The sequence below is a fragment of the Hevea brasiliensis genome, chromosome 12 (genome assembly GCF_030052815.1).
Source record: "Hevea brasiliensis isolate MT/VB/25A 57/8 chromosome 12, ASM3005281v1, whole genome shotgun sequence".
In the NCBI taxonomy this organism is placed as follows: domain Eukaryota; kingdom Viridiplantae; phylum Streptophyta; class Magnoliopsida; order Malpighiales; family Euphorbiaceae; genus Hevea; species Hevea brasiliensis.
In genome coordinates, this window is record NC_079504.1 from 40,087,851 (window position 1) to 40,232,029 (window position 144,179).

At 32.9% G+C, this 144,179-nt stretch overlaps 4 protein-coding genes across 6 annotated transcripts; 3 read left to right on the forward strand and 1 right to left on the reverse strand.

Moving 5' to 3' along the window:
* The first annotated feature begins 15,955 nt into the window (after nt 1–15,955).
* On the forward strand, nt 15,956–26,930 carry LOC131171428 (LRR receptor-like serine/threonine-protein kinase EFR). Its single transcript, XM_058131532.1, has 4 exons — nt 15,956–16,625; nt 17,560–18,669; nt 18,982–19,412; nt 26,715–26,930. The coding sequence occupies exons 1-3, from the start codon at nt 15,992–15,994 to the stop codon at nt 19,407–19,409; spliced, it is 2,172 nt and encodes a 723-aa protein (XP_057987515.1). The 5' UTR covers nt 15,956–15,991; the 3' UTR covers nt 19,410–19,412; nt 26,715–26,930.
* Nucleotides 26,931–37,525: 10,595 nt separating this feature from the next.
* LOC110637126 (uncharacterized) lies at nt 37,526–116,778 on the reverse strand. 3 transcript variants are annotated; one of them, XM_058131535.1, is made up of 15 exons: nt 116,363–116,777; nt 115,955–116,047; nt 115,682–115,846; nt 115,504–115,599; nt 115,262–115,336; nt 114,645–114,806; nt 114,134–114,214; nt 113,155–113,253; nt 112,489–112,584; nt 111,717–111,848; nt 107,371–107,445; nt 106,887–106,976; nt 106,717–106,791; nt 106,237–106,476; nt 37,526–37,776 (listed from the first exon to the last, which is right to left on the reverse strand). In XM_058131535.1, the coding sequence occupies exons 1-14, from the start codon at nt 116,648–116,650 to the stop codon at nt 106,306–106,308; spliced, it is 1,698 nt and encodes a 565-aa protein (XP_057987518.1). In that variant the 5' UTR covers nt 116,651–116,777; the 3' UTR covers nt 37,526–37,776; nt 106,237–106,305. The 3 variants fall into 3 exon arrangements, with proteins under 3 accessions (XP_057987518.1, XP_057987517.1, XP_057987519.1); XM_058131534.1 differs by lacking the exon at nt 37,526–37,776 and adding an exon at nt 105,752–106,039; XM_058131536.1 differs by lacking the exons at nt 37,526–37,776; nt 106,237–106,476 and having other exon boundaries at nt 106,715–106,791; nt 106,887–107,013; nt 116,363–116,778.
* Nucleotides 98,188–103,573, forward strand: LOC131171429 (putative receptor-like protein kinase At3g47110). Its single transcript, XM_058131533.1, has 3 exons — nt 98,188–100,979; nt 101,307–101,757; nt 103,337–103,573. Exons 1-2 carry the CDS (start codon nt 98,300–98,302, stop codon nt 101,732–101,734), a joined length of 3,108 nt encoding a protein of 1,035 aa, XP_057987516.1. The 5' UTR covers nt 98,188–98,299; the 3' UTR covers nt 101,735–101,757; nt 103,337–103,573.
* Nucleotides 116,779–140,036: 23,258 nt separating the features above from the next.
* Nucleotides 140,037–144,136, forward strand: LOC110637148 (trans-cinnamate 4-monooxygenase). Its single transcript, XM_021787112.2, has 3 exons — nt 140,037–140,980; nt 141,176–141,309; nt 143,379–144,136. The coding sequence occupies exons 1-3, from the start codon at nt 140,196–140,198 to the stop codon at nt 143,975–143,977; spliced, it is 1,518 nt and encodes a 505-aa protein (XP_021642804.2). The 5' UTR covers nt 140,037–140,195; the 3' UTR covers nt 143,978–144,136.
* Nucleotides 144,137–144,179: the final 43 nt, after the last annotated feature.

Below are 144,179 nucleotides of genomic sequence, written 5' to 3' on the forward strand. Positions count from 1 at the left end.
TATTTCCTTGTTATATTGTTGCACCACTAAGCAGCAATGCTTAGCGCGATGAAATTGTTTACTTCGCGCAGGTACTAAAGCTAGAACCCAATTGATGTTTGACTAGGAATTTTGGGAGTCCAGATCTACAGAGTGTCAAAGGTTGTCACCTCCTCAGCAATGCATGTAGCTAGGTCCCATGTATATCACTTTATGTATTTTGTATGTTATAAATATTTCGTATGTTGTAATGTAAATTAAGAATTTGTACGTAATATTAATGTGATGTAAATTAATAAATTAGCTTTTTCATATGTAATTAAATTGTATATCATGTAAATTAATAAAGATTGAAAATTATCATATATGAGTTAAGAATGGAAATGAATATGAAATTGAATTATATAGACAATATTCGAATTGATGAGATAATTATGATTAATATGGATAAGATTTTATTGTAAAAATATTGTTGAATTTTCAAGCAGGTGAATAATGAAATACGCCAAATAGAAATAAAATAGGGGAAATTCCGCTGGTTTCTCCATAGAAAAATAATTGATATTAAATTAAATGAATTAAAAATTACTAAAATAATAAAGTAAGATAAAATAGGGTGCTCCGGCACCGAATGTAGCATACCTTGCTTGGCTACACTGTAGTAGTGTGAGGGGTGTTACACGTATGCTCTACACTTGCCTCGTATGAGGATCCTGTGTATCAGAAATGCATCTGTTGTGATCCTATAAGCTATGGTCCTCATACTATATGCTGTATGTGAGTACAAAAGGGCTCGCAGCCTAGAGTACCAAAGGAGTAGGAAGCGGCATTGAGCATGAGTATAAGCATACAGTATATGGTATGGGGCTCCATATTGATAGAAGAATTGAATGGAGACAAACACATATGTGGTCATTCTAGTGGAGAATTTCAACTTGCTCAAAAGCATTATCACTCAATCTACAAAGAGATCTTAGCCGTTAAAAATGGCATCAAGAAATTTGAATTTCATCTTATCAGGCATCATTTCACTATCATGATGGATAGCTCATCTTTCCTGAGAATCATGGAATTCAAAAACAAGGCCTAACCAGAACCTCAACTTCTAAGGTTAAAAGATTGGTTTTCCAAGTATAAATTCACCGTCCAGCATATCAAAGGAAAACACAACCCGATACCTAATCTCCTCTCCAAACCCTAATAGATCCATCTGATAAGCTCTTCTTCCTCTTACCCTTTAATTATCATGGCAACCTCCTCCTCAGCCAACACTCCCAACTTTTTCATACCTACTCCAGATAGCTTTCCTCTAGGAAGCTCATCCTCCATGACCCTAGTTGAACTCTAGGCTTATGCCCGCAATCATCTCTTTCACTTTCAAAGTGCAAGGAATGTCCTCAGAAACATTATCCCTCCTGTTTCTCACTTCCATCCTGACTGCCCTTTTCTTACCTGCATCAGCCTCCATCAGGAAATAGAATTACTCTTTGAAGAACTATGGTTTCTTTGGTGCATGATGACTCTTTATTCCATAGCCATTGAATTTCCTGTCTTGAGTGGTCCAAGCCCCTATCCACTTGGGCTTATAGCCTCAGAAGGCTCATTAACTCCCACGGCATTGAAGACAGGCCTCCAACTCAACAACATACAGTCCGATCCATTTTCATATTCCATAGGCCCTTTTTCAAAAGGCCTGATGGTCTCCTCTGGACACAGAACTCCAATTATGAATGGAGAACGTACGAAGGCACCATTACAGACAAAATCCATATGGGTCCCCTAAGGTGCCAACTTGGATGCCACTTATGTGATATCAATAATTATCATCCTGCGTCGGATATTCATATCACATGCACATCACTAGAACCATCACATGTCACTCCAAATGGACCCATCGACTGGACTCATCCTGTTTTTCAAGATTCGCAAGACCCAATGGATACAAAAGACAGTGAAGCACGTGAAGCCTTAGCCAGTGTTGTCCACGATTCACCATAAGAACGTGGAGCCTGGTACCAAGGCTTTTATGGAGACATTGACTTGGACAGTTCATACTACAGAAATTATAATTTGTCTACATCTCCGTAAAAAAACAATCCGTAAACTTTATTTTTCCTTTATCTTTATCTTCCACTCAACGTTGACTTAGTGCGATCCTTAAAAAATTAAAAAAAAAAAAGAAAAGAAAACAGAAAATATTAAAATAAAAAATTAATTTTTAAAATTAATTTATCATAAATCATATAAATATATAAAATATACATATTTAATATTTAAATTTATTATATATTTTTATTTTAAATTTATAATAAATCAGATATAAAAAAAAATCCTATTAAAATATCACCTTCTAACTCTTTGACGTCCACCCCGACATACAGGACAATGTCTTTCAATAGTGAGCTGATTGGTTGACCTTGACTTCAAAAAAGAACAATGCCAAGATAAATTGTTTCCATAATTATATGTTTCATTTACTCAAACATCCTAGTTTCTACATCTTCCTTTTGAACTCAGCCAGCTCAATTAGTCCTTATATTTTTCATTTGTTTTTTTCCTTTTTTTCTTCAAAAATTAAATCAAATCAATTAAATTTATTTCTTTTTCAATTCAACCCGAACATAAGCTAATTATCTAGTAAACACAATAACAATTTCATTAATAAAAATTTTAATAAAATAATTTGTGAATAAATAATTATTAATTAATTTGATAAAAGAAATTAAAAATTTGAGAGAGAGAAAGAAAGAGAAGGGAGAAGAGATAAAATGGTGATTTTTTTTTTTTGAAAGAGATGGATAACATAATAATTTCTCTTATTTTTACTTGAAAGCATGATTCTATAGGTTGAAGGGAATTGAAATAAAATAAAATTAATCATTGATGTAAATTAAAATTGATGGACAAAAATAAGATAAATCCTTAAATTGAAGAACTATGAATAAAATTAACCCTATTAATACCTCCATCTCGTAGATAAAATAAAGGAAAAAACTATTATTTAGTTTCTCATTAGAAGCTTGATGGAGAAATATAGAGATGCGAGGAAAGATTTACACATGATTTTTATCAATTTTGAGAAGACTCATGATAGTGTTCCAATAGATGTCTTATGGAGAGTGTTAGAATTAAAGGGGATATCTATTAGGTACATACAAGTGTTGAAAGACATGTATGAACGAGCAACTACTATTGTGCGCACAGTGGGAGGGGACACAAGAGGTTTTCCTATCTCGGTTGGATTACACCAAGGTTCAGCTGTAAGCCCTTACCTTTTTACATGAGTTTTAGATGAATTAACGAAACACATACAAGAGAGTATCTCTTGGTGCATGATGTTTGCGAATGATATAGTTCTGATAGATGAGACGCAAGAAGGAGTTAATAGAAAGCTAGAGCTTTGGAGAAGTACTCTAGAGTCAAAGGGCTTTAAGTTAAGTAGAACGAAGACAGAATACATGCATTGCAAGTTCAGTGAAGGCCAAACTGGTGATAAGGAAGGAGTTAGTTTGGATAGAGTGATACTGTCCCAAAGTAATCACTTTAAATATCTCGGCTCAATCCTTCAAGTAGATAAGGGATGTGAGAAGGATGTTAGTCATAGGATTAAAGTCGGATGGTTGAAGTGGAGACGTGCCACAGGAGTTTTATGTGATCACAAGATTTCCAATAAGTTGAAAGGAAAATTTTACCGTACAGCCATACGATCGGCCATGTTTTATGATAGTGAGTGTTGGGCACTAAAGGAGTCGTATGTATCTAAGATAACAGTTGCGAAGATGAGAATGTTAAGGTGGATGAGTGGCCATACTAGACTAGATAAAGTCTAGTCTAGTATAGCCATACAGAATACATGCATTGCAAGTTCAGTGAAGGCCAAACTGGTGATAAGGAAGGAGTTAGTTTGGATGGAGTTAGTTTGGATAGAGTGATACTGTCCCAAAGTAATCACTTTAAATATCTTGACTCAATCCTTCAAGTAGATAAGGGATGTGATAAGGATGTTAGTCATAGGATTAAAGTCGGATGGTTGAAGTGGAGACGTGCCACAGGAGTTTATGTGATCACAAGATGTTTTATGATAGTGAGTGTTGGGCACTGAAGGAGTCGTATGTATCTAAGATAAGAGTTGCGAAGATGAGAATGTTAAGGTGGATGAGTGGCCATACTAGACTAGATAAAGTCCATAATGAGAGTATTAGAGAAAAGGTAGGAGTGGTACCAATTGAGGATAAGTTGAGAGAAGGGAGATTAAGGTGGTTTGGTCATGTGAAGTGTAGGTATACGGAGGCTTCAGTTAGAAAAGTAGAGCACATTAGGATAGAGGATAAAAAGAAAAGAAGGGGTAGACCTAAACTGACTTGGAGGAGAGTAGTACAACATGACCTAGAAGCATTACACATTTCTGAGGATTTAACCCAAAATCGTTTAGAGTGGAGAAAGAGAATCCATATAGCTGACCCCAAATTTTTTGGATAAAGACTTAGTTGAGTTGTCCTTATATTTTGAAAAATATACTATTTAATCCCTTCGTTAAATTTTATATATGTCAATATCAGTTAAACTACTATTTAGTCTTTCTATCTTAATGAAATTAATAGTTGATCCATGTATTTTGAAAATACTACTATTTAGTTTTCTATTTTAATAAAACAAATTAGTTAGTCCCTATATTTTAAAAAATATATTTCTATATTAAAAATAGAAATTTTATTGTGTGAATAATAAATCTGAATTTACAATTGATTTTCAATGGAAAAAACATAAAAATAATGCTTAAGAAATTAAATAAAATTATATTTAAATAATTTAAAAAAAAAACATATAAATTTATATTTAGTCCCCTAATAACAAAATTTCTATTTCTCCTTTAATTAAAATCCAAGCAAGAAGAAAGGGTAACAATTCACCTATTCAATAGGCTGCTAGTGTGACTTGTTCTATTGGCTCCACATTTAATTTCTTTTAGTCAGAACTATATTCATTTAACTGTTAATTTCACCATGCAATGTTAAAATTAATTTTAATATTTTTTTAGGGAAAAGATGAAATTCATAGATCAACAATCAAAGAGTCATTACATGCAAATCAAATTTTCCTTTTTATTGATATAACAATTTTGTTTTTAATATTTTTTTTAATCAATTGAGGCCTCATTTTATTTTATTTTTCATTTTAATTATATTATTTTTTAAATTTTATTAATTATAAGAAATAATAAATAAATATAAAAATATTATAACTAATATTTACACTAGTTAAAATATTCATTCTTTTATATATATATATATATATATATATATATATATATATAGACACACACATCTATGTTAATAATTTTTCTTAATCTTTCAGAACTAGAGTTGGTGATTGATCTTGACTTTTTAATTGATATTTATAGTCTGTTGGGCATTGAGTTTAGAAGGTCGAAGCTATTTTTTTGAATAAAAATATCATTTTAAATGTTGTCAAAAAAAAGTGAAAAAAGTTGTTTTGTTATTTTATTATTTTTATGATTAAAACTTATCAAATTTAATTTTTAATTATTTTTTAATACTCTCTAACTAGTATATTTAAAAAAATAATTTTTTCAATAGTTGTTTCAACAGCAATACCAAATAAGCTTTTAGTGTCTATTTGATATTGAAGTTAAAAAGTCAAAACTATTTTTTTAAGAAAAAAGTATCATTCTGTTTGAAAAAAATTATTCTATTATTTTAGTGTACTTATGATTAAAAGTTATCAAATTTAACTTTTAATTATCTTCTAATATTATCTAATTAGTATATTTAAAATAATATTTTTCTCAACAGCAGCTTTATTAATAATACCAAACAAGCTCTTTAAGGGTTTTGAGGTAGCTAATATCGAATTGATATCCAACAATTATTTCATTACTATTTGGTGAAGTTTATAAATTAGTTATTGATAGTTGATATTATATAATTTTTAATTTTTTATATTTAATTTAATTTCTTATAAATTAAATATTAATCAATAATTTTGATAATTGATCAAATGAACATTAAAAAATATTTATTTTTATATTTTTTGATAAATTAAATTTATTGTCTATAATTATAAGTCTATAATTACAATAATTTAATATTTTAAATTTTTTAATAATACTAAAATATTCTCAATATTAAAAAAAAACTCGCAATATAAACAACTAGCGGAATACCCGTGCTATGCACTGTAAAATATATATATATATATATATATATATATATATATATATATATATATATATATATATATATATTTTGAAATAGATGTAATATAATTATCACAAGTTATTATGTTCCTAATTTTTAATTTAAAAAGTCAATTGCGCTAAAATCAAGACTTATATTTACTTTGAAGAAAAATTAATATTTAAAAGTTTTTTTTCTTCCTTTTATGCATTTAATAAATTTTAATTTACTTTAATGTTATTTTTTTATTATTTTAAAATGATTTTATTATTATTATTATATATGAAAAATAATTTATGGCCATGAAAAAAAAACTTATGGCTATTAAGTTCTTATATTTGCTTTGAAGAAAAATTAATATTTAAAAGTTTTTTCTCTTCCTTTTATGCATTTAATAAATTTTAATTTACTTTAATGTTATTTTTTTATTATTTTAAAATGATTTTATTATTATTATTATATATGAAAAATAATTTATGGCCATGAAAAAAAAACTTATGGCTATTAAGTTCATTGATTTGAGAGTAATAGTTAACTTATTTGATTAAAATTTATTGCTAATATTTTAGAATTTTAATATATAATAATAATATATAATAATAATAATAATATTAAAATTTTAAAATATTAGCAATAAATTTTAATCAAATAAGTTAACAATTACTCTCAAATCAATGAACTTAATAGCCATAAGTTTTTTTTTCATGGCCATAAATTATTTTTCATATATAATAATAATAATAAAATCATTTTAAAATAATAAAAAAAATAACATTAAAGTAAATTAAAATTTATTAAATGCATAAAAGGAAGAGAAAAAAACTTTTAAATATTAATTTTTCTTCAAAGTAAACATAAGTCTTGATTTTAGCGCAATTGACTTTTTAAATTAAAAAAACTTATGGCTATTAAGTTCTTATATTTACTTTGAAGAAAAATTAATATTTAAAAGTTTTTTCTCGTCCTTTTATGCATTTAATAAATTTTAATTTACTTTAATGTTATTTTTTTATTATTTTAAAATGATTTTATTATTATTATTATATATGAAAAATAATTTATGGCCATGAAAAAAAAACTTATGGCTATTAAGTTCATTGATTTGAGAGTAATTGTTAACTTATTTGATTAAAATTTATTGCTAATATTTTAGAATTTTAATATATAATATAATATATATTATATTATATATTAAAATTCTAAAATATTAGCAATAAATTTTAATCAAATAAGTTAACAATTACTTTTATACATTTAATAAATTTTAATTTACTTTAATGTTATTTTTTTTATTATTTTAAAATGATTTTATTATTATTATTATATATGAAAAATAATTTATGGCCATGAAAAAAAAACTTATGGCTATTAAGTTCATTGATTTGAGAGTAATTGTTAACTTATTTGATTAAAATTTATTGCCAATATTTTAGAATTTTAATATATTATATTAAAATTCTAAAATATATTATATTATATATTAAAATTCTAAAATATTAAAATTCTAAAATATATTATATTATATATTAAAATTCTAAAATATTAAAATTCTAAAATATATTATATTATATATTAAAATTCTAAAATATTAGCAATAAATTTTAATTAAATAAGTTAACAATTACTCTCAAATCAATGCACTTAATAGCCATAAGTTTTTTTTTCATGGCCATAAATTATTTTTCATGTATAATAATAATAATAAAATCATTTTAAAATAATAAAAAAAATAACATTAAAGTAAATTAAAATTTATTAAAAAAATAACATTAAAGTAAATTAAAATTTATTAAATGCATAAAAGGAAGAGAAAAAACTTTTAAATATTAATTTTTTTTCAAAGTAAATATAAGTCTTGATTTTAGCGCAATTGACTTTTTAAATTAAAAATTAGTAACATATATTAAAATTTTAAAATATTAGCAATAAATTTTAATCAAATAAGTTAACAATTACTCTCAAATCAATGAACTTAATAGCCATAAGTTTTTTTTTTATGGCCATAAATTATTTTTCATATATAATAATAATAATAAAATCATTTTAAAATAATAAAAAAATAACATTAAAGTAAATTAAAATTTATTAAATGCATAAAAGGAAGAGAAAAAACTTTTAAATATTAATTTTTCTTCAAAGTAAATATAAGTCTTGATTTTAGCGCAATTGACTTTTTAAATTAAAAATTAAGAACATAATAACTTGTGATAATTATATTACATCTATTTCAAAAATATAAAAAATACTTAATGTTGACTTTTCAATTTTAAAAAATTAAAAATTAATGGATAGGCATTACATTTAATAATTCGACATATTTAAAAAATGTAATCATTAATTTCTCATAAAAATTCAAATATATTTGATTCTAATTTTGAGCAGATATTTTAAAAGAAATTAAACTTTTAGTTATAGTAATAATTGGATAATCATTATAATATTAGTTGAATTTTAAAATTAAATGTCTTAAGTTGTCAAATTATTAGCAATTAAATACTAAATTTAATTATAATAAATGTGTTCAAAAGTATTTTACCTTCTTTTAAAATAACTGCCATTGACTTTTTAAATTAAAAAATAAGAAACTTGTAATGAATGACAATTATATTTATTAATCAATACTTTTTCTATTATTTAAATTTAGAAGATCAAAATACTTAAGAATCATATTTAAAAATAAAATTATATAATAATTATATACCACAATTGTTTAAGAAATATAGAAAAATTGTTATCAATAAAATTAATTAAAAATTGCTACTTACAATAAATGTGACAAATTTAAAATCCTATATCTTATGGAATTTGTTTTATAAAATTTGAACAACCTCTTTATTAGAAAGCGAACATAGAATATACATAAATTAATATATATGTGTTTATTGAGTATAATTAATAAATTAATATGATTAACTCTTAGTTTTTTTCTAACTCTAATTAAATTAAACTTTTCTAGACATTTATAATAATAATAATAATAATAATAATAATAATAATAATAATAATAATAATAGCTACTTATTATAATATTAAAATATAATAATTATATAATTTATAACTTACATATACATAATTAGAGAATTAATAACTTAATCATAATTTATAGAAATTGTATCACTAATTAATTTTTCTAAATAATAATAAAATAATATAACATAACATGATTAATATTAACTAAATTAATAATATTAATTATTTATTAATATACTATAAAAATATCAAAAAAATAATGAAAATTAAATATTAATATAAATTTATTGTTTAACATAACCATGAAAATAAATTTTTATTTCATTTTATTTTTCCACAATTCATTTTATATAGCATTCAATATGTAATTAAAAATATGTTTTTATTAAATAAATACTAAAATAAGATAAATAAAATAACATTAAAGTAAATTAAATATTATTAAATATACAAAAGAGAAAGAGAAAGAAAGCAAAGTATTTAACTCCATGTGACAATTTTTATAGTATAATGTTAAATTATTTTATTAATTTTAAGATATATATAATTATTAAATTTTTATAATTAAATGAAATAATTAAAAATTTAAGAATCATTAAATAAGAAATTTATTAAATTATTAAAATATATTGATAATAATGGTAATAGTAAAAATAATTAATGGTAACAGTAATGGTAATAATTAATTACATTAATTAATATAATTATTAAATATAACCTCTATATATATATATATATAAAATAAAGAGTTTTTCCTATATTTAATTAAATTGAGGTTTTTACATATTTGTAATAATAATAATAATAATAATAATAATAATAATAATAATAATAATAATAATAATAGCTACTTATTACAATATTAAAGTAATAACTAAGTAAATAGTTTATAACTTGTATACACATAATTAAGGAATTAACAACTTAATCATAATTTTAAAAAATTATATCATTAATTAATTTTTCTAAATAATAATAAAACAATATAACATAATTAATGTTAACCAGAGTAATAATATTAATTATTTATTAATATACTATAAAAAAAAGTAAAAATTAAATATTGATATAAATTTTCTATTTACCATAACTATGAAAATTCATTTTTTCATAATTCATTATATATATATATATATATATATCATTTAATATATAATTAAAAATATATCCATGATTCCTGATTTTAATTTAGAGCATATATTTTAAAGGAAAATTAAACTTAATGAAATTTTTATCATTAATTTCTAAAAAAAAATTCAAATATTTTCTAATTCTTAATTCTAATTTTAAACATATATTTTTAATGACATTAAACCTAATTATGGGGTGTGTGTGTGTATATATATATATCTTAATTATCAAGAATCTTGGTCCTAATTTAGAGTAGATATTTTAAAGGAAATTAAATTTAATTAAAACTATTTAGAAAATACAAATAAAATTTAATGTCGACCTTTCATTTTTTTTAAATTAAAAATTAATTACCTTTAAAATTTCAATCATTAATTTCTCATAAGAATTTAAATATTCCTTGATTTCTTATTTTAATTTAAAGCATATATTTTAAAGAAGATTACACCTAATGAAAATTTTTATCATTAATTTCTAAAAAAAATTTAAATATCTCTTGATTCTTAGTTCTAATTTTAAACAAATATTTTAAAGGAAATTAAACCTAATTATAGTAATTAATAATTTTTCATTATTTAAATTTGAAAGATCATATTAATTAAGAATTGTATTTAGAAAATTAGATTATATAATAATTATATATTACAACTATTTAGGAAATATAGATAAAATTTAATTTTGATCTTTTTTTTAAATAACCTTTAATAATTGACATCTTTTAAAAAAAATTCAATTATTAATTTCTCACAAATATTCAAATATCCTTAATTCTTTGTTCTAATTTAGAACAGATATTTTAAAGAAAATTAAATTTAATTAAAACTATTTAGGAAATATAAATAAAATTTAATGTTGACCTTTTTTTTTTTAAATTAAAGATATTTAAATTGAGAAGTTATTTAATAATTATATATTTTAACTCTTTAGAAAAATACTGAAAAAATTAAGCCTCCAAGGCAGAATCTTTTTTATAGTTATCATTATGTTCTTCTTTTTCTTCATTTTATTAGTATTTTGCTTTAAAATGACAATATCTCTCGTGATTCTTTCTGGATTCCTACTTTTTCTGTCACTTTTTATGGTAATTTTGCTATATTTTTTTTTATTTGACTTAGTTACACTCGGTTCTGTACTCTGTTTCTTGTTGAAATTGTTAATTTTCTACTTAATTTCTCTAAAAAGAAAAAATTTTAACTTTATTTTCAAAGAATATGAGAAACCTTCCTTACTAAGAAGATTTTTTTTTTTACTTGTTCTTCTGCAAGAACATGATCATTTTATTCTAATACTAGTTAAATAAAACTGTCTTTATTTATTTATTTATTTATTTATTTATTTATTTTTAATACTATGGGACGCATGTTTCATTTATTGAGGTAAATCTTATTATGGATCTTCCTAGTATTTGATTTGTAAATTTGATATTGTAGTGTTGATCTAATATTATATTTGTGGTACAACCTCCAAATAAAGACACATGGCCTGCAGTGACTTCTTTGCCTCACTTCAAGTCTGAAGAATCATTACAATTCACAAATAATATAATTTGGATCACAGAGAATAGAATATTATTTCTTTAATTTCTTGTACTCAAGAAATTGAACTTTGATATTGATAAAAAAGAAAATATGTGTATTTAGGCATATTGAAGATCTTTTTTATATGTATTTAGGCAGTAAAAAGTTAAATTTGGATTATAATTTAAAAATTAAATAAGGAAAAAAATTACTATCAATAAAATTGACAAATGAGATAAGGGAAAAAATTGCTAGTAATAAATTCAATTTAATATAATTGACATATGTGGGAAGAATAAAATATTGCTAGTAATAAATTCAATTTAATATTGCCACTTGGCATTGCCACTTAGCACAGGAGAAAATTTGACTACTTTAAATATTGTCACGTGGCATAAATATAATAGTTTTAACATCCTATGTGGCAGTACCAGGAAAACACCACTCTGCTTTATATATATATATATTCTTTCTGAATTCCTACTTTTTCTACCACTATTTATGGTAATTTTGCTATGTTTTTTTTTATTTGACTTAGTTACACTCGGTTTTGTGCTCTGTTTCTTGTTGGAATTGTTGATTTTCTATTTAATTTCTCTAAAAAGAAAAATATTTTAACTCTATTTTCAAATAATATGAGAAACATTCCTCACTAAGAAGATTTTTTTTTTTTTACTTGTTCTTTTGCAAGAACATGAACATTTTATTCTAATGCCAATTAAATAAAATTGCCTTTATTTATTTATTTTTAATACTATGAGAGGCATGTTTCATTTTTTGAGGTAAATCTTATGATGGATCTTCCTAGTATTTGATTTGTAAATTTGATATTGTAGTGCTAATCTAATAATATGTTTGTGGTACAACCTCCAAATGAAGATACATAGCTTGCAGTGACTTCTTTGCCTCACTTCAAGTTTGAAGAATCATTACAATTCACAAATGATATAATTTGGATCGCAAAGAATATAATATTCTTCACTTAATATGAATTTTCAACGTATTTTTTAACAGTGATTTGGGATTGACCATTATTGTGCATTTCACATGACCTGATGCCTGAGCAAAGAGCATAAATGTAATTCGAAAATTAAAGAACTCAATAATTTAAAAAAATAATCTTTTTTTGCAAACTTTTGAATTGCAATTTTCATCCAAAAATTAATTAAATCACTTTCATATTTTTTTTTTTATAATTGTCAAAAAAAATTATATCTCTAAACCTTTTAATCCTTATCAATTTTACATTATCATTAATAAAACTTTTATATCACTAACGAAGACAACACGTCAGCTGCCACAACATGTCAACGATAGAGTATAATTAGTAAATGTTAAAAAGTATAGGATTTAATTGAAAATTTAATTAGTATATGATATAATTATAAAAAAAATGAAAAGTACAAAATTTTTTTAGTAATTTCTTTTAAAATTATTAAATTTTAAAATATAAATTATTAATTATAAATATATTTTATATAAATAATTTTATTGGTTACTTTATACATTACCATCCCTAACATAATATAAGGACTAAAAAAAATTTTCCTTAAATATTTACTGTAAAAGTTATATATAATTAATTAAATATATACAATTAAGTCTTTAAAACTAGCTAAGCTCAGTTATATGAATTATGTTTTACCATTCAGTTATGTTTAAAACCAATTTCATAAGGTTATAATTTTTTCGTTATTACTTCCTATTTTAGGTTTTTTCCTTTTAATTTTAATTTTTTTACCACTATTTTATCACATTTTAGTATTGAATTATCATTTAGTATTGAAACAATTTATTAATGATAAGGTAAAATTGATAAGAATTAAAAAAATTTATGATTTAATTAGTAATTTTTATAATATAAAGTAATTACAAAAATTTTAAAAATATAAAAATTTTGGCAGTTATTTTTTTATCCTTCACATTCATGATATTTACGAAGAGGGAACGTCGATATAATTATTTTAAATGAGAAAACTATCAGTTGCCTTGCCAAACACCATCTACACTATTATTATCAATATTATTATTATTTATCATGGTTGTAAAAATTAAACTGAACCAATCACTTGGACGAATTTAATTGGAAATTAAACTTGATCTGATTCTTTCACTTACAAACTCTAATTTCAACAAAATCAATGTCAACTGGCCGAATAAACGGCAAATTAATTGACCAGCAACCCAACTAAATAAATGAAATGGGACATGCATGCTGGGAGTTGTGCCTGTGACCTGAGAGGGCTCTAAGGGTGAGTAGATTTCGGTTTGAACTAAAAAATCAAATCGAATTGAGTCAAATTGGTTCAATCGGTTCAGTTTTAAATTTTAATTGATTCGGTTCGGTTCGATTTTATATTATAAAAATTTTGGTCATTTCAGTTCTGTTCGGTTTTGAAGAGAAAAAATCGATTAAATCGAATCGAACCGAATAGTAATTTTATATATATAAATCAAACCAAATCGAACCGAATTTATTTTTGAATTGATTTATTTTTATAGGGAATTTATGAATTATATTTAATTATATATATATAAATCATTTAATTTCATTGATTAATGTTTATTAGGTTCAAACCAAAGTCAAAATTAGATCAAATAACTTAAAAATCAAGTCTAAATTTAAAAATCAATCAAAAATCAAAACCGATCGGTTTGAACCGAATCGAACCAAAATAGAGCGGTTCGATTCGATTCAATTTTTTATCCATTTCGATTTGGTTCGATTTCTAAAATATATAATTCAGTTTTAATAATTTAATTTGGTTTGATTCGGTTTGAGCCGAATGCTCACCGCTAAAGAGCTCCACTTGTGCCCAAAGATGATTATTGTTATTATTATTATTATTATTATTATTATTATTATTATTATTATTATTATTATTACATAAGATTTTTTCGGTCTTGTGTGTTCTATAGTAACATTTATTTTTCATTGGAACATATAAATTTATTATTATAAGACTTTAATTTTAAGTATTTTTTTGTCATGAACAATAAATATTGTTATTTAAAAGTTATAATTAACAATCCCTAATCTTCATTTCTCTCTCTTTTCTCTTAGATTCTATTTGACAACAATTTTTAAAGTAGCGTTTAATATTTTAATCAAAGTCATAACATTATCTCTCTTATTTATACGATTCAGTGATATAGTATTTATACTAATATTTAGAGATTGATGGAGTGATTCATGAAAAGTTACCCTCCTAACTTTTACAAGTTGAACGAGTATTTTGACAAGGTCAACAAAATTAAATTACTATTTTTATATTTAACAATGAATTTAACAGTTATTTTTATTGAATATTTCTATTTTAACAGCTATATAAACAATTAATCACTAACAATTAGCTATTAATAAAATAACTGATAATTATTAAAATAACTAGCGACTACTAAAATAACTAATATTATCTAACAGAGCTTTTGTCAATATCCCTTTAGTCCATAAGTTCTTATTGGGTCAAGTGTATTGTCAATAGCCCTTTTGGGATTCCCTATGGATTTATTTCATTCGGCCAACACCTCTGTCTTTATTCTTTTTTCTCTCTCATTTCATTGCTTAAGAAACTCAGAACCCTAGTTATAGTCTTTCCAAGTTCACTCTTTAACTTCTACTCATATCTCTAATTTTGAATCCAAAGCACCAACTGAGCCAACATTCACAAAATTCAGTTACCAAATCATATCCAAATACCATGATTTCACTTTGCTCATAGAGCAAAAATTCCTTATTTTTTTTCAACATTTACTTGAGATAAATCGTAAATCCCTAATTTGAAGTACAAGGAGATTACTTTAACAAAACTCTTTTAAGTATTGATACCTAGTTAACAAATAAAAAAAATAAAGATAAATTTCAAGCTCAATTTTACCTCTTATCTTGGAAATGAAAGGGAATGCGAAGGCGAAATATAACTAATGCTTTAAAGACCGAAATGTACGCAATGCATATTGTCTTAAAATTTAGAAGTGTTGACTTTATTGTATTTATTGAGGTATATAGAATTTGTCGAGCTGTAATCGACCCTTTGACGCATTCCCCAAATGTCATTATTATTAGTTATGAAACTTTAAACACTGGGCTTGGATTGACATCGACTCTTAAAAAGTTTTTCTCTATATAGTTTTTTGCATCTCACTTCTGAACTCACCCAACAAACCTGCCAGCTGCTTCCTCCCTCTTTACACCAAATGGCGTTTAGTAAACCCAGCTTTTATACACTTGTGCATCCGCAAGTGTTTCTTTTCTTCTTTATTAACCTAGGATGCCTGCAAGCCAGTGCTTCAGTGAGAGAGACAGATGAACTTGCTTTGCTCGAATTCAAACAAGGGATAAGTGATCCACATGGTATCTTCAACTCATGGAATGATTCTCTCCATTTCTGCAACTGGACTGGAATCACATGCGGTCGACGCCATCAAAGAGTCATCTCCTTGGTCTTAGAAGGGCAGAATCTGTTTGGATCCATATCACCACATATTGGTAACCTCAGTTTTCTCAGGTTGATCAACCTCCAAAACAACACCTTCCACGGTGAAATTCCACAGCAAGTTGGCAAGTTATTTCGACTGCAAGAATTTCTTCTCGGAAATAATTCATTACAAGGTGAAATTCCACTCAATTTGAGTCGCTGCTCCCAACTCAAGATGATATATTTACAGTCGAATAATCTCACTGGAAAAATTCCAGCAGAACTTGGCTCTCTGATGAAGCTAGAGATTATTGAACTTCGTTATAACTATCTGACTGGAGAAATTCCACGTTCTCTAGGCAACCTTTCATCACTTACAATATTTTCTGCCTTGAATAATAATTTAGAGGGAAGTATTCCAAACGAAATGGGTCAATTAAAAAGCTTGAAGCATGTCATCGTTGGAGGTAATAGATTATCAGGTATAATCTCTCCATCTCTTTTCAACATCACATCTTTGAGTACTCTGGGGGTTGCATCCAACCAACTTAATGGGAGTCTACCTGACAACATTTGCTTCACTCTCCCAAATCTTCAAACTTTTGCATTCGGCGAAAACTATTTCTCTGGCCCAGTCCCAAATTCGTTGTCCAATGCATCCCATCTTGAAGCATTTGATATCTCTGATAACAATTTTGTGGGACAAGTTCCCTCCAATCTTGAAATTTACAGAGTCTCTCATGGCTGAACTTCGAGCTCAATAATCTTGGAAGTAACTCATCTAGTGACTTGCTTTTCTTGACCTCCTTGACGAACTGTAGTAATCTAGAAGCTTTGTCTATCTATTGGAACAATTTTGGAGGTGTCTTAACAGACTCTGTAGCCAATTTTTCAACTGGGCTCATTAGATTATATATGGGAGGAAATGAAATCACTGGAATTATTCCTGCGGCAATGGAGAATCTTGTCAACTTAATTGTTTTGGAATTGGAAGAAAACCTTTTCACAGGTTTCATCCCTTCTCAGTTTGGAAAGCTTCAAAGCTACAATCATTACTTTTAGGCTACAATCAATTGTCAGGTCGAATTCCATCCTCCATTGGTAACCTCACTCAATTATCTAGTGTATTGCTGTCCGGAAACAAATTGGAAGGAAGCATTCCTTCAAGTATTAGAAATTGCCAACATTTATATGCTGTACATATTGCAGAAAATAGACTCAGCGGAGAGTTACCTGAGGAAGTTTTAGGTCTTACTTCTTTATCAAAAATACTGAACTTATCTTTTAACTCTTTCACTGGGCACTTACCAACAGAAGTGGGAAAGCTTAAAAATGTAAATACACTAGATATCTCAGAAAACAATCTTTCAGGTGAAATTCCTGAAACCATTGGAGGTTGCTTGAGCCTAGAATATCTTTATATGCAAGGAAATTTTTTCCAAGGAACCATCCCTTCATCTTTAGCTTCCCTTAAAGGCCTTCAATATTTAGATCTTTCGCGAAACAACTTGTCAGGACAAATTCCCAAAGATCTCCAAGAAATCCCTTATCTCCAATACTTGAATCTTTCGTTCAATGATCTTGAGGGAGAGGTACCAGAAAGAGGAGTATTTACTAATGCCAGTGCATTATCACTGATTGGGAATAACAAGCTTTGCGGTGGTGTCCCAGAACTTGGTTTACCAAAATGCCCTACTAAAATCTTGAAGAAAGTGAAATCCCACACTCTTAAGCTAGTGGTTGCAATTGTTTGTGTGGTTCCAACTCTGCTTTCGATTCTGATCTTTTTTCTCATTCGCTGGATGAGAAAATCAAGAACCAAGCCTTCTGTTGCACCCTTAGAAATGAACCACCTTCTAAAGGTATCTTATAAAGACCTTTATCAAGGAACGGATGGATTCTCTTGTAGCAATTTAATTGGTTCAGGTGGCTTTAGCTCTGTGTATAAAGGATTTCTACCTCAAGTCCAAACACCAGTAGCTGTTAAGGTCCTCAACCTCGAGCAAACGGGTGCCATTAAGAGCTTCATGGCTGAATGCAATTCGCTGGGGAATATAAGGCATCGAAATCTTGTTAAGCTCGTAACATGTTGCTCCAGCTTAGATTACAAAACAAATGCATTCAAGGCTTTAATTTTTGAATATATGGGGAATGGAAGCCTAGAAAAGTGGCTGCATCCATGTGCAGAAGGTGAAAATCAGAAAAGAAGCTTGAACCTTCTTCAAAGACTCAATATCGCCATTGATGTAGCATCAGCATTGCATTATCTACATGACCTCTGTGGAAAGCCTATCATTCATTGTGACCTGAAACCCAGCAATGTTCTTCTTGATGATGAAATGGTTGCTCATGTAAGTGATTTTGGTCTAGCAAAACTCTTCTCAATCAACAGCAATTTATCTCTGAGTCAAATCAGCACAACTAGAATCAATGGAACCGTTGGTTATGTTGCTCCAGGTAATTAACAACTATATAAGCATCTTCCTCTATTTTCTTCTTTTTCTTCTAATTCTGCATCTTCTTCTTCCCTTTTATCATATAAACAAAAATTGATATGTTTTTCAGGACCACCGTTCTATATCCCATCTCCAAGCCACATTCAGTTCCATATAAATTCCCCCTGAGGAGTTATATGCTCAATAAAATTTAACTTTCACCTATACCTGCTCTAATCAAGACCTGTTTTCCCAGTTTGTTAATTTATTGTTAGTCAACAAATGATGAACTTATTATTGCCATATTAATTTGATTACTTTTACATACATGTAGAATATGGAATGAGTGGCATAGCATCGAAAGAAGGAGATGTTTATAGTTATGGAATTCTTGTGCTAGAGATGTTCTCAGAAAGAAGACCAACTGATGAAATGTTTAAAGAGGGAATAAATCTCCATAATTTTGTAAAGGCAGCATTGCCAAAAAGACTTTTACAAATTGTGGATCCAACCCTTCTCCCTAAAGAAATAGCAAATGAAGAATGTGATGATGATGCCACCATGGAAGCAGAAGAAACCAATCACCATCAGAACTTGAGCCAGGTTACAACAAATCTGAGACAATGCCTAGTTTCAATGCTTGAAATTGGAGTTGCATGTTCAATGGAATCACCAATGGAACGAATGAATATGGCTGATGTCATGAACAAGTTGCATTTGATAAAGAAAACTTTTCTGAATATTCAGATGGAGGGTGATTGAGAGGTAATTCTACGACTTAACTTCCAAATTTTTTTTTTAGCTTAATAATTAAATATATCTTAGTTTTTGCATTTTTGTTTAATTATATCATATATTTCTAATTTTATTAATTTATTTAATAATTTAATAATTTTCCTTCAATAGGCTTTTTTTTTTCTTGACGCAACATAATAGATATCTAATGGGCTCATGATAACATGGGACTAAAATTCATTTTGAATTGCATAAAAATTATCAAAATAACTTAACATTATCAAAAGGGAAGGGGGTTAGTGGGGCCAGGGGGCCATGGCCCCCCATATATGTATATTCTTTAAAAAAATTATTTTATTTTAATTATTGACCCCTCTGATAATTTTTGTTATTTTATTATATTATGAATAATATGAAATATTTAATTTTTTTTTATTTTCATCATATATTTAATAAATTTTATAATATTGACATTTTCAATTTTTATCAATTTAATTATATATATTATAATATTTTTTGAATAAATAAGATTAATTCCTTCAAAATATAAAAATAATAAGCATAATTAATTATTTTTAAATTAATTTTACATTTAACAATATCTCAGAGTTAAAAATTTTATTTAGTAGAGCTATTTATTTAATTCATAAATTTTAAGTATATTTAAATAATTATATTTAAATCAATATATATATATATTTATATAATTAATTTTTAACAATTAAAATTTCAAATAATTGTAAATAATTAATTTAAAAAAAATAAATTTTAATAATCAAGACATTTTATAATTATTTTAATAAATAATTAAAATGATGATTGTAAATTGAGAATATTATTATCTATGCTACCTTATAGAATTTAAACATAAAATACTTTTATTTATATATCAAATTTTCATTTAAATTATTTAAAAAATTATATAATCTTTTTCAGAAAATAAATTATATAGTTACTTGAAGTCTTTTCACATATATTAGTTCAAAATATAAAATTGCCCCATTTTATTTTTTTTAATTAATTTTAACAAAAATATACCGAAAATGTCACGACCCAACCTATGGGCTGGATCGGCACTACGACCTGGGCCAGCCTAAAGCCCCCGAGGTCCGTAGTAAGCCTAACTATTCCTTAACCCAACTCTAAGGCCAATTTGGGTCCAATTTCAAGAAATCAACCGGACAGAGTCCGACCATAAAATGGACCTTTCAACGGGGAGTTTTTGACTCACTCGACCTGTAAACATAATATATAATCAATTGAGGAGCTCAGCTCACCCTCCACATACTCATAACAACATAAAATAAATGGGAGCTCAGCTCCCTCATCCAGTCCATCAACATGCATAAAATAATAAGTTTACAGGCCCAAAATAGCATTTTATATTACAAACCCAATTCAAATAAATATTTCTAACACATGCGGAAATTCTAAGAGTTAACAGGTTTATACAAAAATTAATAAACGACCTGCGAGGGAGAAAAGCAGGTTAACCTCAAAAATATCCTCCAGTGGCCTGGAAAAATATTGAACAGGAGTGAGCGTTCGACTCAGAGAGTAAAATATCAATTTTAACCATAATCTCTATAACTATCTAAAACTAATGCACCCTGTAGAGTGAAAATGCAACATCAATAATATTTTCACATCATAACAGCAAAAAGGGTAATTTAGAGCACTCACACACCCAGTAATATCAATCATAATATATAGGGTGATCCCTATCTGACTCTCTTAAATCCAACTGTGCGTGAAGAACTCAGTAGGACTTTCGCTTAATAAACCAAATCGGGGCCCCAGCAAAGAACTCAAGCCGTGACTACCCCGAAGGACCGGGTCCCAGTGAAGATCTCAAGCCGTGTCTACCCGTCCTATCCATAGCCAACACCACATCACACGCACGCCAACGCATACGCTGCTTCCAAATTATCACAACAACATCCATGGCACTTTAACAGTTGTGAATGCAACATAAAACATGCCTAGAGTTTAACTACAAAGATATATACATATAAGTGATGCATGGGCATGCTTGAACATATAATAATAGTGAAATTACAATTAAAATTAATATTTTACTCACAGACTTGACAGCAGTCACTGTGGCGGCTGGGCGGAGGAAGAAGGCTGTCCCGGCTCACTTGACAATTTTATTACAATCATTTAATAAATTTGACCTAATACAAACTAAGAAAAGACCAAATACGTCCTAAGTCATGCCGAAAATCCGGCAGAGTCTCCCCTATACCTAGGACCTACCCAACCTGCAAATGGGTTTAAAACACACTTCTATATCCACCAACCATACACTCACAACTCAATCATATCACACAGCCCCTCCTGGGCCCATCCAAACCATCATCAATCACAATATATAAAATTACAGTTTAGTCCTTATAATTAACCCTTTTTGCAAAAACTACCCAAATAAGCTCTAAAAATTCTAAAACTTTGCCCCGCAGTCCTTAGCAATATTACTAGGCTATTGCAAAAAGAATCATAATTTTCTGAGCTACCACGAATATTTTATGGATTTTTAATCCTATTTAAGCACTAGAAAATTACGGAAAAAGCAAGGTTCGGGTTTACCTTTGCCGATTCTGACTCCGGGGACACGCTCGGGACATTTGACAATGGTGGGGTAGCCAAAATCTCGATCCAATTAAGAGACCTTTTCGGTGGCCTGTCTGTCTGGCCGGAAATTCACAGACCCGGACAACTGTCGAATTTCCACGAATTGAAGATACCTACACGAAGCCCACAACACGGGGGTTAGTATAAAATTTTTACGGAATTTTCTAAGCTCATTTAATGCTCGAAAAAACACTATGAAGTTCTGTGGGACCCACCGAAAAACGGTGTCGAAAAATTTTGAAATTTATTTTCCCGCGAAGCTCTCGACGAGTGGAGCGCTCTGGTACTCTCGGTTTTCTCGTGGGGTTTACGGTTTGCGAGAAATCTAGCCCAAAAGTCAAAATGGGCTAAAACTTCCCGGACAAAAATTGGACAAACTGCTCGATGAATTTTGGTGTTCTTAGTGTCTATGGAAAGCTCTCGAGGTGTAGATGGTGTTTGACACAAGACCCGGCCCGATTGGTGGCCGGATCGGCCAGGAAGACGAAGGGTCGCGCGGGCGCTTCACGTCGCTTCGCGCGACGTTTGCCGGCGTTCCAGGGGGCGGCCGGCGAGCTGGGGTGGCTGAGGAGGCGCGCCGGCAGGCTGGGGTGGCTGGGGAGGCGGTCGGCCGGCGAGGGGAGGTGGGAGGAGAGAGAAAACGAAAGAGAGAGAGAGAGAGAGAGAGAGAGAGAGAGGGGAAGGAGAACGCGCGCGGGAGAGGAGAAGAAGAAGAAAAAGGAGCCGGCTCGATTCGGCCGGTCAGATCCGGTCGGGTTCGATTCGGCCGGTTCGATTCAAGATACAAAATTTTAAATTTTTACTCTGCCTTGGGACCGAAAATGAGACTCAAAAATTCTGAAAAAATTCTAGAAAACTCAGAAAAATTTGTAAACTCCAAATATATTTTTAGTTTTGCTACGTGGTCTTTAAATTAATTTTTAAAAATCATCAAAGTTTTATATTTTGGAAAATCAAATCCGATTTCGAAAATTAGAAAAATTTCAAATAATTTCCTAAAATTCAAATAAAATAAAATATCAATAATTACCCAAAAATAATACATTTAAAATTAGGGGTGTTACATTCTTCCCCCCTTACAGAAAATTCGTCCTCGAATTTTTACACAAGGTAGAATAAAGTACAGGATTACACATTGAACAGATAAGAGTACTTGCTACGCATGTCCCGTTCTGACTCCCAGGTATACTCTTCCACTGACTGGCTCCTCTACAAAACCTTAACCATAGGGATCTGTTTTGATCTTAGCTGCCTCACTTTGTAACACCCCTAAGTTCGGTAGTGCGTTCTACTGTTTCGGTGACCAGTGTTGTCCGGACAGCTAGGATGCCTAGAACTACACTTCAATATGAGTGAGGAGACATAAAATAATGAAATACAAGAGAAGAAAATACAAGAAAACAAAGGAAAAATAATAGTAAAGAAATGCAACCAAGTTAAGCGAGCCGAGAACCCTAGCGATGGGTGACCGCACCTGGAAGTCACGGCGTAGACCGTTGACTAGCTCTGGACCACGGGGAACCCTGAAAAATATTTTTAGGACTCAAATAAATATTTATTGAAGTATAAATATCATTAGAAATATCAAAGGAAAATTAAATAATTAGTACAAAGAAAAGTGAGAAATCGAAAAACGGACAAAATCCGGTGTTACCGAAAAATCGGGAATGCAACCCGAACAGGGGCATTGTGGCCATTTGACACCCCGAGTTGTCTTTTGACCTAAATGTCTATTAAAAATAAATAATATTACACTTAGAAAATGTTATGAAAAATTAAATTAGGGGTACCTAAAATAAATAGCAAAAATGGGGTTCAAATTAGGTAATTAACATATTTAAACATAAAATATGATTGATTCTATGTGAGTGGGCCACTAAGGATTATAATATGTATTAAGTGGGCAGATTGCTCCACTAAAACTTCATCTTCAACCTTTGAAGACCACCATTGCCGAAATGAAAGCCTTAGAAACCTCCATTGCCGAAATTTGAAGGAGCTTCATCATCCTCTTCATTTCACCTCCAAACACCTAGGTTGCTTCATCAAATTTTATCCCCACATCACAAGGAAGAGTTTGATAGCAATTTCAAGAAGTTTTAGTGAATATTTGAGAAGTCTCATCCATAGGTAAGTTTGAGTTTTTGATTGTTGCTTTGTTAAAGTTTGTAAGGGTGTTATGGGTGTTTGATTTATGAAGAAATTTTTGAGGTTTGATGTTGAATGGGAATGTGTACTTTTGGCAGCCATGGAAACACCTTGAAAATAGTTTACTCTTGCTTGTAAATGGTGGATTAAAAGGTTGATTAAATATTTATGTGTATGGGAAATCATTTGGGTGATTATACTTAGTATATGTAAATGTGAAATGAAATTTAAAGCTTGAAAATTAATGGAATGTAAATGCACCATTGTGGCAGTTTGTTAACTCTTGAAGAATGCTGGAATTCATGCTTGGTTTATGGAATAATAATGTTAATTTGTGATAGGAGTTATGGCAGTTTGAGTGCATGTATGATGGTGTGAAGTTAGGCATGTAAATGGGCATGAATTGGTGATTGAATTGTTGTAAATTGAGTTGGACAAATTCTGTACTTGTTGGTGCACATTGAATGTAATTGTAAGCTGCCAAAATGACCTATAATATGTTGTAAATTATGTTTAGGTTGTGGTACAACCAGAATTGGTTTGAATGTTGAGTTTGGTGAGTGTTAAAAGTGATCCTTGATGTGTATGCAAGAATTGCAATAAGGCAGTTTAAGTTTTAGGCCTATAACTTTAAGTGTGTGGCTCCAATTGGTATGAGACCAATTGGAGGTGAAACTAGACACAAAATGTGCCAACTTTTATGAAGAAAACTTGCCAAAATTCTGCTTGCAAGGTAGCTTGAAAAATGACCAAATCCGACTTAAGTGCTAATAAGGCCTGAAAATTGATCATTTGGGCAGCAGTTAGTTTTTAGGCCATAACTCACTCAAAACAGGTCCAATTGACCTGAAATTTTGACCATGAATAGTTAAGACCCATATCTACAAGTCTTATGAAGACACCAAAGCCCAGAAATGACCATAAGCAAGTCAAACAGCTTGCACAAATTCAGGTCCAAAAACTGGCCGAACCTAAAATGACCTAAAGTGACCTAAAGTGACCAATTTTGATGCATTTTGACCAGCAATAGTAAAATGACCATAACTTGGTCTACATAACTCAGAATGACCTAAAATTTTGCCCCGCGTGCAATAAGACATAGATCTACAAGTTTGTAGTTTTGATCGAAACCCGAAAACCGAGGGAACTAGGTCGTCCGGCTAGATCAAACTAGTATCCCGGAATCTAGCAAATTGCAAGAAAATGCAAGATACATGGAAATGAGTTTGGTAACATGTACCAACCCTAAAAGGCTATCGAATGTGACATGTTAGTAACATTAAAACCTAAATTACCTAGAATATATCGAGGGTCGACATATTAGGTTGACTAAGCAAATAAATGAATTCAGTGAATTACTTATCAAGCATTATCGTTAGAGACAGTTTAATTAAGTACTGAAACCCTTCAAATTGTGTTTCTCAGTTAGCAAAGACTCAGGGAAAGGGAAGGAAACACTGAGTCAAGACCAGGAAACAGTTATCAGATGTTTGTGCACAACTAGTTTTTAACTGATTTTGTTTTAAATATTTCATATGATTAAGTGACATATTTTTCTTATGTATTATGTTTAACAAGCATTGGATTTAATTCAGTGATTATTGAAATTGTTATAGTATGTATGAATTTAGCTTTGTAAAATGGTATTTCCATGAGTATTAAGCATTATCATGGATTGAATAAATTATGTTTTGGAAAATTGTGATAGAACATGTTTTGAATTGTGATGGTACTTTTCATGGAAAAATGCAAATTTATGATTTGAATTGTGATGAGCATAAAAATTATTGGATATTGGAATTGACTTTGAATCGAATTATATTGTGATTTATGCTCACTAAAAGGATTGTGATATTGTTTTGTATCTCACTATAGATGCTTGACTAGGTTATTACCCGTCTCTCTCATTTGTTGAGAAAACAATGGAGTTAGTTGTGTTTTGATTACCATGGTACGTGCACAGGCTTAGATTTTCCTCTGATTTGAGGTTAGATCTAAGTTTATTTTATCGTTATGGCCCTTGCGGAAGATTCATTATTGTGATGGTACTGTGCACGATGATTCGACCTCCCCGACCATAGGGAGTTAGAATCTGATTCGACCTCCCCGACCATAGGGAGTTAGAATCTGATTCGACCTCCCCGACCATAGGGAGTTAGAATCACATCGAATATGGCCCTTTCGGATTAGTCTTGCATAGTTAGTGAGATAAAGAATGATTTTTGAGATACAGCATGGTTTTTGAGATACAGAATGGCTTTGAATGGTAAAGAATTGTGATTTCAATTATGATTTATGCATGATTGATTTTGTTGGGATTACCTAAATAGTCAGTTATGATTTGATAAATTGAATTTCATGATCGAAGTCATTTTATACAAATGATGCACATTATTGGCAATGAATATTTTGAGTTTTAGAATTTGATGAGTATTCAGATTTCCAAATTATTTACTGTAAATTTTGTCAATGTATATTGTACTATGTTTTAAATTATAGTTGTGCACTACTGAGTTCACCACTCAGCGATAGCTTTGTATGCTGTCGCAGGTAAAAAGAGCATAGAGCAGTGAGTAATTTTCTTTGAAGACATATTCAGATCAGCTCCAGGTATATCATAGGTATACCCATGTATATAGGTTTTGATGTATGCATGTAATAATATGTATGTAAATTATTTGAGCAGTTGTATAAAAACTCTTGTAAAATATTTTGGTATGTAATTAAATGTAAATTATTGTAAATGTAAGTTTGGGATTTTATTTATCTGAATAGTTTTGTAATATTAATTTTGAATCTTGTAATCAATGAAATGTTTCTTTATGATGAGAGTAGTTTGAAAATGAATTGATTGTTTATTGAGAATTGAATTGTGAATTGAAATGAAGTTATTGAAGTTGTATTTGAGAAAACATATTGGGAGCATTTTCTTTTGCAGGATTGAAGAATTGTTTTCTCAAAATACAGCCGGCACTTTGCCGAAATTTTGAAAAAAATTTTATAACACTAGATTTTAATCGATTATTTAAATTTCACGAAAATTGTTTTAAAATCCCTTGTAGTATATCTAATGGGTTATTGGTAGGCGAAATGCGGTAATTCATTAGGTGTACTACGGGATCATGTTGCATCTTCTGAGGAGTAGGGTGTGACACACTTGGTAATCCACTATGGCTACTGAGTTGCTCCTCAAGCGTCAATTTTTCTTTCAGCTCTATTACATCCAGTTGTAGAACATGATAATGATCAGGAATATATTTAATGAGCATGGAGATGTGAAAAACAGGATGAACATGAGAAAGGTTGGGTGGTAGCTCCAACCGGTAGGCAACTGCTCCAACTCTATCAGTAACCTCAAAAGGTCCAATATACCGAGGCGCCAATTTGCCCTTCTTTCCAAATCTCATGACTCCCTTCATAGGAGAAACCTTCAGAAATACGTAATCGCCTACTGCAAACTCCACATCCCTCCGTCTGGGGTCTGCATAACTCTTCTGCCTACTAAAAGCTGTTTTCAATCGTTCCCTGATTAAAGGAACCATCTCTGAAGTGTACTGCACTAGGTCTACATCATGCACCTTCGCTTCCCCCATTTCCGTCCAACACAGAGGATACCTACACTTTCTTCCATATAGTGCCTCATAGGGTGCCATCCCTATGCTGGAATGGTAACTGTTGTTGTAGGCAAACTCTACCAAAGCTAGCTGATCATCCCATTGACCTCCAAAATCCAAAACACTCATGCGAAGCATGTCTTCCAGTGTTTGGATTGTCCTTTCGGACTGTCCGTCTCTCTGAGGGTGGAAAGCAGTACTAAAGTTCAACTGTGTGCCAAGTGCCTCCTGCAATTTCCTCCAAAACTAAGAAGTGAACTGGGGCTCTCTGTCTGATATTATGGAAGCCGGAACTCCATGCAATCTGACTATTTCTTGAATGTAGAGTCGAGTGTACTGTGCCATAGAATATGTAGTCTTCATAGGCAAGAAATGAGCTAATTTATTTAGGCGGTCTACAATTACCCATATCGAATCATATCCTCGTGTGGTACGGGGCAACCCAGTCACAAAATCCATGGTAATCATTTCCCACTTCCATTCTGGGATAGGGAGCTCTTGCAGCTTCCCTGACGGTCTCTGGTATTCAAACTTCACTTTCTGACAAGTCAAGCACTTGGACACAAAGTCTGCTATGTCTCTCTTCATGCCATTCCACCAATAGCTATCTTTCACATCTTGGTGGAGCCTGGGTGGACATTGTACAGTGTATAGTGTGCCTCTCGCATGATTTCATTTCTGAGATTGTCCACATCGGGCACACTTATCCTAGAACCTTGCATTAGGGCGCTATCATTGGCAAATCCAAACTCTCCACCTTGACCCTGCTATACTCTTTCTATGATCTTCATCAATTGTTGGTATCTGTGCTGGGAAACTCTAACTCTGTCTCGCAAGTCTGGCCTCACAAAAAAATGAGCCAACAATACCCCCTCATCTGAAAGATCTAGGATTAAACCTTGATCCATCAACTCATGTACTTCCTGAATCAACGGTCTCTTCTCCGCTGATATGTACGCCAAGCTGCCAGAAGATTTTCTGCTCAAAGCATCTGCTACTACATTGGCCTTCCCAGGGTGGTACTGGATGGTGCAATCATAGTCCTTTAAAAGCTCAATCCATCTCCTCTGTCTCAAGTTTAAATCCCTCTGTTGGAAGATGTACTTCAAACTCTTGTGGTTGGTGTATATCTCGCACACTTCACCATACAGGTAGTGTCTTCAGATTTTTAGTGCAAAGACTACAGCCGCCATTTCCAAATCATGGGTGGGGTAGTTCTGCTCATGCCTCTTCAGCTACCTTGAAGCATAAGCCACTACTTTTCCATTCTGCATCAAAACACACCCTAAGCCAACTCTGGAGGCGTCACAATACACGGTGTATCCTTCACCACTCATAAGTAGTGTCAACACAGGGGCAGTGGTTAGACACTCCTTAAGCTTCTGGAAACTCTCTTCACAGTCATCTGTCCAAATGAATGGAACATTCTTCCAAGTCAACTTAGTTAGGGGAGCTGCTATTCTGGAAAAATCCTGCACAAAATGCCTATAGTAGCCAGCTAGGCCCAGAAAACTTCGCATCTCAGTGACTATTATAGGCCTAAGCCAATCAGTTACAGCTTCAATTTTCTTGGGATCCACTTGAATACCTTCACTAGAAACAACGTGTACCAAGAATGAGATGCTTTCTAGCCAAAATTCACATTTTGAAAATTTGGCATATAGCTGGTGCTCCCTCAAAGTCTGCAACACCATCCTCAAGTGCCACACGTGTTCTTCCTCAGTCCGAGAGTATACCAAAATGTCATCTATGAATATGATGACAAAACGGTCCAAGAATGGCCTGAACACCCTATTCATCAGGTCTATGAAGGCTGTTGGTGCATTAGTGAGTCCAAAAGACATCACCAAGAACTCAAAATGACCATATCTTGTCCTGAATGCTGTTTTGGACATATCCTCATACCTGATTCTCAACTGATGGTAGCCTGATCGCAGGTCTATCTTGGAAAAGAATCTAGCCCTTTGAAGCTGATCAAATAGATCATCGATCCGAGGAAGTGGATACTTGTTCTTCACAGTCACCTTGTTCAGCTGTCTATAGTCAATACACAACCTCAATGACCCATCTTTCTTTCTCACAAATAGAACAGGAGTGCCCCAGGGTAAAATGCTCGGACGTATGAAACCCTTGTCCAAAAGCTCCTGTAGTTGCTCCTTTAACTCTTTCAATTCTGCTGGTGCCATCCTGTAAGGTGGCATTGATATGGGGTTTGTACCCAGCACAACATCAATGCAAAACTCTATTTCCCTTCCTGGTGGCAACCCTGGAAGCTGCTCAGGGAAGACATCCATGAATTCTCTGACAACAGGAACATTTTCCATGTTGACACCTTCTACAGATGTATCTCTCACCAATGCCAAATACCCTTGACATCCACGCCTCAACATTTTTCTAGCACTAATTGCTGACACCAAATTATATGGAGCCACGCTCCTGTCACCGTCAAAGCTAAACTCTTTCACACCAGGTATGTGGAAATACACCTTTTTGTTCCTGCAGTCTAAAGTGGCATAATGAGTTGCCAACCAATCCATTCCCAGAATTACATCGAAATCTATTACTGGTAGAGGAACCAAATCTGCTGGGAGGATCTTTCCATCCACTACTACTGGGCTACCCGGAAAAACCATATCTACATCTATGTTGTCACTAAGCGGGGTAGCTACAGACAAAGGGCATTCTAAAGTTGTAAGGTTTCTACCCAACCTCATGGCAAACACAGGGGAGACAAATGAGTGCGTAGCACCCGGATCTATCAAAACACGAGCCTCATAGGAACAGATTACAAGAATACCTGCCACAACTGCATTGGAAGCCTGAGCATCCTGGTGGGTCAGGGTGAAAACCTGAGCTTGACCCCTACCCTGAGTGGCAGAACCACGATCTCGACTTCTACCTCTGATCGCCTCCAAATCCACGTCCCCCTTGTCCTCGGCCTGTTGGCCATGGGCCCACTGCCATCTTTGGAAGCACCAGGATACAACTGACGAGGAACATTTGCAACAGAACCCTGTGACCCCATCTGTGGCTCGCTGAACACGGGGCATTCCCTAGCAAAGTGACCTAGTTGGCCACACCTGAAGCATACTCCTGAACCCATCATACAAGGTCCTAAATGTCCTCTTCCACACTGTGCACAAGGTGCCAAGGAGGATCCTGAACCAGAGCCAGAACTGTTGTATCCCGAACTATGACCACTACTGGATCCGTACCCTGGTCTGAATCCTCGAGATTTGTGTCTAAAACCACTCCTCTTATTCCTACTTCTTCCTCTATAATTAGTTTGGCCACCACTATTCGTAGTACCCATGTGGGGAACACCTAAAGAACCCTCTGCTCTATTTTTCTTTGCCCTTCCGCTGTCATCCACAGCATAGCTAATCTCAATCTGTCTGGCTCGATCAACCACCACATCAAAAGACTAATTAGACATCATGGCCAGGTTTACATACCTCCTGTCCAGCCCCTTTAGGAACCTCTTCACCTTCATAGTTTCTGTAGCTACTGCTGTAGGGGCATACCTGCTCAGTTCCAGAAATTCTGTAGCATATTCATTTACAGACCTGCCATTCTATCTTAAGGCCTCAAAGGCCCACTGCTTTTGATCTTTGAAACTCTCTGGTACAAACCGGTTGATGAACAGTTCCACAAACTGAGTCCACGGCAAACCCTCCTATCCGAGGTAATATGTAGTCATTCATCCATTGTCTAGGCATAGGCCCCATGACATGCTGTATATACTCTATAAGTCTTCTATCATTCAACTGCAACTCTGTTCCTGCCTGTCTGTAGGAATCCAAAAATCGATATGCATCGTCTGAAACATCATAAGTACCAAGCACCAACTTTTTGAAATTGATTATATGTTTGTAAGGTTCCCCTCTTGGTGCGATGGACTGCTGCTGCTGTGGAGGGTGGACCATATACTGCGCCATCACATCGATGGTTCTCTGTAACCCAGCTAGAGTAGCTGCCATTGGGTCCATGGGACCCTGTGCCATTAAAAACTAATCCTGAACTGGTGGCAGCTGCTCTTCTACTTGAGCAGCTCTAGGCCTCCTACCCCGCCTCCTCGGGGCAGGGGCCTCATCCTGTGCCGACACCTCGTCAGGCACATCTGGTTTTGGTGCAGTGGCAGCTCTCCTGCTTCTACGCATTTTCCTGAAATTCAGCAGCATTAGCCCACAAAATTCAAAACAGCATGTTACACAGCTCTATAGACTCACATTTATACATAATTATATGAAGCAGAAACTAGAAGCAAAGATGACAATGCAAGACGAATGTGGACCCTATTTTCCGCATGTGACTCCTAGTAGACTCTTCCCAACACTTTAGACAATTATTCCCTATGAATCTGGAGCCTAAGCTCTGATACCACATTTGTCACGACCCAACTTATGGGCCGGACCGGCATTAGGACCTGGGCCAGCCTAAAGCCCCCAAGGCCCATAGTAAGCCTAACTATTCTTTAACCCAACTCTAAGGCCCATTTGGGCCCAATTTCAAGAAATCAATCGGACAGAGTTCGGCCATAAAATGGACCTTTTAACGGAGAGTTTTTGACTCACTCGACCTGTAAACATAATATATAATCAATTGGGGAGCTCAGCTCACCCTCCACATACTCATAACAACATAAAATAAATGGGAGCTCAGCTCCCTCATCCAGTCCATCAACATGCATAAAATAATAAGTTTACAGGCCCAAAATAGCATTTTATATTACAGACCCAATTCAAATAAATATTTCTAACACATACAGAAATTCTAAGAGTTAACAGGTTTATACAAAAATTAATAAATGACCTGCGAGGGAGAAAAGCAGGTTAACCTCAAAAATATCCTCCAGTGGCCTGGAAAAATATTAAACAAGAGTGAGCGTTCGACTCAGAGAGTAAAATATCAATTTTAACCATAATCTCTATAACTATCTAAAACTAATGCACCATGTAGAGTGAAATGCAACATCAACAATATTTTCACATCATAACAGCAAAAAGGGTAATTTGGAGCACTCACACACCCAGTAATATCAATAATAATATATGGAAGCTGATCCCCTATACAGCTCTCTTAAATCCAACCTGTGCCAGCGAAGAACTCAGTCGGACTTTCGCTTAATAAACCAAATCGGGGCCCCAGCGAAGAATTCAAGCCGTGACTACCCCGAAGGACCGGGTCCCAGCGAAGATCTCAAGCCGTGACTACCCCGAAGGACCAGGTCCCAGCGAAGATCTCAAGCCGTGTCTACCCGTCCTATCCATAGCCAACACCACATCACACGCACGCCAACGCACGCACACTGCTCCAAATTACCACAACAACATCCAAGGCACTTTAACAGTTGTGAATGCAGCATAAAACGTGCCTAGAGTTTAACTACATAGATCTATACATATAAGTGATGCATGGGCATGCTTGAACATATAATAATAGTGAAATTACAATTAAAATTAATATTTTACTCACAAACTTGACAGCAGTCACTGTGGCGGCTGGGCGGAGGAAGAAGGCTGTCTCGGCTCACCTGACAATTTTATTACAATCATTTAATAAATTTGACCTAATACAAACTAAGAAAAGACCAAATACGTCCTAATTCATGCCGAAAATCCGGCAGAGTCTCCCCTATACCGAGGACCTACCTAACCTGCAAATGGGTTTAAAACACACTCTATATCCACCAACCATACACCCACAACTCAATCATATCACACAGCCCCTCCTGGGCCCATCCAAACCATCATCAATCACAATATATAAAATTACAGTTTAGTCCTTATAATTGACCCTTTTTGTAAAAACCACCCAAATAAGCTCTAAAAATTCTAAAACTTTGCCCCGCGGTCCTTAGCAATATTACTAGGCTATTGCAAAAAGAATCATAATTTTCTGAGCTACCACGAATATTTTATGGATTTTTAATCCCATTTAAGCACTAGAAAATTACGGAAAAAGCAAGGTTCGGGTTTACCTTTGCCGATTCCGACTCCGAGGACGCGCTCGGGACGTCTGACAATGGTGGAGTAGCCAAAATCTCGATCCAATTCGGAGACCTTTTCGGTGGCCAGTCTGTGTGGCCGGAAATTCACAGACCCGGACAACTGTCGAATTTCCTCGAATTGAAGATACCTACACGAAGCCCACAACACGGGGGTTAGTATAAAATTTTTACGGAATTTTCTAAGCTCATTTAATGCTCGGAAAAACACTACGAAATTCCATGGGACCCACCGAAAAACGATGTCGAAAAATTTTGAAATTTATATTTTCGCGAAGCTCTCGACGAGTGGAGCGCTCTGGTACTCTCGGTTTTCTCGTGGGGTTTACGGTTTGCGAGAAATCTAGCCCAAAAGTCAAAATGGGCTAAAACTTCCCGGACAAAAATTGGATAAACCGATAAATGGATTTTGGTGTTCTTGGTGTCTATGAAAAGCTCTCGAGGTGTAGATGGTGTTTAACATAAGACCTGGCCCGATTGGTGGCCGGATCGGCAGGGATTGGTAGCCGGATCGGCCGGGAAGACCAAGGGTCGTGCGCGCTAGTCGCGTCGCTTGCCAGCGACGTTCTGCGTTCAGTGCGGCCGTGGTGAGTTCTTTGAGGGCGCCGTGGTGGCTGGGGAGGCGGCTGGCCGGTGAGGGGAGGTGGGAGGAGAGAGAAAACGCGAGAGAGAGAGAGAGGAAGGAGAATGCGCGCGGGAGAGGAGAAGAAAAAGAAAAAGGAGACGGCCCAATTCGGCCGGTCCGATCCGGTCCGGTTCGATTCGGCCGGTTCAATTCAAGATACAAAATTTTAAATTTTTTACTCTGTCTTGGGAACGAAAACGAGGCCCAAAAATTTCGAAAAAATTCTAGAAAACTCAGAAAAATTTGTAGACTCCAAATATATTTTTAGTTTTGCCACGTAGTCTTTAAATTAATTTTTAAAAATCATCAAAGTTTTATATTTTCAGAAAATCAAATCCGATTTCGAAAATCCGAAAAATTTCAAATAATTTCCTAAAATTCAAATAAAATAAAATATCAATAATTACCCAAAAATAATACATTTAAAATTAGGGGTGTTACAGAAAATCATTTAAAATATTTTATATATTATATATTTTAAAATATTTTTATAAAGTTAATCAATTGACCACACTTAACAGCATGTAGCCCTGCCCTTACATTAGCCCTCTCAAAAAAATCTTTTTTAGCTTCGCCACTGAACGTTATAGTATTGTTTCATACTCCCTTGAAAATTCTTTTCGATTAATGGTAACATGACCAACTTTTTTTTTTACTTGACTTGAACCACAGGTGCTTATCGTTTCAAGAGAAAGTCATATTGAATAAATGTCCACTCTTCTGGTTGTGATATATGTAAATGTATCTTTCTTAACAATTCTCCGTTGTTATCTTGGTTTTTTTTTTTTTTTTTTTTCCTTCCATGTGTTGTGCTAATAATTGATGCTATACTGAAACAAATTGTGATACAATTTGAGTACTATTAAATTCTAGTTGTGATCGATGCAAATATATCTTTCTTAACCTTTCTTCGTTGTCATCTTGTTTTTGTTTTTTTTTCACTCAATATGTTGTGCAAATAAATTGATACTATGCTTAAACAAATTGTCATACAATTTGAGTATTATCAATTTTAATAGCCATTAAACTTTAATTTGTATCATGTATTCAGGTATGCCTTACCTAAATCTAGCTAATTAGCCACTTTATTAAGACATCAACACAAAAAGAAAAACTAAATTAGTAGCAATAGCATTCAACAAGATACAGTAAAACAACTTCCTTGCAAGTAACGTTGTTTAAAATTCCTCCCTTATAAGTTCAGTTGTATATAGATTTAACTTGGCCTAAGAATGGCAATGGGCCGAGGTGGGGGAAGGAGGGCTAGTGGGTGTACGCATATATGCTAATATGTGTGCTTAAAATTTTATTTTATTTTAATTGTTGGCCCCTCCTCAAATAATTTTTATTACAATATAAATAATATAAGATATTTGAATTTTTATTTATCATATATTTAATAAATTTTTATAACATTGGCACCCTCAAAAAATTATTTTAGTTTAGTTATACTCTATTATGATATTTGTTTAAATATATAACATTGATTCTTAAAAAATACACAAACAATGAGTATAATTAATTATTTTTAAATTAATTTTATATTTAACATTAACTCAGTGGTGAAACTAGAAATTTAATTCAGTAGAGTCATTGATTTAGTTAGTCAATTTTAAGTGTATGTGTGTGTATATATATAATTTTTAATCACAATTAAAATTTGAAATAATTATGAATAAAAAAATTAATTTCAATAAATTAATTTTAATAATCAGGATAATTTACATTCAAAAAATATTAAAATGATGATTGTAAATTAAGAATATTTTTCTTCTTGCTAATTAATAGAATTTAAAAGCAAATATTTTTATTTATATATATATATCTCAAATTTTTATATATCATTTAAAAATATTAAAAGTAAAATTTTATAAATAAATTATATAATTTTTTTAAAAAATAAATTATATAATTACTTGAACTCTTTTTATATATATTAATTCCAAATATAAATTTGATCTTTATATTTTTTACTAATTTCAATCAAAATTTATTTACAAATATTTAAAATATTTTAGAAATTATATATATTTAAAAAAATTTTACAAGGTTGGGTGCATCAATTGGTTACATTTAAGAACACACATGTAGCTCTGTCACTGTATTGGTCCCTCAAGGAAAATTTTGTATGCCAACGAAAATTATTTTACCTGAGTCTGAACTCAAATAATATTCTCAATATTTGAACCTGTCCCAAACCCGATTAAAATTTATCATCAATTACTCAAATCCATTCTAAATTTAATTATTATTTTTTAAAAAATATCCTAGCCCATTTTTACTAATAGATATAAAACAATATTTTTATTAAAAATTTATATTTTAAAAATTTAATGACTAAATAAAATATTTAAATTTTATTTATTGAAAATATAATATAAAAAAAATTATAAATATTATTATAAAAAACATACACTTTATATTAATTAACCATTTATATAAACAAATTTGGATAATGATATCAAATATGTAACACTCAAACTTTATAATGTATTATTTTTTAAACTTATCTCAAACCTAATTATATACTATCTAAATTCGTCTTACTCGTTGAAGCTTCCATCAATTTCAATTTGACCATTGAACTTCGGTTTGTATTGGTAAAATCTTTAAATTTTTATTTTGTTTTTATTTTAATAATCATAATTACTAAACTTAAGTGAATTTAATAATTGGATAGGTTATAAAATTATTATATTTTATCATCACAAAAATTTAGATCAACTTCTTATAAAAATATAGCTAGATTGACATCATTGTTTATGTCTGAAACTCTCTGGTTTTTTGTATTTCCCAGTTGCCAAACCGTACTTATATATGATTCGATACTTTCTTTTTTTTTTACAAGCATTGCATATTCACATATTTATACAATATAACACATTAATGCTACAAATTAGGCTTACTGTGTAGAACAACCTAATGCCGACCATAAAGGCAATCAGGCCTTTGTGATTTTGAAGAGCAAATATTGCATAAAATTAATCAATTTATCTTCAACTAGTGCATTTATGAACATCCACATAAAGATGCTCGTCAATTTCTCTCTCATTTTTGGCACAAAATTTGATGTTTGACAAAGCAAATGCTCCAATAAAGATGATAAGTGTAAAGATAATTCAAGTTGACACTTGATAAGTACCAATATCACAGTTAAATTGCAAAGTTTCCACTTGAACAGTCCTAAGATGTACAATATACAAAATACATGAGAAGTCCTACAAAGCCCTATTAGCATTCATTCAATCTACCCTTCTTATAACTGGTAACTGAACATGTAATGGAGCAGTGACATTGGAAGATGAACAACTCACCAGAAATTTATAATCTTCAGCGCATCTTTATCTTTAAGCCCAAACTCAGAAACTATACACCTAAACATTTTTTTTTTTTTGATTAACTTAACTTGCATAATGATGCACATAACATACTATTCATTGTTTAATACTACTTACACAAATACAAGAGAGAGAGAGAAATCTAATCTCATTTTTTGTTCTAAGATGATTATGCAAAAAAAAAAAAGAAAAAAGAACAAGATTCACAATAAACAGTTGCGGAAACGACAAAGCATCACTAACCTTAAAAATCTTGAAAACATAAGCTTGTATCATCAATGCTATGTAAGAGGTACTAAAGGAAACTTCCATTTAATCATCCATAATCTACCTTACATCATAAACATATATGCAATTACATCAAGTATGGTTCTAATACATTACACCCTAATATCAATGCATTTCGTGATGCATGGTTATGCTTAAAGCAGAAATTAAGGTAATTAAAAAGGCATTTGAAATTAATTTAAGCAGTTTATACTTCTACTTATTCATTTAATCTTACCCCCTAGGTCTGGTAGGTAGACTTGACTTCCTGTGTGTTTCCTAGGACGCGCTGACATCAAACTAACTCAGAGCCCCATTTCCTTGAACCTTGATCACAAACTTTGATCAAGTGGTGAAATAACAAACACATCAATTCTACAACCTAGACTTCCTAAAAACATATAATGGACCTTTAATGTATATCATCTAGGTCCTTTTGGATCATAAAAATAGGTTTTGGAGCCTCAAAACAATAAAAAAAAAAAAAAATAAGGCTAGTAGAACTAACTTCAGTTGCCAAAATAAAGGACTTCAGCTGTCGAAGTCTTGAATATCAGCTACCCTTTTCAGGCAGTAGCTACTACAACTGTCGAAGTCTTAGAATTTAGCTGTCGAAGTCTTAGAATTTAGCTGCCAAAGTCTTAAGCCTTATTTTCCCTTTTTGTCCAAGTGACTGTGGCTGCCGAAATCTTGCACTTTAGCTGTCAAACTTGGATTTTTTTTTTTTTTTTGAAAAGCTGCATACTTCGGCTATCAAACTAATGGTTTTCAACAATTGAACCTGGTAATTTCTAGAATCTCTAAGTCGAAAACCTATAGAATCTCACTTCCCATAAAACCAAAACACAGTCCAAGCTCCCAAAACGTGATCTAAACATCCCACACACGTAATTAAGGCCTAAAACAACTTGAATTCAAGCTTAAGTTACACATGCAACCAACATGAACCTAAATTCAAGTAACTATTTAACTTCAAACATCACATTAACAATTCAAGGAACAAAATAAATCAACTTAAATGCACTATTTTAAAACAATAAGAAATTTATCCAGTTCATACTTCTAAACATTCTAGTCTTTTATCAAGAAACAACAACAAGAACTAGCATGCCACAATCATCAAAAACCCCTACATGTAACAACTTTTCTAACCTCCACAAAAAGAAATCGAGCTCAAACTCTATATGCACTTCACATAAAACAACCTATCTCATAAAACATACTTGAAAACCATCTAGAAGGTCAAAAGACAAGGACATTTACCTCTTTTCCCTTAAACATGAATTAAGAGGATTGATAGACCAAGCTTCAACCCACTCTCACTTCACTTTCCCAAAGAAAATCCAAGCATAAAGGTATCTAAAACATGCAATTGCCCAAAAGGATTTTAACTTAAACCCTTTGCATGCAAAAACGGCTAAGGGAGAGAGAAAAAAACTAATTTTCTTTTAAAGATGAAATTAAGTGAGCTATTTATACCCTACTGTCGAGGGGATTTTTGGTTGCTGAAAGCCCAGCTTTCAGCTCCCAAAGTCTATTTTGTCCAAAAAGACATTTGAATAATAAAAAGGGACTTCAGCTGTCAAAAGTCTAACCTTCGGCTGCCGAAGTTCTTTCTGCCCACAAGGATACCTTGATTTCTTTTCTTAACAAAATTCACATATAACCTATACTCTTAACACATTAATTTCATATATATATATATATATATATATATATATATATATATGGTTCACCACTTCCCTGTCTATGAAAATCTCAATTTCACAAGGATTTTCCAATGACGATAGGAATTTCAAAGTTAGAAAATGATGGGTGTTACACTGGTGAAAAGAACTTTCAAATGGGACTAACCATGCCAGATTTTGTGGCTATTTTCAGCACTAGCAAGGAGAGAGAAAATGGGTTTTTCAAAGCTTTAAAGGCATTCTCAGCCAACTGGTGGTTGGAATGGACGATTGGATCTTGTAATCTTCATATACATTCCACAAGCCTCGAAATGACACCAACAACGCATTGATTGGACATCAGATGAAGAAGATGCTTAACGTACTACCTAAACTATATTGGCAAACATTGGGCAACCAGAGAGGAGTTTTGACTAACTTGTCATTAGACCTATATCCAGTAGCTCATGGGCATTCCGAAAGTGTATTCAAATTGGCGATAGCTCATTGGTGCTGTGGATCGAGTTTTTAACCTAGTCTTAATGCCTAATGGACTCTCCTAGAAAGTGGTTATGTTTACAGTCATTCATAGCATTTTCAGATGCTCCAAATGCATTCCAAGTGTCAAAATCAGCATTGGTAAGCCTGAACACCAACTTAGTGTTTTATCTATTTGTTATGCTTGCAAATTTAATTAATAAAATATTCTTGGTAGGTTGAAAATAATTAAAATAAATTGTAAGGACTTAGGATGATCTAAAGGACCTCTAAGAATACTTTTGAAATTTTTTATGGACATTTAATAATTATTTGGATTATAGAGGAGATAGAGACCTGAGTTAGAACTTGGATCAATGGATGTATGAGATAGAGACCTGAGTTAGAACTTGGATCAATGGATGTAGATTAGTGTTCCAGTAGGCACTAGATGGGCAATATGATATGTATGGCGAGCTTGAGGTCAATTTGTGTTGTTGCTATTACTCGTGTTTCTTTTACTTTGTAGGGATTAGGTCTAGTTACAAAGAAAACTCTATCGAAAATTTAGCAATCCATAGGATTTATTATTCTTGCTTCGGTTGTATTTAATTATTTTTAGTCAGTCAATTGATAAATATATGTGTTTGTGTAGGTGATTGAACCAGCCTTTTTTTCATTTTTCTAGCTGGACCAACTGCAATCGGGTCGAGTATTTATTATTTTTATAATTTCTATTTTTTTATATTTTCTAGCATACTTATACATTCACTTATATATGTGTTTGTGTTCATCGTTATACTTACCATAAATACTTTTTTATTTTAAATATTTTAATTTTTTTAATTTTTTAATTTACTTTACATAGAATTATATATATAAAAATAAATAAATTTCAAAAATTTATTCAATTGTTAACCTAATTTTTTTACTCATACTCTTATATTCTTTTATGATATTAATTAATAAATATAAAAATAAGAATGAGAGAATTTAAGAACTGATCAAATTATTTTTATAATTTTTTATTTTACAATAAATAATAATTAACATATTAAAATCTTAATCTTATTATAAATCTTATTTCAAAAAATATTTATTTAAATAAAAATCCTAGCTCAAACAATTCTATTAATAGTAAATAATAATGCGCAATTAATTTAATGGCTTAATATTAAAATTTATTTTTTAAAAATTTTTATAATTATAGCTAGTTTTTTTTTTTTTGTAATTTTAACATAGTTTTAAAAGTTTATTTTAACCTATAGTCAAAAGTAATTTAAATCAGCTAACCAGATATAATTTTGATTGTTGGTTTCTTTTCTAATCAATTGATATATCGTAATTTTGACCATCGATTTATTTCTTTTTTAACTACTAACTAAAAATAATAAATTTTTAAAATCAAACTAAAATTTTCAAAAAAATAAAGAATTGGCTATAACTCCAAAAAGTTGAAAAAAATTAAAAATTGGAAAGGGGGAACATTAGAATTTTCAAAAACACTCTTCATTATTTTTATTGTTTATAAAAATACCATATTAAAATGTATTTATAAAAAATTATTAGTTCTAAAATTCTTATTGCATTAGATAAAATCAAGCAGTAAAACACATTTTTTTTTTTTACAATCTCTATTCTAAATGGACTATAATAACTTTATTAAAAAATTTTAAAAAATTAAAACTGTTTTGAAAATAACATTTAGTAAATAATAAATTTTAATTTATAAAATAAAAATATTCATATTCTCATGTTTTATTTGTAATGTTTTAATCACTAAAGTAATATATATTAAAAATTTTATTTCATATGTTTTATTTATAATATTTTTAATTGATTAAAGTAATATAAATTATTAATTTTGTTTTTTAATAATTTTTTAATCAACTTTAATTAGAAATAAAATATAATTATGCTTATAAATAATTAATTTTAATTGACTATTAAAAATAATATATTATGATAATATTATATTATATATGAAAACTTAAAAAAATTATGTAAAAAATTAAATTATAAATTTATATAACAAGTAAATTAACATACAATATACGTTAAGATAAAAACTAATTAAAAAATAAAATCATTATTGCAAATTTTTGGATTGCATTTTTTTTATCCAAAAATCAATTAATCCACATTTATGAAACAAATCTCCACTAGACCTTTTATTCAGTCCACCAAGATGACTGCTGAAGGCCAACCTGCTCCTATCACCCTGGTAGAAGAAGTCTTAAACTGGCAGACAAAGAATGCTATAACTCAAAATAAGACGTTAGAGCACCTTGATTCAAAAATGGATAGAGTCATTTCTCAAACTCAATCCATAGAATAAGGTTGATTCACGGGTTGTTTCTTTATGGAGATGTGGACAAATTATAATTTCTGTAGTCTGAACTGTTCAAATCAATGTCTCCATAAAAGCCTTGGTACCAAGGTCCACGTTCTTCTGGTGAATCAGGGACAACACTGGCTAAGGCTTCACTTGCTTCACTGTCTTCTGTATCCATTGGGTCTTGCGAATCTTGAAAGACAGCATGAGTCAAGTCGATGGGTCCATCTAGAGTGGCATGTGATGGTCCTAGTGATGTGCATGTGATATGAGTATCCGATGCAAGATGATAATTGTTGATATCACATAAGTGGCGTCTAAGTTGGTGCCTTAGGGGAACCATGTGGATTTTATCTGTGATCGTGTCTTCGTATGTTTTCCATTCATAATTGGAGTTCTGTGACCAGAGGAGACCATCAGGCCTTTTGAAAAAGGGCCTATGGAATATGAAAATGGATCGGACTGTATATTGTTGGGTTGGAGGCCTGTCTTCAATACCATGGGAGTCAATGAGCCTTCTGAGACTATAAGCCCAAGTGGATAAGGGCTTGGACCACTCTAGAAACCTTGAGAGTAAAGTCCTGGAGGTGTGGTTCTGAGGATGGCCAATCAGGGTCCAGGAGCCCCATACCATATACTGTATGCTTATACTCATGCTCAATGCCACTTCCCACTCCTTTGGTACTCTAGGCTGCGAGCCCTTTTATACTCACATACAGTATATAGTATGAGGATCCTATGAAGTACCTAACTGGTTGTCCCTTTTTATGCTTCTTGGAGGAATGCTTTGGAAATGGGTACTTTCGGTGATGAGTCTTCTTCTTTGTCTTACAGACACAGTTCCTTTCCTTGCATTTTATGGACAGGAGAGACTTTTGGCATACATGCTTTAGTGTTTTGCTATTGTCAATGATGTCTTTGAACAATTTTTGTTGTCACACATCTTTTCGAGACAAGCCAAAGCCATCTGATCGATTTCTCTAATAGATATGGCGTTCATATTTCTGTGTGTAGCTGCAATAGAGCGATGTAGCTCTGGTTGTGGCTGTTTTGGAAGAGAAGCAATATAAGTGTGACGTAGATTGATATCATTGAATCCACTGAGAAGATAATATCATTGCTCCATTCTCTGGTAATGCTTCTCAATGTCTATTTTCTTCAGGAAGCAACATCTCATATCAAAATATTCTTAGCGAAGCTATTTATTGTACAAGGAGGCATCGCCAAGGAATTCTGCAAAGGTAGCATTTACTGCTTGTAGGATGGACAGATGGCAAAACTGTGCTAACTGATAATCTCCAAAAGAAGAAAACCAATCTGGTAGAGAGCCAATGGCTCTTAAGACAAACTTTTGAAGGACAACATGAGAGTCAGTACCTTGTTTAAGCATCTGAATGTCTAACCAAGCTCTAAATTTAGCAAGCCTGTCTCTCCATTTTGCTGGAGGAATGTCATCAAGTGTGAACCATAGGCTAGAACTGGGCCTGGTAGATTATTGGGTGTTAGGAAGTTTAAAATTGAGCTCAACAGGATCATCTTTAGGAATTTCGACACGAGGATCCTGTGCAGGTTCTGTAGTAGTTCCGGTGTTTGATGCATCAGAAGGGGCAGGTCCAGAAAACTGTGGAGGAGAATCAGCCATGAGCAAGGCTATGATATCCGTCCTTTCAACATCACTGTCATCATTGGAAGAGTCTTCAGGTTCTGTGCTTGAAGAGTCATTTGAGGAGGTTTCAAAAGTTTGAGAAACCATGTGTTTAGGAGGTGGTTCAGGATGTAGTTTTGCTTTTCCTTTGTCTGTCTTCTGTCTGGTATTTGGTAAGGATTCTCTAGAGGAGGAGAAACTTGGTTTAGATTTTGTAAGTGGAGGAGCTGGTTTATGGAATAAGGGTGATGGGTTATAGGAATACGGAGTAGGTTCTGGAAAAGCAAAATTAAGTAGAGAGTATGCTGGTGCAGGAGCAGCAATGAAAGGATTTTGTGTACTGACACAAGAGAAAGGGTTATATGGTTTAGGTGTGTATGTTGAAGGTGGCCCATGAAAATCAACTTCTATTTGAGCTAATTGCTATTTTAGCTTTCTAATCTCTGCCTCTTTTTTATTGAACTCCATTCCAAACCTCCTTTGTTGAAGTAGGGATCGTAGATCCCTGTCAAGTTGAGCTATTCGTGTGTGGAGGTCTTTATACATCTTCTGGGCAAAGAGAGTGAAAGAATCAATCTTATGATCTATGGATTGAGTTTGAGAAAGGACTCTATCCATTTTTGAATCAAGGCACTCTAACGTCTTATTTTGAGCAGTAGCATTCTTTGTCTGCTAGTTTAAGACTTCTTCTGCCAGGGTGATAAGAGCAAGTTGGCCTTCAGCAGTCATCTTGGTGGACTGAATAAAAGGTCTAGTGGAGATTTTATTTTTTTGGTATGTTTATAGAGATAAGGCAGGAAACTCAGATTCATATGATGTTGGAGAAAACATCATACAGGGTTGTACTACGAGCAGAACTAGAGGCGGAGTTGGAAGAGAAGGAGGAGGAGGAGGTGAATACCCTTCTTTTCTCAAGATTTCGAGAGCAAGCTCACAGATAGCCAAAGGTTTTTTTTTTTTTTTTGTCTCCTCATGAATTTCAATCCAAGGACCAGAATCCGAATGGTCCTGGTGATACGATTATTGAGGCTTACAAGAGACTCTGGAAGTTTTCTTTAACTTCTTCCAATTTTTATCAGATAAAGGGTGATCATATTCATGACTCCAGTAGTTGTCGAACACATTGGCCTGATCCAGGAAAATCCCAAGGGCAATGGCCTTCTATCCTCATGGGATAGACATAATGGCTATTTGCAGTAATCGCTCTTATGGGGAAGTGCTTTTGTTCCTTTGGTAATGGCTGGATCATCATGGTCTAAAAAATGGGTAGAGATCCAGTAGAATGCCTAGGAGGTTGGAACGTTGTTTGGACCATCCCATTAGGATTCCTCTTGAAAGAAGATTCAGTGAATTAGATCGGCTATGAAGTAGCATGGATCCTTTCATAATTTGTAAGCTAGACTTTTGGAATGATCTGCTCAAGCTCACTTCTGGGAAGCTATCTGGGGATCTAGACAATAGTGGGAGTAGTCTCAGTATCAGGAAGAACTAATAAGGCATTAGTAGAAACTGAGGCTTGAGCCAGATTTACAACATGATCTTGAAGGCGGTATATGATTTGATGATGTAAAGTGGCCATCATAGAGGAGGTCACTTGTTCAGCACCAGTCAATTGTACTTAGACCTTGAGGGCTATGCATAGATGAGGATCTCTGAGAGAGAGATTATAATTTGGAAAAAAATGTAAGAACTACACTGCCAGCGTGTAGTGTAGTCAAATATGTCCCGATCATATCGTGTTCATACTGAAGAAAATGAGTATCTAGAAGAGATACACGTGCTGTAACAGGGAGTCCCCTGCGGCCATGTAAAGTGAGAATAAGTCTTACTGCTCTAAAATGAAGACGGGAGTATCCTTCATTCTTCCATCTAGGAATCAATAGAGAAGGAATCTCAAGGGTAACATATTGTTCAGAAGTTATACTTTGAAGGCTGCACTGGTCCATCTTAAAAGCTTGGACATATTCTTTCAGGAGAGATCTTCGAGAAGAGATAAAAGACCTTATCCCTCTAGTAAGGAATCTAGATCTTCTGTAAATGTTATAGGGACTAAGAAGTGGTAAGAGTGACTCACCTACTTGGGCATTCTCCGGTAATGTAGAAATCTCAACAAGATTATCAATATGGGATGAAAGAGTTCTGTGTAAAGGGGCAGAAAAAAAAAGAGATGAAGAGAGATTAACAATATCAAAAGGCATAGGTTGTTCATATACAATCTAAATAGCGGGTGTAGGTGTTTGGCAACTCATGATGTATGACAAGTCTCTTCTTACTATTCTGCGAAGTATATACTATTTAAAGAAAATCAGGCTCTGATACCAATCAGGGTTCGGGAGCCCCATACCATATACTGTGTGCTTATACTCATGCTCAATGCCGCTTTCCACTCCTTTGGTACTCTAGGCTGCGAGCCCTTTTGTACTCACATACAGCATATAGTATGAGGACCGTAGCTTATAGGATCACAACAGATGCATTTCTAATACACAGGATCCTCATACGAGGCAAGTGTAGAGCATACGTGTAACTGAGTTTCAGCAAATAGTATACATTCTTGGATCTTCAGAAGAGAAGAGAGAGAAACTTAGAAAGCCATGAGAGAAAACACACAGGATTTTATTTCTCTAAGATGGTTCTTGAGTTACAGAAGGAACCAGGCTCTCTTATATAGAGGAGAAGCCTTAAGAACATGATAAACTTACAATAATTAAACAAACAAGCTTTCAAAATAAAGTTGATTACAGATAAGATCTTTAACACAAATACAAATAAAGTCATGCAACCAACACTCTGAGTGGGAGATAAAGATAAAGGAAAAATAAAGTTCATGGGTTGTTTCTTTATGGAGATGTGGACAAATTGTAATTTCTATAGTCTGAACTATCCGAGTCAATGTCTCCATAAAAGCCTTAGTACTAGTGTCCCCGTTCTTCTGGTGAATCAGGGACAACACTGGCTAAGGCTTCACGTGCTTCACTATCTTCTATATCCATTGGGTCTTACGAATCTTGAAAGACAGGATGAGTCTAGTCGATGGGTCCATGTGGAGTGGCATGTGATGGTCCTAGTGATGTGCATGTGATATGAGTATCCGATGTAGGATGATAATTATTGATATCACATAAGTGGCATCCAAGTTGGTGCCTTAGGGGACCCATGTGGATTTTGTCTGTGATGGTGCCTTCGTATGTTCTCCATTCATAATTAGAGTTCTGTGACCAGAGGAGACCATCAGGCCTTTTGAAAAAGGGCCTATGGAATAAGAAAATGGATCGGACTCTATGTTGTTGGGTTGGAGGCCTGTCTTCAATGCCGTGGGAGTCAATGAGCCTTCTTAGGCTATAAGCCCAAGTGGATAAGGGCTTGGACCACTCTAGAAACCTTAAGAGTAGAGTCCTGGAGGTGTGGTTCTGAACATAGTGGTAGAGGGCCAAGATAGGAAATTCAACGGTTGTGGAATAAAGAGACGTCCTGCACCAAAGGAACCATAGCTCTTCAAGGAGTAATTCTATTTCAGGATGGAGGCTGATGCAGGTAAGAAAAGGATAGTCAGGATGGAAGTGAGAAACAGGAGGGATTATGTTTCTGAGGACATTCCTTGCACTTTGAAAGTGAAAGAGATGATTACGGGCATAAGCCTAGAGTTCAGCTGGGGTCATAGAGGATGAGCTTCTGGGAGGAAAGCTATCTGGATTAGGTATGAGAAAGTTGGAAGTGTTGGCTGAGGAGGAGGCTGCCATGAAAATTAAAGGGTAAGAGGAAGAAGAGCTTATTAGATGAATTTGTTTAGAGGTGAGCATTCGATTCGAACCGAACCGAACCGAACCGAACCCAATTAAATTATAACAACTGAATTTTAAATTTTAGAAATCGAATCGAACCAAAATGGGTGAAAAACCTAATCAAACCGAATCACTCTATTTCAGTTCGGTTCAGTTTAAACTGATCGGTTTTAATTTTTGATTGATTTTTTAATTTAGACTTGATTTTCAAGTTATTTGGTCTAATTTTAACTTTGGTTTGAACCTAATAACCATTAATCAATGAAATTAAATAATTAATATATATATATAATTAAATATACTTCATAAATTTTTCATAAAAATAAATCAATTCAAAATCGATTTGGTTCGATTTGAATATATAAATTACTATTTTATTTGGTTCGGTTTAACTGATTTTTTTCTCTTCAAAACTGAACCAAACCAAAATAACAGAAATTTTTATAATGTAAAACAGAACCGAACCAATTGAATTTTAAAACCGAACCGATTAAATCGAATTGACTCGGTTAGGTTCGATTTTTTGGTTTGAACCGAATTCTGCTCAGCCCTAGATCTGTTGGGGTCTGGAAAGGAGATCAGGTTTTAGGTTGTGTTTTCCTTTGATATGTTGGATGGTGAATTTATACTTAGTGTCGCAAGGACTTTGCGGTCGCCGGGCGATTCTCACCGAAGTGGAAAAAGTAAGGAGTCGCCACTTTAATTTTGAGAAAAATTAAAGAAAACCATTTGTAAGAACAAATTAAAGACCACTTCAAAAACAGATATTCAAGGTTCGGGGTCCATATCCGGGTGGGGAAGGTGTTAGGCACCCCACCTCGTCCCTCAATGAGGGTAAGCAGATTTAATATTGTACTCTTTATAAATTGAAATTGATAATTTGGGGGTTAGAATGATGATGTTAATCCTTTGTATAGATAAAAGGAATGTTTGATATTTTACTATTACGGGTTGCCCAAAAACACGAGTACATGAGATGACCCTTCAGTGAATAGGTATTGTGTAATAGGTATTTTGAGGATTAATATGAATACTGAAGTTGTGATATTTTCTGGGGGAATTTTTTTCCTATAAAATGAGTGCCTTGAGGAGGACTCTCCATTGGGCCTCAACGTAATATTTGGGATACTTTGGAAGAACTCTCCTGCAAACCTGTTATTTAGAATGTATAAAGAGTTTTGTAACAAAAGTATTAGGATTAGAAGGGGAAAGGATTCTCTCCTCCTCTGAAACATTTTATTAGAATTTTAGTTCAAAATGCAAGAAAGAACTCTCTCCTGATCTCTTAATATATTTTATTAAAGTTTAGACTGAGAACTCGGGTAAGAACTCTCCCCCGATCTCTTAATATATTTTATTAAAGATTTAAGCTGAGAACTTAGATAAGAACTCTCCCCCGATCTCTTAATATATTTTATTAAAATTTAGACTGAGAACTTGTGTAAGAACTCTCCCCCGATCTCTTAATATATTTTATTAAAATTCATACTGAGAACTCAGGTAAGAACTCTCTCCCGAACTCTTAATATATTTCGTTAAAAATTTAAGCAGAGAATTCAGGTAAGAACTCTCTTCCGATCCCCCATATTTATAAGAATAGTGTTTTATTAGAATTCTAAGCTAGGGATTCGGGTAAGGGCTCTCTCCCGATCCCTTTTATATTGGAAAGAATTACCGAAGACACCGGAAACCTTTGTGAAAGGCTTTTCCTGATCTATGGGATTTTATAACTGGATGGCGGGCGTTGAGCCGAACTCCTTGCCGATCTTCCGCACGATTGCTTTATCCAGACTCTTTGGTTTCAGACTCCATCCCTTTTCATCGCTTGCCCGGGGTTTGAACTTTGTCTTGATTTTTGATCCATTGTTTTATCGCTTGGGCTCGCTCTAAGACCCTATCTCATAACTTATTTTCTCATATCAACCCCTTCAGCCTATTCTGATCCTTTCTATAACTACTCAAGTTACACTTGTTTTCCCATTGTTTTCATTTATTTGGACTAAAAATTACCGTGACAGTACTTCTACCTGTACTCTTCAGAGTATTTAAGAGTCGTCGATGGCTCGAACATTTGTTTTTTAGGGGAATAAAAATGAGGTGACGATTAAAATGAACTTTATGAATGATAAAAAAAAAAGATAAAGATAATGATTACGAGCCGAGACAACCTATTCTAAGACTCAATGTAACTAGATACTTAAAAAAACTCAAGAAAATGAACTGATGATATTCAACACACGACAGGTTAGACGCTTACCTGTAGAAAGTTGGGATGATGGGGAGCCAACACCAGTGTCAGGAAAGCTTAGGGAGCTAAAGACTGAGACCGCCAAAAAACTTGAGCTGACTCGAGGTGATGGGGACGAAGTGGAATGAAGTTGAGCTCGTTGGATGATATACAGATACTGAAAATGAGAGTTACAGGGTTTAAAGCTTTTTTGAATGAGATACTCCTAAAAACTGGTTTCAGAAGTTTCTCAAAACGTTGAGAGCTTCGAATGACAAGCAATAAGGCTATGTCAAAGTTCAGAGTTTCTTCACCATAATCACCACCCTCCTTTCTACAGTATTACATGCAGGTATTTATAGGGAATGGGTTCCCAAAGTGGAGGGTCAGGATTACATCAAGAAGAGACGGAAGGCCCAGATTCAAAAGGACATAATCTGATGTCTGGGAATTAAAGAGAATCAAAATTGAGGGTTGGGATTTCATTCAGAATTTCTGTCCTTTCGCCCCTTGATCCAACATTCAAGGGGCTTGCCTTACAAAATGGATCCAAAGGTTGGGAACAAAAAGTGCCAAATCTGCCATCTGCTTTTTGATCCGAAGGCTCTAAATCCATCCTTACAATTATAATCAACAGTGTAGAACGAGATGTACCGGGCTACTTTAACCATTTGGAATCTGGCAGCTAGGAGTGTGTCCTTACAAATGAGATGTGTGGCGAGGATCAAATCATGCCTGCAATGCTTTAACTAACTCGGATCTGATAGTGAAGGGAGCTAATTAAAGGTCATGATCAGAAGTTATTCAACTCCCTAACTTCTCTGATCTTATGGGTCGTCTCTCGCTTTTTCGATCTTCTCATTATGACTGACCCATTTTAGGGTTATTATTCTGATCTCTATCTCTTGCATCGGGTCCCTTCTTACTTCTTGATCTCTCTTATTCCTGATCTTTCCTCTCGATCTGACCTGTATTGGTCAAAGCAATAAATTCTTCAGTTACTGATGCGTCCGCTTCGAGTTCTGTATGCAATAAATGCCAGGGCCCTATATGTATGCCGAGGAATTTCCCTTTGCATACTCACAACTTTCTCTAGTGAATCTTCAATGTTTCATTCCTCAGTTCTTGGCTTTTTCGGCAAGAATTCTTCTCATGACAACCACTTTAATCTTTTTCTGAATGCTTTCTTTGTTCATCTCCTGAAAATGAGCAACTCTGGTGATCAAAGGTTCATGAGGGTGTCATCTGATGATGGTGAGGGAACTGGACTAATCAACCAATCAAGGTCGAAACTAACTACTGCACCGATCTCGGGTCAGCCCATCAGCATGGTTCGTAGACCGATCTCTGACAAGAGGACCACTAATTTCAATCTTAATATCGGTGACCACCTCTTGAAGTTCACTTGGCTCCTTACCATCTCGAGGGTCCCGATTGCAGCTCGGTTCTGATCGATGACATCGATAATGACGCCGCTCAATATCATGAGAGTCATAGTCACCCCATCTAAGCTGTACATTTGCCTAGTATTTATTGCTGGCTTTCTGATCAAACGCATCTTTTGATTTAGCCACAAGACTAGGCTTTGACATGGGCCAGCATTCTTATAACACCCTCACTGTAGCAATTAAGTACATTCTACTGTTCCGGTAACCGGTGTCGGTCCGGACAGCTAGAATGTAACACCCTAGGCAAATCCCACATCGACAAAACACGGGAGAGATGCTGGGTTCATAAGTTGATAGTTCGTAACCCCTATTGACGCGTTTTAAAACCGTGAGGGCTTCAGCCCAGAGCGGACAATATCACTAGTGGGCCGGGCCGTTACATTTGTGGTATCAGAGCCACTCCGCGTGCAACCTTGAACGATGGTGGGGCAAACCTCAGCGAGGACACTGAGTCCCATAAGGGGGGTGGATTGTAACACCCTAGGCAAATCCCACATCAACAAAACACGGGAGAGATGCTGGGTTCATAAGTTGATAGTTCGTAACCCCTATTGACGCGTTTTAAAACCGTGAGGGCTTCAGCCCAGAGCGGACAATATCACTAGTGGGCCGGGCCGTTACATAGAATGTCTGGAAAAATAATTAGACTAGAGTGAGGAGTCATAAATAACTCAAATATTAATAAGAAAAATTTAGGAAAAATTTTAGAAATAAAATACAACCAAGTTAAATGAGCCGGTGCCCTAGCGATGGGTAACCCAGTGGGAAGTTGCGGTTCTCGCAACTAGGAGCCCTAAACCCGAGAGAAAATTCATAAAATAATTTTTGGGACTCCAGAGAAGAGTCATTGAGATTTCTATGGCATTAGAATGCCAAGAAAAGGTTTAGAAAAATTTTTCGATCGATACAGACAATTTTAATCTGTTAAGCCAAACAGAGGGCATTTTGGTCATTTCGCCTTCAAAGACGATTTTTGACTGACTTGTCCAGCTAAGTAAATAATTATTATGATCTAAAATGTGAATAGATATTGTTAAAAATTGAATTGAAAATGAGTAGAAAAGAAAAGAAAAGAAAAATGAAAGAAATTGGGAATTATGACATCACATGATGTCATTAACATGCCCCCACCCAATCACAACTTGACAAACTAATTAAAAGGGATAAAAACTAATTAAAAAGAGACAAAATGAAAGACCAATCTGCACTCCCATCTTCATCCTTTGGACATCCAAAACGTAGAGAGAGAGAGGAGAGGGTTTCCACCATAGTTCAAGCTTCCAAGCTTGGAAACCTTGCTTATCTTGCCCCAAAAACCCTAGATCCCTTCAATAAAAATTACCCTCACACCTTGTAGGAGTGTTTGGCAGCCAAGAAATGCTAAGAAAGTGAAGTTTAAACTTGAGAGAATTCTGCTCAAAAAAAGGTTAGTGCTAACTCTTACATTTTTCTTTTTATTCCATGTTAGGAAGTTCAAGTGAATGAGAAATTGTTAAGAAATTGAATAAAACACTTATGTAGGAGTATGTATGAATTGTGGCAGCCAAGAGAGGGTTAGGGTTTTGATGGTTTAATTTCAATTAAGTTTGTATATTAATGTCAATTAATGTATACATATGAATTGGAGTTGAATGGAGTTGAATCTTTTTGAGTTTGTATGAGAATGAGATTTGATCAATTAGGGTTAGTATGAAAATTGGAGATATTGTGTTTGAATGGTTAATTGGAGTTCTAATGGTCAATTAGTGACCATTTGATGAAGTTTGACCCTAAATTGGAAGTAATTGTGGCTTTGAAATTGAAAGTGGTATGCTGCCCCCATTGTGCCAGAATACTGGACTTGAGTCCAGTGTATTCCTAGGGTCATAACTTGAGCTATGTTACTCCAATTGGTTCAAGGCCAATTGGACATGAAACTAGACACATAATGGCACAACTTTGGTGAAGAAACCATGCCCAGAACACCAAACCAAGTGGACCAAAAGTTTGCCCTAATCCGGGTGACCTGCAGTCTGCCTGGGCAAAATGACCAAATGAACAGTGTTTGGTAATTTGGCCATAACTCAGTGTAGAAAGATCCAATTGACCTGAAATTTTACCATCAACAAGCTGTGATATATACCAACAACTTTCATGAAGAACACAAATCCAAATTCTGATCATAACCTAGTCAAATTGCCAACCAAACTTAGATCACCAAATCTGGCAGAACCAAATTGCCCAGAAAATCTGGGTACAGGTCACTCCGGCCAGTTATGGTAAAATGACCATAACTTGAGTTACAAAACTCCAAATGGAGTGATTCAAAAAAGGAAATTCAACTAGACAAAATAAGGAACAACTTTCATGTTGATCATTTTGCCAAATTCCTACTGCAAAATTGACCAATGGAACAGTAAACACAAGGCATGAAAACTGAAAATTCTGCCCAATTAACATTAAGCTTGGAAATGGTATTGGCAACCAATACCAACAAATTTTGAATGCAAAATGTGGTATCTTGGAGAACTTAGGTTCAATAAATTTATTATGTATTACAAAGTCAATAATTTGAGTGAATAGTAATGTGAATAGTAATACAAAGACACAAAGTATAATAACTAAATTGGTAGAGGAAATTAAGGTATGAAATTTGGAATCCATGAAACATTCATGGATTATTTGGAATAGAAATAGTAATTCACCTAAATGGCTCAATGAACATTTAAATTATGTGAGTATATAGTTAAGATTTATTTCCATTACTAGTAGGTCTAATAAAACATAAATAATACCACTTGAATATGAAATGACATTAACCTAGATGGATTGTTGAGTATAAATGGGATGAGGTTCACATTAGGATTTATGTTTCCATTACAAATAAGATAATAACACCTTGTATGAGTTATGAATTCATATAAATATTGTAATGAATAAATGAATCATATGAAAATATGAATGGAACATTAGTTTTCTTTATAAGAGAAAGGAAAAATGTTTTGAGTACAATGGTATATGAACACCATTGTTGTGAATTGTGATCAATAGGAATGATGTAAGGAATGTATGAATATTATGATAAATGTATAAATTATGAAAGTTATCATGAAATAATAAAGTCATAAAACACAATATATTAATATTTAATGATATTATGTGCCCTTGTATTGCCTAGACATGTGTGTCAGATTGGATAGTTTGGCATGCCAATAGGGTATTGTTTTAGCAGTACTGCGAAAGGCTTTATGCCTGTATTCATGGCTTTGTGCCCGTATTCATGGCTTTATGCCCGCATTCATGGCTTTATGCCAACATTCATGGCTTTATGCCTGATTATGTGTTATCATGGCTTTTTAGCCATACCGATTGCATACGTGGTTGACGCTCTGCCCCATGGTATGACGCCCGAGACACCGCGGTGTCCAAAGTGCCAACGACTGTTATCCATTTAGTCACTGTCATATGTTACTTGGGCAGTGAAATTTATTGAGATAAGTTAAGAATATTAGCAATTAAAAATATTAGAAATTAAATAAAATAAATGAGTAAGATGACCTAAAATAAATTAGAATATTTATTTATTAAAAAGAATCGAAATGAACAGGACCAATATTAAAATTTACTTATTATGAGATAATCTGAGACAACCTAGCAAGTATAGAGAAAATGCTAAAAGATTAGCAAAAAAAATTATAACATAAATAAATATTGCAAATGTGACCTATATAATAATATAAGCATAAATTTATTATTTTTAGATCATTTTTCTATGTACATTATTACTGTACATTGGCGAAATAAACACTTCTAAATAAGACTAAATTAGGATAAAACATAGTAAATTTTAGAAACCGCATGTGAAGTATAAATAAATCTTAATTATTTGAATTATGTTTTATTTCTATCTTTATTTGTATATTATTTGCTTGTTATATTATTGCACCACTAAGCAGCAATGCTTAGCGCGATGGAATTGTTTCCTTCGCGCAGGTACTGAAGCTAGAACCCAATAGACGTTTGACTGGGAATTTTGGGAGTTTTGATCTACAGAAGTGTCTGAAGTATTCAAGGTTGTCACCTCCTCAGCAATGCATGCAGATAGGGCCCATATAAATCATATTTTATATTTTGTATAAAATGCTTAGATATTGTATTGTAATGTATATTATGAACAGGTAATTAATAGGAATGCAATGTAAATTAATAAATTAGCTTTTCATATGTAATTAATTTATATATCATGTAAATTATGAAATTTTGTAATTATTTTGTAAATTATGTAAATTAAGGAAATTTGAAAATTTTGCTTATGTAATTTGAGAATGTTTACATATGAATTGATTATGAAATTGAAATGTATGGATGAGATTTGAAATATGAGAAAATTATGAGAATGATTGATGAGATCATTATGATTAGCAAGGATAAGATTTTATTTTGAAAATATTATAGAATTTTAAACAGGTGAATATTGAAATACGCCAAACGATAATAAAATAGGGGAAACTCCGTTGGTTTCTCCATCGAAAAATAATTAATATTAAATTAAATGAATTCAAAATTATTAAAAAAAATAAAGTAAGATAAGTTAGGGTGCTCCGGCACCGATTGTAGCACGTCTTGCTCGGCTACACTGTAGTCGGGTGAGGGGTGTTACATTTATTGGTATCAGAGCACAGTTTAGGCGTTCCTAGGCATAGATAGATAGAATAAGATTGTGTGCATAACATGCATTGCATTCATATGAGTTGAGGTTACACTAATGCAGATCTATTTTCTTGGTTATTTTAGGTTAAGGTATGGACTCAGAATCGCAGAGGGCAGTAGAAGAAGAAGTAGTAAGCCGTATTCCGACTGGGAGTGATATTGGAAATCGGGAAGATCCTGCTCCACTAGTACAAGAGGTGCCTGTACAACCTCAACAGGCCTTGTTTGAGCAGATGACTGGATTCTTTCGACAGATGACTGGGGTTATTCCACCACTGTCTCAGCAGAAATCACCTCTAGGAAAAATTAGGAAGTATGGAGCTGTAGATTTCAATGGTAGAAAGGGAGACGATTCTTTAGCGGCTGAGTATTGGTTAGAAAGGACTGAAAGAGTCCTGCAGCAGCTCCATTGCACACCAGAACAAAGTTTGGAGTGTGCAGTTTCATTGTTACAAAAAGCTGCATATCGGTGGTGGGATGTTGTAAACAAGGTAGTGCCACCAGCCGACGTAACTTGGGAATTCTTTCTGATAGAGTTCAGAAAGAAATATATTAGTTGTGTTCATGAAGAGGAACAGAATAGGAGTGGTGATCAGCAAAAGAGGAAATTTGGACAGTCTAGTAATAAGAGGCCGAGAGAACAGTTAAGTCAGACATCTGATCAAAGTAGGAGATCTAGACCCAAGCCTATACCCAGAAGAGATCAACCAGAAACACTAGTAGTGAGTGCACCAGGATTAGCAAGAAAATGTGGCCATTGTAACAAGTGGCATAAAGGTGAATGTAGGGGATTGACTGGAGCCTGTTATAGATGTGGAGCCATAGAACATTGTCTGAAAGATTGTCCTAAGAGGAATTTACCACGGACCCAGACAGAGGCCGTGGAAGGACCAAGTACAACAGTAACACCACTTCCAAATGTCACCCAAGCCGGAGAGGAGCGAAAAGCCCCAGATGTGAATTTGAGGTAAAGTATTTCCTTTATGATATGCCTAAGTGTATAATGATATATTCGAAAAGACTAAATAGTACCATATATATAAAAGAAGTAGACAGAAGGAGCAATAGAAAGGTAAACGAATTATCTTAGATACCTACACCCAGTAAATTTCGAGGACGAAATTTAAATTAGAGGGGAAGAATTGTAACACCCTCACTGTAGCAATTACGTACATTCTACTGTTCCGGTGACCGGTGTCGGTCCGGACAGCTAGATTGTCTGGAAAAATAATTAGACTAGAGTGAGGAGTCATAAATAACTCAAATATTAATAAGAAAAATTTAGGAAAAATTTTAGAAATAAAATACAACCAAGTTAAATGAGCCGGTGCCCTAGCGATGGGTAACCCAGTGGGAAGTTGCGGTTCTTGTAACTAGGAGCCCTAAACCCGGGAGAAAATTCATAAAATAATTTTTGGGACTCCAGAGAAGAGTCATTGAGGTTTCTATGGCATTAGAATGCCAAGAAAAGGTTTAGAAAAATTTTTCGATCGATACAGACAATTTTAGTCTGTTAAGCCAAACGGAGGACATTTTGGTCATTTCGCCTTCAGAGATGATTTTTGACCGACTTGTCCAGTTAAGTAAATAATTATTATGATCTAAAATGTGAATAAATATTGTTAAAAATTGAATTGAAAATGAGTAGAAAAGAAAAGAAAAGAAAAATGAAAGAAATTGGGAATTATGACATCACATGATGTCATTAAAATGCCCCCACCCAATCACAACTTGACAAACTAATTAAAAGGGATAAAAAATAATTAAAAGACACAAAATGAAAGACCAATCTGCACTCCCATCTTCACCCTTTGGACATCCAAAACGTAGAGAGAGAGAGGAGAGGGTTTCCACCATAGTTCAAGCTTCCAAGCTTGGAAACCTTGCTTATCTTGCACCAAAAACCCTAGATCCCTTCAATAAAAATTACCCCCACACCTTGTAGGAGTGTTTGGCAGCCAAGAAATGCTAAGAAAGTGAAGTTTATACTTGAGAGAATTCTGCTCAAAAAAAGGTTAGTGCTAACTCTTACATTTTTCTTTTATTCCATGTTAGGAAGTTCAAGTGAATGAGAAATTGTTAAGAAATTGAATAAAACACTTATGTAGGAGTATGTATGAATTGTGGCAGCCAAGAGAGGGTTAGGGTTTTGATGGTTTAATTTCAATTAAGTTTGTATATTAATGTCAATTAATGTATACATATGAATTGGAGTTGAATGGAGTTGAATCCTTTTGAGTTTGTATGAGAATGAGATTTGATCAATTAGGGTTAGTATGAAAATTGGAGATATTGTGTTTGAATGGTTAATTGGAGTTCTAATGGTCAATTAGTGACCATTTGATGAAGTTTGACCCTAAATTGGAAGTAATTGTGGCTTTGAAATTGAAAGTGGTATGCTGCCCCCATTGTGCTAGAATACTGGACTTGAGTCCAGTGTATTCCTAGGGTCATAACTTGAGCTATGTTACTCCAATTGGTTCAAGGCCAATTGGACATGAAACTAGACACATAATGGCACAACTTTGGTGAAGAAACCATGCCCAGAAAACCAAACCAAGTGGACCAAAAGTTTGCCCTAATCCGGGTGACCTGCAGTCTGCCTGGGCAAAATGACCAAATGAACAGTATTTGGTAATTTGGCCATAACTCAGTGTAGAAAGGTCAAATTGACCTGAAATTTTACCAGCAACAAGCTGAGATATAGACCAACAACTTTCATGAAGAACACAAATCCAAATTCTGATCATAACCTAGTCAAATTGCCAACCAAACTTAGATCACCAAATCTGGCAGAACCAAATTGCCCAGAAAATCTGGGTACAGGTCACTCCGGCCAGTTATGGTAAAATGACCATAACTTGGGCTACAAAACTCCAAATTGAGTGATTCAAAAAAGGAAATTCAACTAGACAAAATAAGGAACAACTTTCATGTTGATCATTTTGCCAAATTTCCACTGCAAAATTGACAAATGGAACAGTAAACACAAGGCATGAAAACTGAAAATTCTGCCCAATTAACATTAAGCTTGGAAATGGTATTGGTAATCAATACCAACAAATTTTGAATGCAAAATGTGGTATCTTGGAGAACTTAGGTTCAATAAATTTATTATGTATTAAAAAGTCAATAATTTGAGTGAATAGTAATGTGAATAGTAATACAAAGACACAAAGTATAATAACTAAATTGGTAGAGGAAATTAAGGTATGAAATTTGGAATCCATGAAACATTAATGGATTATTTGGAATAGAAATAGTAATTCACCTAAATGGCTCAATGAACATTTAAATTATGTGAGTATATAGTTAAGATTTATTTCCATTACTAGTAGGTCTAATAAAACATAAATAATACCACTTGAATATGAAATGACATTAACCTAGATGGATTGTTGAGTATAAATGGGATGAGGTTCACATTAGGATTTATGTTTCCATTACAAATAAGATAATAACACCTTGTATGAGTTATGAATTCATATAAATATTGTAATGAATAAATGAATCATATGAAAATATGAATGGAACATTAGTTTTCTTTATAAGAGAAAGGAAAAATGTTTTGAGTACAATGGTATATGAACACCATTGTTGTGAATTGTGATCAATAGGAATGATGTAAGGAATGTATGAATATTATGATGAATGTATAAATTATGAAAGTTATCATGAAATAATAAAGTCATAAAACACAATATATTAATATTTAATGATATTATGTGCCCTTGTATTGCCTAGACATGTGTGTCAGATTGGATAGTTTGGCATGCCAATAGGGTATTGTTTTAGCAGTACTGCGAAAGGCTTTATGCCTGTATTCATGGCTTTGTGCCCGTATTCATGGCTTTATGCCCGCATTCATGGCTTTATGCCAACATTCATGGCTTTTATGCCTGATTATGTGTTATCATGGCTTTTTAGCCATACTGACTGCATACGTGGTTGACGTTCTGCGTCCCATGGTATGACGGCCCGAGACACCGCGGTGTCCAGTGCCAACGACATTATCGATTTAGTCAGCCTGTCATAGGTTACTTGGGCAGTGAAATTTATTGAGATAAGTTAAGAATATTAGCAATTAAAAATATTAGAAATTAAATAAAATAAATGAGTAAGATGACCTAAAATAAATTAGAATATTTATTTATTAAAAAGAATCGAAATGAACAGGACCAATATTAAAATTTACTTATTATGAGATAATCTGAGACAACCTAGCAAGTATAGAGAAAATGCTAAAAGATTAGCAAAAAAAATTATAACATAAATAAATATTGCAAATGTGACCTATATAATAATATAAGCATAAATTTATTATTTTTAGATCATTTTTCTATGTATATTATTACTGTACATTGGCGAAATAAACACTTCTAAAGAAGACTAAATTATGATAAAACATAGTAAATTTTAGAAACCGCATGTGAAGTATAAATAAATCTTAATTATTTGAATTATGTTTTATTTCTATCTTTATTTGTATATTATTTGCTTGTTATATTATTGCACCACTAAGCAGCAATGCTTAGCGCGATGGAATTGTTTCCTTCGCGCAGGTACTGAAGCTAGAACCCAATGGACGTTTGACTGGAAATTTTGGGAGTTTTGATCTGTAGAAGTGTCTGAAGTATTCAAGGTTGTCACCTCCTCAGCAATGCATGTAGATAGGGCCCATATAGATCATATTTTATATTTTGTATAAAATGCTTAGATATTGTATTGTAATGTATATTATGAACAGATAATTAATAGGAATGCGATGTAAATTAATAAATTAGCTTTTTATATGTAATTAATTTATATATCATGTAAATTATGAAATTTTGTAATTATTTTGTAAATTATGTAAATTAAGGAAATTTGAAAATTTTGCTTATGTAATTTGAGAATGTTTACATATGAATTGATTATGAAATTGAAATGTATGGATGAGATTTGAAATATGAGAAAATTATGAGAATGATTGATGAGATCATTATGATTAGCAAGGATAAGATTTTATTTTGAAAATATTATGGAATTTCAAACAGGTGAATATTAAAATACGCCAAACGATAATAAAATAGGGAAAACTCCGTTGGTTTCTCCATCGAAAAATAATTAATATTAAATTAAATGAATTCAAAATTATTAAAAAAATAAAGTAAGATAAGTTAGGGTGCTCCGGCACCGATTGTAGCACGTCTTGCTCGGCTACACTGTAGTCGGGTGAGGGGTGTTACAATTCTAGGCTTCAGAGTAGCCTTAAGTTAGGTAGAATGTAGTGCTGATTTTGAGAGATCGCCCAAATGATGTAATCTGATCTTTTGAGATCGCCCAATTGATGTAATATGATCTTTTGAGATTTCCCAAATGATGTAATCTGATCTTTTAGAAATGAAATGAAACTTAACTTGAATGTTTTTATTTTATTATTACGTTGGTTATTTTTCTGATCTCTGATAAATGTGCTCGATCTGATCCCTAGACGAATCGCCATTTGCTGATCCATCGGTTTGGAACCTTATTCAATCTGATGACCTTCATTAACCAATCTCATTTATCCGACCTTTTTACAATATTTCTGGAATCTTCGTTTGAAGTGTCATTGAGGCAGCCCAATTCTGCTAACCGATGCGTCACTTGGGACTTCGTGAGCATTTAATGCTCAGGTGGGTATAAATAGGGGGGAGGTTAGCCATTTGTTCCCTTATGTCATTTTCAGACCTTCCCCTAGCGACTTTGACACTCCCTCTTGTTTTCTAGAGTTTTCAAGCGCCGATTCATACTCCGGTAAGGGTTTTGATCTTTTCTTGATTGGTTTCACTTTCGTTCTCTGAAAATGAGAGGTGCCGATGGTCAGAGAGCTGCTAGTCTTTCCTCCGTTCATCATCTCATGGACATCGGATGAAGGTGAGGTGGTCAGACCAAGCGGGTGACCCAAACCTTCTACAACCTCTATCCCAGCCCACGGCCGGGTGACTAAATCAAAACAAGCGTCTTCTTTAGGGAAAGAAAACTTACCCGTAGACGAGTTGCTGTCGGTCCTCAAGGAGACCGATCTGTAATCCATTAGTCAAGAATATAACCTTTAGACTGACTCCTTCAAGCTTATCAGATATCATGGCGATCTCCGAGCTGCTCATTTCTTTGAAGAAAATGACATGATCATGGTATATGAAGAGCAATTGAAGGCCGGGCTTCGGTTCCCCTTAAACGAATTCTTTAGAGCCGTTCTGAAGTTCCATCATGTCTGTGTAGCCCAAGTGCACCCGAACTCTTAGTGGACTCTGGTGGCTTTCAGAAGCTTATGCTGATCTAAAAAGCTCGAGCCTACAGTAAAGGTTTTCACTGAGTTGCATAGGCTTGCTCAACGGAAGGACGACGAGTATTGGTTTTTCCAAGCCAAGCCTCACTGTGGGCTTTTCACCGATCTCCCTTCTTCGTTGAAGAATTGGAAAAATCGGTTCTTCATATTGAGGAGTAAGGTCCCAAATGGCTTTGAGGGTATCCCGCGCAATTGGCAGTACCTGGTTCCTTCAGTTCCAAAGAAGATCGCCCTAAATAGAGACGAGGACGCCATGGTAAAGGAATTGAAGGATCAGGCGGCCACTCATAAGCATTCATGTTTGGATGTGGTTATGGCCGAACTGAAGTGGTGGCTAATGCAAATGATCGCCCATGAGGATTATGAGCTGTAGCTCTCTGACCTTGGTCCTGGGATCGGTACAACCTAAATCTTCAGTCTCCTGACTCTGGTAATCTCACTAACTTGTTTTCTGTGCAGGTATGGCTGGAGGCGAGAGCGCGAAGGAGAGCCATAAGCGAAAAAGGGAGGTTGCCCGGAAAGTGCGAGAAATGAAAAGTGCTGCTACATCCCAGACGCCGAGGCGAAACTCAGTAGAAGTGCTGGGCTCTTAGTTCCGACCTCCAGAATAGTCAACCCCAGAGATAGAGATCGCTCCTTCCCCTCCTCAGCAAGATGAACCACGTCCTCCACCGATTTATTCAAGTGTGGAAGGAGGGTCTTCTCAACCTACTGTGAGGACCCTCTCTCGTTGTGCCCAGGTCCTCATTCACTCCCTGGAGAAGAATCGCTCAATTCGGGGGAATCTTGGCTTGGCCAAGGTCTTGGGTGCCACCATCTACTTTCCAGAAGATCGGAATAGGCTGACTCCGGATAGTATTGATGACCTCCTGACTCAGACGATGAGCTTGAGTGTAGAGAGCCTTGTGAATCAATATATAATTAGAGAAAAGGCTCATCTCTTGAGGCAAGAAATTCTGAAGGCGGTCCAGGATGCAGCTTCTGCCAAAACCTAACTTTCGTCTGCTCAGGACTACATCGCTGAGATAGAAGGTCAGACAAAATCTTATGAGGATAAGATAGTCGAACTGGAGCAGGAACTCGAAGATGCTCGGGCCTGTCGAACTGCCGATGTCACTCGCCTTACCGAGGAGATCAAAGTGAAAGAAGAAGAGGCAATGGCGAGAGAAGCTAGTGCTTATGTGAATGCTCATAGCGATCTTCTGGCCAAGCTCGTGAGGCGCTATCCTGAGGAAGATGGTGGATCTTGTCCCTAGAGGTGAAGAGGAGAGCGAGGAGGAGCCTGAGAGAGAGAGAGAGAGAGGATGATAGAACTGATAATGTACTCGGAGAGCAGGTTAGGGGAGACCCTCCTACCGAATGACTTGTACATTTTTATTTTGAAATGAATCGAAGTCTTTTTATGTTCAATTTCTTGATAAGATTGGAAAGTATCCAAACCCAATTGCCTGAGTACTTAATCGATTGAATGCAGTTGAACATAAAACCGGAGAGTGGTTATTAATCATAAAATATCAAGCTACCCTAAGAGATCAGAAAAACATTACACGTGAACATGAGATCAGACGGAGCCATGACCAAATATCGAATGAAACTTTAAAACATTAGAATTGTAAAGATTTGAAAATGACTTGAACTTTTTAAGGTCGGAATCATTATTTAGGGACCAGATAAAACCTTAACTTCGTTTGAGGAATATCTGGGCAACTCAAGCGAGATACCTGATCACAACACTATTCAGATGGAATTTTGCGATATTTGTGCATAGAGAGATCGGAGAACAACAGCAGGTAAGATTAGATGGTCCGGAGATCCAACATTGATTCGAACTCATCGGATAAAGACCAAGGGAATGAAAAGTAATCTAACTTCAACGTGAGATCGATTTGTTCCAAAGACAAGCCATTGGTGAGTTCGGAAAAGCTACCTGTGATCAAGTCATCGATCAAGAATGGATAACATAATGAAGTTTCAATTTTAAAAGAACCTTGCATTTGAAGGTCGACCAAAATATGGTGTCTACACTTAGAAAACCAATCTTTTAACCTTAGAAGTTGAGGTTCTGGTAAGGCCTTGTTTTTGAATTCCATGATTCTTGGGAAAGATGTGCTATCCATCATGACAGTGAAATGATGCCCGATAAGATGAAATTCAAATTTCTTGATGCCGTTTTTAATGGTTAAGATCTCCTTGTAGACTGAGTGATAATGCTTTTGAGCATCTTGAAATTCTCCACTAGAATGACCACAGATGTGTTTGTCTCCATTCAATTCTTCAATCAATATGGCCCCCCAATGTGTATCACTAGCATCAGTCTAAAGGATTCGATGACCAGTACTAGGGTTCTTTAGTGGTGGCGGATGTTGAGCCAATTTTTTTAGAACTTGAACTGCTTTAGTTTGTTTTGGTCCCCAAGGAGAAGCAGACTTCCTCAACATTTTTTACAGACAGCTTGTGTGAACAGCAACATGATGAATAAATTTCAGACATAATTTACTATCCCCAAAAACTGTTGAAGCTACTTGGTAGTCAAATCCCTAGCAGGGAATTTCATTAATTCCTTAGCTATGTAGGGTTTTGGTTGGTACTTTTCATCATGCAAATGCATGCCAAGGAAATCAATATCAGATTGGGCTAGAGAACTCTTTTTTCCGGATAACATAATGCCATAGGATTGGACTATGGCTTGGAATTGAGACAAGAGATATTTGTGGGCTGAGACATCTTTGGAGAACAGGAGGATGTCATCGATGCAAATTAGAGCACTGTGGAGAATGGGCTCAAAGATTTTTGTCATGGCCTTTTGGAATAAGGACAGGGCTGTCTTAAGGCCAAAGGGTAAAATTGTCCACTGATATTGGTCTGTAGGAATGCAAAAAGCCGTCTTGGGACTCTCTTCAGGATGGATTCCTAATTACCAAAATCCAGCCTTAAGATCAAACTTGGAAAACACATGGGCCTCATGAAGCTGGGTGAACAGTGCATCTGGCTTGGGCAATGGAAATTTATCATCTTGTGAAAAATGATTAAGAGGTTTATAGTCAATTACTAACCTCTTTTTGCCCCTTAGTTTTTGGGACCTTTTCTTAACATAAAAAGCCTAGCAAGCCCACGAAGAATTGGTGGGTTCAATTAGACCTTGTTGTAAAAGTTATTTACATTCTTCTTATGCCAAGACTAAGTCAGCAAGGTTCATCTCAGGATGAGTGGCTTTGGTACGGTTAACATCTTCATTAAGCTTAAAGGAAAGATGGATGAATAAGTCAACATTTTGCATCGAGGATGTCTGAATTCTGCATGAGAATCTGCATAAGATCTGAGGAGAAGATCCTTGTGCGCCTAGAATTCTGAGGAAGCTTTTGTTAATGAGAAAAGCTTCGGGATGGTAATGAAAGTCTGAAACTGCCTTTTATACTTCAATCCATTAGGAATGATCTTCAGATGTTTGGCCTATTGATAAATATCAAACCCGATGAGAATATCTTTATCAGGCAAGTCTGACCCAATGATCTTGGTCCATAATATGCAGTTAGGGAAAAACTAAATGCCAACTAGATGTTTGGAGATCAAATTGGTTTTGAATATTTTCCCATCAGCTGCCTTGAAATATTCTGTATGTTGGACCCAATTCTTTGGTGGAAGGATGGTTGGGTTCATCATACTCTTATGGGCTCCAGTATCCAAAAATCCAATAACCGTAATGGGCCAGTCATATTTACTGGGCCAAATGTGTAAGGTAACCAAAGGGATTAGAGTGGTGTGTGGGTTATGAGAAACACGGGTAGCTTGGATAATTTGGGCTAAGTATGAAGGATAATGGGCTTCAAAGTCTGAGCCAGACTCTTCTGTGGAAGATGGTTCAAAATTATCATCAGGGCCCAAAGCAAAAACAGTATCTCCATCTGGTTCATCGTGTTCAGAGAATAGGGATTCTACATCATCTTCTTCTAAAGAAACATGGGTAGCTTGTTGTATATGCTGAAGTATCATGTTCTTAAGGCTTCTCCTCTATATAAGAGAGCCTGGTTCCTTCTGTAACTCAAGAACCATCTTAGAGAAATAAAATCCTATGTGTTTTCTCTCATGGCTTTCTAAGTTTCTCTCTCTTCTCTTCTGAAAATCCAAGAATGTATACTATTTGCCGAAACTCAGTTGCACGTATGCTCTACACTTGCCTCGTATGAGGATCCTGTGTATCAGAAATGCATCTGTTGTGATCCTATAAGCTATGGTCCTCATACTATATGCTGTATGTGAGTACAAAAGGGCTCGCAGCCTAGAGTACTAAAGGAGTGGGAAGCGGCATTAAGCATGAGTATAAGCATATAGTATATGGTATGGGGCTCCATATTGATAGAAGAATTGAATGGAGACAAACACATCTGTGGTCATTCTAGTGGAGAATTTCAATTTGCTCAAAAGCATTATCACTCAGTCTATAAGGAGATCTTAGCCGTTAAAAACGGCATCAAGAAATTTGAATTTCATCTTATCGGGCATCATTTCACTGTCATGATGGATAGCTCATCTTTCTCGAGAATCATGGAATTCAAAAAAAGGCCTAACTAGAACCTCAACTTCTAAGGTTAAAATATTGGTTTTCCAAGTATAAATTTACCGTCCAGCATATCAAAGGAAAACACAACCTGATACCTGATCTCCTCTCCAGACCCCAACAGATCCATCTGATAATCTCTTCTTCCTCTTACCCTTTAATTCTCATGGTAGCCTCCTCCTCAGCCAACACTCCCAACTTTTTCATACCTACTCTAGATAGCTTTCCTCCCGGAAGCTCATCCTCCATGACCCTAGTTGAACTCTAGGCTTATGCTCGCAATCATCTCTTTCACTTTTAAAGTGCAAGGAATGTCCTCAGAAACATTATCCCTCCTGTTTCTCACTTCCATCCTGACTGCCCTTTTCTTACCTGCATCAGCCTCCATCCTAAAATAGAATTACTCCTTGAAGAACTATGGTTCCTTTGGTGCATGATGACTCTTTATCCCATAGCCATTGAATTTCCTGTCTTGAGTGGTCCAAGCCCTTATCCACTTGGGCTTATAGCCTTAGAAGGCTCATTGAATCCCACGGCATTGAAGACAGGCCTCCAACTCAGCAACATACAATCCGATCCATTTTCATATTCCATAGGCCCTTTTTCAAAAGGCCTAATGGTCTCCTTTGGTCATAGAACTCCAATTATGAACAGAGAACATACGAAGCCACCATTACAGACAAAATCCACATGGGTCCCCAAAGGCGCCAACTTGGATGCCACTTATGTGATATCAATAATTATCATCCTGCATCGAATACTCATATCACATGCACATCACTAGGACCATCACATGTCACTCCAAATGGACCCATCGACTGGACTCATCCTGTCTTTCAAGATTTGCAAGACCCAATGGATACAAAAGACAGTGATGCACGTGAAGCCTTAGCCAGCGTTGTCCCTGATTCACCATAAGAACGTGGAGCCTGGTACCAAGGCTTTTATGGAGACATTGACTCGGACAGTTCATACTACAGAAATTATAATTTGTTCACATCTCCATAAAAAAACAACCCATAAACTTTATTTTTCCTTTATCTTTATCTTCCACTCAACGTTGACTTAGTGCGATCCTTAAAAAATTAAAAAAAAGAAAATAGAAAATATTAGAATAAAAAATTAATTTTTACAATTAATTTATCATAAATCATATAAACTCAACTCAACTAAGCCTTTATCCCAAAAATTTGGGGTCGGCTATATGGATTCGCTTTATCCACTCTAAACGATTTTGGGTTAAATCCTCATAAATGTATAATGCTTCTAGGTCATGTTGTACTACTCTCCTCCAAGTCAATTTAGGTCTATCCTTTTTTTCCTTTCTATCCTCTAACCTAATGTGCTCTACTTGTCTAACTGGAGCCTCCGTATGTCTACGTTTCACATAACCAAACCACTTCAATTTGCCTTCTCTCAACTTATCTTCAATTGGCACCACTCCTACCTTTTCTCTAATACTCTCATTATGGACTTTATCTAGTCTAGTATGGCCACCCATCCACCTTAACATTCTCATCTCTGCAACTCTTATCTTAGATGCATACGACTCTTTCAGTACCCAACACTCACTACCATATAACATAGCCGGTCGTATGGCTGTACGGTAAAATTTTCCTTTCAACTTATTGGGAATCTTTCGATCACATAAAACTCCCGTGGCACGTCTCCACTTCAACCATCCGGCTTTAATCCTATGACTAACATCCTCCTCACATCCCCCATCTACTTGAAGGACTGAGCCTAGATATTTAAAGCGATTACTTTGGGACAGTACCACTCCATTCAAACTAACTCCTTTCCTATCACCAGTTTGGCCTTCACTGAACTTGCAATGCATGTATTCTGTCTTCATTCTACTTAACTTAAAACCCTTTGACTCTAGAGTACTTCTCCAAAGCTCTAGCTTTCTATTGACTCATTCTCGTGTTTCATCTATCAGAATAATATCATCCGCAAACATCATGCACCAAGGAATACTATTTAATATATAAAATATACATATTTAATATTTAAATTTATTATACATTTTTATTTTAAATTTATAATAAATCAGATATAAAAAAAATCCTATTAAAATATCACCTCCCGACTCTTTGACGTCCACCCCGACATACAGGACAAGGTCTTTCAACAGTGAGCTGATTGGTTGACCTTGACTTCAAAAAAGAACAATGCCAAGATAAATTGTTTCCATAATTATATGTTTCATTTACTCAAACATCCTAGTTTCTACATCTTACTTTTGAACTCAGCCAGCTCAATTAGTCCTTATATTTTTCATTTGTTTTTTCCTTTTTTTCTTCAAAAATTAAATCAAATCAATTAAATTTATTTCTTTTTCAATTCAACTCGAACAAAAGCAAATTATCTGGTAAACACAATAACAATTTCATTAATAAAATAATTTTGTCAATAAATAATTATTAATTAATTTGATAAAAGAAATTAAAAATTTGAGAGAGAGAAAGAAAGAGAAGGGAGAAGAGATAAAATGGTGATTTTTTTTTTTTTTTGAAAGAGACGGATAACGTAATAATTTCTCTTATTTTTACTTGAAAGCCTGATTCTATAGGTTGAAGGGAATTGAAATAAAATAAAATTAATCATTGATGTAAATTAAAATTGATGGACAAAAATAAGATAAATCCTTAAATTGAAGAACTATGAATGAAATTAACCCTATTAATACCTCCATTTTGTAGATAAAATAAAGGAAAAAATTATTATTTAGTTTCTCATTAGAAACTTAATGGAGAAATATAGAGATGTGATAAAAGATTTACATATGGTTTTTATCGATTTGGAGAAGGCTTATGATAGTGTTCCGAGAGATGTCTTATGGAGAGTGTTAGAAAAAAAGGGGGTATCTATTAGGTACATACAAGTGTTGAAAGACATGTATGAATGAGCACATACTATTGTGCGCATAGTGGGAAGGGAAACAAGAGATTTTCCTATCTCAGGTGGATTACACCAAGGTTCAGCTATAAGCCCTTACCTTTTTACATTAGTTTTAGATGAATTAACGAAACACATACAAGAGTGTATCCCTTGGTGCATGATGTTTACAGATGATATAGTTCTGATAGATGAGATGCAAGAAGGAATTAATAGAAAGCTAGAGCTTTGGAGAAGTACTCTAGAGTCAAAGGGCTTTAAGTTAAGTAGAACGAAGACAGAATACATGCATTGCAAGTTCAGTGAAGGCCAAACTGGTGATAGGGAAGGAGTTAGTTTGGATGGAGTGATACTGTCCCAAAGTAATCACTTTAAATATCTCGGCTCAGTCCTTCAAGTAGATGGGGGATGTGAGGAAGATGTTAGTCATAAGATTAAAGCCGGATGGTTGAAGTGAAGACGTGCCACGGGAGATTTATGTGATCGAAAGATTCCCAATAAGTTGAAAGGAAAATTTTACCGTACAGCCATACGACCGGTCATGTTATATGGTAGTGAGTGTTGGGCACTGAAGGAGTCGTATGTGTCTAAGATAAGAGTTACGGAGATGAGAATGTTGAGGTAGATAAGTGGCCATACTAGACTAGATAAAGTCCGTAATGAGAGTATTAGAGAAAAGGTAAGAGTGGTACCAATTGAGGATAAGTTGAGAGAAGGGAGATTGAGATGGTTTGGTCATGTGAAGCGTAGGTATACGGAGACTCCTGTTAGACAAGTAGAGCACATTAGGGTAGAGGATAGAAAGAAAATAAGGGGTAGACCTAAACTGACTTGAAGGAGAGTAGTACAACATGACCTAGAAGCATTACACATTTTCAAAGATTTAACCCAAAATCGTTTAGAGTAGAGAAAGAGAATCGATATAGCCGACCCTAAATTTTTGGGATAAAGGCTTAGTTGAGTTGAGTTGAGTTGAGTTGAGTTGTCCTTATATTTTGAAAAATATATTATTTAATCCCTTCGTTAAATTTTATATTAGTCAATATCAGTTAAACTACTATTTAGTCTTTCTATTTTAATGAAATTAATAGTTAATCCATGTATTTTGAAAATATTACTACTTAGTTTTTTATTTTAATAAAACTAATTAGTTAATCTTTATATTTTAAAAAATATATTTCTATTTTAAAAATAGAAATTTTATTGTGTGAATAATAAATCTGAATTTACAATTGATTTTCAATGGAAAAAACATAAAAATAATGTTTAAGAAATTAAATAAAATTATATTTAAATAATTTTAAAATATATATATATATATAAATTTAGATTTAGTCAACTAATAACAAAATTTCTATTTCTCCTTTAATTAAAATCCAAGCAAGAAGAAAGGGTAACAATTCACCTATTCAATAGGCTGCTAGTGTGACTTGTTCTATTGGCTCCACATTTAATTTCTTTTAGTCAGAACTATATTCATTTAACTGTTAATTTCACCATGCAATGTTAAAATTAATTTTAATATTTTTTTAGGGAAAAGATGAAATTCATAGATCAGGAATCAAAGAGTCATTACATGCAAATCAAATTTTCTTTTTTTTTTAATATAACAATTTTGTTTTTAATACTTTTTTTAATCAGTTGATGCCTCATTTTATTTTATTTTTCAATTTAATTATATTATTTTTTAAAATTTATTAATTATAAGAAATAATAAATAAATATAAAAATATTATAACTAATATTTAAACTAGTTAAAAATATTCATTCTTTTATATATATATATGCACGCGCATCTATATTAATAATTTTTCTTAATCTTTCAGAACTAGAGTTGGTGATTGATCTTGACTTTTTAATTGATATTTATAGTCTGTTTGAAATTGAATTTGAAAGGTCGAAACTGCTTTTTTGAATAAAAATATCATTTTAGATGCTGTCGAAAAAAAGTAAAAAAAAGTTGTTTTATTATTTTATTATTTTATGATTAAAACTTATCAAATTTAATTTTTAATTATTTTTTAATACTCTCTAACTAGTATATTTAAAAAAGTAATTTTCTCAATAGTTGTTTCAACAGCAATACCAAATAGGCCTTTAGTGTCTGTTTGATATTGAAGTTAAAAAGTCAAAACTATTTTTTTAAGAAAAAAATATCATTCTATTTGAAAAAAATTATTCTATTATTTTAGTGTGCTTATGATTAAAAGTTATTAAATTTAATTTTAATTATCTTCTAATATTATCTAACTAGTGTATTTAAAATAATACTTTTCTCAACAGTAGCTTTATTAATAATACCTGTCGCAAGGGACACCGTGAGCATTAAATGCTCAGATGGGTATAAATAGGGGACGGGTCAGCCAGTTGCTTCCTTATATCATTTTCAGCCTTTCGCGAGCAATTTCAAAATCCTCTCATTTTTTCAAGTTCTTCCGACACCGATCACACTCCGGTAAGGGTTTTGATCTTTCTTTTAGTTTAAATTTCCTCCTTTCTTTGAAAATGAGCGGCGCCGAGGGTCAGAGAGTGGCAAGCCCCCTTTCCGTTCAGGTCTCATGGTCGTCAAATGAGGTAGAGGTAGTCGGACCAAGCGGGCGATCTGAACCCCCTAGGACCTCCATTCCAGTCCGCGGTCAAGCAGCATCCTCGAGGCAAACACATTCTTCAGGGAGAGAAAACCTTCCCATGGACAAGCTGCCATCAATCCTTCAAGAAACTGACCTGCAGTCATTCAGCCAAGAGTATAACATTCAGCCCGATTCATACGAACTCATTAAGTATCACGGCGATCTTCGAGCCGATCACTTCTTTGAAGAGAATGACATGATCATGGTATACGAAGAGCAATTAAAAGCCGGGCTGCGGTTTTAAAATTTCACCAAGTGTGCATAGCCCAAGTTCACCTGAACTCATGGCGGATCCTAGTGGCCTTCAGAGGCCTTTGCCGAGCCAAAGGACTCAGTCCAACGGCAAAGGTATTCGCCGAGCTACATAGGCTAACTCGCCGAAAGGACGATGAGTACTGGTTCTTTCAAGCGAAGCCACATTGCGGGCTCTTTACCGATCTGCCCTCCTCCCTGAAGAATTAGAAGAATCGCTTCTTTATTCTGAGGAGCAAAATTCCGAATGGCTTCAAGGGTTTCCCACGCAGCTGGCTACACCAGGGCCCCCTACTTTCGAAGTGCATCACCCTGAATAGGGAAGAGGGCCTAATGGTGATGGAACTGAAAGATCAGGCGGCTAGACAGAAATTCTCTTGTTTAGATGCAGTGACAGCCGAACTGCATCATTGGACTATCTGGTACCGTCACCGGCCAAGAACTCTCGACCTTGGCTTTGGTACTTTCTATATCTCTGATCTTTGGGCCTTAGCGATCTCACTGACCTTTTCTCTGTGCAGGTATGGCAAGCGGCGAGCTTCTAAAGAGAGCCGAAAGCGGAAAAGAGAGGTCGCCCGAAAAGTGCGGGAGATGAAGCGGGCTGAGCTGCTTCAGACGCCCAGGCATGATCCTGGGGAAATGCAAGGAGGCTCGTCTCAACCCTCAGGACAGCCGATCCCCGACATAGAAGTGGTCTGGTCTCCTCCTCGTCAAGAAGAGCCGCCACCACCCCCTCCAGTTGCTTCGAGTGCGGAAGGGGGTCCTTCCCAACCACCTGTGAGGACCCTTTCCCGTGGCGCCCAAATCCTGATCCACTCGCTGGAGAAGAACCGCACAGTTCGAGAGAACCCGGGTTTTGCTAAGGTCCTGGGCTCCTCCATCTGCCTTCGGGAGGATCGAGATAGGCTAACCCCGAACAGCCTCGACGATATCCTGACACAAACTATGAGCCTGAGCGTGGAGAGTCTGGTGAACCAACATATTATCCGGGAGAAGGCTCACCGCTTGAGGCAGGATGTCGAGAAGGTGAGTCAGGAAGCTGCTTCCCTCCGATCTCAACTTTCGTCCGCCCAAAACTACATATCTAAAATTGAGGGGCGGATGAAATTTTACGAGGATAAGCTGGCCGAGCAGGCTCATGTTCTTGAAGAGGTTTGGGCGCTCCGAGCTGCTGAAGTCGCTCGCCTCACTGAGGAGCTTAAAGCAAAAGAAGAAGAGGCAGTGACGAGGGAGGCCGGTGCTTATGTGAACGCTCATGGGGATCTCTTGGCCGAGCTCAGGAAGCGGTATCCCGAGGAGGACTTCTCTTGGATGGTGGATCTGGCTCCCCAAGACGAAGAGGATAGCGAGGAGGAGGCTGAAGGTGAGAGAAGAAGCGAACAAAATGTAGAACAGGCTGGGGGTGCTCCTCCAACCGAATGACTTGTATAAATTTTAATTTGAAATGAAATGAAACTCCCCTTTTTGTTCAATGAATGGATGGGATCAGAAAGTATCTGAATTGCATAAGCACTTGATTGTCTGAACATATTACGACAACTAAAAGTGATTATTAATCCAAGTGTAAGAGGTCGGAAAACATTGTAAGCATGAGATCGGTTGAGAACAAACGCTAAACGAGACTTGATTAAAATTAGAAATTTAATTTGAACATTTAAGATCGGAATCATCATTAAACCGGATTGGAACCTTAACTTTATCAGACGATTATCCCCAAACTTTTAAAAGGGAGATCGGCAATAAGACTGGTGACATAAAGGTCTAGTGTTGGTTCAATTTCGTTTGACAAGAGAGATCGGAAATGTAATTGACTAGTCAGGAGGCTTGACAATTGGTTTGAGAGATCGGTGAGGCTTTAAATGATATGGGGACTTAGTATTGATTCGATTCCTTTTGAGGAGAGATCGGAAATGTGATTGACTGGCAAAGGGAGACTCAGTGCAGGGGATCGATTTCAAAGTTTATTGATTTCGAGGATCGGCCAAAATATGGTGTCGACAGCTGCCCCTCTTTACATAATTCCTACTGGAAAGAATTTTCCGTGTAGGGATTATGTAAAGATTCAGACCCATATTTTGGATGATTGGGCATTGAAATGTTGAGGTTTGTAACAGGAATTTAAATGCTGAAAAATTAAAGTCAACTTGGATCAAGGAACCAGAGGTTGATTAACAAGAAATTTAAAATGCAGGAGAATTAAAATCAACTTAGATCAAGGAACCAGAGGTTGATTAACAGGAAATTTAAAATGCAGGAAAATTAAAATCAACTTAGATCAAGGAACCAGAGGTTGATTGTCAGGAAATTTAAAACGCAGGAAAATTAAAATCAACTTAGATCAAGGAACCAGAGGTTGATTGACAGGAAATTTAAAATGCAGGAAAATTAAAATCAACTTAGATCAAGGAACCAGAGATTGATTGACAGGAAATTTAAAACGCAGGAAAATTAAAATCAACTTAGATCAAGGAACCAGAGGTTGATTAACAGGAAATTTAAAATGTAGGAAAATTAAAATCAACTTAGATCAAGGAACCAGAGGTTGATTGACAGGAAATTTAAAATGCAGGAAAATTAAAATCAACTTACAGAGCAAGTCTAATCTCGACATGAGAAGTTCCTCCACGACGAAGTGTACTTAACAGGATCCCGAAGGCCAATGATTAATGGAGGACGAGTTACAAGACTTGACCTACGACCTCCTTTTCCTTACTTATTTCTTCGGATGCCCCTTTTCTGTTCTCGACTTTCTTCTTATTTTGTGAAAAGTGCCCTTGCGGGTTTTCACTTTCCTTTCGCCCATTTGACTAGGAGCGCCCTTTCAGGTTTTCACCTCTAGTTTTTTTTTTTTTTAGGCCATTTCCTGCAAATCTCATAGCAAAGTACGTGAGGTTATCAATTTTCAAATCCTAATCTTATGGCAAAATTTTAACTGATTAATAGCGCATTAGATAAAGAGGTTGAAGAAAGACAATATTAAAGAGTGAGTATACGGGAAAGATAAAAGCGAAGAGACAAACGTGAAGAAAGCATGACTTTATTATGGATTTAAGAAACAAAGGTACAGTTTCAAAGAAAAAGGGTACAAGGATAGATCTCACATATTCCTTGTAGTTAGCTTTGAAGTCTCTTAACTGCCATTATTTCAAGTACTCTGAAGCCTCATGCCATGACGGTTTATTTCCATCCTCGGTTTCATGCCCCATTCCTTATTTCTCCCTTTTGGTCCTTGGGATGCCCTTTCGGGTTTTCACCCCCTTTTTTTTTTTTGCTCGCTCTTTCAGGGCGCCCTTTCGAGTTTTCATCCCTTGCTCATTTTACAGAAAGCGCCCTTCCAGGGTTTTCGCCTTCCTTCGCACATTTTGCTAGGAGCGCCCTTTCGGGTTTTCACCCCTACTTTTTTTTTTTTGTTTTAGGCATAGTATCTTTTGACGGTGTCGGCATTCACAGGTCTTGGAAATTCTTCACCGTCCATGTGGGTCAAGATCAATGCCCCACCAGAAAATGCTTTTTTAACCACATAGGGTCCCTCGTAGGTTGGTGACCATTTACCCCGGAGATCGTTTTGATTCGGAAGCACCTTCTTCAGGACTAGGTCCCCTGGTTGAAATTCACGTGGGCGAACACCTTTGTTAAATGCCCTGGCCATTCTTCTTTGGTATAACTGCCCGTGACAAACCGCCGCTAGCCTTTTCTCATCTAGCAAATTTAATTGGTCCAACCTTGACTGGATCCATTCCGACTCATCAATCCCTGATTTTTTCAGAATTCTTAGAGAGGGAATTTCTACCTCAATAGGTAGTACAGCTTCCATCCCGTAAACCAGTGAGTATGGGGTTGCCCCAGTTGATGTCCTTACAGAAGTCCGGTATGCGTGAAAGGCATAGGGAAGCATATCATGCCAATCCTTATAAGTGACTGTCATTTTCTGGATTATTCTCTTGAGATTTTTGTTTGCAGCTTCCACTGCTCCATTCATCTGGGGACGGTATGGTGAGGAATTGAGATGTCGGATTTTGTATTGATCACATAATCTTTGGATCTTCGGACCATTCAAATTCTTGGCGTTGTCAGTGACGATTTCATTGAGGAGGCCATGGCAGCAGATGATATTATTTCTGAGGAATTTGAGAAATGTGTTCTGTGTAATGTGGGCATATGATGTCGCTTCGACCCATTTAGAAAAATAATCGATAGCCACCAGGATAAATCTATGCCCATTGGATGCCTTAGGGTTGATGGGACCTATCACATCGATGCCCCACATTGCGAAAGGCCATGGTGAAACGAGGTTGAACAATTGGTGAGGCAGAACATTTATCGGATCCGCGTAGATTTGACACTTATGGCACTTTCAGAAATACTCGACGCAATCCTTTTCCATGGTAGTCCAAAAATATCCCCGTCTCATGATTTGCTTAGCCATCATATGCCCATTGGCATGGGTTGCACAGTTTCCCTCATGAGTCTCGAAAAGGATTCTCTTCGCTTCTTTTGCATCCACACATCTCAACAATTCGCCATTGGAGCTCCTTTTGTATAGAATTTCTCCACTGGGGAAGTATCCCAATGCTAATCTCCGAATCATCCTCTTTTCGTTTTTTCTCACCCACAGTGAATTCTGCAGTTACGATGTAAAGCAGGATGTCATGATACCAAGGTTTACCATCAGGTTCTTCCTCGATCATAAAGCAGTATGTCGGCTCAATCCTTGCTTTAATCTTTAATACCTGAGTCGTCTACCCTTCTTCCACTTGAGCCATAACAGCCAGGGTGGCTAAGGCATCTGCAAATTGATTCTTGTCTCGACTAAGGTGAGTGAAAGAGATTTCTTCGAACTTCTTAATCAGCTCCAGTAAGTACTTCTGATATGGGATTAGCTTCGGATCCTTAGTTTGCCATTCTCCCTTGACTTGATAAATGATCGTAATGAGTCTCCATATACCTCCAACTTCCTGACTTTCATTTCGATGGCAGCCTGTAGACCCATCACACAAGCTTCGTATTCTGCGACGTTGTTGGTGCAGTCAAATTTCAACTTGATAGCTATCGGGAAGTGTTTTCCATTCGGGGATACCAATACAGCTCCGATTCCACTACCGGACAAATTGATAGCTCCGTCGAAATACATTTCCCATACATCAGCTGGCTCTTCTTCTCCGCAGTCTACTTCGTTAATATGCTCATCAGGAAACTCAAAATCCAGAGCTTCATAATCCTGGATAAGGTTTTCTGCTAGGAGATCAGCGATCACGCTACCTTTGAATGCTTTCCGGGTCATATTGACAATGTCATATTAAGAGAGTATGACCTGCCATTTGGCTATCCTCCCTGGCACGAATGGGCTTTCGAATACATACTTAATAGGATCCATCCTGGAGATGAGCCATGTCTTATGATTCAACATATAGTGTTTGAGGCGATTTGCTGTCCAGGCTAACGCGCAGCAAGTTTTCTCTAGGAAAGAGTACCTCGTCTCGCAATCATTGAACTTCTTACTCAAGTAGTAGATGGCCCTCTCCTTTCGGCCGGTATCATCATGTTGCCCCAAAACACATCCCATTGAGCTTTGTTGGACTGCCATATATAGAATCAGTGGCCTTCCTGCCACCGACGGAACCAATACTGGTGGGTTTGACAGGTACTGCTTGATTTTCTCGAAAGCCTCTTGACAGACTGAATCCCATTGAGTGGTATTGTTCTTTCGGAGTAGTCTAAAAATTGGCTCGGCTTTTGCAGTGAGGTTAGAAATAAATCTCGAGATGTAGTTCAACTTCCCCAGGAAACTGCGCACCTCCCTTTCTGTTTTTGGGGATGGCATCTCTTGAATAGCTCGAACTTTGTCTGGATCTACTTTTATTCCCTTCTCACTCACTATGAATCCCAACAACTTCCCAGATCTAGCCCCAAATATGCATTTGGCAGGGTTCAGTTTTAGCTGATATTTTCTGAGTCTCTCGAATACTTTCCTCATCACCTGCACATGGCTTTCTTCTCCCCTGGACTTGATGATCATATCATCCACATATACCTCCACTTCTTTATGCATCATATCGTGGAATAATGTGACCATAGCGCGTTGGTAGGTGGCGCCAGCATTCTTTAACCCGAAAGGCATGACCCGATAGCAAAATACTCCCCATTGAGTGATAAAAGCAGTTTTTTCCTTGTCCTCTTCATCCATTGGGATTTGGTTGTACCCAGATGCCCCATCGATACACGAACACCTGCCCAATCCCACAGCATTGTCTACTAACACATCTATGTGAGGGAGAGGGAAATCATCTTTCAAGCTTGCCTTATTAAGATCCCTGTAATCAACGCACACCCTGACTCTCCCGTCCTTTTTCGTCACGGGGACAACGTTAGCTATCCATTGGGGATATTTGACCACTTCCAGAAACCCAGCATCATACTGCTTTTTGACTTCATCCCTGACTTTGAGCAGCGTGTCAGGGTTCATTCTTCTTAGTTTCTGCTTTACCGGGATTGCCCCAGGAATTAAGGGAATTTTGTGCGTCACTATATGAGGATCCAAACCAATCATATCATCATAGCTCCAGGAAAACACGTCTAGGAATTCTTTGAGCAAACTGATCATATCTTCTAATTCTTCACTCTCCATAACCTTAAGTTCCCTTTTTACTTCTTCTGTGCCTAAGTTTACGATGTGCGTTTCGTCCCCACAAGGCACTAGGGAAGGTTCATCTCTTTCATCCCTTTCTTCTGTGAGTTCCACCTCAGAATCACTTGAAGTAATGGCAGTTATGGGGATTTCAAAATTAACCAGAGGAATTTCTGAGTCTATTGAATTATTAGGTGTTAATTGATGAATGGTCCTGAAGAAACGAAAATGGAATATATTATAAGAATGGATTTCAAAAAGGAAAGAAAAAGAGAATTGGATATAAAATGCGCTATTAATTCATTAATATTTATATCATAAGAAAAGGGTCAATAAAAAAAAATACACTTGCCACCATGGACAAAATGATCAAGTGTAGATAACCAAAGGTACTTTACTCGAAATTGAGTACAGGGATGTCCTCTGCTGTCCAGTTGTCCAGTTCTTGCCCTTCAGCTATTGGCGAGACTAGAGCCTCATACAAGGAATCAAGATGGATGACATCGATGGATGGTTCGTCGGGTGATTCTTCAATCTCTGCCGGATTTTCAATGACCGGTTTAGTGAAGACCTCCATGATTCTCGGGACTACCTTCATTTTCCGGATTTTCTGATTAAATCTTTGATCCCGAAGCATATTCCTCATCCAGAATCGCCCATCCATGAGGGCATCTTCCTCATAACCCAAACCGCAATGGCCTACCTTCTGGATAGCCGGTATAGGTTCGATAATCCCTTGCATTACGGCGCCTAACCCCTTGCCCTCTTCATACCCATTCCTCAACATCACCTTGGCTACCATAGCCATAGCCCCTTCATTTCTTGAGATGGTCTCTTGTAATTCGAGAGCCTGGAAAGAGCTTTCCAATGACTCCTCAGCAGCTTCCACATAAGGAAGTGATTGTGGCTTGGTGACCAATATGGCTTCTTCCCCTCTCACAGTGATGATTTTGCCGTCCATAATGTATTTAATCTTTTGGTGCAAAGTTGAAGGAACGGCAGTCGCTGAATGGATCCAAGGCCTCCCCAGCAACATAGTGTACGCAGGTTCGATGTTCATCACTTGGAATGTGACGTTGAAGGTGCATGAGCCAATTTGGAGGGGCAAGTCAATGTCTCCCAGCACTTCTCTTCTTGTATCGTCAAAGGCTCTTACCACCATGGCACTCTGACGTATATTTGAATGGTCAACCGGCAGCCTAGCCAAGGTGGCATTAGGCAGTACATTGAGCGCGGATCCATTATCAATAAGGACCTTAGCCATTATGCAACCTTTACACTTAACTGTCACATGTAGGGCCTTAGTGTGCGCTAAGCCTGCTGGGTCTATCTCTTCTTCTGAGAAAGTGACAAAACTGGACGCCTGAATTTGTCCCACTATCTTCTCGAACTGCCCCGGTGTGATGTCGGGGTTCACGAAGGCCTGATTCAGAATTTTTTGCAGGGCTTGACGATGCACCTCAGAGCTCAGAATCAAGGATAGTAATGAAATTCGAGCAGGCGTTTTTCTTAACTGCTCAACAATGTCGTACTCACTTTGCTTCATTATTTGAAGCAGCAGCTCCTCTTCCTCTCTTGGTCGGGTAGGTTCTACTCCCTCCGTTTTCTCAACCTCCTCTTCCGTACTCTCCTGTGACTCTCCCATTTTTACTTTCCCTTTCTTCTTTTCTTTTTCCTCATTCCCGTAACATCTTCCACTTCTGGTTATAAACTCAACTTCTGGCTCAAGCGGGGAAGATTTTGTGGCAGCGATGGGCTGAGGATTAGCTTGGGGAGTAGCACTGCTGGTGGGTCCGGCATAAGTCATCTTGAAGTGTTCATGAGGAGTGAAGCACGGTTTAGGAAGTGCCGAAGGTGAAGCAAGACTAGGAGCCGGTGTACTGCTTGACGTTCCTTGGGTGAAAACTTGGAAGTTATAATTCCAAGGTATAGCATGGGTGTTTGTGACAGGGAGCTGAGGCGGGGTTCGTATGATTGTTACTAGTGGTGACGATGCTGGGGGTGAGAAAGTGATTCTGTGGTTAGGGGTAGAGGCGTTTTAGCCGAGTCGGGCTGTATTTACTCCGCCCTCCATTTTTGACTTTGCCTGGCATCTCAGAACTTTGAGGGACAGTAAGTTTTGGACCTCTTGTTTGAACTCTTCACAATTTTGCAGCTCGTGGTTAGCTGCCCTTCCATGATAGGGGCATCCCGTCTTATCTTCAGGTTCTGTTATTAGGGGGTGGAGGTAACCTTCCCTTACTGCCATTGTCAAAATTTCCCCAAAGTGAGGAATTAGTTGATCCACCTCCAAAGTTGACCCTTCTCCTTCCAACTCTATCATATTTGCACTATTGCCCGTACCATGATTGGGCAATGGGTTTGAGGTAACATTGGGGAGAGAACCATTCCCTTCAATCTTCAACCACCCATTCCTAATTAGGGCGTGCACCCTTCCTCTGAGTGCCCCGCAGTTATCGGTTGAATGCCCTTATGCCCCTCCATGATACTCACACCGGGCAGTGGCATCATATCACCTAGGGTATGGCGGCTAAATTGGGTCAAGGGGAATCGGCACTATTTGGTTTATACCGACGAGGTATCGGTATATTTCGCTAAGTGGCAGGGGAAGAGGTGGATCAGGATTTCTTGGTGGTCTCGGGTTATTTTGAGGTAGTCTGGGTTGAGTAGGTGGAGGAGGTGGTCTAGGTTGGTAATTTATCGGTGGTGGATACTGTGGGCGTGGGTGAGGATAATTTGGAAAAGGGGGTGGAATGTTTGCAATAGTTTGGCCATGAGGGGGAGGATATGGCCGGTAGTTACTTTGAGGAAGTGGGGAGTAATTGTTCTGCCGGGTGATGGAATGCACATCACCCTCCTTCTTTTTGCCAAAACTGGCATTTTTCTTTGCAGGGTTCTCAGTCAACTCCTGCAGTCGTCCCATCCTTAAGTTGGCTTCTATTCTCTCACCAGCTTGGATGATGTCTGAGAAGCTATTGGAAGTGTTTCCAATCATCAGATTGAAGTATGGAGCCTTCAATGTCTAAATGAACAGGGAGCAAAGCTCGTTATCAGTAACCGGAGGATATAATTCCACCGCTTTCTCTCTCCATCTCTGAGCATATTCTTTGAAGCTTTCCCTGTCCCTCTGCACCAAGTTTTGGAGATCTCTCCTTATGGGGGCCACGTCGCAGTTGAACTTGTATTGCTTCAGGAAAGCATCTGCCAAATCTTTCCAGGAGCGCAATTTGCTCCTGTCCAACTAAATACACCATCTCAAGGCAGCCCCGGAGAGACTCTCCTAAAAGAAGTGAACCAGGAGTCAATCGTCCTCTGTCAGGGCGGACATTTTGGCAATATAAGTGGCCAAGTGAATGCGAGAGTCTGAATTCCCAGTGTATTTGTCGAAGTCCGGGACCTTAAACTTAGGCGGCACCACCACATCAGGCACCAATCTCAGTGATGCCACATCAACTGAACCATACATGTTCAGTCCCTCTATTGCTCTTAGTCTCTCTTCTAGAGCGGAGAGCTTCTCATTTTCTCTCGTCTTATTTTCTCCTCCCACTGTAAGAGATACTCCCCCAGTTGGGAAATGAGGGGCGGGATGAATTGGAGGGATCAAGGCTGAAGGGTATGGTTCAGCATTCGAGATAGCTGGATAATAGGAGAAAGGCGAGTCATTATTTAGTGGGGCAGGATTGACGATGATTGTCGGATCTGGGATCGATGGCTGAAAGGTGAAAGAGGTCGAGGCATGATGAGAATCAGTCATTGTAGGAGGTGGGGGAGGTGGTGGTAAGTTAGGCTCTGAAGCAGGCTTATTATGGGACATTTCCCTCATTAGTCTCATGAGCTTCGAGACTTGGTCTTTCAATTCGAAAACTTGTCCTTGTAGGTTCTGGACTTGTTCCTAGTCTTCCATTAACCTTCTTGTTCGTGATCTTGTTAAGTACACTCGTCTGGGTTGAACTGCGTGTCTAGTCAGGCTTGCTTTGTTTAAAGCAATGTTGATTTTCTGCAGGAAGTAAAAGGAAATTTTTCAATGAATTTTGAATTAAAAATTAAAAGGGTCGTGGTGCGGACAAAGGATACGGTGGCATCTGAGACCCAAGATGAAATCTGCAGAAGGATAATTGCATCATTTTTATCAAAGCATCGTTCGATAGTCTGACGGTGAATGACTGGATTGAATGCGCATTTATGGTACCTGTCCATATGGCGCATCCAATTTTTGCATAACCCTAGCGAGGGGGTTCCTACGGGAGTCATACTATTCATTCACAATTTTGCTAAACAATGGCCCAAAGTTGTTCCATTAATTGAATGATTCATACATGGCATACTTTACATTGGCCTAGGCTCAGGAAGGTTCTTTATAATGTAATGACATTTCCTGAGATATTCATAGAGCCTTTCTTCTTGTCTGGCAGGGTCGAACATTTTTAGGGCATATTCGAATTCAGGTAAGAGTTCTTGTTTCCCTTGTGCTATCGTTCTCTCCAGCTGGTAACATTCTCTTTTAGCTCTTGATAAAGAGCGGCTTGTCTTTCTTTTTCCTTTCTTTCTTTAGCAAATTCTTTCAGAATATCGTTGATAAGCAGTGCCTGTTCCTTCAGTTCAAGCTTCTTCTTTTTGCTTTCTTGTTTATACTCTTTTATGAGTATCTCCTGGTATTTCATTTTTTCTTGAAGCCTGCGATTCTGTATTTCTGCTTCTTTTATTACAGCTTGGAGAGAGCTTTTTTCCTTTTCCCATCGTGTCTCTTGCTCTTCGAACCCCATCTTTTCGGTCTTCGCCTCTTCCCTAAGCCTTCTCACTTTTCTTTTGAGGATCTGCTGTTGGTCCTCTAACTGTTTTATTTGTTCTTGCAGTTGCGAGTTTTCGGTGTTTGCCTTTTGTAGGGAATCGGCCAAATGATCACTAGCTTCTTCTGAAAGGACGTTTTGACGAGGGTTATTGCCTTCGAATTTGGTTGGATCTGCAGTTAAGTGTCCTTGATCCCTGCCAGCCCTCCATTTAAGATAATCGCCCGTGGCACTTGGACCTTTAGGCGACCTTTCCATCATAGTGATGTTTTCCCAGGATCTGCGAGCTATTTTCAATCCTTCCTCCTCATTGAGCTCATGGTAGAAATGACCTCGGTGGTATTCTTCAATGTTGATTCTGAACTGTGTTGAGCCAAACTGTCTCATTACTAATGCCGAAGTGTAGCTTGTGTATCCAGTCACTCCGATTAGGGATACTGATTGATTACCCCCCGTGCTGACCAAAATGGATTGACCCGACGTCCACAATTTCCTCCAACAGTAGTCATGGCTGTTGAAGCTCAAAATCTATTCTTGCCACTGCGGCTCATCCTTTGGGCTGATTACTAATCTGGTCATCTTCTCGATGAGAGGCTGGTCAAGATACCATGTTAACCCCTTCGTCTCCACAGGACACATATGACTGATGATCCAGAGGTGCAACAATTGAGAACAGCATTTAATGGATCCCTTGCCTTGTTGTCTGCAGTAAGTAAGGGTTAAGAAAGTCTCAGCAAGAATTGCCGGTACTGGATTGACCTTCTATTTTTCTACTGCCCAGAACATCTCCGCAACGTTGCAGGTTATAATTCCTGAAGGTCCAGGGAACAAGATCAGGCCGTAGATCCCTAAAGCGAGCGTCAATGAAGCTTGATCCCACTGTTCATCTTGGATGTATTGATCCAACCACTTCTTGAGATAAGTCTAATACCATCCATGCGTGTTCCCTTTGACAGTTTCCCTCGCCTTTGCTTCTTCCGGGGGAATCCCCATCATATGTGCGAACCGTTTCCAAGTCTGCCTATGCTCGAGGTGTAGATAAATCTGATTCTGCGCCGCATAAGGAATTTCTAGCAATGCCTGATATTCTTCCATAGTGGGAGCAGTATCGATATCGTTGAAAGAGAACACCCCATACTTAGGATTCCAAACTGACAGCATGGCCTTTAATGCCGAGACTTGGACTTTCACTCGTATCAAGGTTGCAATCCTCCCATATTTTTTCTCAAATCGTGCTTTGACCTGATTGGGAATTGACTTCCGACCATTAGCCAGACCCTCGAAACTGTTCATTCTGACCTTAATTTTGCTCAGGCCCAATGGAGGTAATAAGCCAGTATATTCTCTGATAACATTACTTTGTGGGGGCACTGAACTATGAGGAGGTTCGGGCCGCGATTTAGCATTTTGTTCCAATTTAAGAACTTCTTCTGCCGACTGACTCGAGGATGCCATGTTAAAAATGATGCTTATCCTTTTACAGACCTTATTTTGGTGATGCCTGCAGGAAAGACTTGTTAGTAGGATAAATTTAGGTAATTTTGAATTATACTGTTGGCAGAGCAACACCTACACATTTATCAAAGTAGGAAAGTGTGTAGGTTTTCCTAACAGTATGATTCAAGATTACCCTCAAAAATAAGAACAAAATAAAACAAGCAGAATAGGGTAAGAGTAAGTATGCCCCTTTTGTCCTAAAATAGGGAGAGTCCTGGTACCGGATGGGTGCTGCCTAATTGGATAGTTCTATCTTATAAGGTAGCTTGCTACGGCTTCCATGTAACACCCTAGGCAAATCCCACATCGACAAAACACGGGAGAGATGCTGGGTTTATAAGTTGGTGGTTCGTAACCCCTAGTGACGTGTTTTAAAACCGTGAGGGCTTTAGTCCAGAGCGGACAATATCACTAGTGGGCTGGGCCATTACATTTGTGGTATCAGAGCCACTCTGCGTGCAACCTTGAACGATGGTGGGGCAAACCTCAGGGAGGACGCTGAGTCCCATAAGGGGGGTGGATTGTAACACCCTAGGCAAATCCCACATCGACAAAACACGGGAGAGATGCTGGGTTTATAAGTTGGTGGTTCGTAACCCCTAGTGACGCGTTTTAAAACCGTGAGGGCTTTAGTCCAGAGCGGACAATATCACTAGTGGGCCGGGCCGTTACATTTGTATTGTAACACCCTAGGCAAAACCCAGCATCTCTCCCGTGTTTTGTCGATGTGGGATTTGCCTAGGGTGTTACAATCCACCTCCCTTATGGGACTAAAGCCCTCACGATTTTAAAACGCGTCACTAGGGGTTACGAACCACCAACTTATAAACCCAGCATCTCTCCCATGTTTTGTCGATGTGGGATTTGCCTAGGGTGTTACATTCCAGCTATCGTGATAGTTTAGCTCAAGGTCTAATTTTCTAAAAGCCACAAGTTCCCAAATTGCCCCTACTGTAAACAGTAGAGCCCCATCTATCACCATGATACTGACGGGAGAATTTCACGGGTATCACAGTGAATAGAACGAGTTTCAATTTGAGCAGAAGCCTTCACGGATACTAACGGGGTAAAATCGACGGGTACCGCTACATGACTCCCTCCTACTTCTTAAAAGGGTAAGAAAGCCCTGGTATAGGGCTGGAGTGTGTGAGGACATCGTGTGAGTGTTCAGTGTGTGAAGGGATATCTTTACCTCTTCCCGATATGGGGGAGTTTTTTTTCCTTTTTTTTTTTTTTTTAGACGAAAAATGCTGTAGGATATAAAACAAAAATAAACAAAGCGATTAGCGGAAATAACAAACATCAATAGATTAAGGTTTTTGAATTTCGTAAATTGAACCTACCTAACTATAATTCTAGTTTATAGGAGCATAAAATTAAATCTGCTTTTGGACCTCTGGGCCGGGGTTGAAGGAAAAATGACCCTCCCCAGCGGAGTCGCCAAGCTGTCGCAAGGGACACCATGAGCATTAAATGCTCAGACGGGTATAAATAGGGGACGAGTCAGCCAGTTGCTTCCTTATGTCATTTTCAGCCTTTCGCGAGCAATTCCAAAATCCTCTCGTTTTTTCAAGTTCTTCCGACACCGATCACACTCCGGTAAGGGTTTTGATCTTTCTTTTAGTTTAAATTTCCTCCTTTCTTTGAAAATGAGCGGCGCCGAGGGTCAGAGAGTGGCAAGCCCCCTTTCCGTTCAGGTCTCATGGTCGTCAGATGAGGTAGAGGTAGTCGGAACAAGCGGGCGATTTGAACCCCCTAGGACCTCCATTCCAGCCCGCGGTCAAGCAGCATCCTCGAGGCAAACACATTCTTCAGGGAGAGAAAACCTTCCCATGGACGAGCTGCCATCAATCCTTCAAGAAACCGACCTGCAGTCATTCAGCCAAGAGTATAACATTCAGCCCGATTCATACGAACTCATTAAGTGTCACGGCGATCTTCGAGCCGATCACTTCTTCGAAGAGAATGATATGATCATGGTATACGAAGAGCAATTAAAAGTCGGGCTGCGGTTCCCTCTTGACGACTTCTTCAAGGAAGTTTTAAAATTTCACCAAGTGTGCATAGCCCAAGTTTACCCGAACTCATGGCGGATCCTAGTGGCCTTCAGAGGCCTTTGCCGAGCCAAAGGACTCAGTCCAACGGCGAAGGTATTCGCTGAGCTACATAGGCTAACTAGCCGAAAGGACGATGAGTACTGGTTCTTTCAGGCGAAGCCACATTGCGGGCTCTTTACCGATCTGCCCTCCTCCTTGAAGAATTGGAAGAATCGCTTCTTTATTCTGAGGAGCAAAATTCCGAATGGCTTTGAGGGTTTCCCACGCAGCTGGCTACACCAGGTTCCCCTACTTCCGAAGCGCATCACCCTGAATAGGGAAGAGGGCCTAATGGTGATGGAACTGAAAGATCAAGCGGCTAGACATAAATTCTCTTGTTTAGATGCAGTGACAGCCGAACTGCATCATTGGACTATGCAGCTGGTCACCGGCCAAGAACGCGGACTTCAGCTCTCTGACCTCGGCTTTAGTACTTTCTATATCTCTGATCTTTGGGCCTTAGCGATCTCACTGACCTTTTCTCTGTGTAGGTATGGCAAGCGGCGAGGCTTCTAAAGAGAGCCGGAAGCGGAAAAGAGAGGTCTCCCGGAAAGTGCAGGAGATGAAGCGGGCCGAACTGCTTCAGACGCCCAGGCATGATCCTGGGGAAATGCAAGGAGGCTCGTCTCAACCCTCGAGACAGCCGATCCCCGACATAGAAGTGGTCCGGTCTCCTCCTCGTCAAGAAGAGCCGCCACCACCCCCTCCAGTTGCTTCGAGTGCGGAAGGGGGTCCTTCCCAACCACCTGTGAGGACCCTTTCCCGTGGCGCCTAAATCCTGATCCACTCGCTAGAGAAGAACCGCACGGTTTGAGAGAACCCTGGTTTTGCTAAGGTCCTGGGGTCCTCCATCTGCCTTCGGGAGGATCGGGATAGGCTAACCCCGAACAGCCTCGACGATATCCTGACACAAACTATGAGCCTGAGCGTGGAGAGTCTGATGAACCAACATATTATCCGGGAGAAGGCTCACCGCTTGAGGCAGGATGTCGAGAAGGTGAGTCAGGAAGCTGCTTCCCTCCGATCTCAACTTTCGTCCGCCCAAAACTACATATCTGAAATTGAGGGGCGAATGAAATTTGACGAGGATAAGCTGGCCGAGCAGGCTCATGTTCTTGAAGAGGTTCGGGCGCTCCGAGCTGCTGAAGTCGCTCGCCTCACTGAGGAGCTTAAAGCAAAAGAAGAAGAGGCGGTGACGACGGAGGCCGGTGCTTATGTGAACGCTCATGGGGATCTCTAGGCCGAGCTCAGGAAGCGGTATCCCGAGGAGGACTTCTCTTGGATGGTGGATCTGGCTCCCCAGGACGAAGAGGATGGCGAGGAGGAGGCTGAAGGTGAGAGAAGAAGTGAACAAAATGTAGAACAAGCTGGGGGTGCTCCTCCAGCCGAATGACTTGTATAAATTGCAATTTGAAATGAAATGAAACTCCCCTTTTTGTTCAATGAATGGATGGGATCGGAAAGTATCTGAATTGCATAAGCACTTGATTGTCTGAACATATTACGACAACTAAAAGTGATTATTAATCCAAGTGTAAGAGGTCGGAAAACATTGTAAGCATGAGATCGGTTGAGAACAAACGCTAAACGGGACTTGATTAAAATTGAAAATGTAATTTGAACATTTAAGATCGGAATCATCATTAAACCGGATTGGAACCTTAACTTTATCAGACGATTATCCCCAAACTTTTAAAAGGGAGATCGGCAATAAGACTGGTGACATAAAGGTCTAGTGTTGGTTCAATTTCGTTTGACAAGAGAGATCGGAAATGTAATTGACTAGTCAGGAGACTTGACAATTGGTTTGAGAGATCGGTGAGGCTTTAAATGATATGGGGACTTAGTATTGATTCGATTCCTTTTGAGGAGAGATCGGAAATGTGATTGACTGGCAAAGGGAGACTCAGTGCAGGGGATCGGTTTCAAAGTTTATTGATTTCGGGGATCGGCCAAAATATGGTGTCGACAATACCAAACAAGCTCTTAAGCGTTTTGAGGTCGCTAATATCGAATTGATATCCAACAATTATTTCATTACTATTTGGAGAAGTTTATAAATAAGTTATTGATAGTTGATTTTAATATTAATCAATATTACATAATTTTTAATTTTTTTTATTTAATTTAATTTCTTATAAATTAAATATTAATCAATAATTTTGATAATTGATCAAATGAACATTAAAAAATATTTATTTTTATATTTTTTGATAAATTAAATTTATTGTCTATAATTACAAGCCTATAATTACAATAATTTAATATTTTAAATCTTTTAATAATACTAAAATATTATCAATATTAAAAAAAACTCGCAATATAAACAACGCACGGTAATATATATATATATATATATATATATATATATATATATATATATATATATATATATATATATATAATTTTTTAATTGAAAATATTTTAATATTACTATTTAATATATTAAAATTTTAAAATGTTAGCAATAAATTTTAATCAAATAAGTTAACAATTACTCTCAAATCAATGAACTTAATAGCCATAAGTTTTTTTTATGGCCATAAATTATTTTTCATATATAATAATAATAAAATCATTTTAAAATAATAAAAATTAAATTAAATTAAAGTAAATTAAAATTTATTAAATGCATAAAAGGAATAGAAAAAAATTTAAATATTAGTTTTTCTTCAAAGTAAATATGAGTCTTGATTTCGCAATTGACTTTTTAAATTAAAAATTAAGAATATAATAACATGTGATAATTATATTACATTTATTTAAAAAATACAAAAAATACTTAATGTTGACTTTTCTCTTTTAAAAAATTAAAAATTAATGGATAAGCATTACCTTTAATAATTCGACATGTTTAAAAAAAATTTAATCATTAATTTCTCATAAAAATTCAAATATATTTGATTCTAATTTAAAGCAGATATTTTAAAGGAAATTAAACTTTTAGTTGTAGTAATAATTGGATAATCATTATAATATTAGTTGAATTTTAAAATTAAATGTCTTAAGTTGTCAAATTATTAGCAATTAAATACTAAATTTAATTATAGTAAATGTGTTCAAAAGTATTTAACCTTCTTTTAAAATAACTGCCATTTACTTTTTAAATTAAAAAGTAAAAAACTTGTAATGAATGACAACTATATTTAGTAATCAATATTTTTTCTATTATTTAAATTTGAAAGATCAAAATAATTAAGAATCATATTTAAAAATAAAATTATATAATAATTAGATATCACGACTGTTTAAAAAATATAGAAAAATTGTTATCAATAAATTTAATTAAAAATTGCTACTTGCTATAAATGTGATAAATTTAAAATCCTATATCTTATTGAATTCGTTTTATAAAATTTGAATAACCTCTTTATCAGAAAGCGAACATGGAATATATATAAATTAACATATATGTGTTCATTGAGTATAATTAATAAATTAATATGATTAACTCTTAGTTTTTCCTAACTCTAATTAAATTAAACTTTTCTAGACATTTATAATAATAATAATAATAATAATAATAATAATAATAGCTACTTATTATAATATTAAAATATAATAATTATATAATTTGTAACTTACATATACATAATTAGGGAATTAATAACTTAATCATAATTTATAGAAATTGTATCATTAATTAATTTTTCTAAATAATAATAAAATAATATAACATAACATGATTAATATTAACTAAATTAATAATATTAATTATTTATTAATATACTATAAAAAATATCAAAAAATAATGAAAATTAAATATTAATATAAATTTATTGTTTAACATAACTATGAAAATAAATTTTTATTTCATTTTATTTTTCCACAGTTCATTTTATATAGCATTCAATGTGTAATTAAAAATATGTCTTTATTAAATGAATACTAAAATAAGATAAATAAAAATAAAATAACATTAAAGTAAATTAAAAATTATTAAATATACAAAAGAGAGAGAGAAAGAAAGCAAGGTATTTAACTCCATGTGACTACTTTCATAGCATAATTTTAAATTATTTTATTAATTTTAAGATATATATAATTATTAAATTTTTATAATTAAATGAAATAATTAAAAATTTAAGAATAATTAAATAAGAAATTTATAAAATTATTAAAATATGTCTAATATTTTTAATTAGTTAACCATAAAAATTGTGATAATAATGGTAATAATAAAAATAATTAATAGTAATAATAATGGTAATAATTAATTATATTAATTAATATAATTATTAAATATAACCTCTATATATATATAAAATAAAGAGTTTTTCCTATATCTAATTAAATTGAGGTTTTTACATATTTGTAATAATAATAATAATAATAATAATAGCTACTTATTACAATATTAAAGTAATAACTACGTAAATAGTTTGTAACTTATATACACATAATTAGGGAATTAATAACTTAATCATAATTTAAAAAAAATTATATCATTAATTAATTTTTCTAAATGATAATAAAACAACATAACATAATTAATATTAACCAAAGTAATAATATTAATTATTTATTAATATACTATAAAAAAATATAAAAAAAAGTGAAAATTAAATATTGATATAAATTTTCTATTTATATATATATATATATATATATATATATATATATATATATATATATATATATATATATATATATATATCATTTAATATATAATTAAAAATATATCCCTGATTCCTTATTTTAATTTAGAGCATATATTTTAAAAGAAATTAAACTTAATGAAAATTTTTATCATTAATTTCTAAAAAAAATTCAAATATTTCATTATTCTTAATTCTAATTTTAAACATATATTTTTAAGAAAATTAAACCTAATTATGGGGTGTGTGTGTGTGTATATATATATATATCTCTTAATCATCAAGAATCTTGGTCCTAATTTAGAGTAGATATTTTAAAGGAAATTAAATTTGATTAAAACTATTTAGAAAATATAAATAAAATTTAATATTGACCTTTCATTTTTTTTATAAATTGAATATTAATTACCTTTAAAATTTCAATCATTAATTTCTCATAAGAATTTAAATATCCCTTGATTTCTTATTTTAATTTAAAGCATATATTTTAAAGAAGATTACACTTAATGAAAATTTTTATCATTAATTTCTAAAAAAAATTTAAATATCTTCTGATTCTTAGTTTTAATTTTAAACAGATATTTTAAAGGAAATTAAACCTAATTATAATAATTAATAATTTTTAATTATTTAAATTTGAAAGATCATATTAATTAAGAATTGTATTTAGAAAATTAGATTTTATAATAATTATATATTACAACTATTTAAGAAATATAGATAAAATTTAATTTTGATCTTTTTTTTAAATAACTTTTAATAATTAGACATCTTTTAAAAAAAATTCAATTATTAATTTCTCACAAATATTCAAATATCTTTGATTCTTTGTTCTAATTTAGAACCGATATTTTAAAGAAAATTAAATTTAATTAAAACTATTTAGGAAATATAAATAAAATTTAATGTTGACCTTTTTTTTAAAAAAAATTTAAGATATTTAAATTGAGAAGTTATATAATAATTATATATTTCAACTCTTTAGAAAAATACTGAAAACATTAAGCCTTCAAGGCAGAATCTTTTTTATAGTTACCATTCTTTTCTTCTTCTCCTTCATTTTATTAGTGTTTTGCTTTAAAATGACAATCCCCCTTGTGATTCTTTCTGGATTCCTACTTCTTCTGTCACTCTTTATGGTAATTTTGCTATGTTTTTGTTTTATTTGACTTAGTTATACTCGGTTCTGTACTTTGTTTCTTGTTGGGATTGTTGATTTTCTACTTAATTTCTCTAAAAAGAAAAATATTTTAACTTTATTTTCAAACAATATGAGAAACCTTCCTTACTAAGAAGATTGTTTTTTTTTTTTCTTGTTCTTTTGCAAAAACATGATCATTTTATTCTAATGCCAGTTAAATAAAACTGTCTTTATTTATTTATTTTTAATACTATGGGAGGCATGTTTCATTTATTGAGATAAATCTTATGATGGATCTTCCTAGTATTTAATTTGTAAATTTTAGATTGTAGTGCTGATCTAATAATGTGTTTATGGTACAACTTCCAAATGAAGACATATGGCCTGCAGTGACTTTTTTGCCTCACTTCAAGTTTGAATAATCATTACTTCTTCACAAATGATATAATTTAGATCACAGACAATAGAATATTATTCTCTTAATATGATTTGTACTCAAGAAATTGAACTTTGATATTGATAAAAAAGAAAATATGTGTATTTAGGCATATTGAAGATCTTTTTCATATGTATTTAGGCAGTAAAAAGTTAAATTTTGATTATAACTTAAAAACTAAATAAGGAAAAAATTGCTATCAATAAAATTGACAAATGAGGCAAGGGAAAAAATTGCTAGTAATAAATTCAATTTAATATAATTGGCATATGTGGGAAGAAGAAAATATTGCTAGCAATAAATTCAATTTAATATTGCCACTTGGTATTACCACTTAGCACAGGAGAAAATTTGACTATTTTAAATATTGCCACGTGGCATAAATATAATAGTTTTAGAATCTTATGTGGCAGCACCAAGGGAACACCACTCTGCTTTATATATATACATATAGATTCTTTCTGGATTCCTACTTTTTCTACCACTCTTTATGGTAATTTTGCTATGTTTTTTTTTATTTGACTTAGTTACACTCGGTTTTTGTGCTCTGTTTCTTGTTGGAATTGTTGATTTTCTACTTAATTTCTCTAAAAAGAAAAATATTTTAACTCTATTTTCAAATAATATGAGAAATATTCCTTACTAAGAAGATTTTTTTTTTTTTTTACTTGTTCTTTTGCAAGAATATGAACATTTTATTCTAATGTCAATTAAATAAAACTGCCTTTATTTATTTATTTATTTATTTTTAATACTATGGGAGGCATGTTTCATTTTTTGAGATAAATCTTATGATGGATCTTCCTAGTATTTGATTTGTAAATTTGACATTGTAGTGCTGATCTAATAATATGTTTGTGGTACAACCTCCAAATGAAGATACATAGCTTGCAGTGACTTCTTTGCCTCACTTCAAGTCTGAAGAATCATTACAATTCACAAATGATATAATTTGGATCGTAAATAATATAATATTATTCACTTAATATGAATTTTCAACGTATTTTTTAACAGTGATTTGGGATTGACCATTATTGTGCATTTCACATGACCCGATGCCTGAGCAAAGAGCATAAATGTAATTCGAAAATTAAAGAACCCAATAATTTAAAAAAAAAAATCTTTTTTTGCAAACTTTTGAATTGCAATTTTCATCCAAAAATTAATTAAATCACTTTCATATTTTTTTTTATAATTGTAAAAAAAAATTATATCTCTAAACGTTTTAATCTTTATCAATTCCATATTATCATTAATAAAACTGTTATATCACTAACGAAGACAACACGTCAGCTGCCACAACATGTCAACGATAGAGTATAATTAGTAAATGTTAAAAAGTATAGGATTTAATTAAAAATTTAATTAGTATATGATATAATTATAAAAAAAATGAAAAGTACAAAATTTTTTTAGTAATTTCTTTTATTTTAAAATTATTAAATTTTAAAATATAAATTATTAATTATAAATATATTTTATGTAAATAATTTTACTGGGTACTTTACACATTACCATCCCTAACATAATCTAAGGACTAAAAAATAAAATTTCCTTAAATATTTACTGTAAAAGTTATATATAATTAATTAAAATATATACAATTAAGTCTCTAAAACTAGCTAAGGTCAGTTATATGAATTATTTTTTACCATTCAGTTATCTTTGAAACCAATTTCATAAGGTTATAATTTTTTTTGTTATTACTTCCTATTTTAGGTTTTTTCCTTTTAATTTTAATTTTTTTACCACTATTTTATCACATTTTAGTATTGAATTATCATTTAGTATTGAAACAATTTTATTAATGATAAGGTAAAATTGATAAGAATTAAAAAAATTATGATTTAATTAGTAAATTTTATAATATAAAGTAATTACAAAAATTTTAAAAAAATAAAAATTTTGGCAGTTATTTTTTTATCCTTCACATTCATGACATTTACGAACAGGGAACGTCGATATAATTATTTTATATGAGAAAACTATCAGTTGCCTTACCAAACACCATCTACACTATTATTATCAATATTATTATTTGATATATATTTATCATGATTGTAAAAATTAAACTGAACCAATCACTTGGACGAATTTAATTAGAAATTAAACTTGATCTGACTCTTTCACTTACAAACTCTAATTTCAACAAAATCAATGTCAACTGGCCGACTAACCGGCAAATTAATTGACCAGCAACCCAACTAAATAAATGAAATGGGACATACATGCTGGGAGTTGTGCCTGTGACCTGAGAGCTATAGGGGTGAGCAGATTTCGGTTTGAACCGAAAAATCGAATCGAACTGAGTCAATTCGGTTCAATTGGTTCAGTTTTAAATTTTAATCGGTTTAGTTCGATTTTATATTATAAAAATTTCAGTTATTTCAGTTCGATTGGGTTTTGAAGAAAAAAAATTGATTAAACCAAACTGAATTGAATAGTAATTTTATATATTCAAATCAAACCAAATCGAACCTAATTTATTTTTGAATTGGTTTAATTTTATAGGGAATTTATGAATTATATTTAATTATATATATATATAAATAAATTATTTAATTTCATTTATTAATGTTTATTAGGTTCAAACCAAAATCAAAATTAGATCAAATAACTTAAAAATCAAGTCTAAATTTAAAAATCAATCAAAAATCAAAACCGATCGGTTTGAACCGAATCGAACCGAAATAGAGCGATTTGATTCGATTCAATTTTTCATCCATTTCGATTTGGTACGATTTCTAAAATATATAATTCAATTTTCATAATTTAATTTAGTTCGGTTCGGTTCGGTTTGAACCGAATGCTCACCCCTATAGAGCTCCACTTGTGCCCAAAGATGATTATTGTTATTATTATCATTATTATTACATAAGATTTTTTCTATCTTGTGTGTTCTATAGTAACATTCATTTTTCATTGGAACATATAAATTTATTATTATAAGACTTTAATTTTAAGTATTTTTTATCATGAACAATAAATATTGTTATTTGAAAGTTATAATTAACAATTCCTAATCTTCATTTCTCTCTCTTTTCTCTTAAATTATGTTTGGCAACAATTTTTAAAGTAGCGTTTAATATTTTAATCAAAGTCATAACATTATCTCTCTTATTTATACGATTCAATGACATAGCATTTATACTAATATTTAGAGATTGATTGAGTGATTCATGAAAAGTTACCCCTCCTAACTTTTACAGGTTGGACGAGTATTTTGACAAGGTCAACAAAATTAAATTACTATTTTTATATTTAACAATGAATTTAATAGTTATTTTTATTTAATATTTCTATTTTAACAACTATATAAACAATTAACTATTAACAATTAATTGTTAATAAATAACTGATAACTATTAAAATAACTGGCCACTACTAAAATAACTAATATTATCTAACAGAGCTTTTGTCAATATCCCTTTAGTCCATAAGTTCCTATTGGGTCCAAGTGTATTGTCAATAACCCTTTTGGGATTCGCTATGGATTTATTTCATTCAGCCAACGCCTCTGTCTTTATTCTTTTTTCACTCTAATTTCATTGCTTAAAAAACCCAGAACCCTAGTTATAGTCTTTCCAATTTCACTCTTTAACTTCTACTCATATCTCTAATTTTGAATCCAAAGCACTAACTGAGCCAACATTCACAAAATTCAGTCACCAAATCATAACCAAATACCATGATTTCACTTTGCTCATAGAGCAAAATTCCTTATTTTTTTTCAACATTTACTTGAGATAAATCGTAAATCCCTAATTTGAAGTACAAGGAGATTACTTTAACAAAACTCTTTTAAGTATTGATACCTAGTTAACAAATAAAAAAAATAAAGATAAATTTCAAGCTCAATTTTACCTCTTATCTTGGAAATGAAAGGGAATGCGAAGGCGAAATATAACTAATGCTTTAAAGACCGAAATGTACGCAATGCATATTGTCTTAAAATTTAGAAGTGTTGACTTTATTGTATTTATTGAGGTAGATAGAATTTGTCGAGCTTTAATCGACCCTTTGACGCATTCCCCAAATGTCATTATTATTAGTTATGAAACTTTCAACACTGGGCTTGGATTGACATCGACTCTTAAAAAGTTTTTCTCTATATAGTTTTTTGCATCTCACTTCTGAACTCACCCAACAAAACTGCCAGCTGATTCCTCCTTCTTTACACCAAATGGCGTTTAGTAAACCCAGCTTTTATACACTTGTGCATCCGCAAGTGTTTCTTTTCTTCTTTATTAACCTAGGATGCCTGCAAGCCAGTGCTTCAGTGAGAGAGACAGATGAACTTGCTTTGCTCGAATTCAAACAAGGGATAAGTGATCCACATGGTATCTTCAACTCATGGAATGATTCTCTCCATTTCTGCAACTGGACTGGAATCACATGCGGTCGACGCCATCAAAGAGTCATCTCCTTGGTCTTAGAAGGGCAGAATCTGTTTGGATCCATATCACCACATATTGGTAACCTCAGTTTTCTCAGGTTGATCAACCTCCAAAACAACACCTTCCACGGTGAAATTCCACAGCAAGTTGGCAAGTTATTTCGACTGCAAGAATTTCTTCTCGGAAATAATTCATTACAAGGTGAAATTCCACTCAATTTGAGTCACTGCTCCCAACTCAAGATGATATATTTACAGTCGAATAATCTCACTGGAAAAATTCCAGCAGAATTTGGCTCTCTGATGAAGCTAGAGATTATTGAACTTCGTTATAACTATCTGACTGGAGAAATTCCACGTTCTCTAAGCAACCTTTCATCACTTACAATATTTTCTGCCATGTATAATAATTTAGAGGGAAGTATTCCAAATGAGATGGGTCGATTTAAAAGCTTGAATATTTTTGCCGTTTCAGCTAATAGACTATCAGGTACAATCTCTCCATCTCTTTTCAACATTACATCTTTGAGTTATCTGGCAATTGCGGTCAACCAACTGAGTGGGAGTCTACCTGACAACATTTGCTCCACTCTTCCAAATCTTCAGAATATTGTAGTTGGTGGAAACTATTTCTCTGGCCCAATCCCAAATTCACTGCCCAATGCATCTCAACTTCAAAGAGTTGATATGAGTGGTAACGATTTTGTGGGACAAGTTCCCACTAATCTTGGAAATTTACAGAGTCTACTGTGGCTGAACTTCGAGATCAATAATCTTGGAAGTAATTCATCGAATGACTTGCTTTTCTTGACCTCCTTGACAAACTGTAGTAATCTAGAAATGTTTTCTATTTACGGAAACAAATTTGGAGGTGTCTTACCAGGCTCTGTAGCGAATTTTTCAACTGGGCTCTTTAGATTATATATGGGAGAAAATGAAATCACTGGAATTATTCCTGCGGCAATGGAGAATCTTGTCAACTTAATTGCATTGCATATGAATGAAAACCTTTTCACAGGTTTCATCCCATCTCAGCTTGGAAAGCTTCAAAAGCTACAATCATTATTTTTAAGCTACAATCAATTGTCAGGTCAAATTCCGTCCTCCATTGGTAACCTCACTCAATTATCTCGTCTAGTGCTGTCTGGAAACAAATTGGAAGGAAGCATTCCTTCAAGAATTAGAAATTGCCAACATTTATATGCTTTATATATTGCAGAAAATAGACTCAGCGGAGAGTTACCTAAGGAAGTTTTAGGTCTTACTTCTTTATCAAAAATACTAAACTTATCTTTTAACTCTTTCACTGGGCACTTACCAGCAGAAGTGGGAAAGCTTAAAAATGTAAATACACTAGATATCTCAGAAAACAATCTTTCAGGTGAAATTCCTGGAACCATTGGAGGTTGCTCGAGCCTAGAATATCTTTATATGCAAGGAAATTTTTTCCAAGGAACCATCCCTTCATCTTTAGCTTCCCTTGAAGGCCTTCAATATTTAGATCTTTCACGAAACAAATTGTCAGGACAAATTCCAAAAGATCTCCAAGAAATACCTTATCTCCAATACTTGAATCTTTCGTTCAATGATCTTGAGGGAGAGGTACCAGAAAGAGGAGTATTTACTAATGTCAGTGCATTATCACTGATTGGGAATAACAAGCTTTGCGGTGGTATCCCAGAACTTGGCTTGCCAAAATGCCCCACCAGAATCTTGAAGAAAGTGAAAGCCCATACTCTTAAGCTAGTGGTTGCAATTGCTTGTGTGGTTCCAACTGTGCTTTCGATTCTGATCTTTTTCCTTATTCGCTGGATGAGAAAATCAAGAAGCAAGCCTTCTTCTGCATCCTTAGAAATGAACCACCTTCTAAAGGTATCTTATAAAGAACTTTATCAAGGAACGGATGGATTCTCTTCTAGCAATTTAATTGGTTCAGGTGGCTTTAGCTCCGTATATAAAGGATTTCTACCTCAAGTCGAAAGACCAGTAGCTGTCAAGGTCCTCAACCTCGAGCAAACGGGTGCCATTAAGAGCTTCATGGCTGAATGCAATTCGTTGGGGAACATAAGGCATCGAAATCTTGTCAAGCTTGTAACATGTTGCTCCAGCTTAGATTACAAATCAAATGCATTCAAAGCTTTAATTTTTGAATATATGGGGAATGGAAGCCTGGAAAAGTGGCTGCATCCATGTGAAGAAGGTGAAAATCAGAAAAGAAGCTTGAACCTTCTTCAAAGACTTAATATCGCCATTGACGTAGCATCAGCATTGCATTATCTACATGACCTCTGTGGAAAGCCTATCATTCATTGTGACCTGAAACCCAGCAATGTTCTTCTTGATGATGACATGGTTGCTCATGTAAGTGATTTTGGTCTAGCAAAACTCTTCTCAATCAACAGCAATTCATCTCTGAGTCAAACCAGCACATCTAGAATCAAAGGAACCGTTGGTTATATTGCTCCAGGTAATGAACAACTATATAAGCCATCTTCCTCTATTTTTCTTCTTTTTCTTCTAATACTGCTTCTTCTTCCTTTAGGTCCTTTTTTTTCTTTTATCACGTAAACAAAAATTGATATGTTTTTGAAGGACCACTGTTCTATATCCCATCTCCGAGCCACATTCATTTCTATAAAAATTCCACTTGAGGAGTTATATCCTCAATAAAATTAACTTTCACCTATACCTGCTCTAATCAAGACCTGTGTTCCTAGTTTGTTAATTTATTGTTAGTCAACAAATGATAACTTATTATTGCCATATTAATTTGATTATTTTTACGTTCATGTAGAATATGGAATGAGTGGTATAGCATCGAAAGAAGGAGATGTTTATAGCTATGGGATTCTTGTGTTAGAGATGTTCTCCAAAAGAAGACCAACTGATGAAATGTTTAAAGAGGGAATAAATCTCCATAATTTTGTTAAGGCAGCACTGCCAAAAAGACTTTTACAAACTGTGGATCCAATCCTTCTCCCTAAAGAAATAGCAAATGAAGAATGTGATGATGATGCCACCGTGGAAGCAGAAGAAACCAATCACCATGAGAACTTGAGCCAGGTTACAACAAATCTGAGACAATGCCTAGTTTCAATACTTGAAATTGGAGTTGCATGTTCAATGGAGTCACCTATGGAACGAATGAATATGGCTGATGTCATGAAAAAGTTGCATTTGATACAGAAAACTCTTCTAGATATTCAGATACCCAAAAAATAGACCAGATGGAGGGTGATTGAGAGGTAATTATACGACTTAACTTCTAAATTGTTTTTTTCAGCCTAATGATTAAATATATCTTAGTTTTGACATTTTCTTAATTATATCATATATTTCTAATTTTATTAATTTATTTAATAATTTATTGATTTTCCTTTTTTGGGCTTTTTTTTTTTTAAAAAAAGATTTGACACAACATAATAGGTATCTAACGTGCTCAAGATAACATGGGACTAAGGTCCATTTTGGCTTGCATAAAAATTATCAAATAACTTATCGTTATCAGGACAGAAGGAAGAGGGCTAGTGGGCCAAGGGGCTGGCCCCCACCCTCCTAAAATTTAATTATGCATATATGTACATTCTTTAAAGAAATTATTTTATTTTAATCCTTGATATAATTTTTATTGTTTTATTATGTCATAAATATATAGATATGAGAATGTTAAGGTGGATAAGTGATAAGTTGAGAGAAGTAAAATTGAGGTGGTTTGGTCATGTGAAGCGTAGATATACAGATGTTCTAGTTAGACAAGGAAAACACATTAAATTAGAGAATAGAAAAAAAAGAAGGGGTAAACCTAAACTGACTTTTAGAAGAGTAGTAAAACATAACTTAGAGGCATTGAGAAAGAGAATCCATATAGCCAACTCCAAACTCTTCAGATAAAAACTTAGTTGAATTGAGTTAAGTATTATGTCATAAATAATGTGGAATATTTGAATTTTTTTAATTTTATATCATAATTTAATAAATTTTTATAATACTGATGCTCTCAATTTTTTTTTAGTTTAACCATGCTACATTATGATATTTTTTAACTTATATAAAATTAATTCCTTCAAAATACATAAATAATAAGCATAATTAATTATTTTTTAAATTAATTTTATATTCAACATTATTTTAGTGCCAGAGTTAAAATTTTTATTTAGTAGAGCCATTTATTTAATACATCAATTTCAAGTATATATAAATAATTATATATAAATCAATATATATATATATATATATATATATATATATATATATAATTAAAATTTCAAATAATTGTAAGTAATTAATTTTCAAAAAAATATATTTTAATAATCAAGACATTTTATAATTATTTTAATACATTAAATTATTAAAATGATGATTGTAAATTGAGAATATTTTTCTTCTTATCTATATCTATGCTACCTAATAGAATTTAAACATAAAACACTTTTATGTATATATTAAACTTTCATTTAAATTATTAAAAAAATTATATAATCTTTTTTAGAAAATAAATTATACAATGTTACTTGAAGTCTTTTCACATATATTAGTGCAAATATAAAATTACCCCATTTTATTTTTTCAATTAATTTTAACAAAAATATATTGAAAATTATTTAAAATATTTTATATATTACATATTTTTAAAATATTTTATAAAATTAAATGAATCAATTGACCATACTCAATACCATGTAACTCTACCCTTGTATTGACCCCTCAGAAAATATTTTTCAGCTCCGCGTCTGAACATTATACTATTGTTTCATACTCCCATGAAAATTCCTTTCGATTAATGGCAACATGACCAACTTTTTTTTTACTTTACTTGAATTACAGGTGCTTATCATTTCAAGAGAAGTCATTTTGAATAAATGTCCACTCTCTTACTCGTAATCCATGCAAATGGATCTTTCTCAACTATTCTCCGTTGTTATTTTTCTTTTTTTCCTCTCAATGTGTTGTGATAATAAATTGATGCTGTACTGAAACAAATTGTCATACAATTTGAGTATTATCAATTTTCATAATCATTAAATTTAATTTGTATTAATAAAATTATTATTATTATTATTATTATTATTGTATTTAGGTATGCCTTACCTATATCCAGCTAATTAGCCACTTTATTAGTAGCAATAGCATTCAACAATATGCGGTCAAACGACTTCCTTCCAATTACTGTTGTTTAAAATTCGTCCTTTGTAAGTTCAATTGTATGTAGATTTAACTTCACCTGAGAATGGTAATGGGCAGGGGCGGAGGGAAGGAGGGCTAGTGGAGACCACGGCCCCCAACCCTCCTTTAAGTTTTCTTTTGCACATATGTATGTCAATATGCATACTTAAAATTTTAATTTGTTTTAATTATTGCCTCCCTTAAATAATATTTATTACAATGTAAATAATACGAGATATTTGAATTTTTATTTTTTATTATATATTTAATAAATTTTTATAACATTGACAGCCTAAAAAAATTATTTTAATTTAATTATAATTTATTATGGTATTTGTTTAAATATAAAAATAATATGATATATTTGAATTTTTATTTTTCATTATATATTTAATAAGTTTTTATAATATTGAGACCCTCAAAAAATTATTTTAATTTAACTATATTCTATTACTGTATTTATTTAAATATACAACATTGATTCTTACAAAATACATAAATAATGAGCATAATTAATTATTATTAAATTAATTTTATGTTTAACATTAACTTACTGGTGAAACTAGAAATTTAATTTAGTGAAATGGTTTATTTAATTAACAAATTTTAGGTGTATATATATATAATTTTTAATCACAATTAAAATTTAAAATAAATTTAAATAAAAAATTAATTTCAATAATCGAGATATTTGATGATTGCAAATTAAGAATATTTTTCTTTCTGTGAATTAATAGAATTTATGCGTAAAATATATATCTCAAATTTGCAGATATCATTTAAAAATATTAAAACAAAATTTTATGAATAAAATATATAATGTTTTTAAAAATAAATTATATAAGTACGTGAATTCTTTTTATATATATTAATTTAAAATACAATTTTGATCTTTATATTTTTTACTAATTTCAATATTTATTTAAAAATATTTAAATATTTTATAAATTATATGTATTTAAAAATTTTTTATAAGGTTAAGTACATTAATTGATCACATTCAAGAACATAAAGCTGTGTCACTGTACTGCTCCCTCAATACAAAATTTTCAGGTTCGCAACAACTACAAAAATTACTTTATTCAAACTCAATTAATATTATTAATACCTAAATTCATCTCAAAATAAAAAATAATTATTTTACCAAAAACACCTTGACCCATTTATGTTATACTCTAATTACTAATAGACATAAAATAATTTTTATTAATAATTTATATTTTAAAAATTTAACAACTCTATAAAATATTTAAATTTTATTCCTGTAAAATATTATGTATAAAAAATTTATAAATATTATAAAAATATATATATTTTATATTTAATTACTTATTTATATAAATAAATTTCAATAATAAATTTCAAATATACAAAACCCAATTACATACTACCTTTGTCCTATTGCCATCCTTGTTCACCTGTACTCGTTGAAGCTTCCATCAAACTTCGATTTTTGTGGGTAAAATCTTTAAATTTTTATTTTTATTTTAATAATCTTAATTACTAAACTTTAGTAAATTTAATAATTCTATAGGTTAAAAAATTATTATATTTTATCACCTCATAAAAATTTAGATTAATTTTTTTTATAAAAATATAGCAAAATTGACATTATTGAGATGAATCAAAATTGAATATTTTTTTTTTATACACATACAAACTGAAATTTAAGAAACCACCATGAGCGAAAATATCCGAAAATATCTAATTTTTTGAATTTCCCAGCTGCCAAACCGTGTTTTACATATGTTTCTGTACTTTTTTTTTTAACAAGCATTTTATATTCACATATTTATAAAATAAAACACATTAAAGTTACTAATTAAGCTTACCGTTTAGAACAACCTAATGCCGACCATAAAGCCAATCAGGCCTTTGTGATATTGAATAGCAAATATTGCACATCATCAAATAAAATTTGTTGAAGGCTCTAAGGGTTGTAGCCAGATCAGCCAGATCAGTTGCATAAAATTAATCAATTTATCTTCAACTAGTGCATTTATGAACATCCAAATAAAGATGCTCGTCAATTTCTCTCTCATTTTTGGCACAAAATTTGATGTTTGACAAAGCAAATGCTCCAATAAAGATGATAAGTATAAAGATAATTCAAGTTGACACTTGATAAGTACCAATATCACAGTTAAATTGCAAAGTTTCCACTTGAACACTCCTAAGATGTACAATATACAGAATACATGAGAAGTCCTACAAAGCCCTATCAGCATTCATGCAATCCACCCTTCTTATAACTGGTAACTGAACATGTAATGGAGCAGTGACATTGGAAGATGAACAACTCACCAGAAATTTATAATCTTCAGCACATCTTTATCTTTAAGCCCAAACTCAGAAACCGTACACCTAAACATTTTTTTTCTCTTTTCATCAGCTTAACTTGCGTAATGACGCATATAACATAGTATTTATTATTTAATATTGCTTACACAAATACAAGAGAGAGGAATCTATTCTCATTTTTTTTTCTAAGATGATTCTGGAAAAAAAAAAAGAACATGATTCACAATAAACAGTTGCAGAAACAACAAAGCATCACTGACCTTAAAAATCTTGAAAACATAAGCTTGTATCATCAAAGCTATGTAAGAGGTACTGAAGGAAACTTCCATTTAATCATCCCAAGCACTATCTGCTGCACCCTCTCCTTTGATACTTGAAGAGGCAATCATGAACCTATACTTATCCTCAATGCTTGATGAAGTGGGTCCAACCATTTGAGACAGAGCATTCCTCGCTTCCTTTTGCAAGGCTGCTGCTTCTCTCTCTTTCCTTCTAGCAACCTAAAATGTAATTAGCACTTGCACTTAGTTTTACAATAATACAATAAGGAAGCATAGGTCATACTGAAACATTTTAAAGGTACAACTTGTAATCATACTGCAACATAAAGGCGACAAAGAGTAGTGAATTTAAGACTAGATAGCACAAGGGTTGCAGGAAGAGAATAAAGATATAAACGTCACACGCACATGCACGCACACACACACTTCATCAGAGTATATTACAGAGAAAATCCATACCTTCCCAGTTGCAAAAGCCACTATGTTACCAGATTCAGCATCTGCAATTGCTTTCTTTATTTGTGCCACTAGGAACTTGGGCACAAGGGAACACCAGTCAGGATTAGAACAAACATAAATATAAATAAAAATAAGCATTAGAAATAAGTAGAAAGAAAAGGCGAGGGTACCAGATCACGATCAGTGTAAAATGAAGTAGCTTGGCCAGCTGATCCTGCACGGCCTGTCCTTCCAACTCTATGTACATAATCTTCCATTGTCTATAATCGAGGCAGCCATAACTGAAGCTTCAGGTTGCTATTCAGAATGACATTAATAGTGACTGAAATGACCAGGCTATTGAGATGCTAACATATCAGTAGCAGAAAGCATGATCACATGCTGAGATCTAGGTCATTACTAAACCCATCAAATGGGTTCAGGGTATTGTGATTATCTACACAACCAAAGATTTAAACTGCAGGACACTTCAATATCAAGAAGATCTCTACCAAATACCAATGACATTGAGCATTGATAGATTGGCAATCCGCAAACCCAACAGAATTCCCAAGCTTTCCAACAGACGTAAATGTAGGAAAGAATTATCCATCCAACATATGTTAAATTGATTTCTGGTAAATTCAGTGACTAACAAGTTTCTGCCATAAATACCTTAGGAAGATCCAGATTAATCACATGAGCAACTCCTGTGACATCCAATCCTCGAGATGCAACATCAGTGGCAACCTGCATATGGAGTTCCGAAGCAAAATAGAGAAGAGTCAAACCCAAAGAAATACAAGGAAGACCATGCAATGAATCTGCTTGACTTAATGCCAGCTCATCTCTTTTTTTTGGTTTTTCTTTCAGGATAAATACTTGTTGAGATTGGAGAGAATTGAAGAATTTCTTGATGTATTTCAATGTGTTAAAATGATTCAAATTTATACACAAAGACTAGAGCCTTAATAGAAAAGCAAATAAAAGCTAATAAATACAAATATCCCTAATATCACTAATTTATAGCTAATGCACTAATTAAGGGATTCTAACACTCCTCCTCAAGTTAATTCATGTATGTTGCACATGCCCAACTTGCAAACTAGGGTATGAAACACCTTACAACTTAACCCCTTAATGAACACATCAGCTAACTAATCTTTCGAATCTACGTAAGAGATACTTAAGGAACCATCCATAATTTTTTCTTTTATGAAGTGTCTATCAATCTCTAAATGCTTGGTCCGATCATGCTGAACTGGATTATGAACTATACTGATTGCAGCTTTGTTATCACAAAACAAAAACAAACCGTTAGCTTCAAACAATTTTAATTATTCCATCAACTTCCGTAACCACAATAACTCACAGATATCTTGAGCCATTGCCCTGAATTTGGCTTTTGCACTGGATCTAACTATCACGTTTTGCTTCTTACTTCTCCAGGTGACTAGATTACCACCAACAAAGGTAAAGTATCCTAATGTCGATCTTCTATCATCAAGAGACCCAGCCCAATGTGCATCTGTAAAGGCTTTAATCTGAAGGTGACTATACTTTGAAAAAAGAAATCATTTCCCAGGTGTAGATTTTAGGTATCACAAGATGCGGAAAACAACCTCCAAATGAGATTCACGAGGATCATGCATATACTAGCTCACTAGACCAACTGCATATGCTATGTCCAGTCTAGTGTGCGAAAGATAAATTAGTCTGCCAACCAACCTCTAATATCTCCCTAAATCCACTGATTTTCCAACTCCAGATTGCAATTTATGATTGGCCTCAATAAGAGATTGTTGGTTCACAGCCCAGCATTCCTGTTTCTTCCAACAGATCCAAGATGTACTTTCTTTGAAAATTAAAGATTCTCTTATCTGACCTGGCAACCTTTATTCCAAGAAAGTACGTGAGTCTTCCCAAATCTTTGATTTAAAACTCCTGTGCTAGGCACTCCTTTAAAAGAGTCATTTCTTCCTTATCGTCACCAGTTACCACAATATCATCCACATAGGCAACAAGTAATGTGATTTTGCCTCTACGATGCCTCATAAACAAGGTATGATCAGCATTGCTTTGGCAGTATCCAAAAGAGATCATCGCTTTACTGAACCTATCAAACCATGCTCTAAGTGACTGTTTTAGACTATATAAAGCATTTTTCAATCTGCAAACTTTCTCTTTGGTCTTCTCATCCTCAAACCCTGGAGGAATTTTCATATACACTTCTTCTTCTAAGTCACCATGCAGAAAGGTATTTTTAACATCAAACTACTGCAAGTTTCACTCAAGATTCACTACACATGACAACAGAATTTTGATAATATTCATTTTAACAACAGGAGCAAAGGTCTCTTGGTAATCTACTCTGTATGTCTGTGTGAAACCTTTTGCTACCAGTGTGGCCTTATACCTATCAATTAAACCATTTGCTCTATGCTTCACAGTGAACACCTACTTGCATCCAACTAGCTTCTTTTCCAGTGGGAGAGAAACCAATTCCCATGTCTCATTCTTTGCCAAAACTTTCATCTCCTCCACCATAGTTGCCTTCCATTTTGGATCGAGGCAAGCTTTCTTCCAATCCTGAGGGATAGAGACAAAGGAAACAGACAGTAGAAAAGCTCTATATGATGGAGACAGAGAATTATAGGAGATAAAATTAGAAATGAGATGTTTAGTACATATCCTAACACCTTTTCGAAAAGCAATAGGAATATCAAGATCATTATCAGAAGAAGGAAAAACGGACTGAGAATCAAAATTAGACTCATCAGGAGCCAAAGGAGACTCGTCACATACCTCAAGATGTCCAGGGATTCCGATTGATCAGCAGTCGCCTGCTCGATGGCTATATCTATTTTGTTCCGCTGAGTATATGTTCTCAAATATGGCCTTTTCAGTCTTTCTTGAGATTTAAGTGACTCTTCCTAAGTATCATTGTTAGGTATAGGCTCTAAACCCATATTCTCCCCCTGAAATTGAAGGTTGAGAGAGGATGAGAATGAACAAAAATACACCTCTTCCTTTCTATGCTTCCCATAAAGAGGTGGATGGAAATAAGATTCAGATTCCCTAAAGGTAACATCCATACTCACAAAATATTTCCATGAAGGAGGATGATAACACCTACATCCCTTCTGAGTACTAGAATAACCAACAAAAACACATTTCAAGGCTCAAGGTTCTAATTTCCCACTATTAAGCTTATGAACAAAGCAAGTACAACCAAATACCTTTGGAGGAACGGTATATAAATTTTTACCCTGCAAAACCTCTAAAGGACTCTTAAACTCCAAGGTTCGAAGAGGCATCCTATTAATAAGATATACAGCACAAAGAATAGCATATCCCCAGTAAGGTTTAGAAATATTCATGATAAACATAAGAGACCTAGCAACCTCGAGTAAGTGTCTATTTTTTCTCTCAGATACCCCATTTTGTGAACTAGTATTAACACAACAAGTCTGATGTAAAATCTCATGTATCTTCAAATGCTCCTGAAAGACTCCATTCATACATTCTATACCATTATCAGTTCTCAATATTTTAACATGAGCATGAAACTGTGTACTAATCATTTTATGGAACTATTGGAAACAAGAGAAAACTTCATTTTTCCCTTTCATCAAATATACCCAAGTTAACCTACTACAACAATCAATAAAGGTTACAAACCATTTGTAACCCGATAAAGACACAGTTTGAGTAGGCCCCCATACATCAGACTGGATAGTCATAAAAGGAACTGAAACCTTATTATTTATTGCAGGATAAGATTGTCTATATGTTTAGCAAACTCACAAGCATCACATACTGACAATTCAGTTTTGCATTGTTTAAACAGAAAAGGATAAAGTTTTTCTAACACAGTAAATGAAGGATATTCTAGTCTCCTATGCCACATGATAATTTGTTTCTCAACACCCATAGATTGCCCCAACATGGCGTGGCCAACGTAATCATTCAAGAGATATAGCCCATCTTGCAGTCTACCACTGCCAATCATTCTCCCTGCTGTCAATTCCTGAAATACACAGTGAGCTAGAAAAAATTCAAACCAAGAGATAGGAATGGGCTGGGCAGAGGCTCGGTACACTAGGGATATCGTTGAAAAAAAAGTGTGGCTGAAAAAACTGACCAGGAACAGGCTCACGCGCTGGCGCATGTACACGAGACAGAAACCTTCTGTCAGCGCTTAGGATCATGCGCCTCACCGGATGGCGGAGAGACTCCAGGCGAGAATCGGCAACAAGGTTCTCTTCTTTCCTAGAGGGGTGGTGACAATTACCTCTCTCGACAGACCTGCTTTCAAGGCTTATCCACACAAACCCTAACTATTTCTCACTGCTCTCTCTTTGCGAAAAAAAAAAAATTGCCAGATAAAATGGCTAAGACTCTGATATCATGTTGAGATTAGAGAGAATTAAAGAATTTCTTGATTTATTTCAATGTGTTACAATGATTTAAATTTATACACAAAGGCTAGAGCCTTAATAGGAAAGAAAACAAAAACTAATAAATACAAATATCCCTAATATCACTAATTTACAGATAATGCACTAATTAAGGGATTCTAACAATACTAAACCTGACAAAACACCGAAAGGTACTTAAAACAAAACAAGCAAGAACACACACGGAGGAATTTTTAGAAGAAAGAGATGATAATTAAGGCTAGAATTTTGAAGCTATCACAGAACAGAGTAAAAGATGAGACAGTTACACGATATATATATATATATATATATATATATATATATGAGACAGTCTGTTTACATCAGCACTTGTTTTAATTGAGTTTCCAAGATAGATAATGACATTGACATGCTAGTAAATCCTAACTTGAAACTCACAGGTGGATGGGAGGTTTTCATGAAATGCCTACACAAACACAAAAGATATAAGATACTAATCTATTTCACATCACATATATTATGCTGCGCATTACAATCACATATACGAGTTCCATTAACAAAGCGAGCATCAAATTGCTTTAGCAATAAAAATCTGAATACCAAAATATTATTGGAGCCACTTCTAAAATCTTGCAGAGCAGCTTCTCTTTCACTCTGACTACGGCCACCATGAAGAGCAGCCGCCTGTAAGCCTTGTGCTACCAGAGCTTCAGCAACTTCATCACACCTTGTCTGTTTTCAGAACCATATTCAGGTACCAAGACATTAATCAAGAAACTTAAAGATCAAGGCATAAATATAAATTATCTCATAAGCAAGTTTGATCAAAAAAACATTTAATCTAAAAAAAAAAAAAGGAAAGCCCCAAAATCTTATGGCAGGCACTAAGTGATTCTTATGCATGTGCATATTCATTTGTATCTTTCTCAACTCAGCACATTCTTTTATTCAAGGTTTCCAAACTCAGTCCAGCCTCCAGCGTTTGAACCTATGAAGGCCTTCACGGATCAAAGATTGAACAGGTAAACAACCGGAATTAAATTAAACAATAAATATTAAAATTTATATATATAATAAACAATATTCCATTAAAATTTATATATATAATTAACAATATTCTGTTAAAAATCATATGGGAATAAAATATATTCACATTATTATATTTTACTAAATTTAAGTAAATTATTAACTACTTAAATTGAAGTTCACTATAACAAACATATTTAAGACAAACAATTTAAAATAAGTTTTCCCTCAATCAGCAAATTATTTGATGAAATTATATTACAATAAATTCTTCATCAACAATTAAGTGATGTAATGCTAGTAAAAGCAAGAAATTATTTGACGAATACTATAGCACTCAGCGCACCTTCCTTTCCACAAACACAACAGTTAAAGGAAAGGGATGACCAGATCTTTCAGCCTGAGATGCATCCTCCACAAGCAAAGCTAGAAGGCAATCAATCTACACCACATTAAATGCTGTCACAACTCCACCATCAACTCCAATAACAATGCATAACGCACATTTTGGAAGCATGTAAGAAATTTTAAAAAGTTAGTGAGAATGAAATGATTTGATTTCAATCAATGATCAGATGTTCAGAATGGAACATTTACATCAAAATTCACAAGGAAAAAAAAAAAAGAAATAGTATACAAATCTATATTTGACTCCCATGCAATTTATTTACCCCCTTCAAACAACATATAATACCATAATGTTCCTCTTCCTCTAGCTGTTTTGTAAGCAACACTATCTTCTAACTTAGGCATCTACATGGCATTGTCTTTTTTCTCTGGAAACCAGAATAACATCAATTTAAAGCATAGTAATAATGAGTGAAAGTAGAGAAGAAGTTGATCATGCAAATAAAAAAATTTGGAAAGTACTAATAAGTCCAACTTACCACCCTTAATATACCTAGAAAGATGACCTTATGCTATAAATAGTAATACAACAAATAAATTAAGAACTTTTCACTATCACATGCAGAATAAAATACATTGAATCAGAATACAATGAGAAACTTACCTTCTCACTTTCAGAAACTTTTTTCAAAACTTGAGATACATTTGCAGTTGGGCTGCTCACTTTTCCAACCTTAATTTGCACAGGGGTAGTTAGGTACTCCTGAAAAGAAAAGCAACATAAATTATGCATGCTTTATGAAAAATGGGCTAAGAATTGTAATCACATATAAGAGGCTCTTCCCAGAAGAATTGTAGAAGCTACAACAAATACCATGAAAGATAGGAATTATATTAATGCATGCTACTGTTACCAAACTTTTGAATGCTCTGGCACTTAACCTAGTGCCAGAAGTTTAGAAAATAAAGAATGTAGAGCACCAGAGGCCAAGATATGATAGATCAACCATTTTCTCTGCAAATTAAAGCTACAAAACTCCACAAACACCTCATTGAATATGCCATCAAGTGAACATTAGGGAAAATATCCATTAAACTTCAAATTATTTAGCCTAGTCAGAATATATTCAGAATTATTTCTTTAAATAGTGCCTTCCAGAGTGTACCCAAAAAAAAAAACAGACTAACTAAAATTTCAAATATTAAATAGCAAGGAAACAGAAAAAATCAATATTTATTTCAAAGCATCCACGTTTGAAGTTTTCCAAAGGACCAATTCCAAGGAACATTGTACAAGAATACAAAAGGAAATACTCGAGAAAATACTCCAAGTGACCACAAGGCTTAGTACATGACTCTAGTCTCTGGCTGGGGCAACCTGAAGTCACAACAGATTGTGTGAAACATGAATATGAAACCAAGAAAGCTGACTTTCAATGCCATAACCCTCTATCCCAGGTACTAGTCCACATTGAACACAAAATATTCTAGTCTGTAAAGGAGGATTTTATTTTGATAATTGATAGCCATAATAAAGCAGCATAGATGCATCAGCCTTATACATTCTATGTTATTTCCTCTCTCACATAAACTGCATCGTGCTTGTTAGGCAAAACACAAATGAAAAAAGTGGTAAATCTAACCTGGGTTAGTATCTCAATCTCCACAGGCATAGTTGCACTAAATAGCAGAGTTTGATGCCTTTTTGGAAGATTGTGCAATACCTGAAACAGAATCAAATACTAATGTCTTCTTTCATGACATCATGGACAAGTTATCATATTGATCCACATAACACTCAGCCCACAGTTAGAGGATCCATTTATAAAATAATGATGCATTGAGAAACTCAAGAGCAGGAGATGAATATTAAGCATTTCTAAAATGTATGAAGAAACAAAGTTTTGGTACTTATGAAAACTTTCATGTGTGAATCTAATCCCTATTGTTTTGAAGTCTGCAGAAGTGAAACAGAGTGCTATTGAAAGCAAAAACAATTAAGTTTTAGGTCTTGTGAAAATAGTTCATGTGTGAATCTAATCCCTGATGTTTTAAAGTCTGCAGAAGTGAAACATAATGGTCTAGTTTATCAACCAAGAAGTATGGATGTGGGAAGCCCATAGCATTGCAGAAATAAATTGCAGCATCTTATACCTCTCTAATCTGTGGTTCAAACCCCATATCAAGCATTCTATCAGCTTCATCCAGAACAATAAACGAAATTCTAGAGAGGGAAGTGTTTCCTTGCTGTAAATGATCAATGAATCTTCCTGGAGTAGCAACAATTACATCCACTCCAGCTCTTAGTTCAGACCTCTGTCATTGCGAACAGCAACAAAAGTTGGACGAACATGTATCAAGTAACAAAATGGTAATCACACATTCACATGATAAATAGAATTTTGAGAATAAATTCTTGCTAGCACAATGGAAAATGTTGTTTCAGCATCCAATTCTTCAAGGACAGATTTCAGTAAATTTTTAAAGCATGACAATTGTTCCTTTATTCTAACTAAGCCCTCCATTTCCTTATCTTGCAATACTCATCACATAATAAAACAAGAAAATAGAATTTTGAGAATACATTCTTACTTGCTGGCACAAGGGAAAATGTTGTTTAAGCATCCAATTCTTACAAGGACAGATTTCAGTAAATTTTTAAAGCATGACAATTGTTCCTTTATTCTAACTAAGCCCACCATTTCCTTATCTTGCAATACTCATTGAGAATTCAACCAACCATTGAAAACAGAATTAGAACTAATACATACCTGGTCAGCAATGTTAGTTCCACCAACAACTATTGCAGTTCTAAAGCATTCGAGAGATCTGCTAAAACATTTGACCTGAAATTTTATGGCAATGCTATTCAACTTGGTGACTTGATTCAAATAAAAGCTCATGCTAGCTCCCAACTGGCAAATTATATAGAACTAAACATACAAGACCAGACCGGTATGTATAATTCTTAACTCTTAAAATAATTGTTTCTATTATAAATAAGTTCTCAAACCTCCTTTTCAATCTGTTGGGCTAGCTCTCTGGTAGGAGCCAACACCAATGCCAGCGGTCCATCGCCACGCCAAATGGGAGACTGAGCCAAGCAGTGCTGCAGATTGAAAAAATAATCGCATAAGAAAATGTCATGACCATATAAGTATACATAATATGATAAGTTCATAACATAACACCTGTATCATCGGAATGGCGAATGCAGCAGTTTTGCCACTACCAGTTTGAGCACAACCTAACAAATCTCTTCCACTAAGAGCAACTGTCATGGCCTGAGCCTGAATAGAAGTCGGCCTAGTATATCCATGATATGTAATATCCTTCATGATGCTCGGGTGCAAAAGCTAAGAAATAATGAAAAACGATCTTTATTTTTGTAAATTGGTTCATCATAATCAACCATAGCAATCCGACCAAAATATAATTATCATTATCCAAATTACAAAGATTACCATATCTTCAAACGATTCAATGGGTGCAGGTGCGGGAGGAGAATCCGAAGCAACAGTGACTTCGACATTAAGCCGCAAACGAACATCTTCAATCTACATGTAATTGCAATACAACAAAAATGATTCAAACACAGCAAGAAATCACTTTTAAGATATCAGGAATCAAATCACTTGTATAGAAACTCCCATACAAGGCAAGGTTCCAAAATCTAGCAAGCAATTGGAGAAAAGAAAAAATGAACCAGAAAGGAACCCTAAAAACATGTAAAATTCAAACCGATTACTTCTCAGCAACCAAACAAAGTCGTTTTAGTTCAATATTAACAGATTAAAAAAATAATAATAATAACAATCGCACTGAATATCAACAAAATATCAAAGCAGTTGCGAGAGTAAAAGAGCGGAAACCTGCTGCGAATTCAAGCGAAGAACGCGCTCGGAGGGGCTCCATTGAGGAAAAACGACTTCGGGAACAGCCAAGGTTCTCGGCGACGTGACAGCAACGGAAGTCCGGCGAGAGCCATTGGACAAAGTAGGAAGAGAGTTCCAAGTGGAAGTAGCAGAGGAGATTTTAGTGTGCAAATTTGAAGAAGCGGAATGCGAGAGCTTACTGATGTGATCACTGACGCTGTCTAGGGTTAGTGAAGAAGTGGTGGTGGTGGTAGAGTTCCTCAGGTGTGGCGGTATATACGACATTGTTTAAGATTGGCTTTAACAGTTTTTAGTTACGCTTGCACAAATACAGTGGAGTGAAAATGCGATGGAGCGGAGCTGATGAAAGGGGAAAAAACAGATGTGAAGTGGAAGATGAGATAAGCGAGTGAAATGAAATGATATTCTTTTGACAAATGATAGCGTTTCCTTTTTAGGCCCAAGCCCATTGGCTTTTAACATGATAGAGGCCAAGATAGAAGAAATACATTGAACATCAAACTGGCAAAGAGCCGAAAGCAAGGTTACAGCGGGCATAGTATTATACTGAATTGAAGGCTCCTGAATGGTCCTCTTAGCCATAAAATATGCAGCTTGATTACACTCACAGTTAACATGATTAAAGGAGACTTGCCACCATCCTTTGAGAAATTTGCAAAATATCTCTAGATATATTCTATGGTACTAATGGAGTTTCTTGGTCATTTAGAAGCTGCATGAGCATTTTCAAATCACTATCTAAGATAACTCTATTGAAGCCCGAAGAAAGAGCAATTAGGGTGGCCTTTCGACAAGCCAAACCTTCCATGGTCAGAGTATCTGATGTATATCCAATATAGCCTTGCAAACCCAACTAATAACAGAGCCCGACGCATCTCTGCCTATAATCGCTATTGCCCCTCTCTTTTTCTGCTATTCATTGCTGTATCAAAATTGAATTTAACTACATCAGGAGGTGGAGGAGACCAAGTTTTAACTAGAGAGGTGTCTACAACAGCTCGTGGCACCGGAGGATCTTTTGAAGCTACAAATTTATCAAAATATCTGTTGGCAGCAAAAAGGATATCCTCATGAGAAAGGATTTGATTTTTAAACACAACAATATTCTGACTTTCCCACAATTGCCACAAAATGAGCACTGTAAGTTGAGTGAGCATAACCCCATCTTCATGATTTGCCAAAGGCTCAGCAAACAGCCTTTAACATCTGAGCTACAAAAATGGGATGGCCATACTCTTAAGGGAGAATTCACCGAAACCGCTATAGCTATAGGATAATCGAAGAAGATATGCCTAGATGTCTCATCTTCTCCACAGATAATGCAGTGAAAAATAATATGAGGGAATCTCTTGTTTAAAGATAAATTTGTGGGTAATTTATTCTTCATCATACTCCATAGGAAAATAAGAAGTTTCTTTGGCCCATCAATTCTCCAAAGTTGTTTCCATAAAAACTCTATATTGGCTTAAAAGGATGGACCTGGATCAGCATTAAGATTAATCCCTCTACTCCTCTGAATTGCATAAGCAATATGGTAACCTGATTTAACTGTATATCTGCCTCCTGGGTCAAAGTGCCAAACCAATCGATCATCACTGTTAAAAATACTGAGAGGAATGGATAGAATGTGATTTTCGTCCTCTTCACAAAAATTGGCCCACACCAACTCTCTATCCCATTTTTTATTATCCTGATGAATTAGCTAAGCTACCCACACTAAGTTCTCATGATGTTCATCAATCATGGTAAGTTAGGAAAGCACTTAGGCACCCATTTATCCTGGTTACACAGAATTGACCTACCATCCCCCACATGCCATCTTAGGCCTTTCTCCAACCCTTGTCTCCTCAAGAGGACACTTTGCCAACCCCATGAAGGTCTGCTGCCTAAAGAAGCTTGTATAAAATTTGAATAAGGAAATACTTCCTTTTGAGAACTCTAACAAGCAGAGAATTTAGAGCTGAAAGAATCCGCCATCCTTGCCGAGCTAAAAGTGTTATGTTAAACCCTTTCGAATCTTGAAATCCCATTCTCCCTTTACTTTTGGGTTGATAAAGATTCGGCCAGGCAATCCAATACATTTTTCGCTCATTTTGCTTTTAACCCTACTAGAAATTAGCAACAACGGAATTGATTTTCTAACACAATGTGGAAGGCAACTTGAAACAGGACATAGTATAGACAAGCAAAGCAGAGGCAATTGCCTTAATTAGAACCTCTTTGCGTCCTTTTGATAACAACTATTCTTTCCACCCTTTGGTTTTGGAAGCTACTCTTTCTTCAATGAAGGAAAAAATATCCCCATTTCATCTAGGAATCTCAGCTTGTAAGCCAAGGAATCTATCTAGGCAATCCATCTTGGATATGTGGAGAATACCTGCAATACTTTGCTTAACATCTTAGGGGGTGTTCTGACTAAAAATCAAGCTGGATTTATTGAGATTGATTGTTTGACCGCTAGCCTGAGCATAGAAGGACAAGATATGATTAATCGCCTGCGCCTCACTGATGGTAGCATTTGGAAAAAATAATAGAATCATTGGCAAATAATAAATGAGTAATATGGGGACCTTGTCTGGATATTGAGAGGCCATGAAGACCAGAATTGCGAATTTGTGAGAAAATCCTTTTGCACATATTAAAAACCAAAAAGGGGATAGAGGATCCCTTGTCTCAACCCTCTTGAAGGTTTAATTTAACTGTCTCGATGACCATTTACTTGGATAGAATATGAGACCGTTGAGACACATTCTATGATCTACCTTATCCATCTCTCATGGAATCCAAAACAAGAAAGCATATGGTGCAAATAGCTCCATTCTAAACTTTAATATGCTTTACTGATGTCTAGTTTAAGAGGCATACCATAATTCCTTCCTTTCCTCCTTAACTTCAAGTTATGCATCAATTCGTGAATGATAAGAATGATATCGAAAATCAATCTATTCTTGGTAAAGGCACTCTGCTCATACTGAATAATATCATCCATGAACGATTGCAACCATAAAGTAAGAAGTTTGGCAATGATTTTGTTAAAAAAACATTGCAGAGCCCAATAGGTCATAAGTCTCTCATTGATTCCACTTGCTTGACCTTTGGAATTAAGGTGATAAGAGTACGATTGATCCCCTTTAGCATTCTACCCCCTTCAGAAAAGCTCAAAACTACCCTACAGATATCTTCTTCAATAATAGACCAATACCTTTGGAAAAAACAAAAAATCAGTGAACCCATCAATACCAAGAGCTTTGGAAGGATTGATAACAAAGGTGGCTCTACGAATTTCTTGTCAAGAGAAAGGTTTAATTAGTTCAGCATTCATTTAGTCTGTTATTCTTCATTAGAGCAGTAGATGTTCTGAAAATAATCCGTTGCTATACCCTGCATTTATGGTAAAGTGGATCCCCAAATGGCCCCATCTTCTTTAAGCCCAGCAATGAAATTCTGCTTCCTGCGCTGAATGATTTTAGCATGGAAATACGTTGTGTTTTTGTCTCCCTGCTTTAATCAATTTAGGCGGGCCTTTTCAGCCAAAAAAAGCTTCCTCCCTTTTCAATTCAGCAGTCAGCTCTAGTTCTATCTCTTTTAACTTTATTTGAATCCCAATCCAACAAATGTGCCTTCAGGTTATCAAGATTTGCTTATTAATTCGAATATTTTAATTATGATCCGATCTCCAGACCACAGTTGTTTGCAATATATTTATTTTCAAAATAATATTGAATTAATTTTTATTTAACAATATGATTTTATAGAAAATATATTTTTATATTTGGTGTATCATATTACATAAATAATTTATTTAAATTAGTCTTTATTAATTATTATATTTATAATAAAAGTTAATTTTTTTTAATTGAAATTGATATTTCATTAAATTTTAATTTCATTAAATTTTTAAAAGATTACAGAAGGGGCCTAAAAGGCCAAGCCTATAAAACATAAAGATACGGCCTAGAAAATCCATGTTTCAGCAAGAGAGGAAATTAATTATTACTTAATTATTGAATTTCTAATGAATTTAAAAGAATTTTATTTAAGTGAAGTGAAAATATTATAGAAGGCTTATTTCCAAAATAATATAATTTTGTCACATTTTTTAAATAATGGCTTTGCCTATTTTATTCAAATGAATTCTCACACAATTATATTATTTTTAATATGATTTTTATTTATTATTAAATAAATTATTTTTTAAATTAAAAAATTATATTATTTCATCTAATAAACTTAAAAAAAAAGTATTGACCAAAAAAAATTAATCAAATTGAATTTTTATATATTTCTAGTTTCCTAACATTTCCTAAATTCTCTCTGTATCTCTCAGTTTAGTTTCCTTTATTGTACGTCGGTTGAGCGTTCTGTTTGCATTGGTGCATGATGAGTCCAACAGAGTGGTTTACTAGGTGTGAAGAGCAACCACTGCCGACCTGGAGCTCGACCCTTCTAGCTCTGATTGAAATTTTCACCTTACTTACACTAGTTGCCACCATGAAAATCATCATAATCATAGTCGGCATGATTTGGAAAGACGCGATCCTCTCTAGACATCTATGCACATGCATCACTTAAACCATCGACATTCATCTGACATTGCAAGGATTTGGAATTTTCTTTAGCTTTGATATTAGATTGGTGACAAAATGCTAAAAAAGATCTAGAAGGGAAATTATTTTTTTTAAGTATTATGTTAATTTCATTTTTTTTCAATTTTATGTCATGACAGACACGAAAATTTAAGATACACACACAAATCACACATTCACACAGTATAAAAAAGGACAAAATTTAACATGTTTTGACTGTAAGTTTATATTCACAAGTAAAACAAGAGAAAAAAAATTCTACCATTATGAAAGAGCAAAATGCAATCACTTCAAACTTTCAAATTCTAACTCCAGAATGTTTTTCAAATATCTTACAACTTTATCGTAAAAAGTAGAATATTACAATATTTATATTTATAGTGGTTCATATCGCAGAAATAATGTAAAACTTTTTGGTTGGATCACAGTTCGAATCTATTAAGATATATCCAAAATTCAAACAAAAAAAATAAGATTTTATTTAGAAATCAGAAGCGTGGATGATAATAAATTTGACTAGCAAAATAATAGATAGAAAATGCATAAATGGAGTTTTCCATTAGTAATTAGAACTTGGTAAATAAAAAAAGATTGTCTCTCAAATGTGAGCAAACTTCAAAATTGAGGTGTTTTATTCCCATATACTGCCACAAGCTTCAATTTTAATTTTCTCATTAGGATATTAAAGAATGTGAAATTGAATCCAATTTGGTTGGGTCCAGAGAGAGGAGATAGACTGGGAGGGAAAATAAGATGGAGAGATGGAGAGGGAGAATGGGATAGAAAGATGGAAAGCGGGAAGAATCGCTGGAACAGAGAGATAGGGACAAAAAAGGTAAGTAACAGAGAAGATAGAGAAGAGAGGTAATAGGGAAGAGAATGGAGAGAGATGGCTAAAGTGAATGGAGACGGAGGCAAAATGATAGTTTTATTTTGGTAATTGTGACACTTGCAACAGTGAGGCAGACCTCTCCACCGGCCGGTTTTAGCCAAAACTATTAGTTTGGCCAACTTCACGGTTTGGCCCAATTACGATTTGAAATGATTTTGGAATGGTTTCGATTCAGCCCTTAATATTATAAAATTATAACAAATTTTTAGACATCATTTATAAACTAAATAATTTAGTTTTAAATGTAAATAAATGAATAAATAAAAAGGCTCAAATATAAATTTTAGAAAAAATAAAGGAAAGAAAGAAAGTTTTTGAACCGAATTGGTTCCAATTCTAACCGGCTGGTTTTAGGCTTAGTTCAAGGGGAAAAGGCCCTTAACTGGCCCTCTCAATCTCAATTTATAGCCAAATTTAGATTTGATCCAGACTGATCTCGATCAGATTCAAGGGCCAAATTAGCCATTAGCCGGGTCTAATTAGCATAACCTTTTCTTAATATAAATTAAAATTAAATGACAAATAGAAGTAAAGTGACTAATATGAAATAATGCCCAAAGTTGATAAACCGTCGGTCTAATTTAGCCTTGAGTACCTAAATGACTGAATGGAAACTTGAACAAGTGAAAGTGAAACTTCTCCAATGCAAAAACCTGTAGAGGGTAGGAATGGCCTTTTATTTATTAAATAAAGAGAAGCATAAGCTCAGAACAATCTACATTACATAATGATGAGCATAAGATATTCCACTAATATAGAATGCAAGTAAGATCATTCAGAACATGAGTTGTCAATGGGTAAATATCGAGTAAAATTCACTAATCAATCCATATAAAAATTAATCTCTCAATAAATATGGGTAATTAATCTTAATCTCCCATTCCCTTAAAAACAATTCATGAATAGAAAAGACTAGAGAAGAAAAATTAATAAATAAATACTTTATGATTAAATTTGTTAATAAATATTATCTCCGTGAATTTTTATCTGTCGCATTTAAATTTTATACCGTGATTAAAAAAATAATTGAATGATCTCATTTTTATAAAAATATATTAGTAATTAATTAAATTACCCTTTTATCTTACATGATTACTTCTTGTATAAATATTTATTATATTTAATAAAAATAAAGATTAAAATTAAAAAAAATTAATGCTTTTTAATTTCTAAATGTAAAAGATAATTTAAAAAAAATAAAAATTTAAATCAGTTAGATAAAAATAAATAGAAGTAGTAAGATGTAAACACTTTAAAAAGAATTTAATGGTTGTTGAAGTGATAGAAAAATAACATTATGTTATAATAGTAGGAATTTTTCAGGCTCACTATAAACTCAAGATACAGATTATATAATAAGATTCACTTATTAAATATATAAATCTCATATATTATGTCAATCCGTGTAATTAAGAATTTTCTATAACCGGCCTTTAATAGTAAGATATAATTACACGTGCATTAAATAGTTTATAAGATATAATTATTTTATTTATATATACACATAAAATTAAATATTAAATTTAATTATCTAAATTAAAATGTTAAAATTTTCTAATAATTACTATTAAAATTTAATTAGTTTAATATATTTTTTTTGATACCTAATATTATTATTGTTCTAGTTAAATTATTCTACATCTTCAAATGTTGTAAAATTGCAAAATAAAATTTCTCTGTATATGATAATTTTTTATAATTATGTATTAAGTGTTAACTCAAAATTTTATACATACTAATATATTTACTATCAAATAATTTTACTGCATATATCATTAGTGATGGTATAAGTCTTCCTTTTTAAAAGAAGATTTTTATATTTTTTTTATTACAACTAATATTTTAGTTTTCTAAATAATATAATAAAATGTTAGTAAAAATATAATTATATAAAAAGTTTAAAATATTTATATTATATTATTTATTTATTATCTTATTATATTGATCAAAATTCTTTTTCAATTTTTTTTTATATATTTGGTATATGATTGTATGTAACATTTTTAAAATATCATTATTTTAATGTTCATTCTTTTTATGTATTTGAAGTGAATCTATTAGAATAATTAATTTGGTATTTCTCCTTCATATTAACTTATTGACCTTGAAAAAAAAAGAAATTAAAAAAAATATAACAATGGAAAAAGACATCAATTAAAAAATTTTACAGTTTTATATAATATTAAATTAATAAATATAATTTAAAAAAAAAACTTGTTGAATCAAATTATTGATGAAATTTGATTTTTATGCTATGAGATTAAAGACAATGCAGAAAATGATGATAGAAAAATTTACACAAAATTCCTTTCTATAAAATGAATATTACATAACATTAATTATAACTAATTCAAATAAAATTTTATAAAATAAGAATTCTTGTACTTTTATAATTCTTATGCTAATCTCTATTGCCATCTATATATATATAGTAGAAGCAGGGAATGCCTAAAAAGTTTTGATTTAATTTAAATTCCTTTTGAAATATAAATTCTAATAAAATTATTAATTTGATTTATATTAATAAGTTAATATTTAAGCAATTTTTTTAAGATATAATATTAATTAATAATTAATAAAAATATTAAATAAACACAATTGCAATAATAGTGTTATATACATATTGAATAAATAAAAACTAAAAGACTATAACAAATAAAAAATTATTATTTAATTAAAAAGAAATTAAATAATTTTAATAAAATTCTATAATGTATGAGATACAATGGAAACCTTTAGGTGGATCATTTAGCAATATATGTATATAAACAATGGAAATGTGTGCCATTTTGTAATTTTAATAAAATTCTATAATTTTTGTTGTTTGTTAATTTATTATGATTATATTTTCATTTATAAATATAATTCTATAGTTTAATGTAAATTTATATAAAAAAAAAGGATAAAAAAATAAATTTATTGTAGAATTGAGTTTGTTAAAGAGTTTTTTTTTTAAGATAAAAGAGTATGATTTTATAAATTATAAAAGATATATTAAATATAATAAACATTTACGTAGAAACAAAAATTTTAAATTTATGGAGGTTAAAATTATTTAATTATTTGCTTTTTTTATGTAATTTTAATGAAATATATTTAAAATTTTTACATGTAAATAAAATTTTTCTATTTAATATTAATTTGAAAATTTTCTATTTAATATTAATTTGAAATAGCCTCCATCAAGCTTATAATAAATGGGTTTTTTTTTTCCAAATTTATAAAAGTGAAGTTACACGATTTAATTTGCAAGCTTTGAAATTTATAAATAAAGAATTTTTTTTATTTTCTTTAAATATTAACATAATATTAAAATTATTATTATATTTGAGTTATGTAAAAGTAATTAATTAGTGATTATATAAGTAGGATAACTTCTAATTTTAAATTAAGTACTATAATAGGACTTCCCATATAATTTTAAATTAGTAAAATATATCTATAAATAAAAAGTCATAAGTAAATTAGTATTTGGTTTGACTTATAAGTTAAAAAGATTACTTAAAATAAGTCAGAAATCATAAGTAATGATACTTTATTTATAATTTATTTACTTATTTTAAAATTACTCTTTGACAAAGTAAAAAATTATATTATCTTAATAATTTTAAAAATATCAATATTATCCTCACTTTAACAACTACAATATTTAATTACATATCTTTTGATAATTTTAACTAATCAAATTAATTTTAAGCACATTTTAATCAAATATTTAAATTATTTAAAAGTTATTTTTAAATAACTTTACCCAACAGTTAACTATTTATTTTTAATTTAACTCATAAATTAAAAAAGTATATTTAAATCAAATATTAAAAGTAAGTAATCAAACCAAATAATCTCTTAATGGATATAAATTTTAATTTGAAAATTAAATAGATAAAAAATTAATATTTTGACCCTAATTGATCCATAAATTGACTAGAATATGATCAGAAATATTTTTTTATAATAATTCAATTGGAAAACCAAATAAACTCACAACTTGAAATGAACTAATTATTTAAATTCGCTCCAAAATAAAAATTTTAGTTTCTCATAATTACTCTTCCCCAAAGGATTTTGAAAAGAGATTATTACTTTTTAATTTTTAATGAAAATAAAAGAAAATCTAAAATTAACTCAAAACTTAATATCCAATTAGGAAAGCAAGTTTGCATAACGAAATATGGACATGGGAACTATGTACAGAATAGGAAGGTGTTGAGAACTCATCTTGAATTGTGATTTGACAATAAAATATTTTTAAAAACTAATTAGCCTTTTTCATAACAAATTATGAGAAAAAAAATAAACATATTTGACACAGATTAAGTATACATACTGAGAAAAGACATAGTAAGTTAATAGAGCAATCAAATAAACATAGATATCAATTAAAGTAGAAATAAATAATGTTCTCTAATCCTTTTAAATCAAGTCTAAGGATACCACATTAAATCTCATAGATGTAATAAAACCATAATTAAACATAAGTAAATAATAAATTAAACAGATTGGTAGTTGTGTGTTACAATTAAAAGAAAGAGGCAAAAAAGACAGTTAGTCAAGCAAGAGCACAAGCCTTTGAAAAGTTATCTGAGAAACTTGGAACTAAAGAAGGGGAGAAAGATATTTATAGATTAGCAAGGAGGAAAGAAAGGAAATATCAAGATCTCAATCAAGTTAGGTGCATTAAGGACAAAGAAGGAAAAGTGTTGGTGAAAGATGAGGACATTAAAGAAAGATGGGGAAATTATTTTAATGATCTCTTTAATAATAGTCAAAATGGTAATAGCGTGAATATAGACTATAGAACAATAGAAAAGAATGTGAATTATACTAGAAGGATTAGATATTTAGAAGTAAAGGAAGCATTTAAGAGAATTAAAGTAGATAAAGCCTGTGGACTCGATGAAATACCAATTGAAGTGTGAAAGTGTTTGGAAGATATGGGAGTGGCATGGTTCACTGAATTATTTAATAAGATTCTAAACTTAAAGAAAATGTCTGATGAATGGAGGAGGAGTATTTTAGTACCTATTTTTAAAAATAAGGGAGAGATACAGTGTTGCTCAAACTATAGGGAAATTAAACTCATGAACCATACTATGAAGTTGTGGGGGAGAGTTGTGGAGCATCGACTACATCATGATACTTTTATCTCTCTCAATCAACTTGGTTTCATGCCCGGCCGTTCAACTATGGAAGCGATCTTTCTTATTAGAAGCTTGATGGAGAAATATAGAGATGTGAAGAAAGATCTACACATGGTTTTTATTGATTTGGAGAAGGTTTATGATAGTATTCTAAGAGATGTCTTATGGAATGTGTTAGAATAAAAGAGGGTATCTATTAGGTACATATAAGTGTTGAAAGATATGTATGAAGGAGCAACTACTATTGTGCGCACAGTGGGAAGGGACACAAGAGATTTTCCGATCTCAATTGGATTACACCAAGGATCAGCCATAAGCCCTTACCTTTTTACATTAATTTTAGATGAATTGACGAAACATATGCAAGAGAGTATTCCTTGGTGCATGATATTTGCGGATGATATTGTTCTGATAGACGAGACATGAAAAGGAGTCAATAGAAAGTTAGAGCTTTGGAGAAGTACTCTAGAGTCAAAGGGTTTTAAGTTAAGTAGAACAAAGACAGAATACATGCATTGCAAGTTCAGTGAAGGCCAAACTGGTGATAGGGAAGGAGTTAGTTTGAATAGAGTGGTACTGTCCCAAAGTAATCATTTAAATATCTAGGCTCAGTCCTTCAAGTAGATAGGGGATGTGAGGAGGATGTTAGTCATAGGATTAAAGCTGGATGGTTGAAGTGGAGACGTGCCACGGGAGTTTTATGTGATCGCAAGATTCCCAATAAGTTGAAAGGAAAATTTTACTGCATCTGACCATACGATGCTATATTATATGGTAGTGAGTGTTGGGCACTGAAAGAGTCGTATGCATCTAAGATAAGAGTTGCAGAGATGAGAATGTTAAGGTGGATGAGTGGCCATACTAGACTAGATAAAGTCTGTAATGAGAATATTAGACAAAAGGTAGGAGTAGTGCCAATTGAAGATAAGTTGAGAGAAGGGAGATTGAGGTAGTTTGATCATGTGAAAAGTAGACATACAGAGGCTCCAGTTAGACAAGTAGAGCACATTAGGTTAGAGGATAGAAAGAAAAAAATGGGTAGACCTAAATTGACTTGGAGGAAAGTAGTATAACATGACTTATAAGCATTACATATTTCTGAGGATTTAACCCAAAATCGTTTGGAGTGGAGAAAGTGAATCCATATAGCCGACCCCAAATTTTTGGGATAAAGACTTAGTTGAGTTGAGTTGAGTTGAGTTGGGTAGTTGTGTGTTACAATAAAACTTGTAAAAAAATTAACTCAAAAGAAGAGATTAGCAACATAATTATAAAAGAATAATGCTAAGGAAATTAAAAAAGATAAATAACATATAAATTTTTTAGAAATTTTTAATTAACACAAGAAATAATACAAGAAAATAGTTTCAAATTTTGGATTTGATAAAGGGACAAAAATCCTTTCCTCTTAAATATCTTCATTGAATGAAGAATCGAAATTTATGTAGTTCAACCAATAAATTTTGGGTGCAATGTAAGACCTACTTTATTCTCAATGAAATAATTCAGTTTGATTTTTAAAGAAAACATTGTTGGGAGGAGCAATTACGAACTCAGAAGGAATTAATCTTTTATATACTATAAAACAAACATAAAGGGATACTCTAATGTATCAAAATAAAAATCATGTAGTTCAACCTCCCTTTGAAGGAGTTTTATGAAATCAAATTTTGAAAACTAGTTATGAGAGTTTTAGAGTATAGAGGTTACACTTGAGGAGTTTTTGGAACCTGAGACTCTGAATAACCTGTTTGTATCTCAATTGGATATTTGGAACTTGCTTTAAAGGATTGAAGAGTCTATAGATAAGTTAGAACAATAGTTAATAAAAAGAGCAATGTTTTGGATTCTCTAAAAGGGTTTTGCAATTTGTTTGCAGAGGGTGACAGAGAATTTATGAAAATGAGAATTGGGTTTCTTTGTCAACTAGGTAGTAAATTAGTTGAATTACAAATCCATAAATGGATTTAAGAAAAGAAAAACAAAGAGGAAAGTAGAGGGGAGTGAATGTCAATATGATGGTGGTGTGTGGGTCTACTTTGGGTAAAGGGAGATGGGTTATACTATGCTCTACTCTGCTCTGTTTGAAAGGAAACTATCATGGGTGAGGCAAGATGGGTTCTGCTCTAGCATAAAGGAGAGGTTGAGGAGCACTGCTTCGATGTGAGGAAGGTACTGAGGGACTGTTTTTAGTGGAAGGAAGGTGAAGATCAATTTTGTGTAGGTTCAAGCGAAAGATCTATAATGGTGTCTTTTAACGAGCCTAGGGCTTCCTCCGATGGGGATTTGATTGGCAAAACATACCCATAGCTTGCTCAATTGTTTGCTATAGAGGATTCAAAATTAGCTAGTAATGAGATTGAGAATACAAAAGAGAATATGAAATTAAGGAATGTAACTGTTGGCTTTTAAAAATATAGGGACAAAAGTGTAAATTATGATATAAATCAGGGACTAAAAAGTAATTTATCCTTTTTCCTTTTCAAAATATGAGAGTGAAGCTATTCTTTATATTATGCTTGTTTATTTGCTATTATTTTACTATTTGGATAGAAATATTATAACTCATTATAGATATTTAGTATTATTTTGTATTTTTACATGAAAATTATTAGTTTGATTTTAACATTTTTTTTTAGTAAGTGATCATGTTTATGTTACTTTATTGATATTTTATTTTGATATTGTTATTGTTATTTTAATATTAATAATATCATTTTTATTGATATTTTAATGTTAAAAAAATACAATTATTTTTATTCTTTTAAAAGAAAACAATAATATCGTAATTTTGAGTGTAGGAATAAAAAACTGAGCTATAATAAAATCGAAATTTGATTCCAATTCTAATTTCAAAAAATGAAAGAATCAAAATTCGATTCCAGTTCCGATCAGAATTGCACACCCCTAAATATTACCTATTGCAACCGCGAGTATTGAAAATGTATTTTCTACAATGAATATTGTGAAGACTTAATTGCAAAATCGAATGAGAGATTAATTATTGAATGAATTTTTTATTACATATGTTAAGAAAAATATCTTTGATAGGTTTAATAATCAAGCCATTATACAACACTTTCAAAAAGTAAAAATTCATTAAAAATAATTATAAATTTAAAATTATAATAAAAATTTTTTATTTTATAAAATTATTTTATTTTCATACTTAATTATTATCACATATTGAAAATTTATATATATTATTATATTTTTTAATAAATAATTTATTATTATATATATATATATATTTTTTTTTACTTTGAATTGAAAAAAAAAAAATCTACCCACTAACTTGAATTCGATTTCGATTTCCTGGCTCTGCCATGTGGCTTGAGTTCGCTACAAGCAAGCTCAATGTTACAATCTCTATCATTTAAGCGGACAATTGCTCGGTGTGATGATTAATAAAATATTTAAAATATTACATTTCAAATATTACATTATTTTTATATATTAAAATTAAAAAAATATATAAATTAAAATTATTAATAACCATATAAAAATAATTTACTCATAAATAAATATTTTAATTACATTTTAAAATTTTAAAAATTAATTAGTTAATTTTCACATTATATAAAAGAACTCATAATAATTTAGTTTGACTTTATTTACCTAATCTACTCTTACACAATGTTTCAATAAATTTTAGGAGAGTAAAGAAAATGAAAGAAGAAAAATATTTTTTATTTTTTTATTTTTTTGTGTTTAAATGAGTAGAAAATAAATGAGAAAAAGTAAAAATTGACATTAAAATTCTTTTATTTTAATTTCTTATTTTTTTTTAAAAAAAATAATTAGAGAAAAATAAAACTTATTTTTCTCCTCTCTTTTATTTTTCTTTTCTTATTTAAAAAAAAATCTTTTCAAAGTTATTTTTGCCTGCTTATTTTTCTCCTTCTCTTTTTTCCACCTCCACCTACCAAACATGGTGTTATCAACTCATGTAGACATCGCACGTGTGCACAAATATTGATATTGTTTGTTTTTTTTGGTTAAAAAAGAAAAATGTCAAAACGTTGAAAAATAAACGCCGTGTAAAATAAACGCCGTGTAACCAAAGCTCCCGAGATAACTCACACTCCAAATATAATGAGCTAATCAAGTAAGAATCCCATTCGGCCACCTGTCAACGTGAAATTAAGAGTGTGAAATTATATAAAAGAATGTTTCAATACTTAAATCTCATCAAATATAATTTTCATACTCAATCAAACAAATATATATATTCTAAATATTATTTTAAACTGAATTATTATAAATTAATTTTATTATCATTTCTTGTATGCCAGAATTATTATTTTTTAAAAAAATAATTAATAAAAAAAGGAGAAGGTGCGCAGTGGATGTGATGGGCGGATGGTCGCTAATGGCGGGAGTTGAGGGCGGTTGGTGTGTGCTTTATTGTATTGGTCGTTATCCACGGGAGTAGGTGAAGGAGTAAAGCAATAAACCTTTTTTTTTTTATTTCTCAAAATCCATCATCATTATTATTATTATTATTATTATTATTATTTTGCCCTCTAATTGATTGGGCAGGTCTATCTAACGGTCAAACTGTGCTGGCTACTTGGTACGTGCCCTTTTTTTTTGGTGTTCTAATCTATCAGCCGTACAAAGTAGTCAAAATAGCAAAAAAGTTGTGTAGTTTTTATGGTCCAATTAAGTACAAGATGTTGCACTACATATTGCGTAATAAGTGATTAAAAAAAATTTAAATTCTTATTATAGTTATAAAATAATGACATATTTACAAACTTTAGTCTCATTAATACAAGATTTGGCTTTGTTGTAGTGTGTTATGGAGATTTTTCTATATTTATTTTGTTTCAATTTTGTTAAATTTTTTATTAGTTAATATTTATTAAATTATTATTTAATTTTTTAATTTTAATAAAATTAATTAATTGATTCTTGTAATTTAAAAATATTATTATATAATTTTTCTATTTTAGTAAATTAATTAATTACTCTATATATTTTAACAAAAAAATATTTTGAAGAATATATTTTAGATGAAAATGAAAATTTTATTGTGTAGAGGCTAAATAAAAATTTACATTTTTAAAAAATTATTCAAGTATTTTTATTCAATTCCCTGCATCATTTTTGTGTTATTTTTATTGGAAAATAATTTTCCTAGATTAATGTTTTAATTACTTGGAAATTTAGCAAAAAATGATTAACATTTTTACACATACGATTTGTATTAATTTCTATCAAAAGATCCAAAAATAGAGAGAAAATGAAGGGAAAGAGGGTGTGGGTGTAAAGGAAAAAAATTATGGAAAGAGAAAAATAAAAGGGAGAGGGTCAAGGTAGTTTAGGTATACAAAAATAATAAGAGGGATTAAGGAATTAATGAAACCAAATTACAAAGATTTAGGAAAATTGATTCGCATTGTTACTATACAGTTTGTATTAATTTTTATTAAAAGATGAAAAATAGAGAGAAAATAAAGGGAAAAAGGATGTGAGTGCAAAGGGAAAGAATTGTGGAGAGAGAGAAATAAGAGAGAGAAAATCAAGGTAGTTTGGGTATTAAAAAAATAATAAGAATAACTAAAAAATTAACGGAACTAGATTATAAAGACTAATTAATATATTTTTCATAATATATGGACTAATCAATTAGTTTTATTAAAATAGAAGATTGAATAATAGTTTGACTATAATTAAAATCTTTTATTAATAAAAAATTTAATGAAATAATTAAATAATTTAATAGAAGTAAATACATAAAATAAATAATATATTTTTTAAAATATAAAATTTAAATAATTAATTTTATTAAAATATAGTGATTAAATAATAATTTTCGTTAAATAAAATCGTAGCAAATTGATTAATCAAATAGATTAAATTAAATTGACTACATTTATGCTCAATAAACTTAAATTTAATAATATTAAAGTTATTTTAATGTTTAACATCAATTCAATTTAAATAAAAAAAGTTTTTATGACTGTTGGGATTTGGTGGGTAGTTAGCACGCGGAAGTTAAAGAGGGTGGAGAGGAACGAGCAGCTGAACATGCTTGAGCTAGCGCCGTCAAGATTGACGGTTTCTATGTAGGCGGCAAGCTAACGGGCCCAACGCCACCTGACCCTTTCTTTTCTTATAATTTTTTTTTTGGGTGCATTGGCGTCTTAATTAATTAATTCAACATCTGCACTATAGTACAAGAAAGCATTCTGGCTTTACGGCTTTTTTTTGAGAAAATTATTATTTAATTTTTAAATTTTAATAAAATTAATTATTTACAGTTATATTTTAAAAAATATATTATTTAATCTCTTTTTTTTTATTAACTTTTATATTAATTAATATCAATTAATTAATTTTTATATTTTGAACATATTTTAATTAGTAAGACTATGCATAGTTCTTCAAAGTAATTAAATTGACTAAAAAAATCATTTCGAATAGAAATTATTTTGATATTTTTGTTCGTTTCTAATTTTTCACTCAGAATCGAATTGAAACCGATCGAAACCATTCTAAATATATATATATATATATATATATATATATATGCTTTTTTAGATGTTTTATATACTTTCAATATAATTATATATATTTATATGCATATATATAATTATGAACTAAATATAATATAATATTATATTTCATTTCTTTATATTTTCTTAATAATTTCAGTTATAAATACATTAAATTACCTTATATTTCTTAATTATAAATGTTTTATTATATTATATGTATATGTTAATTTTTAATTATATATACATCTTATAATTAAATATTACATAATTAATAAATAGTTAAAATATATATTATACAATATATTTAATCTTAAATTATATATAAATATAGCTAAAAAATATATATTATATGATATATTATGTAGAGCTGACAATTTTTGACACGACCTGATTACATGACAAGACTCAACACATAGTTAAACGGGTTTGGGTTTAGTATACAGAGGTTCAGGTGATCAGGTCAACACATTTATGACACGCTAAAAATAAGGGTTTAATTGGGTTGATGTGCTTAATTCTATAAGACACAAAATAACCCGTTTATTTAATCAGGTGAATAGGTTAACCTGTTTCATTTTGATCCATTTAAACTAGTTATGACATTTTATTTATAATTAAAAATATAATTTTACTCTTAGTATCTTATAATTTATATTTTTTTATTATTTTTATGAAACATTTGATATTAAAAGAAAATTTGAATTCTTGATTAATATCATCTATATTAAACAAATTACATAGTGAAAAAAAAATTGAAAAAAAAATTCAGACTCAAATATTATAGTTGATTTCATTATAACTACTCATTTTATGTATAAATAAATTATATGAGGTTAAGAAAATAAAACTACATGGTAACTATAAATTTCTTTTGAAGATTGTTAATATTTAAAAATAAAATTTTATTTATTTTAAAAATAAAAATAAAGGATTAAATTTAATAAAATTTTAGCATTGATTAAAAAATAATTTCTATGAATACACTGATAAAATAAATTAGTGATATTATTAATTATTTATTTATTGTAATATAACTTTAATTTATATATGAAGAATGTCATATTTACTGGATAGACTCAGGTTCAAATCCTATCCCCTCGCTTGCAACCATCTCAAAATTTTTAAGTAAACAAGTAATAAGGGTCATTAAACTGGTTACACGAGTCATGTCTTGTGACCTGTTTAAGTGATCTATTTATTAAACGGGTTACACGGAATAAAAGAAAAAAAGTCTGGTACGTAAGAAGAATTGTGATAGAGGTGATGTGATGGTAATTTCTTTTATTTTTTGATAGCATGGCATTGCCACATTTAGTGTCTTGCAGGAGAACTAATCGAATTCTAGCATGAGAGATTTTAGTATAACATTTTTGAAGTTTAAGAATTTTATGGTAACAAAATAAAGATGAAGTACGAAAGTAAAACACTCTCAAAATTGAGGGACAACGATAAAAATTACCCATCAATTGATGAGTAATATGATTACAATGTCTATTCACATAACAGAAGATAATGGATAAAACTAAAGCTTGCAACTGTTGAATATTGCCCTTAATAATCTCAAGTGGACTCCAATTTATTTTAGAGGTCAGAACCTCTAATGCCATTTATAGCCTATTTGAGAGTCCGATTCAACTATAATAGTTGAGTAGCCATTATTATAAGCAATCAAGAGTCTAAAATGGAGGGAGAATTATTATATGAACTAGGAGCACTAAAAAATAGTACTCTCTTATAAACAAAAAGTTAGCTTTTCCTTGATTTTAAGAAGGTGGGACTCTTGTATTCAGATAAAGAGTATATGTATATCGAGTGTATTCAATAATATTTCAAAATGGGGAGCCAAACCTTTAGTTACTTCAATAGCAAAAGACCCAATAGATGCTTGGAAGTCGAGACCACAACAGAACCAGAAGAGTCTCTAATGACTACTCAGTTTAAGCATCAACTTTTTAACAAATTACTTGAACTTGCTTGTAAGAGTTCAACATTTATGAGTATCGAATTTTTAAAAAGATTAAGGCTATTAAAGCATTCATTTTTTTTCCCTTTCTTACCCTTTAAAATGAAAAATAAGTTCATTTTATAGATCCTAAATGTTCCTCTCAATAGACTTTGAGAGCATAGTTTCTGTTTACACTGAAAATAATTATTTATTAATTATTTTTAAGCCTAAAGAATTAATTAAATTAATTTTTTGTGAAATTAATTTAATTACTTTTATTTTATTAATTTAATTAATTTTGTGCCATGAGATAATTAATAATTTAAGTAAAGGTGATTATTGGATAATTATCTAAGCATAAGGAGGCTGATAGCAGTTTAAAGCGGTTCAAGGGAGTAGTCAGATGACTACAAGTAACTGCATAATGTGGTAGAGTGTGTCTCAGTGTCTTTTAGAGTCTTTCAGGTACCTACAAGAGAAGCTATAAGAGTCAGATACACTGCAACATGAATAGGACCAACACCCAACAACATCAACAACACAACTCAACTTGCAGTCTTTTATCTTTATTTTTATCAGTTATTTATTTTTCTAAAGCTTTTGCATTTAATTTCAAGTATTGTACTCTCTTTCCAGTTAATTTAAACATTTTTTTAATTTTCGAATTACTTCTCTTTTTAATTTTGGAGTGAGATTGACGAAATTGTGTTCAATATAGATAATTCCCACGATTGTTTGGTCTAGAAGTTAGAGCGTAATTCAAGTGATACACTCAGTATCTAGTATACCCACACAATTTCTAAGTTGTATGACAGCCAAATTATTTTGTAAGGAAACAATTTCTTCATATTTTGTTAGAAAAAGGATTCTGTAGAGTCATGTCTTCTTGTGTTCTTTTATGGAAGTCACAATTCAAATGAGTGTAAATTTTATCCTTCAATAGTTAATTTTTTTTTCTAAATATAGAAGTCCAATCACATAAAAAGATAAATTTAAATTAAATAATAACAACTAAAATTTTTATGTGATTACTAACGAGCTTTAGTTTAGTGAAATTAGAGTGATCTTAGGACTGTGAGATCTCAAATTTAAATTTCAGTCAAACCTAATTTTATAGCAAAAAGAAAAACTTTTCTATAATTTATTTTTCTAAAACAATAATTAAATTAAAATATTCTTGGATATGTAATTTAAATACTTAAACAAATTTCAATTTAGGTTATTTAAGGCAACTATTTTTTCAACGTATGTTGCACTCTATCATACTTATTATACATACTTGTAATTAAAATAAAATTAAATTTTATCTAGATTATATAATTATTTTTCATTCCTTTAATTTCAATATTTTTAATGCAATTTTTAAAATTTATATAATTTTTTTTTCATTTAATCAAATGATCGAATTATAATAACGTTCTAATATTTTATTAATTTAAACAATAAAAAATATTTTTTTCAGTCTCATCACTTCTTTTTTCTTTTTCTTTTTGTTAATTATTCTCCTTCTCTAATATCTTTTCAGCTCCATCATAAAATTATTATTTTTTCACTTTTAAATGTTATTTTATTAAAAATTAATAAAATTGTTATTAAAAAAATATTTTTCAAGTATTATTTTATTAAATTAAGTTTAAATGAATCAAATCGACATGTTTAATATAAAATTTTCAAATTATGATAAAATTATTAAAATTAAAAGAATATAATCTCTTTTTCATATTAAAAAAGTATTTCTAATTAATTTATATAATATGTTTATTTTTAGTTCACCCCTCATACTAAATATATTTGATCAAAGCTTTAACATACTATATTTTATATGATATTTAAATTAATTTAAAATAATTAAATGAATTTCAATCTTTCAAGTACTAATAAATTAATTAATTTAAATTATACTTCATTACTTTTTTTTTCTCTTGTTTGATTTAAATCCTTAATGTTAATAATAAATAAATAAATATTACTACTACCAGTAAGCCGATAATAAAAAAATAGGCTTCTAGTTCATCAAATTAAAAGCATTTCAATCAAATTAATTAGGTACTTAAAGGCATTAAATCTAAATAAATGTAGCCTTTTAATTTATAGTTAATTTAGGCATTTACCACTTAATTACTAAAACACTTAGACCTTGTTCGACAGCAGTTTTTAATATAGCATTTAGTATTTTGATCATAATCAAAATAACACCTCTTTTATTTATATTGTTTGGTGACATAAGTCTTGTTTAGCAATATTAGCTGTTCTAATAGTTGTTAGCTGTTTTAGTAGCTATCAGCTGTTTTACTAACTGTTAGCTGTTAGTGGTTAGCTGTTTATATAGATGTTGAAGTAGAAATGCTCGGTAAAAATAGTTATTAAATTAGCCGTTAAATGTAAAAATAGTAATAAAATATTGTTAATCTTAGTCAAATCGCTTTCTAAATCTCTAAAAGCTACGAGGAATAACTTTTCATAAATTACTTTCTCAACCTCTAAAAGTTAGTATAAACATTAAGTTAACAAACAATGTAAATAAGAGAAGTAATATTTTGACTCTGATCAAAACGTTAAACGCTACCTTAAAAGCTGTTGCTGAATGATTCATAATGTTTATAGTAGTATTTAAAGGTTAAAAGAGTGATTTATAAAAAATTACCCCTCATAGTTTTTAGATGTTGAGAGAGTATTTTGATTATAGTCAACAAGATTATATAATTATTTTTATATTTAACATCTAATTTAATAGCTATTTTTACCGAACGCTTTTGATTTAAATCAACATAAATAGCTAAATATTAATAGCTAATAAAATAACTGATAATTATAAAAATAACTAATAATTATTAAAATAACTAATATTGCTAAATAGGGCTCAAACGCATTTAAATCAATTTGCGCCTAGGTTTGGTTTTTTGATATACACAATTTGCATTAATTTACAATATTTTTTTATACATATTAGAATGAAATGGATGTATTTATAAGATTTTTTTATTTCAATTCTCATTGCACGCATATGATAAGATTCTTATCTTTTCAATTTAGACAACATTTATAATTATATTAATAATTTAATTTTCAATTTGTAAAAATATATTATTATAAAATAAATAAGTAATACATATTAAAAATTTTAAAAATAAAATAAGGTTTTAAATATATTTTTATAATATTTTTTATTATGAAACGTATAAATTCTTTAATTTTTTAATAATAAAAATTATTTTCTATTATTTATAAATCAACATATTTTTCTATAAATTAAAATAAAAATCAGAGACATTAGTCACTTTGTTTTTTTTTTTTTCCCTCTTAATCTTATTGTTTTATCCTTTTATTTTTCTATACAAGTGAAAGTCATTTTTTTTTTCCTTTAGTTTTCAGTTTGTATTTTCTAGTCATGTTATTTTTTTTTTTATTATTTCTTTTGATTTTCAACCTTTTATTTTTATGTACTCTCCATCTTCAATTCGTTATATTTTTTTAGAGAAAATATTTAAATAATCATTAGCTTTTTTCTATAAAAAATACTTTATCTCAATTATTTTAATTTCTCGTTTCCTATGTGTAAAAATTCTAATTTTAGTTATATATATATATATATATATATATATATATATATATATATATATATATATATATATATTAGAATTAATATTAGAATTTTAATTAAAATTAAATTTATAAATCCTAAAAACTTTAAATTTATGTAAATTATAAAATTAAATTAATAATAAAAAATTTAATTTTAAATTATATAAATAATAAAGGATATTTTAGATAAAACTAATCTCCCCTTTATACATTAATTAATCCAAATGATTATTATTAGGGTACATATAATATAAACTAAAACTCATAGAAGAATAAGATTAATAAATATTATATTAAATATTTATACTAAGATATATATAAAATTAATTAAATATATATAAATATATAAATTTAAATATTAAAATTTAATTTAATAATTAATAAATTTATTTTCATATAAACCCAAATTCTCCGTAAATACACTCTTCTCCCTCTTCTTTTTTTTCTTCTTATTATTATAAAATCAGTAACCTCTATAAGTTATCCCATGTGAAATCACTGTCATACAGGGAAATAAAACACCGCTGAACTGGACAATCTTAAAAGCATTACAAGCAAGCGATTGGCTTCTGTGCTGACCGCCAATTAACTGGGAAGAAACTTGGTCCCTGAAATCGCCCATGCCTGCCTTAATATCCCCAGGAACTTGCTTTTTATTACTAAAATAACAGGACAAAATTGTAAATTGTGTCAAGTATCGTAGAAATTTTTTTTTTATATTGAATCTTTTTATTTTATATTTTTTAATTTTAATTGTAAAAATAATAATGAATTTTTTATATAAGAAATACTGTATAGATCGTGGTGGGTCCGGCACAATTGGGTTGGAGAACGATTTCTTACATTTTCGCCCACCGACTTGCTTACCTACCCCCTTATCGCCGTCCCTCTCCTACCACGTCAAATTTTCCCGTCAAGCATAACGCCGTTAACTTCCAATCTGAACCTCCTCTCTCAAACCTCTAAAGCGTCAAACCCTTCACTGCTTCACCCACTCTCATCCAGCATAGCTGCACGCTTCACCTAACGTCCCTCTCCAACCTCCCCAACTTCATTATAAAATATCAACTCCCCCATCATCTCCCTTTGTCCCTCACCACACCCACTAGGCCAATACCTACCTCTCACCCTCTCTAATCCATCAAACCAAGCCTCCCATGGATCTCCTCCTCCTGGAGAAGACCCTTTTGGGTCTCTTCATTGCTGTTATTGTTGCCATTGTCATTTCTAAATTGCGAGGCAAGCGTTTTAAGCTCCCCCCGGGTCCTTTGGCAGTCCCAGTTTTCGGTAACTGGCTTCAAGTCGGCGATGACTTGAACCACCGTAACCTCTCTGATCTCGCTAAGAAATTCGGTGATATCTTTCTTCTTCGTATGGGGCAACGTAATCTCGTGGTTGTATCTTCACCGGACTTGTCTAAAGAGGTTTTGCATACTCAGGGTGTTGAGTTCGGGTCCAGAACCCGAAATGTTGTGTTTGATATTTTCACTGGTAAAGGACAGGACATGGTGTTCACCGTGTACGGTGAGCACTGGAGGAAGATGAGACGGATTATGACAGTTCCATTCTTCACAAACAAGGTTGTTCAGCAGTATCGATATGGGTGGGAAGATGAGGCAGCGAAGGTGGTGGAAGATGTGAAGAAGAACCCACAGGCAGCCACCAGTGGGATTGTGTTGCGGAAAAGACTGCAGCTGTTGATGTATAATAATATGTACAGGATTATGTTCGATAGGAGATTTGAGAGCGAAGATGATCCATTGTTTGTGAAGCTGAAGGCTTTGAACGGAGAGAGGAGTAGATTAGCTCAGAGCTTCGAGTACAACTATGGTGATTTTATCCCCATTTTGAGACCTTTCTTGAGAGGTTACTTGAAGATCTGCAAGGAAGTGAAGGAAAGAAGACTGCAACTCTTCAAGGACTACTTTGTTGAAGAGAGGAAGTAAGTTTTTTTTTTTTTTTAAATTTTTTTTAGGGCGCCAAATAATTAAATGCTCCATAGATATTTGAATTTGAATTTATATTTGTAACAATAATTTCTTAAAAATATTTTAATTTTTTTTAAAAACAAGTTTAATTAGAAAGAGTGGGTCTAAAATAGAAATTTTGAAAAATTGATGGTGAATTATCGAAACAGGAAACTTTCAAGCACAACGAGCATGGATAATGAAGGGTTGAAATGTGCAATAGATCATATTTTAGACGCACAGCAGAAGGGAGAAATCAATGAGGACAACGTTCTTTACATTGTTGAGAACATCAATGTTGCCGGTATGTTCATTTTGTTCTTATCCTCTTCTTTATAAATCTATTGCCTCTCTTGTCGTTTTGTTCCTTTTTTCTCTTGTCGTTTTGCTTTGATATTTATATTTTATACTACCTACACGATGTTTTATCTTCTCGCGTCTTGGAATTCTTCTCCCCATAAGTTAGATTTTAGGGTAATTTTCATAGTAATTCACAAATTTTGTCGTATTTCATTTTTATTTTTAAATTTTAATTTATCTTAATTTTATTTCTTAAAAATTTCTTTATATATTATAGATTTTTTAAAATTAAAAAATAATAAAATTATATTTTTATTTATTTTCCTTTCATATTAAAAAAATCAATTATTTTAATTATCCTTTATTATAAACATATATATCAATACTACTATAATGATCACTTTCTTACAAAGGAAAAAAATTTACTTTTCATCGAAAAATATTAAAATTATATTTATAAATATTACATTATAATTTTAAAATTTTTTACTATAAAAATCTACTATTAAATATTAAAGGAATTTTTTTATGAAATAAAGTTCATCTTTAGAGATTTTTTGTAGCAAAATAAAAGTTAAGAGACATAAATAGAATATAAAGTAAAATTTAGGGACTAGTATAGATATTATCCAAAATTTTGGTGAAATTAAGGGTATTTTCGTCTTCTTGAAGCCTTTAGAGAAATGGTCACATGGACAGGCACGTTGTACTCTCCGGTACGAGAAATTTTAATAAATAATAAATAATATTTAATTATATTTATGGCATGGCCATAGTTACAGATGGCCGTCTCTATCTACCAGTTGGATATATTTTTGGAGTCATATGCAAATTTAAATGTTAATTGAAATAATTATGTTAAAAAATTATAAAATAATTTTATATTAACACATTAAATAATAATTATCAATGAATATTTAAATAAATAATAAAATTTAAATCTCATTCATTATAATTTCTATTATAAGTAAAGATTTTTTTTAATTAAATTTAATTTATTATAAATTTAAAATATAAAATATATAATATAATTTATCTATTAAATATGAGCCTCTTAGGCTCATGATATATTGGGTCTAAAAATAGACAGTTATTATATCTCGGGGAAACAAAAAATTTAATTGATTCATATTTTTGGCAAGAAAACTTAATCGAATTTTGATTAGCCTAAAAAGTCAGATTTTGCGGACAAACCTTTCAACCATTCTTTTGAGTTGAATAGTAGGGCTTTGCAAGTTTATGAGCAGCTGAGTTGGGTGAAAGTGCCAACCCCACCAACCGTAGATAATGGATATACGTCAAAAAAATTTTTTTTTTGAGATCATATATTAATTAAAAATTAAATTTAATTAATTTTAATTATAAAAATATTAAAATAATAAAATATTTTTTTTAAATTATTTTTTTTGCTAATATATAAAATAATATTTTCATTTAAAAAAATAATTTTAAATTCTAAAACTCAATATTAAATAAAATTTATGTTAACTTGTCGGTGAACTAACTCATAAATAGACACACTATTATTGTTATTATTAAAACTAGTTGGGTAACCTTCATACGCTTCTGGGGATGATTATTAATTACTTAAAGCACACTTTATTTTATTGTAGTTTAGGTTGGAGCTGGAAAAAGTACCTTTCTTACCTTTCGTCCTTTCACGCAACTTTTCATTACTTGGTCATTGGAGATACGGTAGTCGCTGACCAAATTAATTGCGTGACTTAATCAGATTTAGATTGGGTTTCTTGTTTGAACATCATCCACTGTAAATTTAAAATATAAAATATATAATATATTTTATTTATTAAATATATAAATTTTATAAATTTATATCTTTAATCTATAATAAATTAAGTCGATAAATAATTTGATAAAAATATTCACTATTTTGTATCACGGCACATTTAGTCTCTTGATAAGGAAAATTTTAAATTAATGATATGTAGCCTAAATTAGGAGTGGCTTAAGATGGTAATTGTTTTATTATTATTATTTTTTTAATTTTGTTAATCTCTTGTTTTAGAAGCGTAATGGTTTTTAATCTGCAAAATTTTATTAATTATGGAACAGCAATTGAAACAACACTATGGTCGATTGAGTGGGGCATTGCTGAGCTTGTGAACCATCCTGGAATCCAGAAGAAGCTACGAGATGAGCTTGACACTGTGCTTGGACCTGGTCACCAAATCACTGAACCTGACATCCTAAAGCTCCCCTATCTCCAAGCTGTTATCAAAGAAACTCTTCGTTTGAGAATGGCAATTCCTCTTCTTGTGCCCCACATGAATCTCCATGACGCAAAGCTTGGTGGTTATGATATTCCTGCGGAAAGCAAAATTTTGGTGAATGCTTGGTGGCTTGCCAACAATCCTGCTCACTGGAAGAACCCTGAAGAATTCAGGCCAGAGAGGTTCTTGGAAGAGGAGTCCAAGGTTGAGGCCAATGGAAATGATTTCAGGTACCTGCCATTTGGGGTCGGAAGAAGAAGCTGCCCTGGAATTATTCTTGCATTGCCAATTCTTGGTATTACTTTGGGTCGTTTGGTACAGAATTTCGAGCTCTTGCCACCTCCAGGACAGTCAAAACTTGATACCACAGAGAAGGGTGGGCAATTCAGTTTGCATATATTGAAGCACTCCACCATTGTTGCCAAGCCAAGATCATTTTAATTCCACTCGTTCCTTTTTTAGTGTAATGGTACTACAGGATTGTTAAGATGAGATTGGGTGTTTGTGATATAGACTGGGTTGTGATCCTGTGTAAATCTATGAACTTTAAATGATGTTCTAAGACCCTGCAATAATAAGTATATTTTTCTTGGTCATTAATTAGTTCTTGTGATTTGATATCCAAAGCCCAAGAATTTGAAGG

Bases quoted from the DNA above. Each gene is read 5' to 3' on its own strand.
- LOC131171429 (XM_058131533.1), top strand. From the start codon at position 98,300: ATGGCGTTTAGTAAACCCAGCTTTTATACACTTGTGCATCCGCAAGTG. The intron at 100,980-101,306 runs GTAATGAACAAC...ACGTTCATGTAG, and splicing joins CGTTGGTTATATTGCTCCAG to AATATGGAATGAGTGGTATA.
- LOC110637148 (XM_021787112.2), top strand. From the start codon at position 140,196: ATGGATCTCCTCCTCCTGGAGAAGACCCTTTTGGGTCTCTTCATTGCT. The intron at 140,981-141,175 runs GTAAGTTTTTTT...TTATCGAAACAG, and splicing joins TACTTTGTTGAAGAGAGGAA to GAAACTTTCAAGCACAACGA. The intron at 141,310-143,378 runs GTATGTTCATTT...ATTATGGAACAG, and splicing joins TGAGAACATCAATGTTGCCG to CAATTGAAACAACACTATGG.
- LOC131171428 (XM_058131532.1), top strand. From the start codon at position 15,992: ATGGCGTTTAGTAAACCCAGCTTTTATACACTTGTGCATCCGCAAGTG. The intron at 16,626-17,559 runs GTATTCCAAACG...TAAATACACTAG, and splicing joins GAATAATAATTTAGAGGGAA to ATATCTCAGAAAACAATCTT. The intron at 18,670-18,981 runs GTAATTAACAAC...ACATACATGTAG, and splicing joins CGTTGGTTATGTTGCTCCAG to AATATGGAATGAGTGGCATA.
- LOC110637126 (XM_058131535.1), bottom strand. From the start codon at position 116,650: ATGTCGTATATACCGCCACACCTGAGGAACTCTACCACCACCACCACT. The intron at 115,337-115,503 runs GTTTGAGAACTT...ATAAAATTTCAG, and splicing joins CCCAACAGATTGAAAAGGAG to GTCAAATGTTTTAGCAGATC. The intron at 106,977-107,370 runs GTATTTATGGCA...CCTCGATTATAG, and splicing joins TTAATCTGGATCTTCCTAAG to ACAATGGAAGATTATGTACA.